Source organism: Aricia agestis, chromosome 7 (assembly GCF_905147365.1).
Source record: "Aricia agestis chromosome 7, ilAriAges1.1, whole genome shotgun sequence".
Taxonomy (NCBI): Eukaryota; Metazoa; Arthropoda; class Insecta; order Lepidoptera; family Lycaenidae; genus Aricia; species Aricia agestis.
Genome location: NC_056412.1, coordinates 9,947,585 through 10,059,147, shown reverse-complemented (window position 1 = coordinate 10,059,147; position 111,563 = coordinate 9,947,585). Strand labels below are relative to the sequence as shown.

General features: G+C 37.3%; 4 protein-coding genes across 18 annotated transcripts; 1 reads left to right on the top strand and 3 right to left on the bottom strand.

The window, feature by feature from the left end:
- Window positions 1-2,594: 2,594 nt before the first annotated feature.
- Window positions 2,595-9,654, top strand: LOC121729063. Its single transcript, XM_042117451.1, has 5 exons — window positions 2,595-2,603; window positions 4,514-6,624; window positions 6,914-7,034; window positions 8,457-8,597; window positions 9,284-9,654. Exons 1-5 carry the CDS (start codon window positions 2,595-2,597, stop codon window positions 9,482-9,484), a joined length of 2,583 nt encoding a protein of 860 aa, XP_041973385.1. The 3' UTR covers window positions 9,485-9,654.
- Window positions 9,655-15,436: 5,782 nt separating this feature from the next.
- Window positions 15,437-85,459, bottom strand: LOC121728618 (MAP kinase-activating death domain protein). Of its 15 annotated transcripts, none has more exons than XM_042116796.1 (42): window positions 85,397-85,459; window positions 71,939-72,146; window positions 71,053-71,233; window positions 68,648-68,789; window positions 68,209-68,359; window positions 67,727-67,884; window positions 67,207-67,282; window positions 66,353-66,527; window positions 65,779-66,031; window positions 62,521-62,647; window positions 62,146-62,178; window positions 59,329-59,420; window positions 58,655-58,871; window positions 58,253-58,411; window positions 57,849-58,059; window positions 57,418-57,519; window positions 55,944-56,038; window positions 55,370-55,552; window positions 54,462-54,593; window positions 53,641-53,787; window positions 53,288-53,335; window positions 51,654-51,854; window positions 49,414-49,588; window positions 48,929-49,119; window positions 48,124-48,282; window positions 47,038-47,272; window positions 44,964-45,091; window positions 42,852-42,971; window positions 40,467-40,626; window positions 39,620-39,957; window positions 38,869-39,010; window positions 36,568-36,695; window positions 35,833-35,958; window positions 32,868-32,909; window positions 31,906-31,914; window positions 29,719-29,791; window positions 29,323-29,369; window positions 27,499-27,636; window positions 26,147-26,329; window positions 25,590-25,955; window positions 17,186-17,295; window positions 15,437-15,772 (listed from the first exon to the last, which is right to left on the bottom strand). In XM_042116796.1, the coding sequence occupies exons 2-42, from the start codon at window positions 72,038-72,040 to the stop codon at window positions 15,631-15,633; spliced, it is 5,997 nt and encodes a 1,998-aa protein (XP_041972730.1). In that variant the 5' UTR covers window positions 72,041-72,146; window positions 85,397-85,459; the 3' UTR covers window positions 15,437-15,630. The 15 variants fall into 15 exon arrangements, with proteins under 15 accessions (XP_041972730.1, XP_041972734.1, XP_041972735.1 ...); XM_042116800.1 differs by having other exon boundaries at window positions 53,641-53,769; XM_042116801.1 differs by having other exon boundaries at window positions 68,233-68,359.
- Window positions 85,460-90,523: 5,064 nt separating this feature from the next.
- Window positions 90,524-100,073, bottom strand: LOC121728850 (probable glutamine--tRNA ligase). The gene is made up of 12 exons (XM_042117158.1): window positions 99,831-100,073; window positions 99,325-99,723; window positions 97,717-97,831; window positions 97,215-97,571; window positions 96,652-96,839; window positions 96,183-96,409; window positions 95,669-95,805; window positions 94,484-94,655; window positions 93,325-93,562; window positions 91,596-91,741; window positions 91,022-91,211; window positions 90,524-90,668 (listed from the first exon to the last, which is right to left on the bottom strand). Exons 1-12 carry the CDS (start codon window positions 100,014-100,016, stop codon window positions 90,621-90,623), a joined length of 2,403 nt encoding a protein of 800 aa, XP_041973092.1. The 5' UTR covers window positions 100,017-100,073; the 3' UTR covers window positions 90,524-90,620.
- Window positions 100,074-106,416: 6,343 nt separating this feature from the next.
- On the bottom strand, window positions 106,417-107,427 carry LOC121729062. The gene has a single exon (XM_042117449.1). The coding sequence runs from the start codon at window positions 107,425-107,427 to the stop codon at window positions 106,417-106,419; it is 1,011 nt and encodes a 336-aa protein (XP_041973383.1).
- Window positions 107,428-111,563: the final 4,136 nt, after the last annotated feature.

Here is a 111,563-nt window from a genome sequence, read left to right as displayed (position 1 = left end):
AGTTGCAGTCCACTGGTTAAAATAGCCGTTCAATCAAACAGCTAGCCCTTTGACTGAATAACGCCCGCGCCATTCAATCACACGGCTATACGTCGTTTAGCCGACTTGTTGACTGCAACGTTCAACACAGACGCACTTAGCTAACTGGTTAAACGGCAAATTAACTAAGGTGGTTTAGTATTATTATTACACAATCGCAATCGCAAATTCTAACTCATTTTGAACACAATAATTGCAATAAATACCTTGGTGATGCATTTTATAATCCCGTAATTTCTCCTCGAATATTTGTTTGAATTTTGATTCACTCGTATGTGCCTCCATAATTTCTGTTACTTTAATAACATTGTAACGTATATTTACGAAAAATATCTTAATACAATCACAAAACACCGGCTAGTTGACGCCATATTGTAAACAAAACGCACCTAGTGCCGCGGTGGTGAGCGCTGAACTAATTCAATCAAACGGCTGCTTTTGAATCTGCTGTAGTGTTGAACGTTTTGAGCGACTGAAATATTCAATTAAAAAGCTAGAATTGTGATTGAATGGCGTAGTTCAGTCAAAGGGCTCTTTGATTGAACGGCTATTTTAACCAGTTGGCTGCGGCACATACATCCATACTAATATTATAAATGCGAAAGTATCTCTGTCTGTCTGTCTGTCTGTCTGTCTCGCTTTCACGCCAACACTACTGAACCGATTGCAATGAAATTTTGTACACAGTTATTCTAGAGTCTGAGAAAGGACATAGGCTACATTTTGTTGTGGGAAAATATCTTATTTCCATGAAAATATCGATGAAAATTAATTCGCATTGCGCGTGGCCAGCGCTCATCCCGGGGGTCCTGGGTTCGAGTCCCGCAGGCGGAACAAAAAGTTTTCAATGTTCCTGGGTCTTGAATGTGTATTAAAATAATATTTCAAAAATCTTAAATATATTTTATGTATAATATTATAAAAAATCCAGAAATATATCGATGCAATGAACATTTTAGTTCTAATACGATTCAACAGATGGCGTTTTATTTTTTACTTCATTGTAACATAGAACTAATCATACTTATTAGTTATTATGTTTTTGTTTATAGTTTTTAATACGTTAGAATATTATGTTTAATAATATTATCACTTGGTATAATAATAATAATCAATCTATCTTATCTTATAGAACTCCTACTGCATTTCTAAGGAGTTCGAGTGTACCGTGTTGGCCTATATTCCATCCAGAAAATATATCAATGCAATCAACATTTTAATTCTAATATATGAAAACAGATGGCGTTTTATTTTTTACTTTATTATTGTAACAGAACTAATCATACCTACTTTACTATATAATATTGTTTTTATTCATAACTAGCTGTTGCCCGCGACTTCGTCCGCGTGGACTTTAGTTTATAGCGCGCGGTGTCAACAAAATTTGTGTCAAATTTAAAAACTTTTTAAAACCCTGGTAAGTGGTACCCCTCTTAGGGCCGCGCTACACCGGAATGGCAGCGCTGAAAGTGCTCGCCTCGCCGCTGCCATTCCGGTGTAGCGCGGCCCTTAATTAATCAAAATACCCAAAAACAGCTGTGCAGTGTGCACATAATCTATACTAATATTATAAATGCGAAAGTATCTCTGTCTGTCTGTCTGTCTGTCAGTCTCGCTTTCACGCCAAACGCCAAAAGTATCTCTGTCTGTCTGTCTGTCAGTCTCGCTTTCACGCCAAACGCCAAAACTACCGAACCGATTGTAATGAAATTTTGTATACAGATAGTCTAAAGCCTGAGAAAGGACATAGGCTACTTTTTTACTGGAAAAAAGGGTTGTAAGGGGGTGAAAATGCGTAAATTTGTTCAAATTAAGTTAGTTCCAACAATTCATAATAGATGGCGCCGTGCGTCTTCTACATCGCGCTGACGCTTGCTCAAAAGTATTTCTATAAGACGTGGTATCATCTTACATTTAAGTTTCGATTTTTTCGATTGTTATATCTATTCTACGGTATTAAATAACTCAGTACTTTATCTGTGCAGTGACGTAACCTTAAATCTATCAATGATAAATAGTTTATGGGTAAAGTTGTGTAATTGGAGGCCTAAATAAGCTTTAAAATTTGGCATAAAATATAAAGTTTAATATAAAAAAATGAAATACTTATTGTGTGCACACTGCACAGCTGTATTGATTTAAGGGGTACCAGGGTTTTTTTATAAAAGCTTTTGACACCAATTTTGTTGACATCGCGCGCTATAAACTGAAGTCCACGCGGACGAAGTCGCGGGCAACAGCTAGTAATAAATAACTTTATTTCGGGTGCGTATTGCGTCCAAAGGCCTGTATTAACTTTGATGAGTGATGAGTGCAGGTGATTAGCAATCAGGAGAAAGCAAGTGTGAACAGGGACTCATTAGTGCAAGTTCTTTATTTTCCTCTAATAACTAATAACCTGCACGCACTAATCAAAGTGAATACATACAGGCCCGCAGTGTTGCTATCGTGGCAGTTTTACACAAAAAGTGTTCAAACGGTAATTCAAACTTCCTTTTTCTTATTATTTACAAGATAATATTTCAAATTACAGATACGAATGTTAAAAATGGACGATGAAAGTAGTAAAGTATTCTCCTCTTCTATAATACGATCAAAGAGAAAGTCTATAAATAATTACAAAGATTTACTCCAAGTTGAACCTGCTACGCCTATTGTTACAAACAACATAAGTTTCAAATCCTGCAATTACGAACCAAAAACTGATAAATTCTACGTTCCAAAGAAGAAAAATGGCACAAAAGTTAAAACTGTAAGAGATATAAGATCAATGCTAGAAAAGGATGTTTACAGTTACTTATTAAACGACTTAGAATTGAAACAAAACTATTTAATACGAAAAATTAAGCTTGGTTGCTTAAAAGATCCAAAATTGCACATTACCGCTAAAAAATTTTTAGCAAGCGATTCCCCGATGTCCAGAACAATATGGAGAATACTTATGAATATAAATCCAGAAGGCAAGATTCATCCTACTCAATTTGTATTTTGGAATGGAAAGAACATAAAAGTAAATGGTAGTACGGGAGGAAATAATAAATTTATACACAGGTTTTATGCATCAAAGACAAAAACAATTACAGCGCAAGGAAATCGCAAGGTTTTGAAAGTAAATCAGAAGAAATCTTTATTACATAGTTCATTGCATGTCAAGTTTAAACCCGGACCATTAACGAAGAAAAAATTCTTAGCTACAACTTATCAAAAACATAATTTTCATGATCTAGAAGTTGTGACGTTACCAAAACCAGGATTAGAAGTCCAACCGACTTACGGAAAATTTATACCACCTGCTATATCGGCATTTATATACCAATCGTTTACAAATAATTCAAATGTTTTATCAGAAAATTGGGCAAATTTTGCAGTATCGGTATTAGGTACTAGTGTGAATGGCTCCCCCGTTCAGTCAAAAGAAGATTGCACCAAAACCTATGATTTAAATTATAACTGTTCTCAAAATAGATTACTAATGCAACGTGACTATGAAAAAGGTTATGGTAAAATATTTACTCGAAATGAAATAGAAACAAATCAAACAGTTTCAGAAGAACTGATAAATATTGACGTTAAGAGAGTTTTGAATGACATTTTAGTAGCTGTTGAAATTAGCTTAGAGCAAGACAAAATGTATTCCGGTGAAGACGATGTAAGAGAATCTCCTTATGAAGAAAAGCTTGTCCCAAATATTCAACCAAAGGATAATAAAGCGAAAAAAAGATATATTTGTGAATTAGATCGACTAGATGTGACAGTAATTAGAATACCAGAAAATACAGACAGCAAACCCAAAACCTGTTCAAACTCCTATTGTAACCTAGGATGTGTATGTGATTCATTATCCTGTAATTATAACATCAAAGGTCATTGTGGTCGAATTGAATGTATGTTTCGATGTACATGTGACTATTCTGGGTATCATATCGGAGAATTTCTTGAACGCAATAATTGCACCAGCTACTTGCCTGAAATCGTAAGTAAGGGAAAAACTTGTGATTTGAAATTAGCAAAGGAAGAGAAAAAGTTTCACCAAACCGTTATAGTCACAGAAGACAAAAGTATTGTCTTAAAACCTCGCAAACGGGATTGTAAGTCATCAAAAAAATATGCAAGTTTTTACGGTAACATGCCTTTAAGAAATGAAAATAGTATAGATAAAGAAATATATGTCATGGTCGATAAATTAAATTTAAAAAATATTGAGCCATTTTGTTTGGTTCATAATTTGTATAGGTGTTTCTGTGACGGTAAGTTCACTAATACCACGATAGAACCTTTGGAAGAAATAAAAAATAGTGTACAAGTGGAAACTGAATTATTTTCTTCTGACGTTGCCAAAACAGTAAACCTAGATTCTAGTATTATTAATGCAGATAAACAACAGCCAAATCAAGAACGAACAGTGAGAAGCTTAAGAATAAAAACACGTCTAGCAACGCAAACAATCCCAAGCAAGGCAATAGATTTAAGTGAGGAAATACTTGATGAGACTTGTGCGAGAACAGAACCTTATGGTGGAAGAAAGTACAGTAATGGATATTACTTAGCGACGAATGTTAAGATCAAAGAATTGGAAATGAATGACATTAAACTCCAAAATAAATTAAATGAAATAATAAACCACACTAAAACTAATAGTTTACTTAAAAATAAAGAGTGTTTAAAAGATGACAGTAAATTGATTAAAGTAAATAGGAATAAAAACCGTGCTAGCTTATTTGGAAAACCTGTTGCAATAGAAAAAAACGTAACTGAGGTTGACAGCTCAAGTGATTCTACTATTGCTGTAGCAGATACACACTCAGATATATCAAAGACTCTTCAAAATAAATTTTCTAATAAATCTAAATTAATCTCTTGGCTTGAAACAAGTTATAAGCAATATAAAAGAAAAGCTGACCTGGGCAACATTAATTTATGCTTAGGTCCGCCGCAACCTGGAAAAATGGCATTATATCCATGGGACTTTATTTTAAGTAGATATCGAGAACGTAAAAATTACTTTCTTATTACAAAAACAAAACCCTATCGTCTATTTATGACCGTTAATGAAAACAACCAGTTCTTTGCATCGAGCACTAATATAAATAATATTCCATGGTCAGAAATAGATAAATATCCTATAACTGTGAGAAATTTATTAACAAATGCGACTGATATCCGAGATAATTTTTTTATATTGTTTGGCCTAACACACTCATGGGAGCTCGTTGGTTCTGTAACAAAAATAAGTGAAAGCATTGGTAGTGCTGACGTGAACCTATCGGATTGTCAAAGTAATGAAAGTCATAATGAAGTTTTACGCTTGGAAAATATACTTAACACTGGTAAACCATCGGCGGCAACAACTGTAAATAAAGAAATATCTACCAATTATAGTCAAAAGCATAATATAGAGGAAAAAACAAATGAAAGTGGTTCAGATTCTTCGAAATGGTTTGTTATGACTATAGAAAATGACTTTAGTGAAATTCAGTTCTTCAACAAAGGTTTCTTTGTAAAGTATGAAAGTGTTATGAGGGCTATAAATGTCTCTCGAGCATCGAAAAAAACCGTTAGATTATCGTCTCAAAAATGTAACAGTCGGCAAAGTGATCCGCAATTCGGAATTTATGCAATACCGAGCGAAAATGACTTTTGTGTTTTTATTGGCCCATATGAAAAGGATGAAGAACTAGGCATAGAGACTATAAATACCACAACGGACCCAACACGGAAACGCACAAGAGGTGTTTGGATTACTACTGAAAAGATTGATAACTTAAGAGTTATCGATAATCCCTTATCTTTTATGCCAACAAACTTTAACATAAGCAATGAAATTCCTTTGCATTCCCATTTTAATACACCTAATATTAAGGGAAATGATGACATGTATTCTGACGAACAAAAAAAACGAAAGAAAGTTGTAAAGACATTAAAACCAATCCGAATTGGTAAAAGTAATGGTTTTTATCACTTGGCGTCTGATGGCTTGTTGCATCAAATAAGTCCTGAGAAGTCTCAGTTAAACACAAGTAACATTGTTGTTACGTTACAAGACCATAATGATAAATCATTTGAAAGAAGTACTTGCAACGAAAGTGAAAACAAGACGCAATCAGAGAACCATGGCATTTTCAGTAAGAAACTATTTAATAAGCCTATTGCAGAAATAGCTCCACAACAGAAAAGCACAACGACTCAAATGCCAGTAAAAAGAAAATTGGAAGGTATGTTTATACTTAACCCAGAAGAAATAAACCAAAGGTCTTTCGAAGGGAGAATTCGAACCGACCCCACCGAGGATAATCTAAATACTAGTAGCACTAATAATATAATTATTAACAATGATATAGAAAAGTTTTTAGCGAGCTCCACGATTACAGAGCCTCCAAATGAAGATATTTTTATAATTTCGGATGAAGAAGATGTTTCTGAAAGCCCTTATGACTTTAAGTATCAATACATAATTTGTAAAAATATTAAAAGTTTAGGTTGGATTCATGGAAGACGCGATTCTGAAAATCGTCTAAGTTTTGAATTCCCGGGATTTAAAGAAACGGAATTTTATCCGGAACATGAAGCATTTGAAAAAATTAATCAGTGAGTATAATTATTTATCTAGAATCACGACTTAGTATTTACATGTTAGGGCTGTTTATACGTGTCGATGTCGCTATCTACTCACACAAGTACAATGCACTACATTCACAATATAACCTCGAAATATGCACGTATGAAGCTTGTGTGCTTCTGATTGGTTACAAACACTTTGCCATGTACCTTGCGCAGAATTTGCCGACGCGTGCACACAAATACACACCCTTCTATCCATCCATCAAATTTTATAAAATCTGACACTTATAATACTTATTTTATTCTTACTTTTCAGAGTATTTTCCAGAAAAGTTTACGTACCAAAAAATATTACTTTAGAATGGTGCACAGTAGATGACCTCTCCCAAATAGAAGAAAGGCAAAAGCTTGAAAGTCATGAGCTGAATGCAGACCATGTAAGTAGAACCAATTCTTGCCTGCTTGATCATTCATTGCTCGGATTCTTATTTATTACCAGATAGATTACCGGCTTCGCCCGCGTAATTTAGGAATGTCACAGAAACCGTACATTTTTCCGCAAAAAAAGAAATCTATGTCCTTTCACGTGGTATATTCTTCATGTGCATATGTGTGCCAAATAACATAAAAATTGCTCCAGTAGTTTCTTAAGAGGAGTCCACACCGCCGTTTTTACAACAAACGCTGTCCCCTGTTTCCTCCCTGGATAATGCCGGTAGAGTTATGATTTTTTTCCTGAATATCTATGGCCACTATTAGCATGTCCCTATGTTTCTTTTTTTTTTTTTCATAATTTTATTATTAAAAAAGATAAGAAGGTCCAAAAACCAAAAAAATGGCAAGATTTTCCTCTGTGTTCAAACACCCAGAAAACAAAACTGGCTAAAATATACAAAGAAAATAAAACATAGGAACACAGCTCAAGCCTTTCTGTAATCTTTAATTAAAAAAGTACTTAAATCGGTTAAGTTTTGGAGAAGGAATCAGGGGACAACGAATCGTTGATTTTCTGCAGTTGTCTCTATCGCGTTCTGCGGTATAGGCTGAGGTAAGGGAGACAGCTATAGATATTACACGTACTTTTTTTTCATTTCTCTAGCCCCTGGTGTATCCTCTTAAGGTACAAGTTAGAACCGAGCGACACGCGACAACTGCAGACGACGTGTCGTCGCGACACTACTGGTTTCTATGTATTTCTATGAAATACCCTCCGCAGCTAACGACACGAAACTAGCGACACTTATTATTCATAGAAAAGAAATACATAGAAACTTCAAACTAGTAGTGTCGCGACGACACGTCGTCTGCAGTTGTCGCGTGCCGCTCGGTTCCAACTTGTGCCTTTAAACAGCTGTCTCCCAAGTGACATTTTAAATATTAAGGTTAGGTTACACCAGAGGCGTGGTTAAAGTTATGGTTATAGTTAGGCTAGGGCTAGATAGGCTAATTTTAACTTTCAATTTGTCAACTTCTTCTCCAAAAACTTCCAAAAACCCAAAAAATGGCAAGATTTTCCTCTGTGTTCAAACACCCAGAAAACAAAACTGGCTAAAATATACAAAAAAAATAAAGCATAGGAACACAGCTCAAGCCTTTCTTTAATCTTTAATTAAAAAAGTACTTAAATCGGTTAAGTTTTGGAAAAGGAATCAGGGGACAACGAATCGTTGCATTGATTTTCTGAAGTTGTCTCTATCGCGTTCTGCGGTATAGGCTTAAGGTAAGGGAGACACTGCTATAGATATTACACGTACTTTTTTTTCATTTCTCTAGCCCAATGTATCCTCTTAATGTTATTGCCTGATGTGAAGTGGTGAATCAAATGTCTGTTGTAACGACCATTTGAACTTTGTTTGCAGATAATGACCAAAAAAGGGCTTTGTCATAAATCAGATGTAATAAAAAATATCAAGACGCCACGAAGAAGCACGGAAACTACGGAAACTGACATTGAGAAATGTCTGTCGTCCGATTCAATTAAACCGGAATTTAATGAAATGGTTTGTACCTACCTACATTATAAAAAATATTTTAATCTGTTTTTCATACAGTGGAATACCTGTATTGCTGGACTAACTCCATTCTCCAAACTAATTTTGTAGAATTTATCGGGAAGAGATCATTGACAAAATATGCCAGCCACGATTCAAACCAATTGGGTTTAAAAAAAAACTTTCCACTTCTATACAGTGTGTAACAAAAATAAGTGATAACATTTGGTCTTTCAGCGCTGCTACTTTCACAATGAACTCACTACAAGGAACACGTACACACCCTAAAGTATTATCACTTATTTTTGTTACACCCTGTACAAACATCAAATACAAACACAATTAATGAGAAAATTGATTTATAACGAGCTTTTGCCCGCGGCTTCGCTCGCGTTAAGAAGTATTATTATATACAAACTTTCATCTCCTATTTTAACCCCTTGGCGGTAGAATCGATCAAAATCCTTTTTTAGCGGATGCCTACGTCATATCATCTACCTGCATGCCAAATTTCATACCGATCCGTCCAGTGGTTTGGGCTGTGCGTTGATAGATCACTAAAATAAAAAAAAATAAAAATTGTTTTATTTCTGAATAAATTTACCTAAAATAAATGTTTTCAGAATCATGTCAGTCAGTCATCTTTGAGTTTTATATATATGTATAGATAATATAGATAATATTCTCCTTTACAGAAAAATGCTCTTCTAAAGGAACTAGAAGAAACCAGCGCGCAGCTCGAAGACGAAAGTGATATGCTTCTGACGGAGACTCTATCGAGGAAAGAGACTTTCTTGGACACACTGGGTAGTATGAGTGAAAATGCTCGGCGTCATTTCAGCGAAAAGTTACAAGAAATGTACTCTAGTTCCGAGGAACTATCGTCTGATACGTAAATAGTTACTGCTGATATAACTCCAAGATTGGAGACTGCCTGGAAAGCTACTGGATATTGAATACAGGCGCGGTCGCAGCCTGAAATTTAGGGGGTCACGAGATTCTTGAGGCCTTTAGGCCTTCAGCGCTCACGAGGGGGCGTTATCGCCCACTTTGGGAAAGGCTGCACTAAGCGCACACATAGCTGGTACACCGTTCTAGCGTTTGGCTTACAGGAATACCTACAATATTATATTATAGATACTTACAGCTAAAAGTTTAACATCACATTTTTGGGCGTCGCGTTGTTTAAAAATGAATTAAGATGTAGGTGTAGGTAAGTATAATGATCGTATAATATTATGATGTTCATATAATATATAAATGTGCAATAATTTTACTTAGGTTTCACCTGAAGGCAAACGACATTTTCAGCAAAGAACTAGGTATCCAGATGTTTATAAATAAAACATGTTTACGTACCGTTACCTACGTAGGTATTATTTTTTTTAAGACTGAAGTGAAGGAAAATTTAAGTAACACAATTTAAATAATGTTGTGGTCTGTGATGTCTAATTTTCTGAAACTAAAAAACATTGTAAATAAAAATATTATAATGTAAGTACTCAGCATGTAGGTACTACGTAGAAGAATTATTATGTACATTTACAAGAATATAGTTTGGCGCATCGATTACATTGTCATGGAACGTACGCGGTACGTATACGCCTTGGCAGATGACACTATGTGAAGCAATTGTCAGTCAAAAAGATGCAGGCTACTATTAGACATATTATGGAAATAATAGGATAGAGTTTTACAGCTGTCTCTTAAATGGTTGGACAATGGTGGCTGCATTTTGTTTTGACGCGTGCCCACGCCTTGCAAGTTTTGATTGACCTAAACCCGTTTTATACCACACTTTTTCAGGTCTCTGTAGTTTAGCCTAAGCTACCTGTTTAGGGGAGGATTGGCCCCATGCAAAGGCGTCGATATCTGCCTTACATATTCTCTAAATCCTAGTAACTATAATATCTACTGCCCTAAATTAGAGTAAGAGCCTGTTTCACCACTTCCTGCTTAAGTGGTCGATAGCCCATTCGGCTTCACTTGACAGATGAAGTATGGAGAATCTGTCAAAAAAGTTGTGAATAGCCTATTCGGCACTTTATCAGAAAGTGGTGAAACAGGCCCTAAGGCTCCCTAAATATAGTGTGGTGTAATACCAGCTTTGTGTGAAGAAGTGGTTTTTGTGAGTACCTGCTGATTCTTTGCGCATCCAATATGATGGAAATCGGAAACTAATGTTATCACATTTTATTAATCGGTTGCCATGATTGCAATTAAAACTATTATGTATCGCGTTTATGTAAATTAACGGTATTGATTAATTAATTGTTGATAGCGTTAAGTTATTACCTAAATGTGCGAGTAAAATCACATTGATATTGTATTTTGTCATATTGTCATATTGTCATATTGTTCGTTTTAGGTATATGTTTATTCAAACCGTTATAAACAAGGTGCTGTACTTTGTCGTCGTTATTACTTCTACAAGACTACATTATAAATGAATCCTTTCAAAAGTAAATAAATAGGTGTTTAATTGTAAATAAAAATATGTGGTGTATGGCGTTCAACTGTAAAAAGTTTTAATTGTTTCAAAATTTATAACGATCTCAAACCCTTACCTCCAACAATTGTAAACCCTGGCTTCTTAGGAAATGACGTTTTTTTTTATTTAAAATGTTTGTAAAAATAATTAAAACAAGTAGCAACACCTTTAATTGAATGAAGAATAAATAGACGCTGATATATATTTTTTCTAAACGCAATCACACAATACGATTGTACTTAGATATTTTTTAGTTGATTTTAGTAATAACTGATAAGATTTTTATAATTTTTATGTGGCTTAAAAATTATTCGGCGTCTACTCTTTCTTGACAAGCTGTAGATATAGCAGATTTCCGATTTTAAAGTGAATTTTCTCTGTTGTAGTTGTTCTGTAAGCCTAGAATTCAATAATTCTAAATTGGACTGTTATCAGTGTTAGGTTCTCAGTTATAATTCGATGCGAAATATAATACCCGACGCGAGCGGTGCGATGCACACCGATAATAATTCACGATGCAGCGTTTTTAGCAAATAGCAAAGCAATAACACATAGCATGCTGTGACATCAAAATCAGCATGTTAATGAAATTAATAGAAAATAGCTTTAATTCCCATTACGCACAGAAATAGATTTTGATATAATATATCTGTGCCATTACTACAGTATTGGGCGGTATAGTCTGTCAAGAAAGTGAAGAAATTAAAAAGTGGCAACATCGTAGTGTCACCCCTCTTTTCTTAGATTAATTTGAAAGGGGTGACACTACGATGTTGCCACTTTTTAATTTCTTCAATTTCTTGACAGACTGTAGTTACAAAATGCTGTGTATGATAGAAGATTACTTAGGTATTGTAAGATTACTTTTTGTATGCTTGTAGCTGTGAAATCGAAGTCACAGTTGTTTTTCTGTCCGAACACTAACACACACTGGCGGTTTTGACCATAGATAACACATTCGAGAGCATTTACATACCTAATAATAGCTTTTAGCTAGGACTACCAGATTAGTGAACGGTTACTACGTACCTAAGTGGTACTACTACTTGTTTATCATATTAGCATAATCTAAAGTAAACGCAGATGTGGAGGTAGTGTGGAATCGAGGCGAATTGAAGCATTCCATTTGTTTTAAAGTTACGTACAAAATATTATATTAGGACTTATTTTTGTGCAAAGGGAACCTTTTTTTGTTGTGGTTAATGGTTTATTTCCATTCCTAACAGCTGCAATGGTGCGGGAGTTTACTAAACTAAGCCCCAATTTCACCAAAATATGATAGTGTTAACAGCTTGTTAAAATGTCATGTCTTCTCTTTCATTCACAAGAAAAATGAAAGAGGTAACGTGATACTAATTCGAGCGTTAACTTTAACAGTCGTTGGTGAAATTGGGGCTAAGACTACGAATAAAATATAGTTTTATTTACTTACTTTTAACAACTGAACTACTTACTTTGTTTTACCGTCTTTGTCAATTCATTCGCCATCATTCCACCTCTCTTGTCTCTGCACATTCGACTGAATATAGCTGTAAGTTAGTTTGTACTTTAATTGTGGTCAGGTTCCACCGAGACGCGATTCGACGAGGCACGAAAATGCTGCTGTAATTTATGTGTATACCTACATTTATGCAGCGTTGTGATAATTTAAATTGATTAAAAGGTGATGATTTTGTGCTTAAAATTGGATGTAGGTATGTGCCGCGTCGATTCGCATGACGGTGGAAGCTAACCCTTACTCTTACAATATCCTTCTATGTGACAGGCATTGTAGGTTGTAGGTACCTGTTTTAGTTTTTAGTTACTTTTACCTATAAGAATATTATTTGTTACTTTTTAAAAACTTCTGTTAATATCGGTGATATAAAAATTACCAAAGTTTAAATTGATGTTTTATTTTTTACTAGATTTCGCTGCGTTGCATTTAGTTATATCATAGAGACGCGAAAATAAGTTTGCCAGCTAGACTATGGACCAAACCAAAAGGTAACAAAATTACATTTTATTATCTGATATTATACAATGTAGTTTTCACTCGTTCGTGGTTTGGCCAATAGTTATAGATCTATGTCGGAGGTTACACGTTCAGTTTCTCATCAACCTGGTAAAGATTGACGCGAAACTGAACGTGTAACCCACGGATTGATGGACTGATCATTTTTTATTATGTACATTTTAGCCATCAATGTGGCGTCAATATCAGATTGATGAACTGAACTGATGCCAGAATCAAGATTGAGCGTGTAACCTACGACAGTTACGTAGCGCGGTACTACGGCGTAGCGAGCTACTACGCCGTAGAGCCGTATATTATTATATTCTTTTAAATTATCAAAATTAGTAGAATAATCTTGACATTGTTAACATTATTATAGTAAGTGAATTGTATGACTTCACAAACTTAATTTTTATTTTACACAAAAAAGGGATGGTGTAGGTGAAACAAATGATGAAAAGATGTAACTTCTGATAAACGGTATTTATTATTACATTGTTATAAACATTTATTTTCCTATTAAAAATATACCGTATCTATTTTTATATTATTCTACACACAGCAAGACATCCGAGTATCTACAATAACATAATTTGTAATTCCTTTAGCTGGGATACACGGCACACAATTATTTTATTGAACAACAACATTCTAACTCTATAATAAACCTATCAGTGAACATAATTATTGCAACCGATCAGAATTATCGAGCTTCAATAAAATATATTGTGACGAGGTGATAGCTAAATTATATCATGCATTTTATAACGTTTGTTAGCAATTTATATTTATATTGAAATGTATATTTTCATAAATTCAACTTCCTATTTCTAAGATGCGACTTAATACAATTTATATCTGTTGAGGAACATAAAGCGTTAGGCTTCGTTCACACGGCACAATCCTGCACGTTTTTTGCAGTTTACGTCTTAACGAATAAATAGTGGTGCATACAATGTACCTATAAAGAACCATTTACTCGTTGATTGTACTGCACGATTTGTTGCAGTACAATCGACGTGTTAATTGTCTTAACGAATAATTTATAGTGGTGCATTTAGGGTGCATACAATGTATATAGAACCATTCACTCGTCGATTGTACTGCACGATTTGTTGCAGTACAATCGAGGTGTCGATGGTTCTATACACATTGCATGCGTTAGACGGTATACTGCAAAAAAAACCTGCAGGATTGTGCCGTGTACTGTGAACCAAGCCAAACAGCGCAATTACTGTAAACTGTCGCTATCAAATGAAAACTTGAGAGATGATGGGGCAATGTTATGTCTCTTGCTTGCAGACATTAATAGCTCTTATGCTCTCAAGCGCTTCGATGCTGTGTGTTGTCCCACCATCTCCTATTATAGAAGGTTTGCATCTAAAGGCGTTACAGCGTTTTCACACTATGCCACAGATAAAAACTGCAAACATCCTTATGCGTTATTTTGGCTTAACAGCATTTTTCCCATGTCTAGAAAGTTATCGTGTGATGCGTTGCATAACTAACTGATAATAAAAATTATGATTGTCAATGTAATGTTCCATATTGAAGCAAATCCCTTCTCTTTGCTAGTATGAGTCTCAAGTAATTTATCGGTACGACATTCAATATTGTACAGCATAATGTGAAAACTCTGTTTGTTCAGCAGGACTAAAATGGCGACATTGAGTGAATTTCACAACGTTTTGAGAGAAGTTGCTACAGTACAGTAACTTAATATAATTTATCACCTTAGATTTGACATTTCAGTAGAACGATCGAAAAATGATGAATAGTTATTAAAGGCTTCCGATATTTCATTTGCCACATGTGGAGCTATTTAGCCGTAGGGTATTTCGTGTCATACAGAAAATGACAGCTATATTGTGATAGCTATATATCATTGACTCTGTTTCCTTATTCATTGCTATATATCATATTATTGTTATATGACAGTTATTTAACACGATTGAATTTGACACACGGCAACATAGCTCCACCTAGTGGTAAATAAAATATCGAAATTCCTCATTGACGTTCTACATTCCATCTAAAATAATATAGCCGTTTCGTAAAGGTGTATTTGTGTGAGCGAACTATGAAGCATTCAAAGTAGCCATGTTAGACCTGGGTGCTTAGTCAAATTACACTCGCTTGTTTCGATAGCGAAGTTAGATGTCAAGAATGTATGGGGTATGACTATTACACAACGCGTCACTTGTCATGACTCTTGCGATGTAATTGAGTTACCCGTTTATGTAACCTCTAAAATAAATAAATAAATTTAAGTAAAAGGTTGTCTGGCAGAAACTGCTGTTAGCAGTAAGACCGCCTATTTGTACATATTTTTCCTTTATTGTGTTTTTTAAGTTAAAGTTTAGTTTTAAGTTGTACAAATAAAGTATTTTCTATTCAATTCTAAAACCCCATACCTTATTGATATCTAACTCCGCTATCATAACTAGCGAATGTAATTTGACTTACTCATATGCTCTTTAGTATAACAACAAACATTACAGTGAATATTATAGTGTATCTATCAGCGGACAGGTCGTCACTCGTCAGTGGCAGAGCTAGGAGTGGCCGGAGGGGCGGCGCTGGGGGATGACGAAGTCGGTGTGTCGCGGCGCGGTGAAGGGGTTGGTGGGGGCGAAGGGCGCGCTTGCTGACCCCTGACGCTGAAGCCGCCGCGCTGCCGCAGGGCTGCCGTTCGCCCTAAACATTGTTAGGGAACAGATTAAATAGTTACAACGTAAGTTAGGGTCAGTTTTCTACCTCTTTAATTACATTTTTACGCTGCCAAACATTTGTTTATCATCCACAAAAATACATATTGAGTTATGAATGCAGTCATGTTCTTTAGATCATTTAGAGCAAGACTGCATTCATGGTTTAAGACATTTATTTTCTCAAAAGAACTTACACAATTCACTTAACTGAGAAAATATACAATAATTATCAGTTATTTGCTCTAAGCGTACCGCGTGTACAGGCTTACAATAATACATTATAATATTATAAACTTTGCTCAAAACATTACAATTTACAACACTTATTCATAACTAATTAGTAATTAATTTTTGTATTCGTTTTGAGGGTGGACAGTAAAAACTTACGTAAACACAGAATAACATCATGGATCTCATATAACTGGATGTGGCAATATACATGTTAAATTATTATTTTGTTTATTATGTTATAGTTTATGTAATTATAAATAAGTATAGCAAGTACTTTTTAGTTACATTAATTATGTGCATAGTTAATTATGAAATCTATAATAAAATACATAAGATACATAATTTTTATAATATTATTTATTTAATTTTAGAGTTTTAACATGTTGTAACTTTTAAATTTAGACATTGTTTTTGAATTCATAACTCAACATTTTTTTTGTGGGTTAGGTACTTAGTACACAAATGCTTAACAGCGACCATCTATGATATTGTATCATCTGAGGGCCTATTTCTAGTCATGTTGTATTATAACCGCCCGCGCGTTACCCCCATGCCCCATGGCAGCAAAACATCTTATAAATTATAGGATACGGGCAGCTTGCACGCGGACCGATTATTATCTAAGCTATTTCTCAACATTTTAGTACTGAGCGAGTCCTATAACATTTTTATTTTTAACTAGGATCAATATATCGAAATTTGGCCGGAAGGTTTGATTGCAGGGTGCATATTATCTTGAACAATTTGGCTCACAAAACATCCAACTAAAAAAGATAATATTATGTAGTATGTCTCTTCGCCTCTTTTAAAGGATTTCCCAGTTTTGGTGTCCAAAATAATTATTGCTACCAATTCGAAATCAAACTTATCTACAATACTTATTAATATAATTATTCAATGAAGTCGTAATTTGGAAGATTTTTGCCAAATTATCCCGCTAGATGTCGCGATTATTATGTACCTCTTCGCTTATCGTGATTGGTTCTTTTTGACGTGAAGTAGTTTAGTGGTGAATTTGATTGCTTCATAGATTATATAAATAGCGCTCTCTGGTTATAAAATCTTTCCTATTCCAATGTCGTGGGATCTAGGATGTTATATTGCCTATAGCTTGCCATCAGCGAATCTACTCTATTTGTTCTCACTACATGTGATGTGATGTTGTCACCTGGGCGAGGCGGGCGAGGCGGGTGCGGCGTTGAGGTCGGCGGCGGCGGACATCTGTCGCGGCGGCAGCGCGGGCGGCGGCCGGGCACCCGCACCGCACCGGGGAGGAATCTGAAAACGACCAGTTATTCTTTTTAATATATTTGAAGATAAAGTAATAAAACTGGCAGTATATTTAATGCCCGGTCGTTACGAAAAAGGCCCAACGCGAGAGTGCTGTTTGATATAATAATTATTATTCATGTGGTCAAATAGACCTCACATTATCCATCATCTCTTGGGTCTATCTTGTACTATTATTTCTTGCTAATTTATTCGGCACAGAAAACATGTTTGCCTCTCCAATTCACATATTTAACTTTTTATATTATGTAGTGTGACATTTTATTGACATACTTACTTTGAAACTTAAGTTTCAGCTAGCTCTTTGTGTAAGTGAGTCCCTATCGACGGCCGACGACGATAGAGTTTTGACGATCAATCTGGGGGCACGGCAGTGCCCCCGCCAAGTCGAGCAAAAAAGCGGCACGGCCGTACCATACTTTTCTCGAACCAATTCAGGCTCTTTTTGACCCCCTATAACTTCGTTGTGGCTAAACCAACAAGCCTGAATTTTCAGTTGCTAAGCAAGCATTGTATAAACACGATATATTTAAAATTTTATTAAATTTGAACGAGTAGTTTAAGAGCTGTAACTTGTTAAAGTTTCTTAATTTTGTCACTGACTGACTGACTGACTGACTGACTGACCGATCACCAAAAGTCTAAGGCACTTCTAGCAGACATAGAACCTTCAAACTTAGAATATAATTTGTGACACTAAGTCTAAATCAAGGAAAAATTCAAATAATACAAAATTTCTGTCCAGTTTTCTAGATACACTAACTTCGTAAATAACTTTGTAATCCCATATAAATGTATAGGATTACAAAGTTACATTTGCGGTTTATGAATTATTGTACCCGTACCATCAATATCTCCGGTTTATCGTCGGTAGAGAGATATCTAGCTTGTGTTTAGTGTCTTAATTAAGGGAAAACCTAATAAACATTTCATAATTACTATCCAGTCTTCTTCTTCTTTCTCTAACTGGGTGAATAACTTTGTAATCCCATATAATACATGTATAAGATTACAAAGTTACATTAATGGCAATTTATGAATCATTGTACCGGTACCATAGATATTTCCGTACATAGGTATATTCGAAGGAGTAATAGTTATAGATAGGTATCATTATACATGAAGCACTAGCTTTTGCCCGCGGCTTCGCTCGCGTCGAATTGAAAAATCGCATAAAATACGAATATTCTTGTAAACCTCCTTTGGAAACCTGACGTTTTTCCAAGACCAAAAGTAGCCTATGTTCAATTCATCCTTTCAACTAAGTCTACATCAAAAATCAAGTCGATTGGTGGCTTCGCTAGGCCGTGAAGAAAGGACAATCAAACAAACAAACACACTTTCGCATTTATAATAATATTAGTATGGATATTGGATAGTCATGAAAAGCAAGTAGTATAGTAATTCTGTATACATAATGATTATATTATAATTAAATGTAAGTTTTATTTGTTTCTTATAAAAATCGTTATTGATATTTATAGTACTGCCGTGGTATAACAAAAATGCCGTTAAGTGACATTTGGTCGATTTTCAGGTTTTGACTGTACATGAATAAGAAAAAAATTCTCTATCGACCTACATAAGCGGTTTTTTGATAAGTTGAATAGTTTCGGAAATAATATTAATGAAAATGCCGTCATATTACCCTTTTTTGCGCATGTAATACGCTTAAATGACGTTAAGTCATATTGGGAGTCAATATAGCCGCTAATGTTCATTAACTTGTATTTTTATTATACTCTTTTCTTGTGATTGTTTCACTAGATTGCCGTTTTACGGTATTTTGTACATTGTAAAGTGATTAAAGTACTTTAACTATTTTATTGTAACTCTTTTTTAATGCAGGATTTTATGTTTGCTAAACAATAATGCCGTAAAGTGAAAAAATTAGACTTAAATGTGACTAACGAGTCTTAACGGCATTATAGCTTAGCATTTAGTACATTTATATTTTTACTCAATGAACGCTACGAGCATTTATAAAGTAAAATAAAACATATTTTAAATTAAATATTAGATTTAAGTGTCGCTATCTCACAATAATACGCTATAATGCCGTTAAATAATCTCGCCCGGTGAGATCCTAGTTCCGCGGTCAGGGGTCAGGGGTGAAATCAGTATTCAGATTTCAGTGCGTCGCAGGCGCTTACCGAATGCGCTTACGTAATTAAGAATTAAAATTCCCTATCTCAAAAAACAAACTTGCAGTATTCCTAATAATAATAATAAACTAAGTTGAACAATACCTACTAGAATAAAAAAAGAATCACTAAAATCGGACTTGTGGTTCCGGAGATATGCGTGCACAAACATAAAAACATACATACATACATACATACACTTTTGAAATTTGGCACATCTGTTCAGAAGCTGTCATAGATTGATATAATATTTTATATTATACAAAAAATGGGCAGTTCTGGAAATATTACATACATATACATTGTACGCGTCGAATTGATAACCTCCTTTTTTGAAGTCGGTTAAAAATATAATTTTATGTTAAAAATAACATTTGACTTGATTTGTATTTTGTAGTTTCATTAAGTTTTATTTTATTTAGTTGTGTTGTTTTTATTTGAGACACAACGACTTAAAAACGGCCGTCTTAAGAGGATACAACAGCGGCTAGAGAAATGAGAAAAAAGTACGTGTAATATCTATAGCTGTCTCCCTTACCTCAAGCCTATACCGCAGAACGCGATAGAGACAACTGTAGAAAATCCAGAAAATCAACGATTCGTTGTCCCCTGATTCCTTCTCCAAAACTTAACCGATTTAAGTACTTTTCTCATTACAGATTAAAAAAAGGCTTGAGCTGTGTTCCTATGTTTTGCTTTTTTTGTATAATCTATCCAAATCTGTTTTCTGGACGTTTGAACACAGTGGAAAATCTGGCCATTTTTTTGGGTTTTTGAACGTTCATATCTTATTTAATAATTAAATTATGAAAAAAAAGAAAACATAGGGACATTGTATTAGTGGCCGTAGATATTCAGGAAAAAAATTATAACTCTACTAGCATTATCCAGGGAGGAAACAGGGGACAGCGTTTGTATGGAAAAAATGGCGGTGTGGAATCCTCTTAAGAGCATGCAATAATTATAATATTATTATGTAGAAATGTTATCGTGCCTCTTACCCACCTAATTAATGTGATATTTGTATTAAGTACACTGAGCTAAACGTCCATACAAATTAGTTGTAAGTATAATCCCACCAAAACATTAAATGTAAAAAGGAGCCAAGCAAAATATTGCATAGCCATGCAATATATTTATCGTAAAAAGTTTTCAGATCACATTCAAGTCAAGCCTTCAACTTATTTTGTAATTTAAATCAACATTAAGTGAATTTATCAATAGTTTTTCTTTATTTAGGTGCTGTGTTGGTGTATTTCTTGATCTGGCTAAGGCATTCGACACAGTTTCAATACCCATACTCTTGGGAAAACTAGAATCTTGTGGCGTTAGGGGTATTGCCTTAAAATGGTTTACCAGCTATTTATCAGACAGACTTCAACGAGTTAAACTAGGTAATGACTTAAGTGATGCTAAACCAATTACTTACGGTGTCCCTCAGGGCAGCATATTAGGCCCATCACTTTTCTTACTCTACATAAACGAAATTGCCTCCTTGCCCTTAGCCTCTGCAGACATCTACTGCTACGCGGATGATACTGCTCTCATTTTCCACGCTAAAACTGTAAGTGATGTCCGTCGAATTGCTGAAGAAGGATTAGCGCTTGTCTCAAATTGGCTTATAACCAATTTGTTAACAATAAATACCTCGAAAACAAAATTTGTGTTTTTTCATAAAACAGCTGCATCAAATTGCAAACCTTTACTTTATTTGAGTATACATAGCTGTTCTGCTAATGAGCGAGAGTCCTGTAACTGTCCCCAAATTCAAAGAGTACCAAACTTGAAATATCTTGGCATAATTTTAGATGAGAAGCTGTCCTTTAGGGAACATATTTGCCTACTAACCTCCCGTATTCGAAAACTAATACCAGTTCTGAGAAATCTACGCAACGCAGCGGACCCTCACTTACTAAGAACCATATACCTAGCACTCTGTCAGTCTATCATAAACTACTGCATACCTGTGTGGGGAGGTGCAGCGTCTACCACCCTTATCGCTGCCGAAAGAGCTCAGCGTGCTTTACTTAAAGTTGCTCTGAACAAAAGGAGAAGATATCCCACCTCTGCTCTGTATCAAGAATTTCGTGTATTAAGTGTTAGGAAACTCTACATACTAAGAGCAGGAATGGCTATGCACAAGCATATCCTTAGCTCCTCCCATTACATAACACTAATGAAACAACGGTCTTTTAGAGTTCCCGCAGTCGCTGTCAAAACTTCGTTCGCTCAAAAATTTGGCTTGTTTCTCCTGCCTTACACATACAATAACCTTATTAAATTATGCCAAATTGATAAGTTATATTTTATGAAAGCTAAGACTGTTGTTTCTGAAACTCTTCTTGGAATTTCCTATGAGGAAGCTGAAAATATGATCAAAATTACCGAATAAAGTCATGCTCACATAAACACACACACACACACACACACACACACACACACACACGCACACACACTCACACACACACACACTCTCTCTCTCACACACACACACACACACACACACACACACACACACACACAAGCACACACACACACACACACACACACACACACACAAGCACACACACACACACATACACGCGCGCGCGCGCACACACACACACACACACACACACACACACACACACACACACACGCACGCACACGCGCACATACCCACGCACACACATACACACACACAACACACACGCACACGCACTCGCGCATACACACACTCACACTAATAACATCAATAAAATAACTTTTAATTTAGTGTAATTATATTAGTAATTATTTTAAAAACATAAAATTATGTAATTATCGTAACTTCGTCTCGTCCCCACAGGACAGGCATCGCCTTGTGTGGGGATCCATTATCGCATATTATGTTAATTTTTGTTTTTTGGCCAATAAATATTTGTATTTGTATTTGTATATGCGGCCGCGGCATTAGGAACCTACCTAAAATTCTTGTACAAAATTAATAATAAATAATAAATAAATAATTTTATAATTATTATAGTGGCTCGGCAATGAGCACAAGAAAAACAAATATAAAACTTCATATTTGGGGTAGTTCATACTTACACAAACGGCAAGCATAAAGTGTTTTTTAGTATGTAATGACATGTAATGTAGACGATGGTACCCAATAAATCCAATCAGTCGCTGATGATTTCTCTAGAGCTCATTGCCAAGCCACTATAATAATTATAAAATAAAGAAAACTATTAATAAATTCATATTCTAGGTCGTAAAATTAATAATTGATAATAACAGGTTATAGGTACTTCTACAAAGTACAAATTCTATGACGATAGCCCAACAACTTTTGAACTTTCAGGAGGTTATTCGTGCATCGATGTTACTTTCGATTGAGTATTACAACCTATTCCAGATATTTTTAAACCATAATAATTATACTCCGCAAACAAACAATACCGCGATATAAAGGGAGTGCTACACCATCTATCGAGCGAGTATGGAGTGTACATCGTAATTCGCAGTTCTGATTTGAGATTTAATCGAATTTAATTATCATAGTTTCATTGTTAACTTTGTTCACTATTTTTCCTTTTGTACGTAAAATAATTATTATGAAGTCGAAACTCATTTTTAATGTTCTTGCAAAGCCACAAACATAAAAATCTTTTCTTTTATTTAATAAAGTCATATTATACTTTTCAGTTTTTAGGTATCCTTGCCCAAAGGATGAAAACGGGAGCCTATTCCTAATGAGTCTAGACTTCGCTGTCTGTCTGTCGTCCGTCCGTGTGTCACGAGGCTAGATCTCGAGAAGATATTTGATTTTTTTACAAATTATGTACTTTTGTTGTCGCTATAAAAGCTAATAGTCCAACTAAAATAAAATAAATTATTAATAGGGGGTCTCATACAACAAACACGTTTTTTGCCCTTTTTTGCTCTATATCCATAATGGTAAAAGTAAGGTTTTTAAAATTTCAGAAAATACTTAATTGTGTTTCAACTTTAATAATAAGTAATAAAAAGTACATAAACTTGTGATTTAAGGGGGGCTCCCATACAAATTTACGGTACGGAACCCTATGTACGCCAGTCCGACTCGCACTTGGCCAGTTTCATAATTTTTCCTTTCACTGTGGATAACGACCTACCTTGTTGCCAAATTTCAAGGTTCTAAGTCTGCAAATCTAAGTCATCAAAATTGTAAGGTACTCGTACTTCTACCTTAGAATTTTGATGATCTGTCAGACAGTGAGTGACAAAATGTAGTAAATTTGATCATCCGTAACTATTAATTATCGAAATGTTAAGTAATTTGGAGGTTTAGCTAGTTTTAATACTTGCTCCTAGTCACCGAAATTCTAAATCCCTAGCTTTGTTAACATCGAAGATAAAGAGGGTGTGAAAAAGCCGCGAACCGCTTCGAAAAAAGTATGCTACGGCCGTTCCTTTGCTAAACAGCTTGGCTGGAGCACTACCATGCTCCCAGTTAAACTATAGAGCTATCTAAGATGCTCAATGGGTGGGTGGATGGGTTTTAATTTATTACAAAATATGATCCCTATTTAATACTTTAACTCCGTATAGTTAAATATCACAATGCAATATTTTTCGCTTTTTGTCGCTATAACGCCGTTAACGTAAAAAGTAAATAGTGTAACGGCGTTTTAGCGGAACAATGAGTGGAGTTATTCATATACATATTGTAGCTTACTAGACTTAAATGCGGTAAAATACCAATAACAGCACTAAAGACTAACATAAGTTAGTTCTGTATTACTTGATATTAAGCTAAATCAGGGTTATGTACTATAACGACATTTTAGCTAAACATATGAGAAAATGTTTGTAGTGTTTTAATAGACAACGTTTTTATTAAGAATAGAAACACTAAAATGCCGTTAAGGTATACGTAACGGCATTTATGTCAAATTATAGATGAAAGAAAGAAACATTAATGTTGAACTAAAACGAAAAACGGGTTTTTTTTAATTCATAAATAAATTCTAAGAAGATCGCATATTAATAGATATTAAGTATCTCTTTTATGTATGTTCTGGTGCTTTTTGATCTCAAATCGGTTTTGTCATTGAGGAGTTACATAGGTTTAAAGTTTTACCGCGTTTTTTACTCATAACTTAAAAGTAGGTTTTGGTAGTTAACGGCATTATAGTCATACCACGGCAGAGTAGTAAAAGGTACCAAAAAGGAGAAAAGTAGGACTCTACAAAAAGAAGTGAGATCCCATCAAAAACATCCTGTAAAAAAACCAAGTCTCGCAACTCAGTTTTTATACCGTAAAAATTTATGAGATCCATGCAATACCAAGTCGGTTAATTTATTCAGTCCCTACCTAGGGGACCTTATGTCTCAAGTTAGTACGTAAGTTATTATCATATCAATATTAAAAATCTTTTACATTTTAAATAAATAGATCGACTTGGACATCGCATGAAAACACAATGTATCTTACAATTTATACATAACTAATTATTGTATTATTAGATTGTTTAGTCTATTGCGCTCCATGCGATTGATGCAGTCCTGTAGTGCTGTATGATACAGTATAGTATAATTATACTAAACAATGCGATGTCCACTTGAGACAGAAGGTCCCCTAGGTAGGGACTGAATAAATCAAAAACATCCTGTAAAAAAACCAAGTCTCGCAACTCAGTTTTTATACCGTAAAAATTTATGAGATCCATGCAATACCAAGTCGGATAATTTATATCCGACTTGGTATTGCATGGATCTCATAAATTTTTACCGTATAAAAACTGAGTTGCGAGACTTGGTTTTTTACAGGATGTTTTTGATGGGATTATTATATTGTGGAACATCATTGAACAATATTATTGAACAATTTATTTGACGATAAGATTAAAAGGCGGGCTCGTTCAATATCAACCCTAGACGGTCAATAATATTGCACAATACGTGATATTGTACAATAAAATTAATAATCTAGGGGCCCGCTAAGGGTAAGACCATACTTATCGAAATAAAACGAACGTTAAAATAATTATAGCGTGACGTCACTTGACAAATAAACTTTTGTATTGCTGCGATAGATCGTCTCGATACGTTTTCATGGAAACAGTTAAAGGAAGGAAGTAATACAGTATGTTTAATATTATACGAATAGTGAATAACTAAGAACAATCTTACCGCTGGTAGTTCGTGCGTTCTGGGTGGAGAGGCCTGCGACATCGTCCTGTTGAGTCGCTGGTGCGGTGGCGCGGGCGGCGGCGGCCGGCGCGGCGGCAAGCTCTCCGTCCGCTGCGCCGCTGCGTGCTCGCTTCTCTCCGGCTTTTGCTCACTTCGCTCCGGCTTATGCTCGCTTCTCTCTGGCTTATGCTCGCTTCGCTCTGACTTATACTCGCTTCGCTCCGGCTTTTGCTCACATCGCTCCGACTTATACTCGCTTCGCTCTTTCCGCTGCGCATCCGGAGTCCTCTCCTGACTCCGCGGCTCGGAGACCCCGCGTATGAGCTCGGTGACTTCGCGCGTGATTTCGGCCGCCTGCTCCGTCACCTGTGTTAAAGTGAAGACTCATGACTCATGAGTTGAACTGAATAAGTACTAATATTATAATGTACTAACAATATTTTATGACGTCGCCTAGGGCGTATTATCTACTACTTCACTTCGGCTCATTTAAGGTTAAGGTTATTCGGACTCATCTTAATATTATTTTTTTTAAATATTATAATGGTTTGTATTACTTGGTCTGTGGCGCGGGGTGCGTCGGGTCTGGGCGCGGGCGCGGGGGGCATCCTGTCGGGCGGGGTCTGCCTGTCGGGCGGCACGCGGTGCGCCGCTATGGAGATGTCGGTCGCGGTGCCCCTCACGACCGTCGCCCGCGCCTCTCCGCCGCGGTCCGCAAGTCTCTGCACCTTCCCCTCGCTCTGAATTAATATAAAAAGTCCGTAGTTAGTCCATTGAAATGTTACATGAGCTTTGCATTTATTAGAGGACGCAATTTTATTTTTAGGTTAACAGAAGCTTAACCTCAAGTTTGTGGGGTCGCCACCCTTGTCCCCCGGCCGCCATCTTGAGAAAAAGGGGACAACACGATTTTCGCGATAGCTCGGAAACTTACAAAACATTAAATTGTAAAATCATAATTTGTAGCAAATTGTTTTGCAACAAATCATTGTAACATTAAATTATTGTTAAACATTTCAATGGACTAAGTTTACTTAGTAAATAATACAACCGTTTTTGTTTTCATTATTTTGAAACTTATTGATGAAAAGTATATATCTTTGCAGATACAATTAATGGCCGCTACACTTACAATACACTGGAGACTGTGTGTGACTGACTGTTAGGGAGCGACTGGTGAAAAGGGCACTATAGTTTGTGCGTTCTAAGTGCGTTCTAAGATGATATGGGTGACAGTTTTCATGTTCCTTGCTACGGGTTTTTTTTACAAGAAAACAAAAAATATCAAAATGTAATAAATTATATTCCATATACAAAAACAAATGTTTCCTATAATTGTAAATGAATAAAAATGAAAAGATGCTAAATGCTAACTTATTAATAAAAATTATAAATATTAACTGTGAAATAGGAGTATAAAATTATTGTTACGAAAACATTTGAAAAATGTCATATGCATGAAACGGAACTTATGTCAATAGAGATTGACTCTGTTTAATCGAAATCAAATAGATAAAAAAGGGCGGCCATCTTAAATCGCCGGCACCACTGAAATGTCAGTACGAAGTCGATAATTTCGATTGCAATTCCTTTACGAAGTGATTCGATATTTTTAAACTATCGATTAATTTTTGTTAGGTAACTTCCCTACTATTGTCAATTATAATGTGTCACGCATATCATCATAAAACGCACAAACTATAGTGTAGCGTACTTAGTGGTGTTCAGACATGCGAGAACCGCGCGGTTCCCGTGCAGAAACCGAGCGGTTAAGTGTAAACGTTGTAATACTTACAACGCGCAACGGCATAGCATTAAGCTGCGAGCGGTTCAATCGCGCGGGTCCAAACCACGCGGTTCCCGCTGTGTCTGAACAAGCACTTAGACATACTTAAAATATAAGTTTTACCTGCGTAGGTTTAGTGGTAGTGGTGGTGGTGGTGGTGGCGGTGACGCGCGCGGCCTGCTCCAGTATCGCCTTCTTCTGTTCCTGCCCCGCCGCGAAGTACGAGAACACACACAACACAGCGTAGCAGATTTGGTCCGCCTGAAAAAAGTAAAGGGTCAAATTTTACTCTTTTCGAGTATAAAAGGTGTAACAAAACTAATACTTTAGAGTGTATATGTGTTTCGTATATAGAGTCCACTGCGAAAGTGTAGCGCTGAAGGAGCAAAAAAATTTTTGTGATTTGTATGGGCAAGCACCCCCGCGTCATGAATTTTCTAGACAAAGGTTAAAAAAGTTACTCTTTTTTTTTTTTTTTTTTCTTTATTTAGAAGCTTTGTCAAACATGACGATGTCGCTTCATTGGAAAAAAGTTACTCTTTCAGTGCTGCTACATTCACAGTTTTTCTATATACGGGACCCATACATACCCTAAAGTAGTAGGTATCACTTAGTTTTGTATATGAAGGTTGAACTGCCGCACTTTGAGATATTTTATGATTAGTTAACTTTACTTAGGGCCTGTTTCACCACTTCCTGATAAGGCTATCCACCAATTAACTTGACAGATCAAGTATGGAGAATCTGCCAAAAAAGTTATGAATAGCCTATTAGGCACTTTATTAGAAAGTGGTGAAACAGGCCCTTAAATGATAATTAATACAGATGATGACGTACACTACTTCATTAGGTTTAAGTAATAATTAAGTATCTTCGAGTGCGGTTGTTAGATTACGTTTGTTAGAAGTACAATGTGAAACCATTTACCTATTTTCATTAGTTTAGGTGAGTATGGTTAGTTATTTCCTTGCACCCATTTATTTATTAGTAGCAGGTTTTAATTGCAATTGCCCTATGTTGTAATCATATTATAATTGAGAGAATTTTTCTATTTATCTCTCTTTCTGTTACCTCTACAGGGTGTAACAAAAATAAGTGATAATACTTTAGGGTGTGTACGTGTTCCTTGTAGAGAGTTCACTGTGAAAGTAGCAGCGCTGAAAATTTTGTACTTTTGTATGGGGAAACTCGTGACGCTCGGGCCCTTGCCCATACAAAAGTAAAAAAAAAATTCGTCTTTCAGCGCTGCTACTTTCACAGTGAACTCTCTACAAGGAACACGTAGACACCTTAAAATATTATCACTTATTTTTGTTACACCCTGTAGAGGTAACAGAAAGAGAGATAAATAGAAAAATTCTCTTAATTTACCGAACGCTACCTACAAAAGATATTTGATTCTTTGTATGTGGAAAGTGTAGTTTTTTTATAGGAAAAACAATTCAACCATCACATAACAGAAGCGGAACACGGAGAATAGTAAAGTATAAAAAAATCATAAAACTTGAAATTGGACAAAATATTTTAAAAGTTTCGTAACGTATTATTTAATAAATATTATGCAATATGAAAAAACGATGCCTATTTAAATATTACTGTATATAAATTACCTACCTAAAGATCCTATATAAAATTGTGAACATAGAGAAAATAATTTTATCGCTCAAAAGAGGAAGCAAATAAGAAGCAAAGCTTACATACAATATGTAGAGGTATTAAAAAGAAAAAAAAAACAAGACAGGGTACATACATCAACGTGAGCTATGAAACGTATGGTGCATGATTTGCTCCACCGATCTCGACTACTAGATAGTACCGAGTAAGCCATATCGAGAAGAAACGATGAAGATCAAGTACTACTTTCTCTGCCTACAAAATAGAATATTGGTCAATAAAAATGAAAAAAAAAACAGGATGGGGACAACTCTTTTGTAATGTTATACTCACCATTATAGATTTGTATTTCCTCTGTATAATCTGTCTCGTCTTTGGGTCTGCAAGCAAAATGTTATACTTACTTTACAAAGAATATATTTATAAACTTTATATCTGAAAAACTGTATGGTTATATTGCCTAGTCTTTTAGTCATAATGCATTTGATAATTTTAAACTTATTCAAAATCAAAAGCACATGAGATTTATTGACAGATAGATTATGGAGCATCTGTCAAATAAGTTTAGCCTATTCGGCACTTTTTAAGTGGTGAAACAGGCCCTTAATAATTACCTATAACGCATTGCGTATATTGAGAAGTTTTTATCTCTAATTTCGCTATCAAAATCAAGTGCAATTCAAATAAAGGTCCAGAAGATTTCTTAATTTATAACATTATGTTACTTACTGAATTCTTCTAACACGAAGATGCCACCATTTTGCGTAAAGCATTTCCGTATGTGGTCGAGGCGAACGAAAAACTGCGAAGTAAAAGTAACAATATTAGAACAATCGCAACTCATAGACAATGGTCTAACAAGCAATTTCTATCGGATTCTATAAATAGGGGTTCTCAATAGAGACGCTCTCAATTTAGTAACAAATTATTGCATTGTATATATAAAATAATTATATAACTATTTATGTATATTAATGTCTTAACCAATTCAGTCTTAGAATGCGCCTATTCTACACTTTCATCATCACCCTAAGGTTGGCTGGTAGAGAATGCCACACGGCATTAAGCCCGCCTATGTAAATATTTGCATAAAGTGTTTTAAATTAATAAATAAAATATTGCTCAAGCTTAACCTAATAGTTCTGCATTCATAATTAAAATATTTTACTAATGGAATTTCCTAGCTTCAGTAACGCATAAGTACAGATTTTTATTATTATCAAAATCTTTATCTGCCCAACGTTTTGAGCTTAGCACTCACGTAGCACCTACGTAGTACCACGTAGCACCTACGTAGCACTCACGTAGTACCACGTAGCACCTACGTAGTACCACGAAGCCCCTACGTAGCACCCACGTAGCACCGACGTAGTAGAGCTCATCTAACATGAAATGACCCCACTACTTGAACAAAATTATAGTTTATATAAAATTTTATACTGTGAATAAGGAAAAGGGGCGCGTCATTTTAAATTGGATAAGCTCTACCACGTAGCATCCACGTAGTGCCACGTAGCACCAACGTTGTACTCATGAAGCATCTACGTAGCACGTCCGTAGCAACTTGGTTGTGCCTGATTTATGAGGGTTAAAAAAATTATAATCGGTTACACGGTATCAATGTCACAAATAATAAATGTACTTGCTATACAGAACGCAAAAATATGTTTTTGAAGTTGCTGAGCTACAGCATAGACTGGTTGTTTATGTGATTTCCAAGTTTGAGCGCTCTCAGTGAAAACCCCTATATTAAGTTTAGTACGTACTATGTGATCTATACAGTGCAAAGCCAGCGGCTATTTTTTTTTACAAGGAATATGCCTTGTTTATGAATAATATTATAAGTCAGGATAGTCCAGGAGAGTCCAGTAGTAATATAAACCTTCAAAAATGTATTTGCTGCAATATGTGAGCTACAAGGGGGCAAGATTGTAAGAACGAAGCTTGTAAATATTAGGTAGGTTAGTGATAAGTAAGTATTATATTATATTCGTGTAACAGCATACATTATAGTTTATGCAGGTACTACATTAATATCTATGGTTTACTACAGAAAATGGACGTGAGTTTTTGATTCTAAATAATGATTATCATCACTCTTAGGGCCCCACTTACCATGCTGACAAAAGTTTAAAAAATGTAAAAAATCGCCGGCGGGCTACGAGACTACGAGCATGCAGACATGCGACACAGAAATAAATGGTGCAGTAGGTTGGACGTGTTGACGTGCAAGCATTAGACGTGTCATGCAGTGTCGAGCAACACTGGCCATGCGCGTGGGGATACGTATTGACTGTCGTCTGCGCCATTTATCCGTGCCGGGCGATGGACCGTGGATTCGGGACACTACTGAACACTAAACAGTCGCTACTGTAACATCGGCGGGTCCTCTAGGAGGCGGTGCGGCGGTAGGAGGTGTGCGGGGGGTGTGCGGGGGGTGTGCGGGGCGCGGGAGGCGGGAGGCGGGCGCGGGAGGGGCGGAGCGACGGAGCGTGAGCCGGAACTTGTGAGATGGCGAATGCTCTACGACTGTCGACTGACCTCGTCGACTCGCATCGGCCGAGCTCGAGCGGGCGCTCGGGTTCCGGGTGGAGGAGCTCGACTAGTTCGGCGAGTGTCGTGCGAACGAGAGATCGGACCCGCTCGCCGGACGATCCGTGATACTTATGCAAGCTGACGGGTGCGGTAACGAACAAATAAACAAAGGGCGTCTATGTGCATGCACGACCGCGCACGCGGGCGCTCGCCGCACTCGGGACAACTAAAATAACGCTAACAACGGCTAAAAACAATCGGTAAGCCTCAAACTACAAGTAAAGCCCTCCGGCCCCGAACGATCATCGCGGAGCGCGGCCGGGCCCGCGGGCGCCGGCGCGGCGATCGTCGCGAGGGCGAGTCTAAAGGAGCACTGAGTACCTCGAAATCCTTCAGCGCAGCGGCGCGAGTTCGGCGTGTCCGGAAAGGGTAGAACAGACAAAAACAAGACATTAGTTGAGAGCGGCCGAGCGCGTGTCAAGGACCATCTCAAAAGTTCCTAGCGGAGCGGGGCGGGCGTGGCGCGGGAGGCGGGCGGGGGCGGGGCCGCCGACTCGGCCCCCGGCCGCGCGCCCGCCCGCCCCCGCCTGGCAGACAGATAGCACATGCACACTCATAATGTTGTATGGAGAATAAATGGAAGTTGGATCGACAACAGTTAACCTTAAAATGTAAAAAAAACTAGCTATTACACCGAATTAATTTAAAGAAAGGACAAAAATACGCTCATCGACCCTACCGAGCTATTAAATGTTCGGTAATATAAAGCGGGTATACATCCACGATGATTTGCTCGGAGAGTGGGAGAAATAGAGATAGAGTGGGTAGCACAGGCTGTAGCGCCTATGACTCGGCAGAGGCTAGTTAAACACTGGTTTATTTCAATAGGAAGCTTTGAGTGGTCCTTGTGTGACGATGTCTTACTCGTATATTATCGGGAGTCGTAAACGAGCGCGAGACTCTTGTCGTATGGTTCACTTCCGGCTTGGCGTTATAAGTACTGAAGTCTCAATCGACCCCGAGATGCTAACCCGTCGTTACAAGCGGATTTAATGGAGGACGCGATGCACTAACGTCACCAACACAATACTGAGACAAGAAGCTTTCGCCGGCCGGGGCGGGATCCCGGTCCGATATGTCGTCCGACCGACCGGACGACGTTATATAGATAAATATTATACATGTCCAATGTAAGCGCGAACACTGAGCCTTACCTGAATCAAAGAAAACGATATCACCGAAACAGATGCGCGAGATGCGCCTCGTTTTGGTATACCGTAGATAAAGTTACAATAAAAAAGCTGACAAAAGTAGTAAAAAATGTAATCAAAAATCAAGCTTACCTTGCTGTGGTGGAACAGGAGGCCGACTCCTTCCATGCACACCTTCGAATATTAAGCAATAATAATATGAATAACAAGAACATTTTAACACCTTTAAGTAGTTAGCTGTTAGAAAATATGTTAAACTATACAGTATACACAGAAAACAGCGGTGTGAAATAACTGTAGTTTTTTGTGGAACAGGGCAGTTTATGCAATATTTTCTTGATATTATCCTCTTCTCCTTCAGTACACATTATTGAAAAAGTAGTATATAAAATATTATGTAGGCACTAGACAATAGACATATAACATTATCGGAATTAAGATTTGGATTGCCGTAGTATTTGTAAATATCTCAAACATCGGCATTTCTATGCAATCAGCCCAGCCGTCCACTGTAATATTTGGCCCCTGCGATTAGTCACTAATTCGCTGAATGTAACAATTAACGCGTATTGTAAACCATTAACGCTTTATTATACGAATAGAATCAATCTTCACGGAGAGTAGTTACAAAAAATTGCTCTATTGTATGGGTAACCCAGACGTTTAATTTTACAAGGAACATGTCTCAACTTTGTATGCAACTGCTGACAATTCATAAAGTAAAATTTTTTAAAGCGGTTTTACTATAGTACCAAAAGTTGTCGGTCGGTCTGTCTTGAATTTAAAATAAAAAAGTATTTTAAGAAGATAAAATCAACTTTAATAATTGTTCGTAATTAAAAATTAAAATTCCCTATCTCAAAAACTACTAAAGGGATTGTGATAAAACCTTCAGTATTCCCTTAGTTTAACAATACCTAATACAACAAAAAAGACTCAATAGATAGCCAAAACTGTGTAGATGTTATCTACACAGATTTCTCTAAGGCTTTTGACAAAGTTCCATACAGTAGACTTTTAACAAAGATAACCTCGTTTGGTTTTGGTGGTTTAATCCTGGCCTGGATAAAATCATATTTAACTGATAGATCTTCCGTTGTAGTAATAAATGGCTTTTCATCTTTGCCGTTTCCTACTCTATCTGGAGTACCGCAAGGTTCTAGATTAGGTCCCCTTTTTTAAATATTTTTATTAATGATATCATTTTATGTTTTCTATATTCCGACTTTCATTTATACGCAGATGACCTCAAAATAGTCAAACTAATTAATAAAGAAATCGATTATTTCCACCTTCAAAGTGATCTCAATAGACTAGCCGTCTGGTGCGAAGCCAACCAAATGACCTTAAGAGGATACCACAGCGGCTAGAGAAATGAAAAAAAAGTACGTGTAATATCTATAGCTGTCTCCCTTACCTCAAGCCTATACCGCAGAACGCGATAGAGACAACTGCAGAAAATCCAGAAAATCAACGATTCGTTGTCCCCTGATTCCTTCTCCAAAACTTAACCGATTTAAGTACTTTTTTCATTAAAGATTAAAAAAAGGCTTGAGCTGTGTTCCTATGTTTTGCTTTTTTTGTATAATCTATCCAAATCTGTTTTCTGGACGTTTGAACACAGTGGAAAATCTGGCCATTTTTTTGGGTCTTTGAACGTTCATATCTTATTTAATAATTAAATTATGAAAAAAAAGAAAACATAGGGACATTGTATTAGTGGCCGTAGATATTCAGGAAAAAAATTATAACTCTACTAGCATTATCCAGGGAGGAAACAGGGGACAACGTTTGTATGGAAAAAATGGCGGTGTGGAATCCTCTTAAATACCAACAAATGTTTTCATTTTCGCTTCTCCCGTAAACTTAATTCCTCCCTATTTACTTACCAAATAACAACCAATTATCTCAGGTTAAAGAGATCAGAGACCTTGGAATCACTCTTGACACCAAATTGCAAATGAACAAACATATTGATCAAATCGTATCACATGGGTTTAAAATGCTGGGCTTTATTAAAGGGAACTCCACAGCTTTCAGGAACCCAAAAACATCAATACTTTTATACAACGCTCTAGTGCGTAGTAAGCTTGAATACTGCAGCCCAGTTTGGAATCCACATTATGCCACATATTCAAATCGTATTGAAAAAGTTCAAAAAAGATTCTTATGGCATTTATCTTACAAGCATAGCTTGATCAGTAAGTTAACCCATTATGTCGACAGATTAAAATATTTTAATCTGCATTAGCTTTTTGATCGTCGAAAATACTTGGAAATTATTTTTCTACACAAGATTCTGAGTGGTGTTATTGATAATGATAGACTTTTAAGCAAAATTCCTATAAATATTCCTGTCAGATTACCTAGAAAAATAATTATAAGCCGTTTAATGTTAAATTTGCCAGAACCGTGCCGAAATCTAGGTCACTATGTACCGCTCAGAAGATTGTGCAGATCCTACAACGCCATATCTAATTACCCTGAAATTTGTATATTTTCTGACAAGTTAAATTCATTTAAACGATAATTAAAACAAATTCTGTGTAACAATAGCAAACGTAACAAACACCTATCTGAACATTGTTAAATATAATACGGTCACTCTATAATATAATTAGTAATTAAAAGTACTATATTAAAAAATGTAGAACTTAAATTAAAAAATAAATATAAAATATAAAAATATCATTAATTGTAATTTTTATCTATTTGTAAGAATTGAAGATTTTATTATGATTAGTCGTCACGCATGACGACCTATTGATAAAATAATAATAATATGTTCAAGAAATTCATCCTTGTTTATAAGAGCTCTATATTTATGTTATTTTCTTGTTTAAGTAGTTTATTAAATATGGAACAAATTGTTACAATACATTAAAAAATAACAATCGTGTCTCACCTTCTGTCTTATAAATTATAATACATTAAAAAATAACAATTGTTCAGACGCTGATGTAGACTAACAAGTAACATATTTATACCGTATAAGAAAACTGTGCAGTTCCAGAAATATTACATACGTACGGGTCGAATTGATAACCTCCTGTTTTTGAAGTCGGTTAATTATAGTTGATATTATAGAATTGGTCACCTGTATGAGTCCCCCCTCGCCGGTGGCGCAGTCCTGCACGGGGAACTCGCCCCCCAGCTCGGCCGCGTCCTGCCGCCGCCCGCTCTTCTCCATTGCCTCCTTGATCGAGTAGTACAGCGCTTTACACTGCGCGAACACAATGACATACGTGAGTTGCGCCCGAAGATATCCCGCAATGGATTTGAGATATTGCTTTGATATTTGTTTGTGGTATTTAATAGGACTCCACAAAAAGATTCAACAAAATCCATAATATTATATATATAAAAAAACGAAACTTTATTTATCTGTTTGCTAACAAAACTAACGACGAGTGAAAACACTGGACTTTGGAGGCGTTAGTAAATTCTATAGCTGGGCTGGCGAACCTTTTCGTATTAATGTGCCCTTTTTCTAAAGAAATATTCAGTTAATTAAAGTTAAGTCATAAACGTGACATTCGATATTTTTGTGATCCTATGCGTATTTCAAAATTTGCCTAATTTACTGCCTACTATGCAAAGAAGGATCTATATTCTATAACCTTCATTGTTGAAAAAAAAAAAAAATTTCGATACTAGTTTTGGAACCAGTGGCTTGCTCCAAATTTCATGTCACGTGCCACTGGTGGCACACGTGCCATCGGTTCGCCAACCCTGTTCATAATGCATTGATAAGTTTAGATTTAAGCTTATTACTACACTAGATCGTAATGTTATTTGTATAGCTACACTCGTTCTTCCACACTCGACCCACCTTCTTCGTATAGTATTTATGCAGCTGCGTCTGTCCGCCGTTCTTCCTCCAAAGGCACAGAACCCTGATCTTGGGGCTGTACGTCATGTTCACCAGCCGCTCGTACCACCACCTCTCCACTATGGCACCTATAAATTACATGACTATTATAGAATACTAGCGCTGTCCAGCGGTGTTACCTGTTTATATAATTTTTAGTGAAAGTAAATTGCATATTTACAGTATAACTAGATGTCCCGCGCGGCTTCGCCCGCGTAAATTAGAAATTTTACAGAATCCGTAGGTACATTTTCCCATAAAAAATATTTCCCCCGTTTTTCCCACATTTTCCTGAGTTTCTTCTGTCGTATTAGTCTTAGAGTAATAATATAATATAACCTTCTCGATAAATGATGAGTCTTACTCGATAAATGATCTATCTAACACTGAGATAAGTTTTTAAATCGGACCTGTAGTTTCTGAGATTGACGCGTTCAAGCAAACATACTCTTCAGGTTTATAATATTAGGTAGATATAAATTTTTTTTAATTATCGCTTGACAAACTCGAGACTCGATCTAAAAGACTATGAAATGGTATAATATGGTAGTGATGATGATGATGATGATGATGAAGAATGTAATTTGCATAGTAGCATATGCTTTCTGTTCTTAAAACAACGCCGAAACTCCCAAACTTGTATCTATAAAGAATCAGGAATTCTCTCAGCACCTTCCGAACCACGGTATACCAGGTATATCTCGGTGCAAAATCTTACTTGTTGGTAGCATATGCTTAGAATACTTCTCACGAAACCGAAGTCACCATATGTTTCCCTATAAGTTTTGAGGAGTTCCCTCGATTACTTATGGATCCTTCATCAGATCACCACTTTTCTGAATATAATACCAAATTGGGATGATACCCTATATACCAAAAGAAAAATTTTGAAAATCGGTTAACAAACGGCGGAGTAATCGTTGAATATAAGAAAACGAACATAACACCTCCCCCATTTTGAAAGTCGGTTAAAATTGTAGCCTATGTGTTATTTATTTAATATTTTAATCAGCACATGAATTGAATAACAACATTTTTTTCAAATTAATCGTAGCACCATCTGTCAGGACAAACTAAAATTGAAATAGAATAATATTGAATGCGATGATAGCGCCGTCCGCCGGATCTAATGTAAAACATTCCAAAATCAACAACTCCTTATAAATAAGAAATTAATTGAAAAAACATTTTCCAGTAGACCAAACTGTAAATCTAAACCATTCTCGAATCTCCACGAACACACACAAAAAATTTCATCAAAATTGGTCCAGTCGTTTAGGAGGAGTTCAGTCACATACACACGCACACAAGAAATATATATATTAAGATAAATTTTGAAAATCGGTTAACAAACGGCGGAGTAATCGTTGAATATAAGAAAACGAACATAACACCTCCCCCATTTTGAAAGTCGGTTAAAATTGTAGCCTATGTGTTATTTATTTAATATTTTAATCAGCACATGAATTGAATAACAAAATTTTTTTCAAATTAAGTAATCGTAGCACCATCTGTCAGGACAAACTAAAATTGAAATAGAATAATATTGAATGCGATGATAGCGCCGTCCGCCGGATCTAATGTAAAACATTCCAAAATCAACAACTCCTTATAAATAAGAAATTAATTAAAAAAACATTTTCCAGTAGACCAAACTGTAAATCTAAACCATTCTCGAATCTCCACGAACACACACAAAAAATTTCATCAAAATTGGTCCAGTCGTTTAGGAGGAGTTCAGTCACATACACACGCACACAAGAAATATATATATTAAGATATGATTTTTCGCGAATCCAGGATCTCAGCTAACATCATGGAAAATTTTATCGAAAGTGCTCCAGCCTTTAAACGTGAAGGAGTAACAACTCACAAACTCACAAACTTTCGCCTTTGTAATATTAGTTTGTGATAACTAGCGGATCCGACGAATAAGTTTAAATAGTTAATAGTGATGCCATTTGAAATTATTTGCGGATTACGTTATTTAAATGTGGAAACAGTACATTTTTCCGGGGTAAATCTTATTTCCTTTTCCGAGACCCAACCAAATCTTAAGTGCATTAAATGTATCCTTATTCCTTACTAATAACATTATCGATAGATGACCCAGAGGCATCTCGGCGGGATTGGACCCGCGACCTCTGGGTTTAGACGGCGACGCCCTACTGGAGACAGACAGACGGTCAGACACTCAGACAGTGATGTCTTGGTGATAGGGTCCCGTTTTTATCCTTTGGGTACGGAACCTAAGTGGTGTACCTTGCGTGGATCGCAGTATGATGCCGTCGTCGCGCACCTCCATGAAGCGCAGCGGGCCGGCGGCGTCGCCCTCGTGCACCGTGAACGTCGCGCGCCGCAGCTGCCGCGACCCCAGCGGCTTCAGCTCCACGTCGTTGCCTTGCTGCGGTACCACAGGGTTATGATATGAGTATACTGGCGTACATCGTGATATCTACAGGGTGTAACATTACAAAGTGATAATACGTATGTGTTCCTCATAAGGAATTCACTGACCACTGTGAAGATAGCAGCACTAAAAGAGTTACTTTTGATTCTATGTTTCTATAACAAATGCCCAGACGTCATGAATTTGACCATACCACGAAAAAAAGTTAGACTTTCAGCGCTGGTTACTTTCACAGTTACAAGTTTATTATATATTTTTAAAAACCCAGTAGTACTCAGGAACTACTAGTTAATAATACGACTCGTACCAGTTTGCCAGTACCAGTACCAGCCACTAATCGAGCAATTAGCATAAACAATATTCAGTCAAAGTTCATACTTCCTTTAAAACATCCTTCACTCGAAAGTTACTAATGATCTCCATAGCGCTACCAGGTAAAAGAGTAATATTTTCTCGATAGTTATTGTATATAGTGACATAGCGGCTAAGTATAAAACTTCTAAAATATTTCAACACTAAATTACTCGATTTACCAGGAGGTGAGCGAGAGCATTAAAACTAGCGCAATCCTTTATAGAGAAGCAACTGAAATACGCCACTTACCAGGTTATGCACGACGTCCAGGAGGTGGTTCACCTCTTGACTGTATATGAGACCGATGTGACTTTTTGCTAGCAGCCGTCTCACTTTGTTGCGAATGATATCCGGCTCCACCCCGAATAGAACCATCGCCGCAGTCAAGTTATAGAGCGCGGTAGACAGGAGTCTATCCTCCTCGTGTTCTAAACGCTTTTTTTCCGTCTCGCTGAGGCACTTGTACCGCTCCATCATCTCGTTAGCTCCTTGATCCATACCGATCATATCTCGCTCCTGGCTCACAGCGTCCAAAAACGCGTCCTCCCAGAATTGCATCTGATCCCACAAGTTCGATCTCTCCTTGCCTGTAATCAAATCCGTTGCTTTTAAATGGATTTTACTAAAGTTCGTTCGCCGGTTACTTGACTTTTCCGTTTGCGAGTGAAAGAGACAAACTATGGAATCGGGGCCGAATCTCCCCATCCAGCGACCGCACTTTAAGCATGTTCTGAGACCCAATAATATGTCGACAGTGCAGACTAGTGTAGCATTGGCTTGCACAATTTATTGCTGGAAGTTGATGAATTAATTTCATTATGATGGATACGATAGGTCATGGAGTTGACGGCATGTCTTGTTTGAAGAATGTAGACATACTCTTTAGTCTTTAATTAACTTTATTTAAAAAATTTAAAATGTTTTCCCCGTTCTTTGGTGGTGTGTTCCGTCAAAAGTTCAGCCATGTTAAGTTGCACGATTGTTATAATTAATATTTCTAAATAATAAAACTGTGTTGTATTTCAAGCTAAATAGTTTTATTTCTACATGTCTTTTAAACAAAAACTAAAAAAAGACAAAAAAGCAGTATGCTTACCTATGAGGCCTTGGTAGAGATAAGTCCGTGCCGTGTCGGGGGAGGTGAGGGGCGAGGTGGTGGGCGGGGGGCGGGAGCTCAGTGACGACTTGCTGGAGAACACGCTGCCCGCGCGCACCTTACCGCCCGCGCCGCCCAAGCCACCTGCGCCGCGACCCGGCTGTACCAGGAGAACAGTTTGTTAAGATAATACTGTTTAATTAGCTCCTTTATTATTATGTCACTTTTAAAAGCCAATTTTAAAAGTATAACAAATGACATTACAACTTATAACGCCCTAGTCCACAGACGCAGTTCGCTGCGAAATCGCAGCGAAACAAATGCAAAATAGGAAAGAGCGAGATGCAATATAATGCATTGTCGTGTAGCAGATGAGACAGTAAATGTTTTCGCATTTATTTCGCCGCGATTTCGCGGCGAACTGCGTCTGTGTACTAGAGGCGTAAAATTCTTTAAAAAAGTTAAAATATCAAAATTGTGACACCAAAAATATTATGTGTGTACATGATAATTAAGGGGATGGCCGTAAAGCCGCGAAGTTCGCGGTGCGGGTTGTAAAAACCTTAGAATGCGTCAGGAATAATTAAAGTTTACAGAACCGAACACTATAAGACCTCAATCTTAAGTTTGTTTTATTTATACATAGGTAATACATTGATGCATTCTAAGAAGTTGACAATTAAATAATAAACTGCTGCAGAAAGTAGTACCTAATTAGAAGACAAACGTCTAACGGCCGCACTTATAGACATTTAATGACGATTAAACTTCAATTTAATGAAGAGTTTGACAGATAATGTATGGGGCTTAATATGTCAAAGTCTTCATTTAATTACAATTAAATAATAATTAATATTCGTCACTGACTGTGAGTGCGGCAGTGACTGATCTTAAAAAATGAGGACGAAGCTAGAATGACTGAAAATAGCTATAAATCGAGTAACAGGTGCGATTCGAGTAACTACTGTATTATATAAATAGGGTTTCACTAAAAGGTAGCAATGATTGAATTTCGTACATTTACTACAATAACTAATGGTAATTCTTTTACTAATGTTATGAAACTTATCTTATTTAATTACTCATAAACGTCTTAATATAATTAATATTTTTAACGCTAAAAAGCTTTCTACGAAAATACAGGTTATCCGGAAATTATGAGGTCACTTTTTTACAAGGTACCAAAGTAATTTCAAGTAGAATTATACTTTAATACGTCATGATATAATAGGTATGTACCATGTGACAATCTTATGATAGCAGTGAATCCGATTAATCTTCAATGTTCGATGATTCTCAGAAATATTATACATTATTATACAATAACTAACTAACTAAGTACTTATACAAGTACTTAGTTATTTTAAGAAGGCAAACTTCTACATATATATATATATATATATATATATATATATATATATATATATATATAACTCAAAGGTGACTGACTGACATGGTGATCTATCAATGCACAGCCTAAACCACAGGACCGATCGGGCTGAAATTTGGCATGCAGGTAGATGATATGACGTAGGCATCCGCTAAGAAAGGATTTTGATCAATTCCACCCCCAAGGGATTAAAGTATTGGATGAAAGTTTGTATATAATAATACTTCTTAACGCGAGCGAAGCCGCGGGCAAAAGCTCGTTTATTATCGTTAATTACTAAGAGTACATAATATTAATAGATATTTGATTATTACTCAGTTTATGAGGTTTTTCGAGATGAGTTTATCTTTTCAATAGCATGTTTGATTGCCTAAAGTCAACAATTCTGTCAACATCAATCATCAATTCTATTAATAATTAATAATTTATTTATTTATTCTCTCACCCAATAATAATATTACATTTATATCATAACAATCAAATATTTAGTTCAGTATTTGTGGGGAGACTGGAGTCTCAAACTAAGCAGTGTCCTGCTTGTATTTTAAGACATCTATATTGAATAGATGAACTCCTGTCAAAAGTCTTCAAAAATCGGCTGTAAATTCGTAACGCTGTAAAATATATTTGTCAAAACAGCCTCCGACAACTTTAACTTAGAAGATTCAATTTTGGGCCTAACTTGTTTTATGCATCTACAATCTACATTCTATTATCATAATGACGAAACTGGGCACAGAATTCTATAGCTATTAGCTACATTTTATATGAAGTTATGTGTCTATTCACCGTATGGACTTTAACTACCGTACTCATAGATAAAATATATTAATTATTTAACTGTAATTAAATGAAGAGTTTGACGAATAATGTATGGGGCTTATGTCAAAAATCTTCTTTCAATTAACGTTATGTAATTAATGTTCTCTTGAGTGCGACAGTTAGACTAATTTGACTCGAAGGAATCGTCTAATGGAAGTCATGCGGGGACTTACATTGAGTAAGACGACATCGGTATCAGAGAGGTTGGATTTAAAGGAGGCGCGGTGGTCGAGGTGGGCGCGGTTGGTGGTGATGGACCCGCTGTCGTCCACCGAGCAGTCCGACTGGGCCGCCTGACAACATACATTTAATGACTACTTAACTTTAATTCAATGAAGATTATATGACTTAGGCTGCAGGCCATAGACGGACCGCAAGTTGCAGTCGGGGCCGACTGCTCTAAGTGTAGGCGCACACGAGGCGACACGCGTCAGCGACAGCTCGGCGACTCGACGCGACGACAGGCTACGGCCGACAATTTTCATATATTTTGTTCGAAGCTCTGCACACTTGACAAACTAGGGGAGCCGCACGCGCTCGCCTCTAGTCGCGGCGTCTGGTAGCGTTGTGCACGCGCACATACGACGACATGCGACAGTCGCACGACAGCGAATGGTCAGTCTCGCTGTGAGCGCTAGGAAAGTGCACGTCTTTGTTAGTGTAGGCGCACACTAGGCGACACGCGTCAGTGACAGCTCGATGACTAGACGCGACGACAAGACGCTAGATGCAAACGACAACGCCGCGTCTGACGCGGCGACTAGATGCGTCGACAAGTCGTCCTGTTTGTGATGGCTCTAAAGCGGTCACGTTGAAATTTGCAACGACCGCTCTAGAAATGCTCGAGCGGTCCGTATACCTATTGCGGATATGAATTTAGTACAAAAACTGCAGATCGCCGTGCGGCGACCGCATTTTGCAGTCAGTTGCAAGATGGGGTCCGTCTGTGGCCAGCCTTAAACTCTAATCTCCATCGCTGTCGAACGCTTCATTTAATTAAAGTTAATTGATCATTAAATCTCTCTAAGTGCGGCCGTTAGCCCCCTTTTCACCCGGTCCAGCAGCGCGGCAAGATTTTAATATCGACTAAATTCTTGCTCGACGCGCATATAATATATCGTTTGGATATTTGAGGCATCGAAGGACCAATTCCCATGATTCCAATTCCAAATACCAGACCGCGTGAAAATAAATACATAGGCTCGATTCTCATACCTAGAAGTCGATTCGACTATAATATAACATCTTAGTCGCGCGTGAATTGTGAATGAGTTTGTGAAAGTAAAACACCCTGCCATCGAAGCGACAATCGAGGTCCAAGAATCGAGTCTCAAGACGAGAGAGAGAAGTAAAAACTTCTTTCAAATAATAATTATTAACAACCTTAGAGCTTTTCTACAACACATGACCTACTAAAAAAATATTAGTTTTATACGGTTATGCGAAATACATCATTTTTAATTATGTTTGCTACCATGCATTCTCGATTAAAAACCAAATCACCATTTATCTAACAAAGTTTTAAAACGCATAGCAAAAGAAATCGCTTATATTAGGTATTTATTATTATACCTAATATTATGTAGTACTAGCTGTGCCGGTGAACTTCGTGTCACTTAAAAACCTTCCCTGGACTTCTACGAATATTTTAAGACTAAAATTAGCCCAATCCGTTCAGCCGTTCTCGAGTATTGCGCTTAGCAACACATTCAGCGACTCATTTTTATATTATATCTATAATATAAAAATGAGTCGCTGAATGTGTTTCATGTAAGTACGTAAATTATAACTACGTAAGCGTATTTATAATCTACGTACATGAAACTCGCATCATTTCAATAGTAACTTGGTACAGATATTAAAGACAGAAAACATAAGGGTATATAGACACAAACAAGACATTTTTAGCCAAGTTATTATCGCAAATTACAACAACGATGTTTAAAAACAAATATTTTTGACAAATCATAATCATTAAAAGTCCTGCAGAGCTTTAAGTACATTGAACCTACTACTAATAATAATTTGCCTACAGAAGAGTCACACAGTCCAAAAAATTGGGCGGCCCAAAGTATGAGACTATTTTAAAAACTGTTTTCTATTTCTATAAGTAATAAGTCTTACAAATTATTAACATCTATCGATATCAATAATAAAATATCATACACTTTGTTGTCTAATTTCGTCGTCGCAATAATAACTTGGCTAAAAGCTCAATGCCAAAAACACACACACACACACAAAGTGAAAAAAGTTTCTACGTTCATAGGACAATAGTGACTTACGTCGGAGTCGAATGAGGCCAATTTGCTGAACAGCTGGTTCCTCTTCTGGTTCAACATGTCTTTGAACATCTCTGTTGTGCTCTGCGCCTCCGACGAGTCCATTTCCGGGTAATTTAATATCGGTATATCTGTGCAGAATACAAATTATTTTTGATCATAATATACAGGGTGTAACAAAAACAAGTGATCATAATTTAGGGTGTGTATGTGTTCCCTGTAGAGAGTTCTCTGTCAAAGTAGCAGCGCTGAAAGACCAAAAAATTTTTTCACTTTTGTATGGGGAAACTCGTGACGCTCGGGCCCTTGCCCATACAAAAGTGAAAAAAAATTTTGGTCTTTCAGCGCTGCTACTTTCACAGTGAAATCTCTACAGGGAACACGTACACACCCTAAAGTATTATCACTTGTTTTTGTTACACCCTGTATAAAAGCATAGTGCACGAATAATAATATAACTGTTTAAAAAAAGACGGGTTGCACTTTGGGAGTGCCGGCAGAAGTGAAAACTTGATTATTAACGTTGTGCATTATTTTTTTTAAACCATTTTTTATGAAACTCGATTTTTTAAAAATCGATTTTTTTAATTAATCGAAACCCTTACAAACGATTAAATTTTTAACCCATTTTTATGAAAATCGATTAAAAAAAATCGATTTTTTTATTAATCGTAACCCTTACAATCGAATAAAAAATATCTTACAATCGAATAAAAAATATCGACAATCGAAAAAAAACAATCGATTGTTCGATTAATCGTTTTTGATGTTACAACACTACTCACCAACGCATCAGCACGAGAATCTGACGCGAGTTTCACAGTTTTTACCACAGTATAGCAATATTAGTCCCTACCATAAACCTATAAATATATTAAGTCTATGGTCCCTACAGTAACGAAACGCCTTTGATGTCGCACGATGCCGCCACCGATGACAGGTACCGAGCAGATATGCCAGGGTTGCCACGAAACGGGAAATAAAATAAAAATAAATAATGTAATGCAAATGTTATCATTTAATCTGTTTAATCAGCGTGTTATATTTACATATTATATCGTACTTTCCGATATTTACGTGAAACTTTGTTTTTAGATGATTTTAGTTCTCTATTTAAAAATTTAATTAACCCATCAAGCCCCATAAGCTCACCGGTGAGCGAGACACAATAGAATAACAATAGATTTCCAAGGATCCATGAATCACGATCGAAGGATTAATAATGAAGACGCATTCGAAATTTCGAATACATAAAATATCCAATAATTAATCACATGTCAGGTGTAAGAGAAGCACTTCAAAACCAGGGATGTCGGACGTACCAATTTCTTGGTACACATACCAGGTTTTGGTTCCACGTACCATGTACCAAGACTACTCGGTCCTTGTACGCAAAAATACCAAGATTGGCCCTTGACCGACCAAAATAAACTGACCATATAGAATAACCGGCAAATTTCAAAGATGCATGTAAAAAACATTCCAATCAGATTTCCTTTATAATATAAAACTTTTTTATAGCAAGCAGTCTCGATAAACAGTTGTGTTGTGTGTAAAAATGTTTATTTTTTTATTTTTACATATTTTTACATCCGTACACTGAACATTTATTATAATATCCCAATGTTTATAAGATAAGTTATCGTTTTACAACACAAAATTCGTAGACAACGCGCCAACGTCACCCCTGTGGGCGCAGGTACACAAACTCCGCGAGTTTGTGTACGCGGGCCCGCGCCGCCCGCCTCCCCGCGGGTACCACTCCGTTGCTCTGCGCAAGTACATTCGTTTCACTACTGTAGGGATATGTCATATTGCTATACTGTGGTTTTTACCCATCCCACAAAAGTGCTCAACGCCGCTAAAGAAGTTTTCACTTCAAAAATGCCAATTAATGAAATAAGTAGCAATTAATTAGGTACATTCGAAAAATGTATTACAACACTTTTTGTTGATATTTTTCGTTAATGTAATACAAAATTGTGCAACTGTTTTCTCTCTCTCCTGAAAAGTTGCTATTTTTGACTTAAACAACGACGATATGGCAAAACAACATCTGGCAGGTTAGCTAGCATACCGGTGTGCGAGCTCTTGCGCGACGACGGCGTAGACGGGCTATCGAAGTCGCGCGTGGCGGTCGCCATGCCGGCCAGCGCCAGCTCCTTGCTCCAGTAGTGCGTATGCGCCATCTCCGTCAGCTGGAACACTGACGCCATGCCGCCCAGACCGAAGTTGGCGTACGTGTGCTCCAGACCGTGGACCACCGCCTGCAGCACCTTTAGCGTGCCCTTCCACACCGCCTTGCTTATGAACTGACGGAAAGATAACTTCCATGGTGATTGTTGTAATGTACCACCGAGGAAATTGATTCCTAGGCAGTTGACGGATCTGCATCATTTGGCCGGATCATGTCAATACAATGTTTAAGTCGTGATCTGTCGGCTGGGTTTGACATAACCCGACTAAACTACGAAGGTCTTCCATCTGCCTAGGAATCAACTTCTCGTAAATTAGTTATGTTACATGCGTACCTACGCGAGTGTGTGCGTATGGCGTCGCATGATCAATCTGGAATAAACAGCTACACTAGCTGCGCGTGTATAATTCTAAATACCTTAATTTTCATTGATTTGGGACAAGGTAAAAATTAGACAAACAATATCAACACTTTTAAACAACTTTTCAACTCTTTCAAACGCGTTCGATATAGCTATTGCCTCCGGAAACGAGATAACAATATTTTTGAAGGCAAGTAACAATGACTTTTGGTTCTAGACCCTAAACCCTAAACTCTAACATCCTGTATGTTGACCCTATCGTGTCATCAAATCTTAATTCCAAAAAGTAGGTTATATATTATGTGGTTGTATATATTGGAACGAAGTTCCTTATCGCGTGTTGCGAAATGGAGCTAGACAGAAAAAGTTGTAACGACACGACCCAAAATGTCGGTATGTCGGTATATTACAACTAGAGCAAAAATGCTATAGTCGTGAGCCGTGCGCTAGCGCGTATTTCGCTCTCTGTCTCTCTTTTTTTTAGGTTTTTTTGAGTGTATACAAGTTTTTTGTAAGTACATAAGAAATAACTTCGTTCCATCTGAATGTCACTTGACACCTCTCAAGTTTTATTTTTTAAACATTAAATAAACGCGTATACTGACCACATCGTCGACCTTATCGCAGGGCGTGGACTTGCGGTTGAAGTTGCGGTTGAGTTTGCTGAGCACCATGTTGCGGTAGGACTCGTCCTCCATCAGCTTCTTCAGCCGGTTCAGCTTCAGCCACCCCACACCCTCGCCTTCCAGCACGTGGTGAACAAGCTAAAAGATGGAAACACATTAGGATGACATTCCAATACATAATTGATGGTATGTTACTATATATTAATAGTCTGACTCCCTCATATCAAGATGCCACTTGATATGCACGGAAAACAGCTGTAAATAATAGTTTCTATTATTCGTAGATATTATTATACAAATTATTATTTCGCAACAAAGGTGCTAAAAACTGGTGTCGTCAATTTTTATTCTATTTTTACTAGTGCTGCCTGTTACCTATACATCCTGGACATTCCCTTTATTATGTATATACCTAAGAAGCGAAATATTTTGGTTCTGTAGTACTGTAGGTATTATTTTAAAATGTTTCCTAGCACCCGAAACATATGTTTTGCACTCAGGCATATTTTTTATTTCAATTTTAGCAAGCTTAGGTAGGTACAATTTTAAATCTAAACAATGTTATTTGTAAATCCAGTTAGTCAATACCCCAATTTTATCAACGATTGTTAAAGTTAACGCTCGAATTAGTATCACATTACCTCTTTCGTTCTTTTTATGAATGAAAGAGAAGATACATGACATTTTAACAAGCCGTCAACACTAATAGACGTTGGTGAAATTGGACCTCAGGTAGGTATCTCAACAGTGTTTAGATGTAGTATTAAACAGCTTTAATACTGACATCGTTGAGGAAGGCCTGGTTCTCGGAGTTGGCGGAGCGCGATGTGGGCGGGGCGGGGGGCGGGGCGGGCGCGGCGTGGCGGATGAGCGGCGAGCGCTGCACGAGCCCGCGCGCGCCCTGCGAGAACGGCCCGAACGTCGCCGACATTGGCGCCCCACCCGCAGTAGATGCGGGCTCCTTCACTTGCTTGCCTGTTTAGGAATATTAATTTTTTTTATATATATTAATTATATATATACAGGGTGTAACAAAAATAAGTGATAATACTTTAGGGTGTGTATGTGTTCCTTGTAGAGAGTTCACTGTGAAAGTAGCAGCGCTGAAAGACCAAAAATTTTTTTCACTTTTGTATGGGGAAACTCGTGACGCTCGGGCCCTTGCCCATACAAAAGTGAAAAAAAAATTTCGTCTCTCAGAGCTGCTACTTTCACAGTGAACTCGTAACATGATTGTAATTTGATGTGAGCAAAAAAGTATCTATGCACCTTTAGAGCCGAAGAAGTCGCTGAACATGCTAGAGGTGGAGGCGGCGAGGCCGTTGAGGTCGGAGCTGATGTTGGAGAAGAAGTCGCGGTGCGTCGTCGCCAGCATGTTTGTGGTCTGCAGTGCCGTCGAGTCGCGCCGGCTGGACGCCCCAGACGGGATTTCTTGGCTGTCACCCTGTATACACAAAAACCATAAGAATTTTTGTGTTACTGTAAAATAGTTTTGAGTAATGATTACTCAAAATCCAATTTATTGACTCAAAAAGTGATTTTAAATTGGTTGTGTAAGGGCGCGTTTCTTGTTATGCCCGCACGCAGATGAAAGCAGGCTCCTTGGCGCACTCGTGCTGCCCGCATGACAGGCAAGCGTCTATGAAATCACACCTAAAATGCGTTTCCGCGCAGGGACTATTTCTTGTCGTGTACTGTTCATAAGGCTGCCTTCACATTAAGTCGCGAGTAGTGCGGCAGCCGCACGACTTCTACACTAAAACGAGCCGCACTACTCGCGACTTAATGTGAAGGCAGCCTAATAATATAATATTATAATATTATACCAGCGCCTACGTGGTCTAGTGGTACAGAGCGCGGCTCTTGACTCGGAGGTCGTGGGTTCGATTCCCGCGTTGGAAACATGTTATTTCCAACTTTGGTTAGGACAGTGCAGGCTGATCACCTGATTGTCTGACAAGTAAGATGATCCATGCGTCGGATGGGCATGTAAAAAGTCGGTCCTGCGCCTGATCTCTCGCGAGTCGTGTCGGTCTTCCCCACTGGGTTATGAGAGTAAAGGAATAGAGAGTGCTCTTGTGTACTGCGCACACACTTGGGCACTATAAAATTACTCCTTTCCTCCTTGGCCTGGTTTCAATGAAACCGGCCACTGTCACCGAAATCGGTGTGGGAGCTATTATTATTATTATACCAGCTACGTAAGCTACGCCGTAGTCACTGTCTACGGCGTAGTACTACGTTCGTAGCTCCCCTACGCGCTCGCAAACCTAGTGAAAGTGAACACAATGTTCATAATTAATATTATTATTGATGTTATACAACAATAACAAACCCAAAGTAATAACTTTGGGTTTGTTATTGATGTACCTATAACATCTAATAACAACAATATTTGGAACAACATCCCTCCTCCCATACTCCCAAAACTTTAGGCACTTTCAAACTATTAAGGAACAGCGAAAATACAACAATATTGTTGAAAGGCCATCTTTCCTATGATTATTTTCGTTCATAAGTGTTTTCCGTTTTTGACTCTTTTCTAGAACTTGCCCGCATCCGTCATATTATACTAAATAGTTTTATTTCATAGTTCATTTTTTGTGTAATTGTTTACAGTTTATATTTACTTATCTCAAAAATTGACTGATTTCAAATTATATTATCCGTATTAATTATATATATTTTTTTTTGTATATTTTTCGTGTCAAGTGAATTAATCACCGCCACGTGTTTTAAATATGTAGTATCCTGGATAAACTGATACTATGTTTAGTTAGGTAAATGACATCCATGGTGGGAGCAGGGAATTAAAATGAAGTGTTGGAAACAAACTATCTTTTCTGTCAGATTAATAAAAATCAATTTTCATGATTTTTTGTTTCAATATACCAGACCGACAATCTTCTCGAAACAGGTATGGTGCCCCCCTAGCTAAAATCCTGGGGACGCCCATGATGACATCCATGTTTCACTTAGCGGTTCAGTTGAAAACCGGTGTCATGTGTTCAACATACATGGCCTAAGCCGAACTGGACCTTTTTTTGCTTACATCTGGGAAAAATTTGTTAAATAACTACTTATATTAGTTTGTCTGCTCTTGTTTTGTTAATATAATAATTGTGTCTTGTGTGTATTGAAAATATTTTTTTTATTCTTTCTTTCTTAATATTATGAACTATTTTTTACCCTCAGATCGTTGCACAGTTTGTGCAATTCACGGGAACTCTACATTTTCCGCGATAAAATCCAAGTACTGTGTCCAAACTGTGTCCCGTACCGGGTCTTATAGTATTTTATTTTCATTAACAATGACATCTTAATTTGTTTAGCTATTTAAGCATCAAGATCTAACAGACGCATAGAAACACTTTTAAGTTTGCAATATTAATATGCAAAATACTATACTAAAAAATAAATACCAACTAACGTACCAACCGTACCATGAATTAATCACTGTTGGGTTCATTATTGTTTAAGCTGTAATAGTAAAGCAATATAAATATTACCTTTAATAATCCTTTCTTGGCGGCAGCTTCTTTGGCGCTCTTCGTTAGATCTCCCAACGTGGATTTCCCCACGTAAGTGAGGTCTTCGAAGGTGTTTTTGCTGACGGCTGTGGCGGTTTTGCTCGCTTCTAAAGCTGATTTGGAAGCCTCCTGCATACTCTTAGACGCTTCCTCTGCAGCTTTCTTAGCGTGGAGTGTTATCTGGTCAACATTTTATCGAGTTAAAGTGGTTTCTGTATAGATATGAAATTTACTGCTTTAAAAATATTTTAACGTGATAGTTGGGGAGAGGAAGAGGGTATTTCGGGATAAGCTCGAGCGTGTCAAATTAAGCTTGTATACTGTATAGGCTTCCGACATATGTCTAGTTATCATGCTTTTGAGATCAGATTTCTCACGTGGTGGGTTAAAAACATTTTTTGTTAAATATTGAAATGTCATCGGATCTGTCAGATTAAGATAGGGGATGCTTAGTATATCCCAAAGAAGCTTCCATATAAAGCACTGACGATTCAAAGGTTAGGTAAGCCTGTAGGTACATTTTAAAATAAAATAAATAAAGCTTCATATTTTCCTAACTAAGCTTCGCAGATATTTTATTTTGCACTAAACTCAGACTCTAGTCCTATATATATATATATATATATATATATATATATATATATATATATATATATATATATATATATATATATATATATATATATATATAATTAACGTAAATAAGCAATTTTCTGGATATATTTTCTTTTTCAAAACTTTAAAATGGCTGCAGTTTCTGAACCCACCGCTAAAATAAAAAACGCTCTTATTATTTTTATATCACTTTTACCTAATGTAAAAAACCTACTAGGTCTCCATGACGCTCGAGTGACTACAAAATTAGCACCTTCCCCTCCCCTACTATGAGTATTATTGAAACCAGTTATCGAGTATTTGTGATAAAGTCAAATATTAAGGGCCTGTTTCACCACTTTCTGATAAAGTGCCTAATAGGCTATTCACAACTTTTTTGACAGATTCTCCATACTTGATCTGTCAAGTTAATTGGTGGATAGCCTTATCAGGAAGTGGTGAAAGAGACCCTAACACTCAATAACAGTAACATATAATTTGTGGATATAATGATACCTATAACTTGTAATGTTTTATCTCATTTTAATTCGTTTCTAACTACTGTGCAAAATTTTGCTATCAACCAACACTAGTGCGTATCGTTGCGGTGGATAAAATAATAATATTACTATGATTGTAAAGTTTCTTAATACTATAATAATTAATAGTTTACTTATATAATAACTAAGCGTACTTTAGTGTATTAAATCGCCATTGCATACAAAAATGTTGTCACTTATATATTTTCAAATCACACAACTTCGGTGATTGAAAACACTCGGTGTTCTTCATGAAGCAGCTACTAAACTATAAAATATGTAAATAAAAAGTTAACGCATTATGTAAATGAATAGTTAACGCGTATTACGTTACAAAACAGCAATTGCAAACTTCGCACTACCTTTTGGTGGAGTGACTAATTAAGTGTAGCGAGTAAAGTGATTATTACGTGTTGCAAAATGTAACATGATATTATCTATCTAGCTGCAAATAAGAGTTAGTTGGCACTCAAAATATACCTTATCTAAAGGAGCAAATATACTGTCCTCGTCGGGAGCTTTTCCTTTCTATTCAAAATATTGTTTTGATTAATATAACAGTCGTAAACTTTAATATGCTTTGCCTAGCCTTATATATAGGCTGAGAGTTGAGACAATATGAAGAAAAATTAAGTATGTAAAAATTTTTCTTTTCATAAATTTTTAGTTTCCATTTTTACTGCTATGCCTTTTAATGCCCAATTAATTAATGTAATTTATATTTCCATCAGCGTATAAGATTTATACATATCTCATCTTCTTGATTGATGAATGATAATAATTATAAGGCTTAATTTCTTTGAGAGTCGCCGGAAAAAATGATATAAACTTACTTTGTCCATGTGAGCTAGGAGTCCCTCCTGGCTGCTTTGTCGTGTCGTCTCCCGTACCAGTTCCTTCGCCTGCGCCGCGAACTGCTCCAGTAGCGAAGTCTGTGATGCCTGCCTCGATACTCCAGTGCTCTGGGAGTCATGTTGATACTGATCATATAGTTTAGAGTTTAGATGATTAAAAGATATACTACTACGAATAATAAAAACTAAGGAATCGTAACTCCCATACTATTACAGTTTTAAATTTGGTTCCTTTTGATCTGTCATGTAACGTCAGCCTAGTACCGCTCAAGGTCACCTAAATATTGAAAATGTATTGAAATGTGTACCTAAGGTACACTTTATTTGACAAGTATTGTGGAGCATGTTTTTGGACGGAGTTACTTTTCCTTAGTTTTTATTATTCGTAGATATACTAGCTAAGAATTGGTAGGGTTATGTCAATTCAATTTTAGTCGTGATCTGTGGGCTGGGTGTGACATAGGTCTACAATCTGCCTATACGAATCAAGTTCTGTTTATAGTACGTTAGGGCACTTTTCTGGCATACGGTTCTTTGCCCGGGCGCGGTTCTAGACCGCGTTCAGGTTGCCCGCTTCCTATAATTTCATAATATAATGTTTTTTCTGTCATGCGGTCAACACGCGCTCGGACCAGGAGGCCTACAACGAAACCGTTAAAGGATCGAATCGGAATGCTGCGTCCTGCTTTAACAACGCCATTTCACGTTTGTTAGAGTAGGACGCAGCATTCCGATTCGTATACTCATGACAGGAAAAGGGTCCAGAATCAACTCCTCGGATAGTATGGATAGTATGTTACCCTGGTCCTCTGCGCGTGCGGAGACTGCGGCGTGGGAGCGGCGGGGGCGAGGGGCCGGCGGCTGGCGACTGTCGCGGGCGTCGTCGTCGAGTTCGAGTCCGACTCTCGACCGATGCTGCCGCTGTCCGTGTCCTGATAAAAAAGATAATAATGTTAAATTATGTGTGCAATACCACCTATAGCAACATACGAGATGTAACTCTATTTGACTATTGTTTTATATTTTGACGGTCTTGCATCTTCCTTTCAACTTCTATTCGCCTCGCCCGATCACAATTCTCGTAAGCTCTCGCCAACTTACTCACGGAGTCAAGCGTGCGTAAAGAAAATAAAAATATTATGTTGCAACTTGATGTATAGCAAATGGATTGTTGCTGGATAACGGTCCTACGTAATTTGGTCAAGTTATGAAAAACTCAGACGGAAAATCACGACTAACATTAACTTGACATATCTCGGCCAAATTATGTATAATATATTCCACCATTTGTCTATGCATTAACTTTTGTGACGGTTCAATTATTTCTATGAATTTCACTACGAATTTTCTGGGATAAAAACTATTCGGACATAATATGCTATCCGGGGACACAGTACTTTTTTCCGAAAGCAGATAATTATAGCCCCGACGTCACTTTAGGATCTAATGTGATTCCTTCAGAAGCGTAGCTTTCCTCAGCGGGGCCCCATATAAAATATGTTATGTCCCCTTAGGAAAAAAAGTTTCTATTAATTTTCCCTAACGCACGTTGGGGGCCTTTGTGGCCCGGGGGCCCCGTATAATTATTGATACGGCATATACGGCGGTAGCTACGCCCCTGTATTCCTTCGTATTAGATAGTGCCGTCTCCAACCCAATGCTGCTAATAAATTGAACGATGTAGTTGGGGCTACGAATTGATACTTACGCTTTTCTTGAGCGGCGGGGGGTGTGTGTCGGGCGCGTCGGGCTTGTCGGTCCGGCCGGCCTCGTCGTCCGACAGGTCGGAGTGTTCGCTGCTGGAGGCGGAGGGCGAGGGGGAGGTGGACTCCCTCCTGCCTCTCCCCCCCTCCTCCTCGCCGAACATTAGCGACGATGGAGGACTGTATACCTATAAAATGATTGAGTCAATCCTTTATAGTGTATACTGTATAGTGTATACCATCACCTTCACATTGTAACTTTTTTTTGTTACAGGGGCATAACAGTACAAAGTGATAATACTTTATATGCCACATCTGAAATGAATAATGTGGACTACGGCCTGACTGAGCATTTACTGGATGCAAATATTATATTCCTTTGGATCTCGATATCACACAAAATGTGTACTATGAAAGAAATTGATTCAACAACTGGTAAACCGACTCAGTCAAACGACTGAGTTTGACTGAGTCGGTTATTATTGACCTGACATAATCTGACCAATTAATTAGGTCCGCTAACTCCCTATGAATCAGTTTCTCTGATGGTACAACAATATATTAGTGCATAATATTCACCGTTTTGGGATCGAGCGAGGAGGACAGTGTCATGGGAACTTGCACCACGGCATTGTAGGTCTCCCCTATAACGTGTTGTTGTTGAGCGTTGCCACCTGAAATATGTTTATTGTTAAGTATACAAATGTTGATGTCTCCTAATACAAATGTTGATCTTTGGATGCCAATAACCTATCATGTATCTAATAAGAACTTATTAAAAAAATATTTATATTTTGTGAGCTGAGATCGTATGTCTTTAATTTGAGTAAGTTAAAATATAACCAGTTGGTTTCATAAATACATAAATATCAAAGTGTCGATTTTATAATTCATTTTTATACTTAAAAATAAGCCCCGAATTGTTTCATTTTCTAAAATTGGATACTACGTTATATTTCCGAGAATTAGATCTGAGCAAAACACGATATCTTAAAATTAACTCGATAGAAAAAAATCACAAAGATGCTACGAATAATAAAAACTAAGGAATCGTAACTCCCATACTCTTACCGTTTTAAATTTGGTTCCGTTTGATCTGTCATGTAACGTCAGCCTAGTACAGCTCAAGGTCACCTAAATATTGCAAATGTATTGAAAAGTGTACCTAAGGTACACTTTTTTGACAAGTATTGTGGAGCATGTTTTTTGACGGAGTTACTTTTCCTTAGTTTTTATTATTCGTAGCAAAGATGCATCTAATTTTCACGAATTTTTCATTTATTGCCATAACTATTACCACAATATTGAACTAAGTTAATATTTTAACACATTGTATAAAATTCTATCATTGAGAGATCGATCTAGCGGATTTATAAAATGTTGCATATTTATCGAGTTATTGAGAAAAAACCAATTTGGCGATAAATCCGTGTCGTTCTTTTTCACCTGGCATATGAAAGACGGGCGTGAGTGTGAAGAGAGAAGGACGATGTTTGATTTTTGGGGCTAGTCGCCCTCTTAATTGAATAAATCGTTTAAAGTGAATGCTTTAAAATATTTATTACAAGTAATAAAATACTATTCACTTCAGAAGAATGTCAAGTGGACTCTCGTCGTCAAATAATAAAATTAATTTCTAATTTCATTATCTGCGAGACCTTTTCCTGCAAATGGTATTGCTTTTAAGTGTAACTTGACCTGAAATGTTTATTATTGCTAAGTCTGCAGCGATAAAGGTGCCCGAGCATTCACATGTACTGTAACGTTACAGAGTCGAGCATTACATCAGTGAGGGAGGAGGACCGAGTGTTACAATGCACATTTTGTAAACTTGTAATCGTATTTTAGGTCTTTAAATATTTGATACAACTTGTAACATCAATGCGCTTTTTCCTCTTTCGCTACCAGACGAACCTATAATGCTTTCGTTCCGGGAACATCTTAAGGCGCGTTCAGACGTACGTTTTCTGCTGCAACGTTTGGGAAAACGCGCACGTCTGAATGCGCCCTTAACATTTAAATACAGTAGTAAAAGTCATTAAATATGACATACCCGGCGACAAGTCTGACGACGCGATCTCCGACACGAAGTCGCTGAGCGACGAATATGACGAGCTCGTACTGTCGGCTGCTTCGGAGTCTGAGCCGCTCTCATCTGTATAGGTACAATAAATATAATATTAATTACTTTTGAATGTTTATTATAATAATAAAAGGTTATACAGCCTCACACTTCAATTACATGCAGAGAAAGTTTTAAAATAAATATATGAAATAGCAATATATAAACAAAATATCGTCCTGTCGGATTCACACACGCAAGGATGCTTGTAAGCGCACACACACACACAAACACACTCACACACACACACACACACACACACACACACACACACACACACACACACCCACACACACACACACACACAGACACACACACACACACACACACACACCCACGCACGCACGTACGCATGCACACACCTGTGGGCTGGTTCTCCTGGCGCTGCAGCTGCCGGAGCGCGCCGTTGAGCGAGCTGCCGTCGTCCCACACGGCGAAGCGCACGGGCTGCAGCGCGGCCGCGAACCACTTGGGCTTGTCGCCCACCTGGCGTGGGTCGCACACGCCTGTCTGCACGCGCAGGAACGCCACGTTGCACGGCGTCAGCGACCACTCCGCCAGGAACTCTACGGCCTGCCACGGATAGATCGACTTTTATTATTTATTATATAAGGTGACCTACGTCTGCAAAGCAAAGAAGATAGCAACACAAACTCCATGATAACTCCATGAGTTGTATATGTCTTGGCCGTTTCAAAATCTTCGAGAGCGCGATACAGGATTGTATGGCGCTAGTTGTACCACTACACAACTATATTATGTGTACCTGCGTCCGCGCGAATTTGTTGAGGAAGGCCGTGGTCCTGGGTCTCGAACGCAGGAAGCTGTTGATCTGGAAGGCCACGACCGGGCGCGGGTACAGCCGCAGCGTGCGCGTGTGCTCCATGAAGTTCGCCAGAATGTTCTGCGAGTTGAAGAAGCGCACCTGAAATTGAAAGGTGACAAGTTTTCATTAAATACGTTACAAATTTCGTTAAAGCAGAAGAAACGATTCTATTATGTAGACTCCGGTCCGTATAAATTCTGGCTACGCTGTCGGGCTAAATATAAAAGCAAACGTACTTACAAACAGCCGTAACGTAAAGTACTTACTCGTTACAAAAAAGCAACCACCTTGGTAATTCAACATTTACATCAGATTAGTGCGAGTATGGCATTCACTACTTACCATGGCGACTCTGGTGGCAATATCGACCGAGTCGACGTCGTTGCCATAGATGAGCGGGTTGAAGGGCTGCTGCGGGGTGGAGTGTGGCGAGTTGGCGGTGGAGTGTGGCGACGCCAGTGACAGCCGCTGCGAGTGCGCGCTGTTGACGGACATGCGCCGGCTCTCGGGGGAGCTGTGGGACCCCGACTGGCCCTCCTTAAATGAAGCCGGCTGAACTCTGAAAACGAAGTGGAAATGAGCCAACAGATCGTATTATATACTTATCATAACAAATTATTATATACTTATCATAACAAAATTGAGTAATAAGAATGTTTGGTATCAGCGTTCAGGCAAGTTGTAAAAAATCTTACAGGATTTGACATTAGGCATCGATAAATGATACAATAGAAACGACAAATCCCATAATGTTTTGTCTTCAAACTTCGTCGTCGTCGTAATCAGCATTCAGCATAGCGAATTGTCTAAGGGTCAATTCAGGCTGCAATGCAACGCGACGTGTAGATGCATTTCTAAAGTATGGATTTGACAGATTTGCAAGACGTCTCACGCAATTGAAATCTGCCAAGTCAGTACAAACATAGAAATGTATTTACGCATCACATGGCGGTCTGAATTGACCCTAAGGCTGTCATTGTGAGATGATAATAATTGATATCTGTATGAAGTCTCACTTTAAGGTGGCTCCGCCGACGCTGTCTCGTCTGGACGGCATGAGCTGGGCGTTGGCCTGCTCCGCCGCCGAGTTGCTGAGGCTGCTTATCGCCTGGACATAAAACAATACCTACTAAGTACTATATCATCGGATTATTTATATAAACGGGATTTTTAAATATATATACAAATACTTTATGGGAGCGTGGTTACATTATTTTCTTTTTACAAACGGTAGATATAAATAGTTATATCCACCGTTTATTACGTTCTATTTAGAGTCTATAATAGAATAAGCCTATTCTTTTTGATTAATTTATTTTAACTACACTTTAAATAGAACACAATATTTACATCTAGAAGCTTCATTCTAATATTTGTCCATTTTATTTACATAATATTAACAGCAAAGTCAACATTAGTTATACATAATCTATTTTATACTTAGCAAAGCTGTAGCAAGCTAAGCTGAGCGGATATAAGTCACAAGCTTTACCGTCTACTGTTACTACTTATTTTAAGTACACACCAAATTACAAAAAAAAAAAGAAAAAATACGACACGAAACACACAACTGCGAAAACGACATTACATAATTATTTTAATCTATTTTAAACACCAGAGTTTACCTTCTAAAACACTTCTAATGATTAAGGAATCTGCGTTGAATTTCATGCCCAGTTACTAATATTAGTATAGGCACAGAATATATATTAGTAGTACCAGTATAGGTATATAATTTATTGTATGTGTAAATGCAATAAAGAATATTCATTCATTCATTAGTTGTTTGTATAATATTATGGCATAATTTGATTCAGTTCAATGCAGACTTTTGCAGTTCTTAGAAAGTAAGCATGGCGTTGGAGTTTAGAGGCTATAATTATAATTAAATCAGCCTTCATATATAATATACGTTTGAGTAACGCTACCACCTACCATTTTAGCGTTTATCCTTTGATACCTTGACATTGTAAAAATAATCACAAGCACCAACATCTCATTGTAGACGTGAAAATTTTCAAAGAAATTTAACTAACACGAGTCATTTTCTAACAACAATATTATATTCACCTGCTTAAGAAACATTTTACGAGCTAAAATAAAACGGCAGGTTGCTTAAGGTAAAACGGCACCAAAGCTCTAGTTTCCTCCAAAAGCAGTGCCGTCATATAGCTGCCGCAATACAGCGGTGAATGACGTCACCAGAACGTTGTCTATGTAAGCAATATGGAGCTGTTTCCTAGAGAACGGTGTCAAAACGCTTTTGGAGGGAACCAGAGCTCAAGCGACACTACGCGGCCGGCAGCGACGCGACGCGACATTTCACGTTCCATAGAATTGTCGTTTGTAGAACGTCAACTTCTATGGAACGTAAAGTGTCTAGTACGGGAGCCCTAGAACAAATCAGCTTGTTAGGGTTCCGTTTTAGGGTTCAGTAGTCAACCAAGTTTTGTTGATTACAGAACCCTATAACGGAACCCTAACGAGCTGATTATTGTATATTGATAGATTATATAATGTTATATAATTTATATAATGTTATATAATGATAGTTATATAATTTAAGAGTAAAATTGTCGTACAAATAAAACAGTCCATATTTTAGGACCATCAATTCAAAGTATGAAATCCTTTCTATCTCTGTAATGCTCGATTTACACGGGTGACTAACGGGTCGATTTAATCGGCAACTCACCAGTCGAATCGCCTGTCCAAGCCGAATCGCCACCCTATTTACACATTCTACAAAAATCGCCTGTGCCGCCCGAGATCTCCGCTATGTATTTGCAGCAAGCGAACGCTTGCGAGTAGTGACTGAGCGTTTGCACGGTCGATTTTAGTCACCAGCCGCATGCGGCCATTGGCCGCACGACTTTGGGGCTTGCGGCTTTCGCCGCATGCGGCCTATTTAGACGGTAGATTTTCGCCGTGCGGCGTAAATCGTGCGGCTTTAGTCACCCGTGTAAATCTAGAATTAGCTACCAATTACGAGATTTTTCGCAAATAAAAATGTTGTTCGTCTTATCAAAATCAAGCTGCTCACAAAAAATTTGCTTGATGGTAATAAAAAAATTAGTTCTAGGGCTCCCGTACTAGTCGCGTCGCTCCGTTTTGTGGTTGCAGCGTAGTGTCGCTTTACTGCGGTGTTGTCACGGAGCTAATTAGCTCCGTGGGTAAGGTATACAAATATAATATGACGCTATACCTTACATTTCTTTGAAAATTTGAAGTTTTGTTAGTATAACACGAAGAAAATTTAAAAATTGATGTAGTGTACCTATTATGACATGACAGTAATTTATGTTTGATAAATTTTCACAGCAATACCAAAATAACAAACATGCTGAATCCCCAAGTGTAGAGCATGACTAAAAATATGTCGTTTTATAAAGAAATAGTATTAGTAGTATGTTATGTATGGAGCATTATTATTATAACTTTTGATCAGTCTGAACTGTATTTATTGTATTGTACTCAATATTCAGTCAAGACACACTTGGTATTATTTTTGTGAAAACGAAAAATATACAATATGTAGAAGCTCGCTCGTGTAGTGTTAGATTTTACGTATAATATACAGATTCTAATGTAGCATCAGATAAATTTACTCGTTGACAAATGGTGGACACTGGACCTATGCAATTTGGTCGGATCACCTCATTTCAATTAATAAAAAAGTGTTTAGTTCGCGAGGTTTAAACATAACCAGACTAAATTACAATAGACTTCCACCCGCTTATGAAATTATTTCTCTGACAGCACATACTAACTGGTAACTGTACTGTGTAAAATGTAAATAGTGCAATGTAAATGTAAAAAGAGGAGATATTTACACCAGTTCCGGCACTCCCAAACAGATGCATAGTCTTGCGGAAGAAAGCGAAGTAGTTAGTTGTGTTCAGATCGGGGAAAGCAAATTGTAGAGATATCAAAACACACGACAGTATGAGCAAAATATCATGAATTTAACGTTTTTGTAATAAATAATTTTATTTGCAAAAGCAAAACCATTTTCGGCTTTTGCAAATACTTAAAACACACAAAAAAACATGAAAATGGCAAATCACAAAAACGTTTTATTCAATCAGTAAAATAGGATTCGAAACAAAAAGAATATTGCAAACATATTTTGAGATAGGATTTCGAAAGGTGAAACATTGACCACATTGCAAAAATGCGTAAAACAATAAAAATTAAAAAAGTATTACCTGTTTCAAGTGATTTTTGAGTTGGGAACACTCCGGTTCGGGCAGCGCGGGGAGGTCCTGGTCATTGCCAGTGGGACACGTGAGTTTGGTCGCGTCCAGGTCCACTAGCCAAATGTCGTCAGGCAATCTAAAATATTTCATTAGTATTATAATATCTTTGTTTGCTCAGTGACGGCGAAACCAAACGAAAGGGGAGTGATAAAAGCATTATACTATGTGTATTGTGTATCATGTATGCCTGAACTTGATTATGCCCGCAGCTCCGCCGACTAAGATAAGCACGGGAAAACCTGACAGCCAGAGTAACATATTTTTGATGATATTATGGTGCGGGTTATCACTTTTCAACGACCGTTGCTAAAAATTTATTTATAACGCTTTCGCGGTAAAACCATACTGGTAATATCCTCGCAACACGTTTCAGCACACAATACAGTGTATATTAAAATGTTTATTTAGCACCGCCAAAATCGATTAACCGATACATCGTTCGGCGCGGTAATCGCATTTGGCCGTAACTCAATTATCGCTAGCACGGTGCGGCGCTACGAGCTACGTAATTGCTACGCGGACGCTACGGTCTACGTGAGTACTACGTGGACGCTACGAGCTAAGTGATTGCTACGCGGACGCTACGAGCTAAGTGATTGCTACGCAGACGCTACGGTCTACGTGAGTACTACGTGGTCGCTACGAGCTAAGTGATTGCTACGTAGACGCTACGAGCTAAGTGATTGCTACGCGGACGCTACGAGCTAAGTGATTGCTACGCGGACGCTACGAGCTAAGTGATTGCTACGCGGACGCTACGAGCTGAGTGATTGCTACGCGGACGCTACGGTCTACGTGAGTACTACGTGGTCGCTACGAGCTAAGTGATTGCTACGTAGACGCTACGAGCTAAGTGATTGCTACGTGGACACTATGGTCTACGTGATTGCTACGCGGACGCTACGGTACATGTATTTCACAGTACGTTTACGTTTTAGTTTGGGCAGTGCATGGCAAATAGTACTATGACTGATTTTCATTACAAATTATAGAAATGTAAAGTTGCAAAAAGGAAGTTTTTTTTTTCAAAAATTGCGTCGCGAAGCAGACGAGAAAAAGTTGATAATGTGAATATTTCGTGTTATTTGTTGTCGCATATTATAGAGTTTGCAAAACATAGATTAAGTTATTTACATTGTAAATTTTATTTTTTTAAAAGACAAATTTTCCACTTTTTTACTAAAAAGTGGCCCCGTGCGAGTTTCTTACGCCGTTTCTTCTCGCCGGGTTAGTTCCCGAACCGGTGGTAGGCAACATGTAGTTCAACGTTCTGAAAATATTTGATTCAAATTTATTCAGAAATAAAACAATTTTTATTTTTTTTATTTTATTTTATTTATTCTCACCGGGCCCGGTCACCGGACTTGGAAAGTAAGTTGCGGCGCGAGGATTTTGTCAAGTTTGTTTATGATAAATCAATCTTATATATTTGCTTTGTTTATTAACACAATTATAGTTATGCTTAAGTTTTCTCTCTTTCACTTGTATGCAGATGATCTCCAGATTTACACTCAGTCTTCCTTAGAGAATCTTCCAAGTAAAGTTATCGACTTTAATAGTGACCTGAATACAATCTGCGAGTGGAGTAAGTGTAACGGCCTCACTATCAATCCAAACAAGTCTCAGGTCATTATCATTGGCAGCCAGGGATTAGTCTCAAGGATTGACTGGGTGAAACTCCCTCCGGTGCTCGTGTGTGGTACTCCAGTTCCTTTTAGTAAAAAGGTAAGGAACCTGGGTGTTCTCATGGATGAACATCTTTCATGGTCAGATCATATCTCAATGATCAGTAGTAAGGTGTACGCAGTGTGGCACTCACTAGGAAGGCTTAAGAACGTATTACCCATTAAAACCAAAATTTTGCTAGCCGAATCCTTATTTTTGTCTATATTAGATTACGCAGATACATGTTTTGTAGACCTTACTGAAGAAAAATTAAATAAGCTAGAGCGTCTCCAAAACATGGCAATTCGCTTTGTCTTTGGTCTGCGTAAATTTGACCACATATCGGAGTACCGTTCTAGGCTTTCTTGGTTGCCCATACGTCTTCGTCGTAATATGCGTGTTCTATCCTCCTTGTACACGTTGCTACACGATCCGAGGGCACCGTCTTACCTTAAGGATCGATTTAACTTCCGAACATCGGATTCTAAACAATTGCGCTCTTCGACTAACCTCCTTCTCGAAATCCCAAATCACAAAACAAATTTTTATGGACAGTCCTTTACGGTCAGGTCGATACTTTTATGGAACTCTTTACCAACTAATATAAGGGAAGCTAAGAGCATTTCTAACTTTAAATCGTTAATTAAAAAACATTATTTAGAGTCACTTCCTAACAATAATAATATGTACCGTAAGTAATGTTATTTGAATGTAATGGTAATTCAGCCATCGCAAATTACTTATCCTTCTCCTTCTTTTTATTTTTATTTTTACTCACATGTAGGCATGTTTAGAGGATTACAATAATTACTTTTAGTATATTAATATTTGATTATTATAGAGTATTTATTAGTTTATATTATACTTATTATTTGTGTATTAGAATGTAAATGTTTATGTAATTATTAGGCATATATGTATTATATAATATTATTAGAATTTAAGTTAGTTGTTAAGTTTCAATACTTATAGTTTTTATTAGAGCACAGTATACCCTAAGTTAATTGTTATTGTACTCCTATAGATACCAAAGGTCGCTTGGAAGAAATTGCTCAATAGCAATAAAGCCGCCTTTGCGTTCTTGTATCTTTGATGAATGTATTTTATGTTTGTACAATATCTTGAACGCAATAAAGTATATTCTATTCTATTCTATTCTATTCTTATATCTTGTCAGATAAGGTATTTTGTTTTTATATGATTTGGTTAAACTTTAAAGGAAGAAGGTAGTGGACAAAGTGTGCGAAATTCTATATTGCTGTACTGCACAATTTTTGTAATATCGACTCCAAAGTTTTGCTTCAAGCATTAATATTCAAATAATAAATGTGAGTTTAGGGCTCCTACACATAACTGCGAATTCGTATCGCACCGCTAATATCTGCGACGAAACTCATAATAAAAATTACATTACGATGCGATGCGAATTCGCAGTTTTGTGTGGAAGCCCTTAGCATTTCCATCGTGGGTATCGCAGACACAATAGATTTTCAATTGTTATGCGGCAGCCGGCTGCCGCTTGGACATTGATGGGGGTAATACCTGAAGCTCTTCTTGTATGTGAAGAAGGAGGTGGGTATGCCTATGAGAAAGGGCGTGGGCGCCTGCAGCAGTTGCTCGGCGCAGCTCATACAGCTGGGCAGCAGCGGGATGGCAGGGAACATGTACTCGAGCGGGTACAGCATGGCCACCAGCGCCATCACGGACATGGACAGCGCGTTGTAGTCGCGCGACTGCACCACCACCTTGTTCTCCAGCAGGATCAGCGTCAGCACCTTCAGACAGATGTCTATGCCTGCGGAATATAGCGAGCTTGAGACGTCTATAATCCAGAACAAACTGAGACAATTTCGTTTTTAAAGACTTATTTAACGAAGATGTAATGCATGTATCGAATATTTTTATTGTTAAATATTTGACTTGAACGCGAGTTAAACATTGTCTTGTAGGGGCTAAAATTGGCGCGTTTAACATCGAAATGCTATGCTAGTAGCTCTTATCACCATGTACCCTTATTAACAATCGACATTCATTTCGTTCAGCAGCTCAGCTATTATCCCATCCGCACTTAACACTACCCACTCACTCAATTACCATCCATCATCATCATCATTACCCAGCAGCTCGAGCGGCAGGTGTAGCGGGAAGTCGACTAGAGAGAAGCGCGTGTGGTCGGGCAGCGCGAACACGAGCGGCGCGTGCGCGGTCGGCGACAGCAGCTCGAGCTCGACGCGCGTGCGCCCCGGCACCGGCACCGGCGCCGACAGCAGACGCAGGATCCACGTCTCCACCTGGCAGAAGTTCCTTTATTAGGGCTCCCACACATAACTATTAACTGCGAATTCGTATCGCATCGCAATGTCATTTTTATTATTTTATCGCAGATATTTGCAATGCGATGCAAATTCTCAGTGATGTGTGCGAGCCCTTTACAAGCTTGGGAACGGAATCTTTGATCATGATTTTTACTTACCTATCTCGAGTAGTCGAATAGTAATTAATTCGAAACTTTGCATAGGTACCTATTGAGAGCCAATGACAATGTAATCATTTGTTAAAATTTGTTGAAAAAAAAAGGGTTTTTTTATTTTAAATACATATACAATAATACTAATAATAATAGTTTAACCTAACTAGTTAAACTATTATTATTAGTCCCAGAATGTTTAGTCACTAACGAGGATTCAGATCTTATTGACCTATAAGTAGCCAATCAAATCTCGTCAAATCGTACGAGCCTTCAATATCGGAACACACTCAGATCGGTTGTTCTCAAGCTAGGCTCTCCCAACTTTCAAGTCATCACCATACTAGGTTTACATTTCGACTAGCAGCTAAGTAAACAAAAGTGGTTCAGGGATCCGAAAGCCGGGCTACAATGTAAGACGTGATCAGTCGGTTGGGTTTAACATAACCCGACCAAATTAGGTCGGTCAATTTCTCTGACAGTACTATGTACTTGTAGTGTACCTCTCGCACGTCGTGCAGCACAATACTGGGCGTGCTGTCGTACGCCTGCCCCGTCAGCACCGACCACACCGTATCCCTACAAATATATAAAAATGTTAACATAATGAATCGAGTAATGCCAAGATTCTGAGGTCGATTGATAGGAGTTTATGCATTCAACATAGTTTTCGATTGGTTAGTGTTAGCCTTAGCCAATTAAAAGCGCGAGTGAATTTATAAGCTGGGCATTAATGAGTAAAGTATTTTAAATTAATACCCTTAGCATCAATGATATTCTATGTTACTAAGTATTTTAGAAACTCATTGCTTAGCATTAAAAAAAACATATATGTATATTATCAAGTTATACAATATTTTGTCATTGTATTTAAATAAGTTAAAAGTCACTCGATAGAATGAAACATTGTATTACCAGAATCTAAATGCTTATTGGAAATCTTATTATTAATACAAGGATGAATACATTGTTTTAAGTGTTGTTCAATAATAAAATATTAATGTATTATATGTTTAATGTTACCTAAACAATTGTCTGGACGCGCCGACGCGTCTCGGACTGGAAGACTCGTTGCAGGCATCGATCAGCTTCTTAAGTATAAAGAGGCACTCGCGGAACGTGGAGAAGAAGGGATGGTGCGACAGCAGGCAGATCGACGTCAAGGAGTGGTTCCGTACTCGCTGCAACAGTATGTTACATTAAAATCTGCGACCAAGTTCTTTAGTTCATATAATTTTACAAGGACTGTGCCTTCAAATATTATAAGCTTTTTTGATCAGATAAAATCTGATATTTGGCCACCTTTGATATGGAAAGATAGTTTAAATTTTTAACAGTTTTAGGCGAGCTCTTTTAAGGCTTGTCCCTTATACGGTAGGTATACTTGGCCTGGTATGGCCATTCCCCTTGGCCTTGAACACCATCGCGATCAAGAGAAAGAAACTGACATGCCCATTGCCCATGATATTTTCTTGCGTGCATATAATATAATATGCAACATTCACTTTGGTGGATCCTTTTTTAGAGACCTGTCTCTTTCTGGTGGCGCGCGGGCTGGGCGTGTGCGAGCCGCCGCTCTCGGAGTCGGGCGCGAGGCGCGGCGCACTGCTGTCCCGCTCTGAGTCGCTCGGCGCCACGTTGCTGCTTCTATAGTCACTGAAACATCCACACGCGTTAGAGGGCTAAAATGCTCTAATGAACTATCGGCTTTGCTTAGGGAAATTTATTTAAAACAGATTACCGGTGAATTTCGCATCACTTTTCACCTAATAAGCCTTCCCCGGACTTTCACAAATATTTAAGACTAGAATTAGCCAAATCGGTTTAGCCGAATTTTAGCGAGACTAACAAAATTACAATTCAATTTTATTTATATACAAGAGAAAGATAAAACAAAGAGATCGTTAAAGTACTGATCGTTCGTCAAAATGGTCGTATTGTCACCTGGAGAAGGCGGAGTCGGAGCTCCTCTCGAGGGACTTCCTCCAGGAGTCTCGGCGCAGGGTGCTCCGGTCGCGCGGGCCAGTCGCCGGCGCGCGCTCCACGGCGCGGTAGAAGTTGATGCACACGCCATAACGAGTTTTACCTGCACAAATGCAATATTAATAGTAGGCCTTACGATTTTATATTTTGGCAACTGTTCCTTAAATACTGAGCTAACGGTAACGCGAGGTATAGGTATACTGTCTATTTAGGTTAGGTTAGGTTACACCTAAATAGAAAAAATAGAGATAGAATAATAAAGTTTTTTTTTAAATAAAGCTTTAGAAAATAGAGCATGAAGCTGTATAGCTTCATTCAAATTGTACTTTACGTCTTTGATCACAAATTATGCTTGTAATATTTCGCCAGCTATTTTTCAGTAACGCATGGTTAATGATGACTAAAATTTAAATCTGTGTAACCGTTGCATGTGCAACAAAAATCCAATCGATGTCCGCCCTAGCGACATAGTTTGGTTCACGGATGGATCAAGGAAAGACAACCGTGCGGGAGCCGGAATCTACGGAGGCAGGCCACCAAAAGGCAAATACGCCTGTTTGGGGGAGCTTGCGACCGTGTTTCAGGCTGAAGTCTTCGCTATCCTCGGTTGTTCACTAGAAAGCCTGGAGATGGCCCTAGTTAATAAAAACGTTTTTATCTTCTCCGATAGTCAAGCTGCACTTAAAGCACTGACTGCCGCAGAAGTCTCGTCCAAATTAGTTCTGGAATGCATTGAGACGTTAAACATGCTGGGAAGGAACAACAACATCCGCCTAGTATGGGTCCCGGGCCACAGCAACGTCCCCGGCAATGAAACCGCTGACGAGCTGGCTAGGCTAGGGGCCGAGAGTCTCATATATGGTCCAGAACCATTCTGTGGTATAACTCCCAGTACCACAAAGCAAGTGCTCAAGGAATGGGGTCACAGACTATGCAGGAAGCAATGGGCTGAGACCCCTGGCCTTGAACACTCCAAGGCACTAATTCCTGACTTCAACAAGAAACAATCAGAATTAGTGCTCACCTTGGGTAGGAACCAATTAAAAATCCTTACCAGAAGCCTAACTGGGCACTGCAAGCTCAACAAACACCTAAACAGAATGGGTATTTGTAGCATAATGACTTGCAGATTCTGTGAGGAGAAGGATGAAACACCTATTCACCTTCTCCTCGACTGCCCTGCTCTACTACAGAGCAGGAACAGGCACCTTGGTCGCCACGAATACTCGTCCACAGAGGAAATTCGTGGCACCAACCCCAACCATATCGTTCAATTTATGAGCAGTATAGGGTTGGGGATGATACTCTAGTGCGAAGGAGTCACAATAGATCCTCATGGGTCGCAGTGACGTCAGGGCTACAGTGACCTGCCTTCTTTAAAAAAAAAAAAAAAAAAACCGTGGCATTCGCTTAAAATAAATCGTTGCGGTTATTTTCAGCATTAACATGCCTACTTATGCGGAAAACAGCCGCGACGCTTTTATAGAAAACCATAACAATTATGCGGCATATTATGATAATCGTATTATTATACACGAGATATTTACAAAGTGAGTTATTTTAGGCCCGGGCGGGCGGTAAACAGGTACGCCTCATTAATCACAATATACCACATCTGTAGAGACAACGCTTTTATACAACAGCCAACAGGTAAACACTACACGACCTATGTAACATTGTACCGTGTAGGTAAGTTGTTGTGTACTTACAACGCAAACATTTGTATACTATTAAAATAGATCCCAAACATGATGCTGAAATGCTTTTAATTTATTGCACGCCTACTCAGCATTAGAAAAATAACCGTATCCTTCAAAACTTTCAACAAAATAATGTATAAATAAATACACACTTAAGTAGTTAAGTTTACTTTGCCATGTTTCTTGCTAAAAATACTTGGCTTTTGCACCGCCTAAGCGGCGCGGCGGCGCGCCGTATGAATCTCATTTTCTACCGATATATTTGGTCTAGCGACCCATGTCGCCGCTATTTTGTAATACCGTAGGCCGTAGAGCAAAATGAAACCCGTGCACGCGGGCGCCGCTTTTGCGTTCTTCGAGTTTCAATCGACCTTTATGGTAGCTTCGCCGTTAGCCTTAGATGACTTTACCTGTGGCCTACTCTTTTATCTATATCCATTCCAAATAACAAAATCGCTGCCGTAGTTCATGAGATTAGCACTTGCAAACAATTTTTCATAATATTTTCCTCTTATTCTTCGCTGTCTAAAGCCTTCATTGATAAAATTACTATCCACCACAAAAATGATTTTTCAATAGTTCCTGTAACTAGCGCATTCTAACAAACAAACTCTTCAGCTTTATAATATTATTAGTATGAGTATAAAGTATAGATTTGCTTCTCACCGGAGTCCTTGTCTGTGAGCGTGAAGACGAAGGAGGTCGTGTCTCGTGTGGTGACGTGGGCGAGGTGGCGGCGCGGGCCCACCGACACGCAGCCCTCCGGCTGGCAGAAGTACACCATGTCCAGCGGCAGGGGAAAGTCATCGTGGTTGGTCAGCGGGTAGCGACGCAGCAGCTCTGGCGCCTACAACGACAGTTCACAGGTAAACATGCATATGTGTCGCCAAGTGCTGTTGCCTTTTACAAAAGGCATCAGCACTTGACGCCACCACGCAGCAGCGACGCGACACGCCACGGACAAATATTTTTTATATTATGAAAATCGTAATATTATTATGAGGTAAGACGCACTACGTGGCAGCGATACAAAACGTTATGCTAATGTTTTATATTATGTTTTAACTAGCTATTTGACATTTATATATTAATTAATATATTAAAAAATATATATATATATATAAGGTCAATGTGTCGAAGTCCGTCTAGCGGCAATGACTTCCATATTTGAACGACTAGTTTCATATGGCTCAGTGGGTAAAACAATATTGCGAAGTTAGTTTGACCTAAGAAACAGACATGTTACGAAAAAAACGATCTCAAATTTTTTTTCCGTTTTGTACTCGCAGTCGGAGCGTAAGTCTCTGCCAAAAAAAATAAAAAATTGCTCGTTGGGTAGTTGGTACACAAGAAAATGTAGAGTCTTCGTCTATATGTCAGAGGGAGAAGAAAAGGGCTGTTGTTTTGTTTGATGAATTTATGTTATTCATCCGATTAGCGGACTAAAATAAACTACCTTGCGCTAAATAATAACTTCGATTGTCTTTAATAACAAAACCGCTTGTCGCTTGAAGCTTAAAGTTACGTAACGTAAAATGTAAGTATACTTTACCTGCACCGGTGCCAATCCCTTTCCAGAAAAATATGGCTTCGCTCCAACTATCGTCAAGTAATCTACCAGCCTCGGACATAAGTGCTGCTTCTGAATATCCATACTTTTGATATGCAAGATGTGACCTTAACTGAATTACAAATAAACGTTACTGAACCCATTATACTTTACTTTATTATTGCTTTTCATAATTCTCACTTATTGATTCCTGAAACAAAAAATATTATAAGTAAGTAATACAAAGTACCTAAATTAGCCGAACATAGTCAGCGCGATTGGACGTCATTAATAACGTTTAAAAGTTGCATAATAAATTCATAAAATAAAAAAAAATCAAAGACGAGTCTGTATTTAACAGCTCGGCTAAATATTAAATCAGTAATTGGGCTAATCTACTGAGCTGCAATATCGCTAAAATCTGGGCGACTAAAATAAAAGCAAATAATAATATATTGCTTTAAGCTGTGAGAGTTGTAGATTTGGGACCTTGGCAGTTCTTAAAAATCAATAGACTAGTGGGTTGGACTAAAACGGGCGTTGAACGGAAGGAACCAAAATTAATTAGGCGTATGCTATGAATAATAAAAACTAGGCGTATGACATATTTATACATATTATACTATAATATTTATAATGTATAACCTAAATGTCAACTTCATACTATAGTAAGTATATCAGCTGCGAGGCAGTAAGTAAGCTAAAGAGTAATTAAAGCTAGAAAATGCGACACGAGAACCACCACCATCCACCTTGAATAAAATATTATTTCATACGAGGAAATTCGATTATAGGCCTGGTCTATAACATGATATTGATTGGTCAATACGAGCTTTTAAGCAGAGTTAGTAGTACGGTTAGATATAAATTGTATATAATACAAGGTTTCGCGTTCTTGACCCATATACCTTGTGACCCAATTCTCCTAGACACCAAGATACGCCCAGGGTATTGTACTTTACAACGGATCTATACTTCCCAACCTTCGATATTTCTTTTAACCTTCCTTCCTTAAGTCAACAAACATAATATTGTAGACCATAGTTAATAATTATTTTAGTGTCATGAATTAATTGCATTGAAGTAATTAATGTTCCACTCTGAGTGCGGCAAGAGGACTCATAAAATTATTATAACATATTTGATATTACTGTAAGTAGTAATCGTATTTGGTAAAAATAAGAAGGTTAGGAAGGTTATACGTGGGAGAGCCATGCTTCGGCACGAATGGGCCGGCTCGACTGGAGAAATACCACGTTCTCACAGAAAACCGGCGTGAAACAGCGCTTGCGCTGTGTTTCGCCGAGTGAGTGAGTTTACCGGAGGCCCAATCCCCTACCCTATTTCCTTCCCTACCCTCCCCTATTCCCTTCCCTTCCCATCCCTACCCTCCCCTATTACCCTATTCCATCTTAAAAGGCCGGCAACGCACCCGCAGCTGTTCTGATGCTGCGAGTGTCCATGGGCGACGGAAGTTGCTTTCCATCAGGTGACCCGTTGGCTCGTTTGCCCCCTTATTTCATAAAAAAAAAGAAGATTTTATAAGAGAAATAGGCAATTTATCGCTCGTACGGCCATATCGCGCACAAAGCACATTGTTTATAATATTTTGTTTGATCAAAATTTTTGAAACGAAGAATAATGATAACTAGAGATCGCCCAATGGTCGAAATTCGACCTTAGTTTCAACGACATTAGGACTACTACCTATATTTTGTAAAAAAAATTCAACTCTTGTCTCTGGGACTTAGCTGATCTCAGACTGGCCGTGTAAGCATTGTCTAATAGTATCTTAGATTCAATAAAAAAAAACTATAATGCATTTTCAATTTGTCAACTTGTTGTCAACAGACTTCAACCATAAATAAAAGAGTATAATTCGTATGCATAGGCTTGTCACTCAAAAAACTGTCATTTCTCATGTGTGTGTGTTGTAGTGTGTGTAATGTTTTATTTGTTAAAAAAATGTATGATGAAAGCATAATTTCAAAATAATATTAGTTCGATACACTCCTTCACCATATAAACTATAACTGTGCAAAATTTTATGCACCTACGTTTCCCCATTTTTCGTAAAAAGGGTTACAAAGTTTTTCGTTCACGTATTAATAATAATAATTAATAATAACTACAATTAGTAACAACTAACAAAGCTTGCACTTTACTAACTAAATGTAACGTCAAAGGCAGATATAATTAATGCATGAAACCTGACCGCTTTAATTAATTATTATTTGGAATTGATTTGGAAATAATTTAATTCTGTTCAGGTTTGGTGTACAAATATTTGGAGCGCCTTTATTGTGTCAGGTTGCCTTTAATCCATAATATAATAAAATTCCTTTCATATTTGAAACGAGTTCTTCGATCGTTTGAAGTAAGTAAGTATATTTTAATCCGTTCTCGTTTTAATCACGGGTATTACGCGTTTACTGGAAAACCATAAAACCTAAGTCTCACCTGCAATATCGCATCAGCGTAAAAGTTTATACTGGATATAAAGCCAAGCCTCGTTTTATGGTATACGTAAAGAAGGCTTGATAAAGGCATCTAAAATTGCTTTCTTTGCTGATTGTGATGTGCTTTTATGTACGTGGTAATCCTTCAATTAAACGATCAGATCTTTTCCATCTAGATTAATCTAGCTTCATGACTCACATTTGTAAGATAATCCGGCGTAGCGATAGACCAAAAATATATTTTGTACCCCAAAGCAAACACACAAAATAAATTGGATATTTTGGCTATATGTTATATAATAGAATGACGCTAACTTTTTCCTCGACTACCTTTTTTCCGCGGTTGGGTCTACGCTTAGTGGATGTGTACATAATATTCTTGTATATGTACCATCGAGGAAATTGATTCCTAGGCAGTTGACAGACCAATGGTTGACCATTTGGTCGAATCATGTCAATTCAATGTTAATTGTGATCTGTGCTTGACGTAACGCGACCAAAATACGTAGGTCCCCCATCTACTTAGGAATCAAATTCTCTGATAGTAGATAATAAGAGAAATCCCGTGTGCAAAATTTCATGTTTCTAGCTGTAAGGGTTTTCCTTTTATAATATAGCCTTATAATTAAGCCACTAAAGTCCGATACATGTGATTACTGATTACGAATAAATAAAACTTGACCGTGACTTTACTTAAGTACGAGTCGTAAAACAAATGGCGTGTAAAGGTAACCTAATTACTTACACCAACTATAAGGTAGCCTTTTCCAAGAAGTACTCTCGTTACCGTAAACAAAGATCTATTGAGAGCTCGAGCTGGAGTGAATGTGAGCAATGTGATCTTGACTTTGGCTCTCACAGTTTACACACAAGTAAATATTATCGATTGGTGACGTTTGATTCGCTAATCACGTCATTCGCGTAGGTGTACGAGAGAGGCATATACTTTCAATTATTGCAGATAATAAAATTTATTTACATGGATATAGTAACGTCACAGATCTGATAAAGAGTGGGTGAGGGTAGAGAGACGTGTAAATTATTATAATAGAACCGTTAAACATCTGTACTCTGTTGCTTTTATGAGGGAAGTTTATTGTTTTAGGTCCATAGAGGCTATTGATTTTCTGTTTATTACGAAGTAATCTATCGAGGATATTACACCGTTATGGGATCTTAGGCGCTTGTGGTTTTGTAGCTATTTCGTATAGCGGGTAGATTTATAACTTAGCGTTACCATAATTCCGCTGGTAAATAAACTTCCTTACTCTGTCAATACGACCAAATTAATGTGCCACAATAACAATATTATCATTTAATTCATTTATATGGCATATTTTCATAATAATATTATTAAATATTATTAATAATATGTTTTCATAATTTAAATTTAAATCATCACAACCGCAGAATGCAGATATTCTGAGCTTTGTTTACAATTTAGTTTAAAACGAATTAAACGATGTGTAAAAAAAGATCACAAAAACTTTAAAATACCAAACATATTATTTATTATAAGTCTGCTATTTACAATTTCCTAGAGCTAGGTCACAACTCAACACTGTAGTGACGTAAGCAATCTAGCTACAAAACTTAGTTGAGTGTGAGTCGTAAATAACTTGGTCGGGCTCATTAAATGTTGTGGTTTTACAGACGATAAAGCAGACGTTCGTCTCTATGTAGATAGAGCACTCAGCCTACTGCCTAGACTGCAATTGTACATTATTTTACAGGGTTGTACAGAATCATTCGCTAATTTCGATGGCCAATGTTGATTTTAAATTGTGGAGTTAGACTCCAAACAGTTGTGCTGTATAATATTATTGATGACTCATAACAGTCCAATCCGTTGTTAATCGGAAAAATATTTTCCTATTTCTCTATCCATCCCCAGAGTATTGTAGAGCTTAAATTCGATATTAGCAACGTTAAAGTAAACATTTGTGAGCCTTTTATTGTACTTATTCAACGAATTTCTCCAAGGAATTTTTCAATAAAAGTCCAACCGTCGAATACCATTCTCAATAGAAGTTATTAAGCCGAATGCCAATGGCTAGATTAAATCCCGTTGCAATCTTGTCCTAACAGAGTGTAAGCCTTCTATTGATAGTGTAGTAAAGTATTGTAATCAGCCTCCCTCGGGTAGAGTTCAGCGGCATCGTTCACACTTCAAGGGCGAGCTCATTACTGAATACTGACATTGAGTTACTATAGTTAAATACGTGATTATTTTGATTTCATAGAGACTGGATAGTTATTAGCAGTTAGTCGCTCGGTAAACTCTCAACATAAAAAAGGGGTGTTCTAAGTTTGACGATTCTGTCTGCCTGTGTGTGTGTCTATCCGTGGCATCGTAATAGCCAAACGGGTGGACAGATTTTGATCTGTTGTGAAAGCTGACATCTTGAGTGTTCTTAGCCATCTTTTAACAGAGACCTTCAATTTTATGAAGAGTTTGACTGATGATATATGGGGTTTGTGTCAAAATTTTGAATTACTTAATTACATTTAAGTAATTAATGTTCCACTCTGAGTGCGGCAGAATGAGTGGAAAAGACCGTGGAGCACCTTGTAGTAACCGTTCCGGACAGCTGCCTACTGCCTACATGAAATAAGTCAATAATGGTTATTTTTGTACGTAAATCGTGGGCAGCGAGAGATATTTTGTGTAACGAGCTAAACCTTTCGGGCTTGGAAACATCAATTGCTTTGTAAGTCGTTTGCCATAACAACATTTTCATCAATCAATCTACAATAGGTCACGACTCACGCGTATGCCATATTAACAACAAGCTGACCTTAGTTAATCAAAGAAGTTGACCTTTTAACAGTGTTGTAATTAAATAAAATATAATTAATATTTAAGAGATATGTATCAAACTTATAAACCTAAGTAGAGCCTAATAGTAGACGCTCGAGAAAAACATGTTTTGTATTTATAATATACTAGCTTTTGCCCGCAGCTTCGCTCGCGTGGAATTCGAAAATCGTGTACAATACGAATATTCTTGCAAATCTCCTTTAGAAACATGATGTTTTTCCAAGACCAAAAGTAGCCTATGTTACTCTCTATCCTTTCAACTAAGTCGATGCCAAAAATCAAGTCAATTGGTTGCTTCGTTAGGCTGCGAAGAAAAGACAAACAAACAAATACACTTTGACATTTATAACATGAAGTTGGAAGAAGACAAATATATCTGCGAAAACCATATTCAAATCGAATCAGTAGTTTTCATGTTAAAAAAAAGTTTGATACAATATCTGACCCCCTCTTCGGCCCCCTTAAAGGGGTGGGGAAAAATTTTTTATACACCAGATGTTAAATTGAAAAATACAGTTAATAATATGAAGTTAGTCCATTGAAGAAAATAGTTTGATACAAAATTTGACCCCCTCTTTGGTCCCCTTAGAGGGGTGAGGGGGGAAAAAATTATACACCAGATGTTAAGTTGGAAGAAGATAAATATATCTGCGAAAACCGTATTCAAATCGGATCAGTAGTTTTCGTGTTAAATAAAAAAGTTTGGTACAAAATCTTACCTCCTCTTTTGACCCCTTGGAGAGGTGGGGGGAAAATTTTTTGTACACCAGATGTTAAGTTGGGAGAAGACAAATATATCTGCGAAAACCGCATTCAAATCGGATCAGTAGTTTTCGTGTGATGCTGGAACAAACATACAGACAGACAGACAGACAGACAAAAAACTAACCACAGTTTTGGCTTCCATAGCGATGTAGTAACAGACCCCGCTTTTTTTTCCCAAAAAAAAAAAAAAAACAGCCCCCGCTTATTATTTTTTGGATATCTTTATTGTACAGAATTGTCATTTCTACAGTTTTATTATATGTATATATATTTTAATTATTTTATACTTATATTTTAATTTAAGCTGGACTGCCTTTTTCTATAACCTTGAGTCCTGAAATATATATGCATAAGCCCGGCTTTTAGGTTTTTAGGTCCTTCGTGTAGAATTTGCGACTATAATATGAAATTAACTTATTGTATTTAAATTATTTATCTCAATGGTTTTAGAGGTGTATTTACTACAATTTCTAAGTGTCTATTGAAATTCGTAAATGTTTGATAACGATGAAACGTTGATGGAACAACTTCAAATCAGAAATAAATGGGTCAATGCTGTTTCATTATCGTTCATATATTCTGAGGATAATTTATTATATATGTCACTATTCACTTTCGCCTCGTAGTATTTTAGAGTGATCCTATTGGCTATTAAGCTATAGTAAAGCTCGAGTCCAAGTTTTAGTAAACAGCCAACAATTCACTCATTTGGACTTTGAAGTATTGATTAGTCAAATAACTCAAACCGAGCGCCTAAGCTTCAGGTTTCGACTATAACAATCTATTATTCATAAGCATGATTCACGCGTACGGCGTACCGCGTAGCACATCGATATGCAAATTGTGATCCACTTTAAGCCAGCATTGTGCAGCACGCCAATGCCGGAGCTTCACACTGATAACGCCTGATAAGCGCATGGTTCAATTGTTCCAGCACAGTTATTGTTGTGGCGTTTTCAGGTTAATATGTCGGTTTAAGGTCGCGCACACGTATCAACTTGGAAAGGGATCGTAACCGTATCTATACCTATGTCGTATTTTGTATGAATTTGAATTATAAAACTCCCTACTGCAAGTCTGCAACGCACACTAATCGGAGTCGTAACCTAAATGGCTCGAATACAGAGCCCCTATAGCCATAACGTTTTCTTTATCGCTTCTTTATAGAATCACCGATGTATGTATCTTCTTTATAGAATACCAAATGTATGGAATTGACATAACATCCTGGCTAAAGGGCCGTTCAGGTGTTCAGTTACGTTTTTTACGATATTATGACGTGTGACTTGTAGTCGATGTAGTGAACAAGTGACTTGTTTTAGGTGCAGAGTTAATTTCTAGTTATAAATAATTATATTTTTGTCTTTACATTATGGCTCTGAAATTTCATGTTGTATGTTAACGTTTTTTTTGCATCGAACACACCTAGAATATAAATAAAATCAGCCAAGTGCGAGTCGGTCTCGCACTCGCGGTCTCACACAAAAGGCTCCGTACTGGGGGTTTCAAAATACAATCAAGCCTTAAGGCCATCCCCCGAGCAAACGACCTTGACCATAAATTTGACGCGTCGCCGAGATCGCACAAAAATCCAATTTTTTTTACTTATCTTAGTTGAAAATTGATCTAAAAAAAATTTAAACGGCGAATGTGTAGTTAATGAAATTGTCTATTGTCGTGTGTTTCAAATAAACGTAATTCGTAAATGCTTCAATTTTAATAAATTGGTATTACTTTTGAAGCTAATATCATGAGTAGGTACCTTTTATAAACAATAATAGAAATTTTAAACGGGGAAAAGAATGTTGATATACTTAAGATTATTGCTGTATTTTTATTATAACTTTGTAGCTTTCAAATTATGAGTTTATAAGGCTCTAAATACGGTAAATTACGGAATCTCCGTACGGGAAGACCCTTAAGCAAAGTTAAGTAACTTGGAAAGAACTTGATCAGTTTATTAAGTACTAAAGGAAACTTCAAACTTCCTGTATCAATTCAGAAAATGGGTCAAAACAAAGATTCAGGACTAATTCACAAGCTTTTATTTATTGGTAGAATTTATTATAAGTATTATGCCCCTTATTAATAAAAAAATACAAATATGTGGACATAATATTATGTCCCTTATACCTACACAGTTCACTGTGAGAGTGGCAGCACTGAAAGAGTACGTTTTTGTGATTTGTAGAGGCAAGAGACCCAGCGTCATGACTTATGTGTCTAAACACACTAGATTGAATTACGCCGGCGTAATTTCCGCCGCAAATGTCAAACGCATACAAAACGCGACGTAATAGCACAACTACTCTGGTAATAGTGTGTCACCCCTCGTATTCGGCCCGTATTTTGTATGCAATTTAAACGCGGCGTAATTCAGCCTAATGTGTTTAGACCCATATGACACATGAATTTTCACATATGCAAAAAATACAGCCAATTTGTCGATAAAATATGCCATACATAATGACATTAAGGACGCTATCACATTTTTTCACAAATATCAGCGATTTTCAGGTACTATTTTAAAGAATGAGGAGTCACACTGCAAGGATATTTTGGTTTCAAATGAAAGATAATATATTCATCTCTACGTCTATAGTATAAAAAATTTATAGCCGCATACAAAATTTTCACCTAAATACGTTTTAACCATCACAATAATCGCAAAAAAAAGGGGGTTTGATTAGGTACCATTATAGCTAAATACACTGAACTAAGGAAAATAAATATATAATTATTATTTTTAACAAAAAATTAAAACCGACTTCCAAGGTAAAAACAATAATAATATGAACTAAGAAGTATTAAATAACTCTTACTCTATAATAATGCCTTTTTCAGAATTCGTCTAAATCTCAACTATTTCTGTACATGATACTACAGTCTTCATTACTTTGAAGTCGGTACCAGCTAATTTTATCGTGAGTTCAGTCAATGTCAGAATATCTGAAGCTTTTGGGACTCGTACCGACTTCAAAGTAATGAAGACTGTAGGATGTACAGAAATAGTTGAGATTTAGACGAATTCTGAAAAAGGCAAAAACATCTGCTTCGATGCAAAATATCACGAAAAGCATCAATAATTGGGTCATAATGTGATGACCCATGGCATAATTATGATTTTGATGATGATGATCAAAGAAATTGATGTGTTGGCTTATGCTTTCAGTTCTTTAAACAACGCCGAAATCCCCGAACCCGTATCTATAAGGATTCTAAAGTTCTATTGGGTACCTTCGGATCCAGGGTATAACCTGATGCGAAATCTTACTTTTTGGTAGCATTTACCTCGAATGCTTTAGAAAAAAATGAAATCACTATATGTTTTCATACAAATTTCAAGGAGTCCCCTCAATTCCTCCAGGATCCCATCATCAGATCACCACTTTTGTGAACATGGTACCAAATTTGAGTTAAACCCTATACAACACAAAAAGAATTTTGAAAATCGGATTACAAACGGCTGAGTTATCGTTGAACATACAAAAAAAAAAGATACATACAGCCGAACGTATAAACTCCTCCTTTTTGGAAGTCGGTAAAAAAATTTTTGCTTAATTAGTCCCCTATACAAATAGCTAAATATGTTATATAAAAATAACTAACATTTCCATTTATAAGAAAAATAAGAAACGCTCTCAAATTTTTTCATACATTTTCGCCCTATCAAGAAAGCGGCGAGCGTCGTAACCGCCACTGTACAAGGCGCGCTGATATTGAACGTTATTTTAATGTCCTTAAGGTCGATATTCGTACTGACCTGCTAATTATTGACATAATTTTTGTGATAGCGTCCTTAAAGGATCAGACACTGATGTCCGGTCACATTGTAACATCGAGGAAATTGATTTCTAGACAGTAATTGACGGACCTACGTCATGTGGTCGACTTATGTCAATTCAATGTTAGCTGTGATCGGTCGGATGGGTTTGTCTTAACGCGACCAAATTACTTAGGTCCGCCATCTGACTAGGAATCAACTTCCTTGATAGTACCTACATTAATTTTGGTTAAGTACATAAACCATAAACATAAGCAACAAAGAGGCTTACAAAGTTTTTTCATTTATATAACTTTTGCCGAAAAATATTTACGTAACATGTGACGAAAAGTTGGTAGGCGTTTATGTTCCCTTCAATTTAGAAGTTACAAAAAACCGATCAAGTGTAAAGCGGATACGCCCACGATGGGGTCTGTGCCAAACGATGGAAAACCACATTGCAGATTTAAATATTTGTTTATATGGTGAAGGAGTGCATGCATGCATTATGATTTTATCATACATTAAAAAAAAAAAAAAACATTACACACACTACAATGAGCACACTACCATCTTTTTTAATGACAAGCCTTAAACATATAACCATTTGTTTATGGTTGAAGTCTGTTTTCAAATTAAAAATGGATGGTTGTTTTTTTATTAAATCTGAAAAAGTTAATAATAGTTAAATAGGGAGCTAAAAGAAGAAGATAATTAAATTTAAGGTCGAATTTGACAAGATATTGATCCTTGTGAGTGCGCCGCAGGCTGAAAAAGATTGGGAACCCCTGGCTTACGATATGTGTACCTAAGAACAGCTCGGAGATAGATCAGCAGGTTCGGCAGCAGGATCAGGATCTTTGTATATGTTGCCCTTAGTAAATTTTAGTTTGTTCATTTTTCTTTATTGGACTCTCGAGAGTACTTAGTACAAGTAGTTACAAGCACTAATTAAACTTTGGTCATAAATTTTACATATTATTTTACGCCCTGGCCTTGGTACTAAATCCACCGGCTCTTGTTTGAAATTCTTAGTAAGTATAAATTAGAAATTAACACTAAATTTTTTTATCAAGATTATATAAATTTTAATGACCTAAATCTAATTAAGTTACAAGAGAAATGAGTTTAAATTTCCTTTTTGGCCAATTTATGATTTTTGTCTGTTTCCTAAAGACTTCTCTCAGATCATTCTGAATACTGAATTATTTTATACTAGATGTCCCGCACGGCTTCGATCGCGTAAATTAGGAATTTTACGGAAACCGTACATTAACCATAAAAAATAGCTCTTATGTCCCTACTCCCTTCACTTGGTTTAGGTACTCTATATCTGTGCCAAATATTGCCATAAAAATTGCTCCAGTAGTTCGTAATTTCTAATATTTCCCCCGTTTTTCCCACATTTTCCTGAGTTTCTTCGGTCGTATTAATCTTAGCGTGATAATATATAGCCTATAGTCTTACTCGATAAATTAGCTATTTATTTATTTATTTCGATTCACCAACAGAATATCATCTCACACATTCAATAAAATACAAACAATAGTAACTTATAGGTTAAATAACTTCCAATGACAGGTGAAGCACTGAAACACTGAAATAAGTTTTTAAATCGGACTAGTAGTTCCTGAGATTAGCGCGTTCAAGTAAACATACTCTTCAGGTTTATAAGATTAAGTATAGATTTTTTTTCAATTATCGCTTGACAAACTCGAGTCTCGATCTAAAAGACTATGAAAAGTACCAATAACAGGGTTATTATAGGCTCATAAGTCATAACCATGGGATGATGTATGGTATAATATGGTAGTGATGATGATGATGATGATGAATGTAATTTGCATAGTGGCATAGGCTTTCCGTTCTTAAAACAACGCCGAAACTCCCAAACTTGTATCTATAAAGAATCAGGAGTTCTCTCAGCACCTTCCGAACCACGGTATACCAGGTATACCTCGGTGCAAAATCTTACTTGTTGGTAGCATATGCTTAGAATACTTCTCACGAAACCGAAGTCACCACATGTTTCCATATAAATTTTGAGGAGTTCCCTCGATTACTTATGCATCCTTCATCAGATCACCACTTTTGTGAATATAATACCAAATTAGGATGATACCCTATATATCAAAAAGAAAAATTTTGAAAATCGGTTCACAAACGGCGGAGTAATCGTTGAACATAAGAAAACGAACATAACACCTTCCCCATTTTGAAAGTCGGTTAAAATTGTAGCCTATGTGTTATTTGGCTGTATAAGCTATATTATGGTAAAGTTTCATTAAAATCCGTTCAGTAGTTTTTGCGTGAAAGAGTAACAAACAAAAGTAATACATCCATACATCCAAACAAACTTTCGCCTTTATAATATTAGTAGGATAGGAAGATACGAAACATGCTAATTCGAGAAACCGAATACGATCTAGTGCGGAAAAGATTCTGCAGTCGGTGTCCAAGGACATCGTTGCAAAATAAAAAAGCTAACTATGGAGTTTCAAAAGATGTTGATCCTCAAGGGTTTACCGCAAAACATTATATCTATTACTATTACAAATATCTGAAGACCTGAGTTGAAGAACACGATAACTAACATAATATTTTTGTAACATACGGACATTTTCTAATTTTTTCCCTAATTTTAACAAACCTTATAACCTTTCTATATCATCACCTGGCTAATTTATCTGGCTACACATAAAATTAACAGTTTTTTATTTCAAATATTTTCTCCGCCTTAAAGCCTCCGTTTATGCGAAAAAACGGCATTTTTTTTACTGTTACTTATCGTGTTCTTCCACTCATGTCTTCATCTAAATTGAGTAATAAGTTGGTTCGATGAGATCACGCCCTTATCACGCCCTTATCCCTCGGCGAGAATGTGGCGGAATTCCGGCGGGAAATAACCAGTTAGCACTTGGCAATCTGCTACACGATTAATTTATTTTATTTGGGTACTACAGATACTGTATAATTACCTATCTAATAATCAATCTTATTCGATGTAAACGTTTCTCTATCTTAATTTCTTTTTAAATTGTGTATTACGTTACCAAACTCGGATTGTTTTAGTAACGAACTAAAATAATCCGAGTTTGGTAACGTAATAGTAACGACCTCCTCGTGTCCGGCTACGAAATCTCACGGAAAATTATTTACGTAGACGGCGACGCAACGCGACGACGTCTGTCTCCTTAATTTTTTCGTTATTCAGTCACTTAAATATTACGGAGTTACGGACTGAAAATATCCTTAGTCGGTGGCGCTATTTACGCGTATCTAGTCGAGGAGAAATAATAAATTATAATACTATTCAGAAGGCTACGAAGCCTCCAAGATATAGAGCAATAAGTAGGGGCGGCGAGAAATATGGAAAATACAGGATTTATAGGAGAAAACACAATCCAGCATTAATAAAACCAATTAAAATGATCCGTCCCCGAGGCGAAGCTCCGGGAAGCCGTCCTTGGACTGCCAAGGTCAACGTATTGTCTACGAACCAGAAGCGTTTCAATTACGGCTAACACGTTATGACAGAAGGGAAAACACGGCCGCTAATTCTATAACGCACTTAACACGTTCGGGTGCTTCGCTTGAATTTTTTTATTTTATGAATCGCTATCGGTAAATAAGTACTAAGTTTATAAACTTACCTTCGGTTAAAGCTGGTCGTACTCTACATAGCGTGTGCGGCGCGCGGCGCGCTCGCGTGTCGGCCGCGTAGTGCAGCGCGGTGCGGCGCGCCGCGCGGCGGTCATGCGCGCCGCCCACGTCGATAAAGCCGCCCGCCTCGCTGCGCCCTTAGCCGATCTGGCGTAAGGGCAATCGCTCACCGAGACTAATTATGTCGCCAAGACGATACTAACTAAATATAAACGATATTGCACCTGACATTCTAAATATGACGTGTAAACGTTACTACGCATATTTAGAGTAAAAAGCATACGACTTAGACTCATTGGTGGGTATGGATCTCGCATAAAGTTAACTAATATCTTTAATAAAATATATGACTGGGGATGATGACAAGGTCAAAGATTAGCGAATTTTGTTAATAAAATAAAGAAATCACGGTAAAAAATAAGTGTTCCCAAAATTTCAGCTTGATGGCATTTGTATTTTTTTTGTTATGCGCCTTCAAAGTTGGATATTCAAGTCGAATTTTTTTTCAATTAAATTTCTTAGTATTTGTATACAATTCGATAACTTATGCAATTAAAAGCAACTTTTGTTATGAAACCACTTTCATAAACGCAATATTTAATATACCTGTCGAACAAAGTTGTCTCCCGATGCGTACAAACTACGAAAGACTGACGTCATACTTTCGTAGCACTTTGTATGGAGCGTTTCGAGCAGGTCTTTTTTTTGAGATATTTGAATTGTCATATCTTAATGAATTTTTAAGCTATCAGAGTCATTCTTTCAACGATGTTTCTATTTTTTAAGTGTCTTTCAAATACCGATAAGAAAAAAAAATAGTCATCATGCCTATTATACCAACTCAGTGTCAACTATTAAACCTATAAATGTGAGTAGAACTAAAATGAAACTCAGAAACGATTTTTAAAATTAACCTTTTAATTAAATCTAACATAATGTTATGATTTTACTATTGACATTATTAGCCAGACAACCGCAGCGACACAAACGGCAGATGTGTCGCCGCGTTAACCTTCAAGAACAGGTGACTACAAGTAAGTAGGTAGTACCCTCTACAACCTAAGCACTTTCTAATAACATGAAACTGTTGTAGGCATGTTATTGTTTACGTTACTTCTGGAATTACATAACGGCCGGTTGATGACATGAATATTAATGCTCTCTACGATATTATGACGAGATTAGTAGTCGCTAATAAGTAAACGTAGGTCTTCCGAAAGAGTTGAACCAATTTTTAGACTACTTGAAATCAGGTTAAATAAAAAATACAATATACTTATATTCAGGAAAAATAATTGTAAAGTGTTTATTAGCAGAAGCTAAATGAAAATAAATGTTTATAGAAACAAGCTAAATTGAATTTTATAATTTTCCTTAAAAAGTAAGGTCTAAAGGTTATAGGTAAAAATATCGTGTTTTGAATTAATGTGGACTTCAAGCACACTTATGTTAAACTCTCTAATCTATATAAATATTATTACGTGAGCCATAAACTTTGTAACCCTTTTGACGAAAAACGGAGAAACGTAGGTGAATGAAAATTTGCACAGTTATAGTTTATATGGTAAAGGAGTGCATCGAACTAATATTATTTTGAAATTATGCTTTTATCATACATTTTTTTAACAAATAAAACGTTACACACACTACGACACTACTACTAGGAAAAATGACAGATTTTTGAGTGACAAGCCTATACATACGAATTATACTCTTTTATTTATGGTTGAAATCTGTTGACAACAAGGTGACAAATTGAAAATGGATTATAGTTTGTTTATTGAATCTTAGATACTATTAGACAATGCTTACACGGCCAGTCTGAGATCAGCTAAGTCCCAGATACAAGAGTTGAAAAAAAATATGATAGTCAATATTTTTTACACAATATAGGTAGTAGTCCTAATGTCGTTGAAACTAAGGTCGAATTTCGACCATTGGGCGATATCTAGTCTAATTAAATATTTCTAATTTAAATACCCTTCAACTTCTAAGAAAAATAAAGATCTGTACCTGTACACTTTCCCCCTTACTAATAAACGCTGTATAAGCTTTGAATAGTTATACTTACAGTGTTTAGTCTTCTTCAATCCAATTAAAAATGTCACTTGTGTGACAGGAACAAAACACTGTATAACTATTCAAAGCTTATACAATGTTTATTAGTAAGAGGGTTTATATATAAAAATAAAGTGTATGGCTTCCCTTTCAAGTTAATCTAATATATCTGAAAATAGTTTCACACCAAAATATTCTCTACGTTGATACGAGTTAATTAACTTTAATACCATGGGTTAATTAAAGTGACGACCGAGGGGTTACCGACATTCAGAATAAACTGATTCAACTGGAATTAATTTAAATCTAAGTTAAGGTATTCGGAATTCCGAATTGCTAAAATCGTAAGCCAGATCGTGCATTGTCTGTCTTCCGTCATGTCTTCCGCATCACATGCCATATTTACTTTGTACGGGACCACAGTTCAAGTTCTCGCAGCTCGCCAACATTCTCCAACACAACTTTAATAATGTGGTCGATAGAGCTGGCGAACTTGTGGCCTACTTACAGAGTACTATCATGGTACTTGTTATCTACTAGATACCGTACGTTTTTCGCAATAAAAATTTTGCTTCTTTTTTCTATCCCCGGATTCAAAGACACTCGATTCTCGAAGCTTAATTAAGCTTAAATATATTTTCAATTGGAAAATAGGAAGTACGTAGTTAATACATTAGAGGAAAGTGAGCAAATGTGGGCTAGTGTTCTATTATGGGCTAGCGAAAATTCCCGAAAACCTACAATCAAAAGACGCAAAAAGCGACGATGGTCCATCTCATTTATTCTCTGTAACACCACAATCACCCATTTTCTTAAGTAGATCGCGAGCTATCGCCAGTATTGGCCATACTTACATTGCTGCTGTCGAAAAACTTTCGGTGGCACAAATCAATGACTTCTATACTTACATATTATAAAACAAAGTCGCTTTTTTCCCTCATGTCCCTTTGTTTCCTTTAAGTTTTGGCCAAACCTACGCGACCAGGCGACTGCGAAGCGGAGCGTCAAGTTGTCAAATGTGTTTTTTGTTTAATGTTTAAAACTACGCAGTGGATTTTGATGCGGTTTTCTTAAATAGATAGAGTGATTCAAGAAGAAGGTTTTTAAGTATAATAACATTAATTAAATAGTGGGGAAATAGTTTCTAATGTGATGTCGTAAATAATTACTTTTTTTCCGCTTACATTGGCAAACGCAGGCTGAACCCTGCGAGATTTATCAAAATAATATACCAAGTATTGTATACACAATAAAAAGGTCTACAGAAAACTCCGCGATGGTATATGTCAGGGGTTCCCAAACTTATTTTGTCTACCGCCCACTTAGAGAACAAATTATGTTTTAGCGCCCCCCTTGTTTCAATTTAAAATGCATCCAGATGAAATAAACACCCCCCAAGCCTCTACACAACGCCCCCATATTTTTTTCACAAAAATAGTGTGAGTACTGTAACTGCGTGTTATGTTGTAGACCATAAGTTTAATTTTTTGATTTTTGATCGATAGCAGTAGCTTGCTTTACATGATTTGTAATGTACGCGATCATGATGATTTAAGTAGCAAATTTCGAATATGGGCTATGTCTGTGATCCAATAGAAAGACATCTAATAAATCCATTAAAGCTGATGTAGCCTAGGTTATAACTTTGCCTCTGACCAAATAAGAAGAAAATAAAATAGATGATTAACAATATAAAATATAGAAAAACCAAGAAAAAACAAGAAGTGTAGGAAATATGAAAGCCAAGCTCAGGGATGAAAGTAAAGGGAAAAACATAATATCCAATTTGATTTAGATACTGAACCAGATGTTATATTATACCAGATGTGATACCTATAGTTTACTAGAGGCTCCTGGCACCTATAATTGCTATTTTTGTACAAGATACTTTAAGTTTCTATTTGTAGCCCATATTTGGGTACTATGTCCATATTTAGCGTCCATTTTTATTTTTTGCTTAACGCTCAATAAAATGAAATATGATAAAAATAAGATCAAAGGAAGGTTATTGAGGGCTTTACAAATAAACGCGTGATTATTTCGACGTCAAAAAATAGCTAATTTTTTAATAGTTTTTTATTTATCCGGCAAAAACAAAATGGTAGCCTTCGATCACTAGTATATTTAGTGATCGGAGATGGTGCCCATATTTGGTTACTTTCCTCTACAGTTGCAAAGTAGGTAGGTTTACCGAATCGAACTAAGTTCGCCGACTTTATTATCAGAATAAGACATAAGTACATAATGAATAATAATTTACTCAAATGTAAGCAAATTTTAGCCGAAACTTTACCGATATTTCTGTGTAACATAATAATATAATATTACTTACTTTAGTGATATTGCTTGCGATCTTGCATCGAAAAATAGAATCTAGGGAAAACAGCAACTTTCTTGCTATAAAAAAGTCTAAGAAAATAATTATTTTTGCGGATATAGGATATCGTGATAATGTTGTTGGTATATCGCATAGAGGAAAATGATACACGTGGTATATCGTCATTCGTCTGTGTGGGTGTGGTATTAGGAGATATTTAATCAATACTAGAGATCGCCCAATGGCCGAAATTCGACCTTAATTTCAACGACATTAGGACTACTACCTATATTTTGTAAAAAAATATTAACTTTATCATATTTTTTTCAACTCTCGTCTCTGGGACTCAGCTGATCTCAGACTGGCCGTGTAAGCATTTTCAATAAAAAAAACTATAAATAATCTATTTTCAATTTGTCACCTTGTTGTCAACAGACATCAACCATAAATAAAAGAGTATAATTCGTATGCATAGGCTTGTCAATCAAAAATCTATAATTTTTCCTTGTGTGTGTGTGTTGTAGTGTGTGTAATGTTTGATTTGTAAAAAAATATATGATAAAAGCATAATTTCAAAATAATATGAGCTCGATGCACTCCTTCACCATTTAAACTATAACTATGCAAAATTTCATTACCTACGTTTCCCCATTTTTCGTCAAAAGGTATACTTACAAAGTTTTTGGCTCACGTATTAATATATAGATTCAGGAAATGGAATTTTTGATAAAAACGTCAAACGTGAAACAAATAAGTTACTTTTAATTGTGTAAAAAATTACAAAGAATACAATTTGTTTACTTACAATATTCACATTACATATTCGTTATATTGTGATATTATTTGCCCGAATCCTCCTTGAGTGACACGGTCCTGTTGAATACGATCTGAAAATATTAAATAAGATTAGTTTTACAGTACAGGAGGCCGCTGCAATATGGGGCTCTATGCACACGCTCAATAGAAATATCTCCGTTGGCGGTCCATACATCGCCTAGCAAAAGAAAATCTACTATTCCACAAAACTAAACTGCACTCTGTTGTGTACAAAAAGTAGATGAGAATTGGGTAACTATGCCAGACTCCATAATAGTCAGATTTTTATCCCGTAGATATGCGGACGGAGCTCAGTGGTCAACGTTTTGTAATTACTAATTAAGCATTAAAATACTGCATTAGTAACTGACCATGGACATACCTTTTTTCCATTAAAAATATTATCACGATAGTATTTATTTACCCGTTGTGGCGTCGTATCGGGATCCACAGAGAAGAATCCGATCCTCTCAAATTGGAACTTGTCGTATACGCGCGCGCCCGCAAGGCTGGCGTGCGCGTACGCAGGCACGACGCGCAGCGTGCCCTCGCGGCAGTCGGACAGGAACCCGCCCGGCACCTCGCTCGGGTCCTCGGGGTTCTTGTGTTGAAATCTATTAAACATATTTAGTTAATTAACCATAAAGTTAATATACCTAGCGGAATAGAGACACAAAGGCCTGAGTAAGAGAGATGTCACTAACAGTAACACTGCGTGGTAAAAAGAGACGTGTGATACATGACAGCAGCACTCTTTTGTGACGTCCAGTCGGCACGTGCCGCACGTTGACAATTTAATCTCATAGAATTCATGTTCAATCATGCTTGTGTAAGTGTATACATAGACATATTTTTCACACAGATGAAAACCAAGTATATTAACTTTATGTAATTAACACGCTTTTATTAGCATGGGCTGTATGTATAAACAATGAAGTTCGTGTTAATCAAAGGGCGTTGGGCCGACACCTATATAATTACAACGTAACAATACTTACAGTGGTTCATATAGGCGCACTTCGACGGCAATGGGGCGGGAGACCCAGTGTATGAAGGCCTTCGGTTTCTCCGCGGAGTCGGTGGACTGCGCTGTACACTGCAACTCCGACACTTTGCCGGACGCGTCCTTCACTACGTTGCTCACCTATAAATTAAACAATTATAAAACTTACATGACATTCTAAATAAAGCTTACATAAAAACAGGACGCACTATTTGGCCAAGATATTGCATCTTTGTAAGTAGGTAAGTACTTATAAACGCAAGTCACTACTGTACTCTCATGAGCTAGCTCTTCATGTTGAAGAACCCGAGCTAGCTCAACTAGCTTAAGAACAAGGTAGGACATGGTAAAACCGGCGAAACAAACTTAGTTACTTGGCCTAAAGCCCGGGGTTTGATTGCATAAAGTAAAATACTTGGCTTGGCTTTACTTTGGCATACAGTTACAATTATAGTTTATTTATAGTTAAGTTAATAAATAATCATAGCTGTAAGTTTTCCGAAAAAAATAAAATAAAAAGTTAATACGTTAACCGATCAATAACGCTATCGAAAAGATAAAGTCTTGACAAAAACTGTAGCTAACGTAGCCTTCCTGTAGCACGGCCACCAGTAGAAATACGAAAGTATGTATAATGTACATACAAACTGTAGAGATAAACTTATGGTAGCGTTCCGATCTTTTTTCGTTCCCAAAAATTCAATTAAAATGCCACTTTATGACAGACTATAGTCCTAAAATTCAAATATTATCCTACTCATATGCTAAGTACTCACATACGGTTTTGCTCGATAATTTTACTCCGAATCGAAGGAAATGACATATTTGACATATTTAATTTCATCGAGCCGGCTCGAAGCGAGCCTTCGAGCTGTCAGTTTTGCGTGGTTATTACACAGTGGTTATTGCTCGATTTGGAGTAAAACTATCGAGCAAAACCGTATGTGAGTAGTTAGCATTAGACATATACTATAGTCTGTCATAAAGTGGCATTTTAATTGAATTTTTGTCGGTCGCGATTGGCTGCGGTAAAGATCGGAACGGCACCTTTAGTTTATGTCCACAGTTTGTCCACACTTTCGCATTTCTACTGGTGGCCGTGCTAGGGCTACAGAGGTCGGAAGGATCTAAAAAGTGTAATAATAAAGAAGAGACCGAACTAAGCGACACTGTGCTGCAGCGGAGCGACGCGACACTTCACATTTCAGGGAACTGACGTTTTGTGTCGCTGTTGCGTGCGTGCTTGTGCGGCTTCTCTAATACGATTTCATACAAAGAATATTTGGACCGGACGTGCCGCGCCGCACCGCTGCAGCGTAGTGTCGCTGCGGTCTCACCCTAGTAACTAGTCTTATAAAAAGTTTAATAATTAAATAAAAAATTATAATAATAATAGCTCCCACACACCACAGACGGTTTCGGTGACGGTGGCCGGTTTCTTAGAAAGCAGGTCAGCTACGCAGGAGTAATTTTATAGTACCCAAGTGTGTGCGCAGTACACGAGAGCACTCTCATAACCCAGCGAGAGATCAGGCGCAGGACCGACTTTTTACATGCCCATCCGACGCATGGATCATCTTACTTGTCAGACAATCAGGTGATCAGCCTGCACTGTCCTAACCAAAGTTGGAAATAACATGTACCCAACGCGGGAATCGAACCCACGACCTCCAAGTCAAGAACCGCGCTCTATACCACTAGACCACCAAAAAATTATACTGTACCTTTAAGACGTAGCCAGCATGTCGCAAGCCAACCGTCTGATTGGGGGTCAGCCTTCGGTAGCCCTTTTCGGGGGTCTCGGCGAAGTCAGTCGCCTCGATGTACAGAACCCTGTCGAGGACTACGGTATGGGAGCCCCTTTCGGGCTCAGTAGGGAAGTCCGGTACTTGGACGGTGATGGGTTCGGCGCTCGGGAAGTTTGTGATGGTCACCTTTAGCGGCTCCAGAACCACCATCGTTCTGGGAATCATTAGCAAAAGTTAACACCGGTTTATATTGACAGGCGCGTATTATTGGATTAAAACATTGATGAGTATTTTTTATTGCACATCCCAGCAAAGGGAAATCGTAACCTTAAACTATTTTACAGAGATCAAACACAAAGGGTATCTTTACTGATATGCAGCAATTTCCTTCGAGCGACCCAAAAGCTAAGCTAAAAAAATTAAATATAAACCAAATAGGCGATATCTATAAATAATAAATACCTTCGTCTCATATTTCGTAACTGTAAAGGTCGATTATCAAGTAAACTGAGAAAACATTAAGTCTTGTAAGAAAAACAAAAGAATTTGAGTAATATTAATAAAATAAAAAAGGCCATAAAAATTCTTCACATTAGAGGGCAAGGTCGCTTGGAATTAATATAATATCTATGGACGCTTCACACCACGTCAGTCTGGCCCCGTGGTAAGTACCTGAAGGACTTGTGTTACAGGTACCAGACAACGGAAATATATTTAATACTTTTATACTATACATATATTTAAGATTTTTATTATATGATACACATATTTAATATACATCCATGACCCAGGAACTTTGAAAACTTTTTCGTTCCGTCGGCGGGATTCGAACCCGCGACCCCCGGCTTGAGCTACCAAAGCGCTCACCACTGAGCCAGTCGTAAATTCGGTCGTAATTGTTTGTAGAAATGGAATTTTTACTGTAAGATTTTAACGTAGGCTGTAATTCTGTAAATGTTGCCATAACTTTCTTTAATAAATTTTCTTTTCACGGAAATCTGCGTCGCAGATGTATTAGTAGTATTGCTTAATGTGGTTTCGCGCGCCTTTTTCCTTAACTTATTCGTATCTTGCATGTCATTGTAGAGAGTGCCGTGTATAGTAGAGACAGATAGTGCGACAGATACTGAGATACCTGGGCGCGGTGGTGTTGAGCACGTCGCGTGTGGCGGCGTCGAGCGCGGCGGGGTGGGCGGTGGCGAGCGCGCCGGTCACGCCCAGCGCGCCGCAGAACGCGTTCACCGCCGCTGCCGGCACGCCGCGACGACGCAGCGCCGACAACGTGAACAGACGCGGGTCATCCCAGTCTGAAAATATTAAAGTACACCATAATATAATAGGGTAGGTAGATAGGCTTACCAAAGCAGAAGCGGGCGAGGGTGCGCATATACGACAGTGCGCCGAGCCTTAATTACTACAGGTCGTAACATTATAGAACGATGATAATCTACGGTAATTATGTGGAACTTGTGTGATGTAGAGATATATTTAAAAGTAGCAACGCTGAAAAATTATAATAATTTTGATGTTCGATGACGGGACGTCATGAATTTTCCCATACAATGATTTCAAAAAAGTGTGTGGTGTGTGTTATAATTGTACATTCATTGATGATACAAAACTTATCAAAAATTGGCGGTACTACGGAACCCTCTATTGTGCGTGGCCGATAGGCATTAGGTCGGCTTTTTCGCTTTCATTGGTCATTTGTAACTCGCAAACGGTACGCGCCATTCACAGACCCCGCTGCTTTTTTTTTCTTATCGCAACTCGTATGACATTCGCATCCGCATAAAAATCCGCATTGATTTAATGCGGATGCGGATGCAGATGTGGATGTCCAAAACTATGCGGATGCTCCGCATTTGCGGATGCGGATATTCGCAACATCCCTGATTCGTACTAATTTGACATTTGTCAGTTTGACAGTTTTGACAATTCATTTGCTGAATTGATTGAGAGGAATTGCTAAATGTGACCATTTAGCAATTCCTCTCAATCAATTCAGCAAATTAGCCCCGCAGAGCATCTGTTTGGAAAAAAAATAAAGTCGCTGAACCTATATTTTTTTTATTTATTACCCACTCCATAACACCTACACCCACCACCCATGGCCTGCCAGCACGCAGATTATATTAGAAAAGGTTCATTAGGGAAGTAGCTATCGGAGTTTAAATACAGCTGAAGCCACATGATCAATTTGGTCGTCAGCTCTCCGTCTCTAAATATTATTAATAAATTGATAATACATAGTTTGGTAACTGGTAATTACCAAACTGTAAAACCTCTATTGAGCATATAATAAGTAATCACATCATACCGTTTACAATGCCTTCATCAATAAGTTTAGCTATCTTCCTCTTGGACACAACAGTGTAATTTAGATTCAGTCTCCCATATTCCCACTGTACAGGACAGTAAATATCCAGTGCATTGCACAACCAGTAGTACGAAGATCTGTAAATAAAATTTTTGTTGCTTATCATTTATCAATATTTCATTTACTAACAGTAAGTACTATCTAAGATGCACTGTGTTTGTCCATTAAAATCTATAACATTTTAAATTACATTCCATAATACATACATTATTTTTTCTTTTATAAAGTAAAAGAAAAATCTTTATATTTTAAGAGCTGGGTCATAAGTGAGAACTTGAGAAGTCCATACAGACTAGTGTCTCGGCAAATGCATGGCCTGCTTCATTGAAATGCTAACTATGCTTGTTTACCTTCGTCTAAAATTTCTAAACACGTAAAAAAGATATTCACATTATATAATAAAAGGGACAAAAAATTCTAAAAGTTTTTTGGTTTAACTTGGAAAGCAACATACCTTCTCGATTGGAACTCCTTTGTGCACAACGAGTGAGTGATATGCTCGATACTGTCGCAGAGGCAGTGGGTATAGTCGTATGTGGGGTATATACACCATTTGTTGCCGGTGCGGTGATGCGGTTTGAACTTTATCCTGTACGCCACAGGGTCTTGTTTACCTTCCTCTAAAGTTATCTTCATTCGAAGAGTCGCTTCCCCTTCATCAATTTTTCCATTTTTCATATCCTATAATGAGATAATAGAAAAATAAATACCACATTGAAGTACAGCAAATTATAGATAGTAGTTTACATCATTTGAAAATTGAAATGGCATAAATGGTTTATCTAAAAAAAAATTAGCAATATTTTAAGCCTCTAATAGAAAGGTGCACAATTTTGTCTCGTATTTTGTTATTGTCCGATGTGTAAGATAGGCTTGGCTTTGTTATTTTTTTTTAAAGTAAAAAAATAATTTCAAAATGATACCTCAAATAATTGCAAACTCTCTTCAATAGGCCTATTCCTCCACGGTGAGGGGGGAGGATTAAAACCTTTTATTTCTTCTGACTTCTGATGGCAGACATACGCCAAGTCCTTTTTAATTAATTTGACTGCCCATTCATACAACTGGTCAAAGTAATCCGATGAATGAGTAATTTTGTAAGGTTTGTATCCTGAAATCATAATAAGTAATATAAAAGTTCTTACCAGATCACGATTTATAATATTCTTTTTTCTTGACAAGCTTGGACAATGTTAAATTTAAATGTAAGTTTCTTGAACTTGTGAGATAATGCGTTGGGCTACAAAGGAAGATCTTCTGACCGAGCGAGGTGTTATGCTCAGTCAGGCTGGAACCCACATGATACATTTCAGCTGTCATATATATACCGACGTATTGAGAAAACTTTGATCGTGCGATGCAGGAATGTTAGGCGAATTATGGGTACCGCCACAATTAGCCTTACAAAATATATATTTTGAACAAGGAATTTTAAATAGGATACAACCATAAATTTAAAATAAAAAAAGATGACACTAAAACTTACCGAGCCATTCAACCATATCTTTGATACCAATAAAGAACTTTTCTTCTTCCTTTTCAGGATTAGTGTCATCGTATCTCAAAAAGCAAATGCCGTCATGAGCTGCAGCATAACCAAAATTGATGTTTATTGCTTTTGCATGTCCGATGTGGAGAATGCCGTTGGGTTCAGGGGGAAACCTTGTTCTTACTTTTCCTGAAGTAATTTTAAGATGTTCCTCTAACAGCTTTTTCGTATTGGGAGTAACAACATATCCATCACTTTTGTAATTCTCTCCAGGTGCGTGGAAAGGCAATTTCTTCAGAATTTCTGGCAGAGAATGCTCCCCTGAGACTTCTGTCGCTTCATTTTCTGTACTTTCTGTAAAAAAATTCTTTATTCAAAAAAGTTATTTGTGTCAGAGCCAGATCATTACGTTTTCATAATAACTGCTGTAGTCTACTCCCATAAAAAAAAAACAAAGAAATGGAATTTACAAAAAAGAATTATAATATTGAACACATACTTTGTGTCTCCTCTTTTTTAGGTTTTTTAGCTCCATCATTAGTTTTAGCCTTTTTGTCTGTCTTAGGAACTGGTGCAAGATCTGCCTCAGTTTTGGGTCCTAGTAAATCCAAAATCTGTAATTATAATAAAAAATATGTATTCAATATAATTTATTGAACTTTGATATGAAGCAAAAAAATATTATTTGTGTACTTAATGGAAATAACTCTATGATACACATTTTTTTTCTTTTCCCTGGAATCACTTTTTATTTTTTATAAGTATTTACAAAAAATATAATATTATAATTTATGTGCAAGTTAAATTTTCATAAAATGTAATATACTTTATTAGTTTAGACTGGGTTGCACCAACTAACTTTAACTTTAACCTTAACTATAACCGGAAAAATTGACAGATGTCGTATGAGAATATGGGTGTTTGGACGCCATATTTAACTTTAACTTTACCCACGCCTCTGGTGCAACCCAGTCTTAACCTATCAATCGCGGAAAAGAGCCACAATAGCTTATCTATTGTTATTGCGGCTAGATGTGGCCGCTGGGGACTTTATGAATTAATAGTAGTTATAGTAAAATTGAAAAATAATAAATAAAAAATATATATTTTATATAAAAACTAGCTGTTGCCCGCGACTTTGTCTGCGAATAATATTGTAGTATTATGTCTGCAGGCTGATATATCTCAAGCATCGCGCTAGCTACAAAGTTGATATTACAAAATATGTATGAACAAATATAAAAAATTAAAATATATCCTCCTCCTTTATTAAAAGTCGGTTAAAAGGTAGCCTATGTTACTCCTTTTATATCCGCTATCTGCCAAAAAAGTCCTGTTAAAATTGCCCCAGCCATTTCAGAGATTAGCCGGAACATACAGACAGACAAAAATTGTAAAAAGTGCTATTTTGCTATATGTACCGTATGTACATTAATATGCATGTAGTAAAAAACAGTTCTTTCAATAGTGTAAACTCCATGTAATGTCACTCTATTTAACGACAAACTCTCTAAAGCGTCGAAATCAATTGACTTTGGTTGGTTTAGCTTGCCTACCATACAATGATACACTCTACATAGCATCACACCCACTCTCAATAACGTCAGCTTTACAACAATTGAACAATAGAAAGTACCTTTTAAATTACTAAAATTAGTAAAAACTGCGCAGCTGTGTACGTTTTTTTGTTGCATTTGGATAACTCCTAGCCCGCAATAATCTCGATTTTCCGCATCATGCATACAGAACTTTCTAAGAAATTAGTCCTTTGTTTACAAATTGAGATTGAGTGCATGTGTAGGCTGTTTTAGACCCTAGTCCCTAACTAATAATAAGGAGTCATGGATTATTAATATATTCTATTCGTATTTCGTTATCATAATATTCTCAGTTATACATAAACTTTCAAACTGTAAATAGGTTAGTAAAAGAAAATCACTGTATAATGACGAAAGAGTATTGATTTTTCTTCCCGCCATTTAACAACAACTCCATAATATAACGTCATAAAATGCACGGTCCCTTCAGTGTCGTTATATAGAGTTTACACTGCATTACAAACAGACACTCCAATTTTATTTATATGTATAGATGTATACATAATAACCTGAACATCAACTTCATTTTTGATAGCTTTTCCGTCTGCCCATTTTAAATCTGCTCTCACAGCTTGCATTATAATACCAGAATTGAAGCGATATCTTTTTTCAATCAATTCCTGTTTATATTTAGCCATGTGTTTTTCTACTGCCTGCTCCACCTGCTCTGGGGTCACAACAACCCCCACTCCACATGACTTCTCAAATTCACCAGCATCTACATTTTGCTCACTAACATGGCTGAGAAGATATTCCAAAGCCGCATCTACTCTCAATGTCGAATCAAGCTTGCCATCAGCAATATATTTGGCAACAAATGGAATCTTATTGGATATTTGTGGTTTGATTTTAGTGGCCAGATGGTACAATAGTAATCTAGCACCGTTTGGTATATTGTTGATGTCTACCTGTAAAATAATGAATGACGGAGTTAATAATTACTTAAAGGACGAGATTCATATCGGACGATAGTACGAAATTAATATATTTTATCTTAATAATCCACAATACTTACTGCATTTATAGAATCCAACAGAAATTTAGTAACATTTGAATTTCTTAAGGTCTCCTTTGCTTTTTGTTCATTCAGACCTATTGATTTGAACTTTTCTAAAATTTCCTCCGACGACATTTTAACTATAAGGGTTATTTTCTCTTGCAATATAGGAAATTTTAGTAAAAATTGTAAAAAAATCGGCATTAAAATATGTTGAGATTGAGGTTATAAAATTAAATATTGGACGTAGGTACCGTACATCATGAAACCATCATGGAACATCAAACAAGTGTCAACTGTCAACTATCAGCTGTCATTACTCATTTGTCAATGTCATTTTTTTATTATGGCACTACGGCTATGGAACCATAGCCAGGGTCGAGAAAATGGCGGGAAGACCTTTATCGCAAATTTTGAGGAGCACTAAATTCGAAATATTTTGTGCACTGAAAGAGCACTTAATGAGCACTATAATTATTAGCTAAGTATTTATCACGAAGCTATATCATCGTTATTAAGGTTTTTGGTTATGTACACTGTTAGCTTGACCATAGACGAATTAAATGTATGGCTGGTCTCTGGCTTGACGTAAAGTTAGCAACAAGTTAGCAATATTCGCATTTATCATAGTGATTATATTCTCTTTGGCATTTATCGCAAATTTTGAGGAGCACTAAAAATTCGCGGTTTTTGCACCAAAATAGCACTCGCAGCATAGCGAGTTATTATGTAAGTAGTGATGATGAGAAAACGCACTAGCCGCTAAGCATCAAAGGTAGATTAAGTATGCAAATGATTATATCACCATTCTTATCTGACAATATGGAGTTGACGGTTCATTGGAGCAAGTAAGAAATAATAATTTTAACCCGGCGTCAATGACGTGAAAATAATTACATGGACACTTCGGGTCATTTTGTCCCGAACTTTGTAGATAAGTATACATTTTTAATGAAACTAAGTAAGCTACCAAAATTTTGTTTAAGGTGGTTCGTTTCCCATACAAAAAAACAATCGACATTAATTAGCTAATTTCATACTATTAGGTACTACATAAATTTATATGCACATCTATTAAAGTGACATAATATAAGCCACAAATGTCACTTTTTATAAAAAAAAAAACAATAAAAATGTGACTTATGTGTGAAATAAAGTATTTTAAATATATTTCGCGGGAATGGTATTGCAAAATAAATAGATGTGCATATAAATTTATGTAGGTAGTAGTAGTATGAAATTAGCTAATTATTAATGTCGATTGTTTTTTTGGATGGGAAACGAACCACCTTAAGTATTATTTATTTAAAAAGGGGACTTTGGATAAAATTAAAAAAAACCCTGTGTTAAATAATAAATATTTTTGCTATCGACTTTCTTCACGGCAGATGCAAAATCAACCTTGAAAACTTACCGTGTACGTTAATTTTATATTTTTGAAAAATTTTCTTGCCTATGAAGGAAAAAAATTACTGATGAATTTAAAGAGAGGTTGTTATAGCTTACTTACCTACATGAAAAAAAAAAAAAGAAATCAGTCATCTACTTCCTCATTCAGAGTAATTATAGAACTACTACAGTTATCACCAATGATGTTTTATTATCAGTGTTGTAAAAGTTACCGATTTATCGGTAGATCTCCCGATTTTGGCAAACAAATACCGATAAAACGATTTTAGGGTATAATCTCCCGATTTACTCAATCTTAGAACATTAAACTTAATTTATATTCATTTTGTAGTTCGTAACACCAAATTTAACATTTTTATTATTATTATTTTATCCCCCAAGTTAGGGTTATTCCCCAAGGGGCAAGGCATTAGATTGCCCTTTCAATAAACAAGCAAATTTAGGCTGTAATTCATACTCACTAAAGTTGAATATTATTGTAGGGGAATATATTTTTTAAATACGTCGATATGAATGCGACAGGTTTCAAATTGTCAATTTTCATTTATCAATTTTTCATTTTCTAATCATTCGTCCGATAAGTACGTAACTTCCCATATTGTATTAACGCAAATCAAATGTCTAGTTCAGACCCAGACAGTGATTTTCCAACCACTTGTAGTGGAACGTTCGAAACAAAAAGAAAAAGATATACTACAAAAATACAAAAAAAGAGTGGGAAACACGCCCGGAGTTTGCTGGGTGGTTACAGGTAAGCAGTAATATTAAAGATGCAAACTACGCCTATTGTCTAAGCTGCAAGAAGGAGGCTAATGATTAATAACTTTAACACGTGTTATAATTTGATTTATTTAAGCAGCAATCTCCCTATTTCTCCCGATTTTTAGTTTTTATTTTTTATTTTATTTTCTTTATTGAATACCAACAGCGTATTACAATTTGGAGCTTAACACTAAACATGTGACACTTAGTATGGCCAGTAACAGGTATTACATTGTTTGTCAAATTGTAGTGCTATGTATTTAACATTATAATAAAAACTATTTCATTAAAAATTAGAAGACCGTCATCGTTATTATCGACACAATAAGGTCTTGACATGGTTACTATTTAATAAGCTAGTCAACTCCCAGTATTGTGGTTTTAATAAAATGTAAAATATTTTTGTCTTAGCTAATTAATTATATTAATATAATGTATGTGTGTGTGTGTTTGTGTGCAAGTAAGTGTGTATGTGTGTGTGCATGTGCGGCACCCTAGCCCTACGACACGAAGTCTTGGGATCAGTGAAAAATACCACTAGGGTACCGCATGTAAGGTTTGTACATACAACATGTTTATGCAAATTCATTCCTCTTTTTTTTTTTTTTTTCTTTAATTAAGTATCATCTTTTAATATTTTTATAACTTCACTCTTGAATTTCGTTTTAGTATTGTAAGCAAATAGGTCTACAGAATTAAAATTTTTTGTGTATGAGCGACTTATACGTGATATAACAGAGTTCTGTCCATAACTAGTGTTTGATGCAGGTATGTGCAGTAGGGGGGTGTTTCTAGTGCGGAATTTCGGCGTGCGGAAGGTAAGTTGTGACACGAGATCAGGGCAATCTATTTTACTATTAGCGATGTCGTACAGTAAACATAAGTCAAAAACAGTACGTCTCTGCTCCAGGGGCAAGAGATCAAACTCAGCGCAGCTCTCGGCGTAGGAATCAAATCTTTTACCACAGCGGTAAGTCAGGTAAGTTATAATTTTTTTCTGAATGCGTTCCAGGCGACTTTTATATATGATGTAATGAGGGGACCATATCGGACTATTGTACTCCAGAACGCTCCTCACGTATGCGGAATAAACGATTTTAAGTGATGAGATGCTTAAGAATGACTTACACGTCCGAAAAACAAAGCCCATATTCTTGTAAGCTTTACAAATTACGTTTTCAACATGGTCCGAAAAAGTCAGTTTACTGTCCAGATATACACCGAGGTCCTTAACGATACGTTTTCTTTGAATTAATATACCATTCATGTAATAATTATGGGTTATGGGCTTTGGTTTCCGAGTGAATGTAATACATTCGCATTTAGTAGAATTGACAGTGATATTATTGCGAGTATAATAATTGAACAAGCTGTCAAGGCCTGCTTGGAGCTGTAAACAGTCCTGGATCGAATTAATCTTGCAAAAGATTTTTTTGTCATCCGCATACATGAGATAGTACAAAATATGTTGGAGGCACGAACCAATATCGTACAAATAGGCGTTGTACAGCAATGGTCCCAGGTGTGAGCCCTGTGGAACTCCAGTGGGCATCTCGATATAGTCTGAGCGATAACCGCCCATTACGACAGCCTGGGATCGATTCGATAGGTAAGATTCCATCCACCGAAGCAAATCCCCGTGGATACCTAGCTCCTGGAGCTTTTTTAGAAGAATGAGGTGGTCTACCCGGTCGAACGCTTTTTCGAAGTCTGTGTAGATAATATCTATTTGTCCACCGCGTTCCATATTCTCTAAAATAAAGGAAGTGAAACAGGCTAGATTAGTAGTCGTCGAGCGATGCCTAAGGAAACCGTGCTGTTGGTAGGGGATCGATCGGTGAAGTGTCGGATAAATAAAATTGAGTACTACTTTCTCCATTACTTTAGCAGCCGTGTTTAAAATAGAGATGCCCCTGTAATTCTTAACGTCCATACGAGAACCTTTTTTATGTATTGGAACGATATGGGCTACCTTCCATTTCTGTGGGAACACACCATCACGCAGCGATCGATTTATCAAGATGGTCAATGGAGTAGCTAGAGATTTAGAGCAGCGTACCCAAAATAGAGATGGGAGCATATCACTGCCAGGGCCTTTTTTTATATTTAGATTTCGTAAAATACCTTCGACACTCGAGGTCGATACTTGAATGTTAGACACTACATCAGAATTGAAATTTAATGATCTATCAGGAGTAACATTACTAGGCTCGCCGAAAACGCTCTTAAAGAAAGTATTAAAGGCGTCACACATGTCCCTGCCTTCAGTGTATTCTACTCCATCGAGCACTAGCTTTTTAGGGTACGCTGAGCCACCGCGTAGGGCCTTTACATACGTCCAGAATGTCTTAGGGTCAGTTTTCAAATTTTTTTCACAGTCGGATGTAAATTTATTAAAATATTCTTTTTGTATACGACGTTCACGGGACCTCAAAAGTGCGAATTCGTCGTAATCCAAGTTATTACTGAACTTCTTCCAGCGTTTGTGTGCCCTACTCTTCTCTTTAATGATATTAATGAGCGCTGGGGAGTACCAGTTGGGGTACGTGCGTCGCCCGAAGGTATTAATAATAGGGACGTGTGATGCGATGCAAGCGTTTATGGTCTCATAAAATATATCTATAGAATCGTCGACTGTTTTAGCAGACAGCAAGGTACTCCAGTCTTGTTTTTCAAAAAGATCATTTAATACGGGGTAGGGAGCTTTTCTAAAGTTAAACTTTTTATTATGGCCTCGCGTAACTTAGGAACGCTCAGGTCTAGCACGGTGAAGGCGAACGACGGGTGCGCGCGGTCCTCGGGCAGGAGAGGCGCGGAGACCGGGCTCACCGATAACGGCAGGTTGCAAAAGACGAGATCGAGCGTGTTGCCACAGTGATTTTTTAGCAGGTTGTATTGATGAAATCCGTGGAAGGTTAGCGATTCCATGAGTTTAATTCCGTGGTCCTGGACTTCGACGGGGCCTCTTTTTAAAAACCGTGTATCCGTTTAAGTCCCAAGACAAGAACGGGAGGTTTAAATCACCGATAAAAATGTAGTAATCGTTCGGATGGAGAGCTAAAGCGCTGCCGATAATCGCGTCGATCGCTTCCAACTCGGCCGGTAGGACGCGAGGGTTCGGGGGAGCATAGACGGCGAGGAGGTGCAGGTCGCGCGCGGCGGCGCAGGCGCGCGCCGGCATGGTGAGCCACAACAGCTCGGCGTGCGGGCGCGCGGCCACGTCGCGCGGCACGGCCCCGAGCGTGCGCCGCACCAGCACCGCGACGCCGCCGCCCGTGCGCTTGCCGCTAGCGGCGGCGTCGCGGTCCGCGCGAAACACGTCGTACCGGTCGTCGCACAGCTCCGCGTCGAATATGTCGTTGTGCAGCCAGCTCTCCGTCAGAACGATAATGTCGTAGTCGTGGCAGAGAATATTGAGCCTTAGGTCCGCGCACTTAGTTCTAAGCCCGCGTACATTTTGATAATAAATGTTTAGGAAGTTGGCACCCATTTAAATATAAGTTTATTATTATCCGTTCGCTCCTCGCTTACTGCATTGTATCGCCTCTTTATAGCTACAATGTACGACGAGTAATTTAAATAATAAAAAATAAAAAAGAAGCTAAAAAAACATAGATGTGTTATATTATATATTAATGCTGGAGACCGCCACTTCCACAAACCAATGTAAGGTTTAATAATATTAAAATGCCTAAAGTTAGTCAGTAGGATTAAGTATTTCGTGCGAGTAAAAGTCCCGATCGATATAATATAATGATTTAATGTGACGACGAAATGTCGGTAGTACGAAAATTTTTGAACCGATCGACTATCGCATAGAAACTGGTAAACAAGACCGCCCGCTGTTAAAGTACATGCGCTCATTACGGGTGCACTCTTTGGACTTAAACATTTTAAGTAGAATATACCAGTGTTTGGTTTCTTGTAGAAGTAATTTAATAATGTGTGAACAGAGCGTATAAAAATAAAAATTCTGTATGTTAAAATTATGTTTTTGAGTGAGTTATACGCAAGACTATAAAATTTAAACGTTGCAACATGTTGTGGGTTATTATTAATTAGTTTAGAAATTACATATTGAGTAAGGTATAATTTGATTAAAGAAATAAACGACTGTTTTTCATATAATGTGCTAAGTCAATCCAGAGAAAAAGCGCGCACCTTGTTAGCGTATCGTTAATCTTGTAAAGGTGCAAGTCATTTGCAATGCATATTTTTTTGCATCGAGTCAAAGAGTAAGTAAGAATAGACTCGCAAATGCGAAAAATTAATGACCATATACTGAGAGTTGATTTTACAAAATATGTTGTTATGTAGTAGTTTAAGATTATTGTTAAAGGCTTATTGAGATGAAAGGAAAAATTAAGCCTTAAGTTGTTAACTAAAAAGTATAGGAAAGTAAAAAAAGTACTTGGTAGAATACCGTAACACGTTATCGGATTTTGAGAAGGTCCTTTTCCTGCGTGATTTGAAAGGCCGGTTTCGTGTCTTCTTTCCTTACGTAGATCCTTCCGTTTTTTGTCCACACGTATTTGAAACTGTGCTGTTTCGCAAAATCTCGGGCTTTCTTTAACAGTTGTTTATTGAGATAAGTCAAGTGTTCATTGACGTAGATTCTAGAAGTATTGTCAGTCAAGCCGAGATCTTTGGCCGTGAGCGGGGACTTGCGGGCACCGGAGATCATATTATCCTTTAGCAGGCGAGACCTCAACTTCACGATTATGTTCCTCGGGCGGCCTGGCTGCTTGGATCTGGGGGTGACACGGTTAACTTCCAGGACATCTTGCGGGAATAGTGATACGCCGGAGTGCTGAGCGATGCTTAGGATGATATCGAGAAGGTTTTCGGACTTCTGTTCTATAACACCTACGATTTCTAGGTTGAGTAATCTATCTCTCTGGTTGTTTTGGTTCAGCTCGATTTGTAGAAGTTGATTTTCACTAGACAGAGATTGTATCCTAGCTTCCAGCGATTGTATAGCCTTTCTTTCAACTGTGAGTGCGTCGACTTTCTTATTTGTGGTCTCCTGCTGATTACTATAAAATTGTAATGAGTCTTCCAAATCTGAGATTTTTTTCGAGGTCTCCTGATGCTTCAATTCCAGCGAATGGACGGATTTTTTAAATTCATTGTATTCTTGGCGAACTGTATTAATTTCTGTTTTAATTTCAGCAAAGGACGAACTCAGTGATGTCGTTAGTTTGTCAAGGTCAGCCTTCAGCACAGATTCAAATTCAATTTTCATCTTAGTGAAATTATCTTGCAACTCGTTCTTCCAGTCGTTCATCATAGTTGTGACTTTCGAGGTGACTTCATCAATTGTTTCCGCAAGATCGTCGGTGTGCTTTCGTTTTGGACGCAGGGTCACGTTATGATCCTCAACTGACTTTCTGATGTCAGGATTCGAAGCACACTTGCCACTATTATTCGGTGATCCGAGCATTCTTGTTGTTGCGCCTCTGATTTCTTGTTACTCTTTGACGAGCCTATATATTTGGCGTACAAAGGAAATTGGTTCGTAACACACGCAGTATAAAGTTGAGACTTCAATGACGGTAGTGGAATACAACCGAGAACGCGTCTGCACTACACGATGTTACGATTCTAACTGTCTGTCCTTATCACGCTGCAGTTGGTAGCAATCTCCCTATTATCTGTCCTTATCACGCTGCAGTTGGTAGCAATCTCCCTATTTCTCACGATTTTTAGTTGGTAGCAACACCGATTTCATAAATGTCATTTCTGCAACACTGTTTATTAAAGATGGCGTATGCTCATACAAAGCGGTCCTCAGAATTTGGTCCGGTACGACATATAAATACCTACCTCTGGTATATCTATAAATTACAACAATGAATGCGACAGATAATACGTTACGAAAGATATAGAAAAGCATTGCTATATACCTACTTTGAGTTGCACATCGGCACGCATGCGCGATTATTTTATTTCACACGATTATCTGTCCTTATCACGCTGCAGTTGTCGTCCGTATTTTCTATCCTGTTTTAGTTTAATTTTTTGCATTAAATAATTTGTCGATAATGTTGGAAAATATCCAAATAAAAATTAATTACTAACTAGATGTTTTCATGTACTTACTTGTGGTACGTAACTTTTTCATCCTTTTTTACCTTATAACTATAATTTTTGCATTTCCTAAAAACGCAGCTTGGCATTTTAAGTCAAAAACGTGACACAATGATATTCTAACTTGACACCTCGTCGCTCACTCGCTGCCAACATGCAACTAATTCAAAAGAAGGCACTTACCTTCATTTGGCCGTATCAGACTGTACGCGCTAGTGCAATATCTACCTTTTTTAAAAAATAGAATATTATAGGTTATCACAATATGTAATGATGCCCTAGCATATTTATACGTGGGAGAGCCATGCTTCGGCACGAATGGGCCGGCTCGATCGGAGAAATACCACGTTCTCACAGAAAACCGGCGTGAAACAGCGCTTACGCTGTGTTTCGCCGAGTGAGTGAGTTTACCGGAGGCCCAATCCCCTACCCTATTCCCTTCCCTACCCTCCCCTATTCCCTTCCCTACCCTCCCCTATTCCCTTCCCTTCCCACCTCTACCCTCCCCTATTACCCTATTCCCTCTTAAAATGCCGGCAACGCACCTGCAGCTCTTCTGATGCTGCTAGTGTCCATGGGCGACGGAAGTTGCTTTCCATCAGGTGACCCGATTGCTCGCTTGCCCCCTTATTTCATAAAAAAAAAATTGGACATGCTGGGCATGTGTGAAGTGTTTTTTAGATGAACAGACTTCACATCTTCTGTAAGTTCCAGGAATTTTTTCACTTTTACCTAGATACGTACGTAGTCCACAAGTTCAATGCCCAAAGCAGCCTGAGACTCGTCATCGTCAAAGTCCAACTCTTGTAACAACTCTTAAATCCTTTCTGGGCTGTTTGTCAATGATATTCTCCTTTAGAACGTAAAAAATAAGGCAAAACAATATTTTAATACTAATAAAAGTTAGTCACGAAAATACTACACCGACGATGACGCCGGGTCATAATGACGCGCAAGTATCTTGCTGCACACGAGGTATGGCTCTAGCCGTAACAGCTAGGCGGATGGAAGGGGGTTGTATCTCCAGCTATACGAAGATTGGAAAACATTTGATTGGCGCAAAGACAAAATATATCCAATTAAACATGGTTCGGATCAATATGACCCGGCGTCATTGTCACCGGGTTAAGTTGTACGACTTCTTTGGTCTAAGCCCGGCCGCACATTCTACAGGGAATTATAGGAACCGGATAAAATTCTTAAAACAAAGTAGTTATTATTTTGGGTGCTACCTAGACCAACTTGCTTTTAAAATCCTCACAAAAATATTGTACTACTACTTACAATACTTGTTATTGAATATCAGCCCCGGATTTTAAATATGCTGTTTTAAGCTACGGCCTAGGAACGGCAAGCAGCGTTCTATGGCGGGCGGGCGGTAGCGTCCATAGTTACGTACGTGTACGTATGTATATGTACGTACATAGTATTATAATGGGGCGGCGGAAATAAAGTGGCATAGTGGAGTATATATGTCGCAGCCAACTGGTTTAAATAGCCGTTCAATCAAACAGCCCTTTGACTGAACAACGCCATTCAATCATACGTCTAGCTTTTTAATTAAATATTTAAGTCGCACAAAATGTTCAACACTACAGCTGATTCAAAAGCCGCCGTTTGATTGAATTAGTTCAGCGCTCACCACCGCGGCGCTAGGTGCGCTTTGTTTCCAATATGGCGTCAACTAACCGGTGTTTTGTGGTTATATTAAGATATTTTTCGTAAATATACGTTACAAGTATAATGCTTTGTTTAAACCTACGCGACCACGCGACTGCGAAGCGGGAGCGTCAATACAAAACACACATTTGACAAGTTGTCAAATGTGTGTTTTGTATTGACGCTCCCGCTTCGCAGTCGCGTGGTCACGTAGGTTTGGCCTAAGCCTTATTAAAAAGACTGAAATTATGGGGGTACATACGTGTGAATAAAAATGAGTTAGATTAATACATTTTATTCTACTTCAATTAATCTACTTATTATCATTACGCTTGTGTAATAATAGCACTAAAATAATGGTCACCTTAGTTAATTTACCATTTAACTAGTTAGCTAAGCGTCATCTAGCTGTAGTGTTGAACGTTGAAGTCAACAAGTCGGCTAGACGACGACGTAAAGCCATGTGATAGAATGGCGTTGTTCAGTCAAAGGGCCAGCTGTTTGATTGAATGGCTTTTTTAATCAGTCGACTGCGACATATACAGGACGATGCTTTTAGATCTTTACAAACTTTTGGGTTCACGAAGGTTTTCACGACACGGCACGGTTTTTGATATACGACCGACATGAAAACTTTCGTGGCTGTCGTAAAAATAATAGAAATATTATTAAACGTTTTTTGTTGGGTATAAGGAATGGTTTTTGTTGGGTATAATCTTAGATAAATGATTGGTCTCGCGCGCGCGCTCGACTAGATACCGCGCTGTATAGAAAACACAGATTCCCGAATGCGGCACCTCAATATTGTAGTGTGTGTAAAACAATGTACATATATTGTTGTGTGCGTAGATAAGGTTGCCAGATACGTGACTGGTGCCCAATCAATGGGGAAAAATTAGTTGCTGTGGTCTTGTAATTAATTATTATTGTATAGTAAGTGCTGATTTTTCAATCACCAGATAAACTTTGCCATTGGAATAAAGTCCATTCGAAAAGAATGCGATAAAATAACAACGTTGTTTAGGTCAACGAAATATAATGGGTACAATATTGATGAGAAAACAATACAAAAACAATGGTAGGAAGTTTAACGAAAGTTAAGAATGAGTCATAAAAAAGCAAATGTTAAATTTGTTTTCTCATTTGTTACTGTATTGTGTACTTACATAAAATATAAACTGTATTTAAGATTTTTATTATAATATGATACTCATAATTCATATTTATTAATACACATTCATGATCCAGGAACTTTGAGAACTTTTTGTTCCGTTGGCAGGATTCGAACCAGCTACCCTAGCTAGAGATTTTAATGCGCTCATCCACTCATCCACTATGTATATATACAAAAATAAGATATAATAAATAAATAAATAAAAATCACAATCTCAGAAAAATTTCGGAATTTTTAGTTTATGGTAATTGGCAACACTGAACATCAAGCGGTACTCCGATCCGAATTTTCAGGTTTATATTATTTTTCTGTGTTTATGACGATTTATATAATATTTACTGATGGTATGTGATGCCAGTACCTTTCTTGTTTCTTGCAGTGTTATTATTGCATAGTCTCACTACGCAAATTGGCATTTTGCTACGGACGTAACTTAAAATTTCGAAAATTATCGACACATCTACCACACCCGAAGCTTGCGGCGCGACTGGCGCGGTTACGCCCGATGAGGCGTATTATTTGTTGCCGCATTTTTCAAGTACTCCGACCACTGACCTCTATAATACACTGGACAGGCTATGCCGTACAAAATGACAGCTATTTTTTGTGCCGATTTGAAGCGCCGCGGTGAGCGTACTGTGAACTAATTACATAGA

Excerpts from the sequence above, each read along its gene's own strand:
- LOC121728850 (XM_042117158.1), bottom strand. The coding sequence starts at position 100,016 with ATGCCGATTTTTTTACAATTTTTACTAAAATTTCCTATATTGCAAGAG. Across the intron at positions 96,410-96,651 it reads AGAGTTTGCAATTATTTGAG|GATATGAAAAATGGAAAAAT; the intron begins GTATCATTTTGA and ends ATCTCATTATAG. Across the intron at positions 93,563-94,483 it reads CTCAACACCACCGCGCCCAG|AACGATGGTGGTTCTGGAGC; the intron begins GTATCTCAGTAT and ends AATGATTCCCAG.
- LOC121728618 (XM_042116796.1), bottom strand. The coding sequence starts at position 72,040 with ATGGATATTCAGAAGCAGCACTTATGTCCGAGGCTGGTAGATTACTTG. Across the intron at positions 55,553-55,943 it reads CCTCGCTCGATCCCAAAACG|GTATACAGTCCTCCATCGTC; the intron begins GTGAATATTATG and ends ATCATTTTATAG. Across the intron at positions 39,958-40,466 it reads TCTCTACCAAGGCCTCATAG|GCAAGGAGAGATCGAACTTG; the intron begins GTAAGCATACTG and ends ATTTGATTACAG.
- LOC121729063 (XM_042117451.1), top strand. Across the intron at positions 7,035-8,456 it reads ATGAGCTGAATGCAGACCAT|ATAATGACCAAAAAAGGGCT; the intron begins GTAAGTAGAACC and ends CTTTGTTTGCAG. Across the intron at positions 8,598-9,283 it reads AACCGGAATTTAATGAAATG|AAAAATGCTCTTCTAAAGGA; the intron begins GTTTGTACCTAC and ends TCTCCTTTACAG.
- LOC121729062 (XM_042117449.1), bottom strand. The coding sequence starts at position 107,427 with ATGCTCGGATCACCGAATAATAGTGGCAAGTGTGCTTCGAATCCTGAC.